A 106,047-nucleotide genomic window follows, 5' to 3' on the forward strand; every position below is an offset into this window, starting at 1 on the left:
GTTGTAGGACCAGTGCCGTTCTGTCATTTTACCAACACTGAAAGGCCAGACTCAGAGTGGATTTTGGTCAGGCAGGGGAAAAAGAGAAATTCCTGCAGAGATCCAGCAAGGAGGGGTGTGAGGGCACAGAGGCCCTTTGTCTCTCCTTCTGGGTTGAGCCATGACCATCGTGGGCTGCTGCTGTCCCCCCTTGCCTCTCCCTCCCCAGCCCCAGTGTCAGGTGGGGGAAGGGAGCACTGCGCTCTCCTTCCTTTTCCCCCCCGCGGCATGATGGGGAGCACTGAGTAAGCAGGAGGCAGGGCCAGAGGCCAGGTCACAGTGGGACACATGGGCTACCACGTGGTACGGGTGCTCCTGGAAGTAAGAAGGCTGCAGGGGCAAAGGACCCACCTTCCCAGAGCCATCTGAGGCCCTGTTTTCTGAGCCAGGGCCTCCGCTGGGAAGGACAAGGCAGGGGAAAGGTGGGCAAGGACTCTGGGAGCTTTGTAGAAGCCTGGGGAAGGGGGGCAGGCCGTGGGGGCTGGGATCTGTGAGCAAAGCCAGACCTGCAGCCAGGTCTGTAGAGGAGGGGCCCTTAAACATGGGAACGAGGTGACCAGAGCAGACTCTTCCCCTCGAAGAGCTTTCTGAACAGAGTAATGGCAGATGGTAATAAAACTGGATGTGCATGTAATTCTTCTTTTTAATCTTCTTTCTTCCTTCTAATTGGAAACAGATCCCCCACATGGTACATGAATTCACGCACACTGAAAAGATTTAAACCAGGTAAAAGTCTAGGCCTGTGTTGTCCAGAACCTTGGCCTCATAGAGCTATTTCACAAATTAAATTAATTAAAATAAAGTAACATGGGCGCCTGGATAGTGCAGTCGGTTGGGCGTACGACTTTTGGTTTTGGCTCAGGCTGTGGTCTCAGGGCCGTGAGATCGAGCCCCACTTCGGGCTCCGTGCTCAGTGTCAGCTTGGGACTCTGTCTCCCTCTCTCTCTGCCCCTCCCTCTGGTGCTCATCCTCCCCCTCCCCCAACAAAATAGATAAATAAATCCTCAAAAAAATACATTAAAAAAAATAAAATGAAGTAACAGTCTCACCGGCCACACTTCAGGTGCCCCCTAGCCACAGGCCACTAATGGTGACCACACGGGACAGGGCAGGCACAGAAACTTCCCGTCATCTTCCACCATTCTTTGGCATAGCACGGACCACACCGGAAGCTGGGAAAACTCTCCTGGCTGGAAAATTGCTTTTGGAATCAGACTGGTTCCTTTGGACCTGTTTTGAGTTACGTATGTCGGGGGATCTGCCTTTCTTCCCACTGAATTGCACCTGGCCTGCCCAGCTCCTGGGCCCTGTGGGTAGGAGGGTGACATCTCCCATGTGTTCTAGATGAGAAGGAGGTAAGAGGGCCATGGGTGAGGGGAGGGTGGGGTCAGGTCCGTCCCTAGGAACAGAAGCCCTTCCCCTTGTTTGTCTTGGGTGGCTGAGGTGCAGCCAAGGGAGGGACTGGGGTGATCTGTCGAGTCCCCACACGTGGTGCCATCTTGTCTGTGACAGAGAGACACAGATGAGCACATGGTCTTCTGGGAAGACTCGCTCCTGGGTATCCATTCCTGTACTTTTATTAAACCCCTGAAGTGTTTGCTTCTTGTTTTCTGATTTTCATGAGGGTGTACAGACAGGGTAAGGAAAGAGAAAGAAGTCACCTAATCTCAGGATGAACCACCAGTGTTGGACCAGTTTATACTCTCATGCACAGAGCAGGAGGCCCTCGTTCTGCCATATCCTCCTGGGCCTCAGTAATGCAGGTCTTCCTCATCACAGCCCTTCTTGTGGGCTCTTGGAGTTTTTTTCCCAGATTCCTAGATTCTTCATGCTGTGGGGAAACTTCCTGCACTTGTGGACGCTTGGGAAGTCCTCCGTGGGAAGTTCAAGCATCTTGTTCATTTTTTCTGTTTGCTTCTGTTTGTCTTGTCTCTTCCTTATTTGTGTGCAGAAGAAGTTCTGTGCTTAAGCTGGAATTGCCTGTTGCAATTCGAGTTACCAGTATCTTCTCCCACTGAGGGCTTGACTCGACTCTCTTAATGGTGTCTTGATGAACAGAAAGTCTTCATTTTAACGCAGTCAGATGTATCATTTATTTAAGGTTGGGGTGTGTGTGTGTGTACTGGTTAAGAAGTCTCTCTCTCCCATCAGATTATGAAGATACTCTTTATTTTCTTCCGAAGCTTTTGGTTTTGCTTTCCACCTTTAGGTCAGGACAGAGTCTTCCTGGAACTGATTTTTATATATGCCATGAAGAGGAGTCCAGTTCCTTTTTCTGCCCACGTGGATACCCTGTTGTCTCAGCACATTTTGTTGCAAAGACTGTCCTTTCCTCGGTGTCCTATTGTGGCCGTGCATAAATCAAGGGACTGTGTATGTCAGTCTGTTTCTGAGCTCTTCTAGTCCGCTGACCTCTGTGTCTATCCAGCACCAGTACCACACCATCTTAATCACTGTAGCTTTAGAATAAGTCTTGGTACCCAGCAAACGAAATCCTACCTTGTTCTTCAAGTGTGTCAGGGATACCCTTGACCCTTAGCATCTCTGCTTCCATTTTCACAGAACACCTTTGGGAATCTAACTGGAATTTCAATGATTCTTCAGATCAGTACATGTAGAAGTCATACCTTTGCATTCCATGGACAGGATCTGTCCTTCCATCTGTCCTCATCTTGTATGTTTACAATGTTCAGTGTTTCATCTTATATTACAAGCAAGAATCTGGAGGGTTTTGACAGAATGGGTTAAGAACTGGGCTGTAGACTCAAACCAGCCAGGTTCAAATCCCAGCTCTGCTACTTACTAATTCCATAGCTTTAGTGAATGGCTTAACTTCTGTGCCTCAGTTTCCCCCTCTGTAAAATGGGAAGGATAACCAGAGTTACCTTACAGGGTTATTTTAAAGGATTAATGTAGTTAATATAGAGCAATGCCTGGTGCATACATATCTCTGAAACATTATTAGTTTATTTTTGAGTATGTAATACATTCACAGGATTCAAAATAAAAAAAATATTTTTAAAAAGATGTATAGTAAGGGTACCTGGGTGGCTCAGTGGGTTAAGTAAGTGTCTGCATTCGGCTCAGGTCATGATCCCGGGGTCCTGGGTTGGAGCCCTGCATTGGGCTCTCTGCTTCTCCTTCTACCCTCCCCGTCTGCTCATAATCTCTTTCTCTCTCCCTCTCTCTCTCAAATATAAGTAAAATCTTTTTTAAAAAATTGCTTTCTTTGTAGGTCAAAGATAATTGCATGTTGCCAGTAGTACTAATCATTCCTCAATCATTTCAACGGTTAGTACAGTGTCATTGAGCACCTGTTCTGTGTTGATCCTGGGGCACCCAGCAGTAGATACGACCCACCCTGGAACACACAGTGAGGGGAGGAGAGTTCACGGGCAGTGACAAGCAGCATTGTTCGCCGTTTGAGTCTATTTTTTGATGTCTGGAAGTCACGTTGCAGGAAACATCTTTGTTCGTGGAGCTTTATCGTACTTTTTCTTAAAGATTTTTTAAGATGTATTTATTTGAGAGAGATTGAGAGAGACCAAGTATGAGAGAGCACAAGCAAGGGGAGCAGCAGATGGGGAGAGAGAAGTAGGCTCCCCGCTGAGCAGGGAGCCCAAGGCGGGGCTCCATCCCCAGGACCCTGGGAGCAGGACCTGAGCTGAAGGCAGACGCTTAACTGCCAGAGCCACCCAGGCACCCTTATCGTACTTTTAAAATATCTCTTTGAGATAGATTCTAGAAGGGAAAATGACCTATAATGGGCTATCCTAGCCAAAACAAGAAAGTGGTGTTCTCTAGATCTGCTTGGACAGAACCCAGATGTGTTCAACATCTGAAATCCCCTTAATGAGAACTTTTCTTTTTGAAAGTTACAAATTGTTTTAATTATTTTTTGAATAAGTGATATAGTCACGTGGTTCAAATTCAAAAGGTACAAAAAGGTATTCAGTGACGCACCTCCCTCCCACCCCCAGCCTCCCAGTCCCTCACACAGGGCACCAGGAGATCCCTCTCCTCTGTGTCTTTACAGAGGTGGCCTCAGCCCATCTCAGCATACGTGTATCACATGTGTGAATGGGCCTGCCCACTGCCCTTGGTGTCCTGGGTTCTTGTGTTCCCACTGCCTCCCGCTTCAGTCCCAGGCAGGAAGTTTGTCCCCCAAATCCTGTCTTCTCCAGGAGCCATCTCCATGTTCAGTGAAGTTTCTAAGAATTTTTGGTGGGGGCGGGAGGAGGGAAATGTCAGCTGCTCTTTCACTATGTATGATTATTTTTGTAATTATTATTATGTAAGTCTAGAGTTTTGTCTGGTCCATAGTAGATGCTCAGTAAAAACCCATTGGATAAACAAATGGATGCTGATAACATCACTGAATGTTCGCTGTATTCCAGGCACTATCCTGAACTCCTTACAGCAACCCCATAAGGTTGTAATGCTTGTATTTCCCATCTTAAGCATAAGAAAATTGAGGTAGAGGGAGCCTTAGACACTTGTCAAGGTCACCAAGTGGGATTCTAATCCAGATTGTCTGGTTCCCTAAGCCCATGCTTAAAGCACTAGTCACCACGGCCCTTGTCATCACTCAGAACCTGACTGCACACAGCACTGTGGAAAGAATTGGTCTTCTCGTCTGTGAGCTGGGTCCCGATGGGAGTGGACGGTCCTAACCCCGGACTGGTGTGGGGGAAGGTTGTCAGCAAGGCCAGCGGGCTGAGTCAGGTTCAGCCGCGTTCAAGGGGCTGGCTGGGATAGGGAAAGGGGCTAGGACAAGTGAGCCAGAGGAAGTTGCAGAGGGAGGCTGGAGGAACTTGACCCAGGTTCCCAGGAGGCCATGGGTGCCCAGGGCTATCAAGAACACAGATTGGCCAGGCCTCTGAGTCGGCAGTCAGAGCTTCTGAGAAACAGGGTCCAGGGGCAGGCCTGGGAGAGTGGGAGCAGCCAGCAGCGGGCTCAGCATGGAAGGCAGGGGCCTCCTCCGGGCTCCCCCCAGGGCCCAGGAGGGGCTCCGTCTGGGCCGTGGAAGCCTTAGGGCTCATCGGAGGAGCTAGCAGCCAGCCTGGAAGGTAGGGCTGGGAGCATGGCAGTGCTTGACACACACCGAGCAGTAGAGGTCTGCCGTACACACAGGTGTGGAAAGTTTGAAGGCCTTTGACCTGCCAGACCCCTTGATGTGGGCTGTGACGTGCGACCTCAGCCAGCCTGACCCGTTCTCAGCGCTTCCGGGGTCCGGAAGACCTGCTTAAGCTGACTTCCCCTCTGAGAGGCTGTGGGCAGGGGCCCACAGAACCTCATCCCAGCTTCCCTGGGGCTAACCCGCCAAGGGTCGGGGGTCTCAAGCTGCACCCTGCGTCCCCCCTTATCATGAAAGGCCTTTTGGTTTCTGGGTGGAGAGGAGCCCAGGGAACTTTCACCCAACACGATTTCTCAGACACTGCCGTTGGAGCCCCAACCATTAGCAGGAACACACCAGAGCCTCACGTAGTTATTTAGCCTGTGAAACTGGGCTGGACGCATCTGCTGGGTGTTCGCACATTCTGTGCGTGAGACATTCTGATTCTGAAACTGGATGCTAATCTCCCATCCGCCTGGGATGGCCACGGTCAGCCCGGAGCTGTGTTTTGCATCCCAGGGACACCAAGGGCTGGGCCAGAGGTGGAAGTCAGGCAGCAGCTGGGGCTCAGCTTCCGCATGTCGAGGAAAAAGCATCTGGCAGAAAGGAAGCCACAGAGAAGCTGCGCTGCCTGCCTGCATTTTCTCAGGCCATCTGTTGGGGCAGAGCCAGCCCAGCTAGGAAGAGAAGGCGTCCAGTGGCATCTAGCCAAAGGTCAGTTGAGTCCAGAATCATGGAATTCGTAGTGCTGGAAGGAACCTCAGTCCCTGGTCTGACCCATGTCAGTAAATCCCCAGCCCAGCTGCTGCGTGTCCCCCGTACAGAGCCCAAGGCAGACATCGTATTGCATCCCAGCGTTCTTTCCCTGCTGAGCCTTCAGCCTACCCATCTAGGCAGCCGCTGAGTGTGGACATCCGACCCCCTTGCCATCCCAGACCTAGTTCTGCCTTCTCATTTGACTGAAGGGGCTGCTGAGCCTCAAGAGGGGAAGTGAGTTACCCAAGGTCGCGTAGTGAACAACAGGAGAAGAACGTGTTCTCCTGAGTGTGAGCTCAGGACCACTTCCTTCGTATCATGCACCTGTTCTCCCCATGAATACAGCCTTTGTCGTGTCACTACTGATCTCATAAACTTGTTTTCTCCCTTCATTTCCACAACGGGATCCCAGCCTCAGAACACAAAAAAAATTTCCCACCATTTCCCCAGGGTGTTGCATAGGGAGCTGGAGCAAAACAGATGTCATCTCATGTCACACTAATAGAGTAGAAGATCTAGATTGTGGAAAGTTATGGTTAGGCTTCTTTCTTTGCTGCTCAGGGCACACCTGGGGAATCAGTTCCCTGTTTGAGACTCCACATTTCAAAAATACAAAGACAGAAAAGACTCAGCATGCTCTGAAGGATAAAAATAGTGCGATGAGGGGGCTCAAAACCACTCTGTAATTTACAGTTAATTTTCAACAAGGGTGCCATGAAAATTCGAAATAACCTTTTAACAAAGGCTGCCAGGACAACAGGTTGCCCAAATGTAAAAAAAAAAAAAAAAAAGAGGTTAGACCCCTACCTCACTCCAAACACAAAAAATTAATTCAAAATGGAACAAAGACCTAAGTGTAAGAGGTGAAACTATAGAATTCTTAGAAGACAAACCCATGATCTTGTATTAGGTCATGGTATCTTAGATATGAAACCAAAAGTACGAGCAACAAAAGAGAAAAAAGACAAATTGGACTTCACCAAATTTAAAGGCTTTCATGTTTCAAAGGACAACTTTAGCTTTTCACCAAGGAGATGAAAGACAGTCACAGAATGGAAGAAAATATTTGCAAGTCATACATCTTATAAGGGACTTGTATAAAGCATATATAAAGAAAGTATAATTCAATAATAAAAATACATAATGTTTTCCTAATACAGGCAAAGGATCTGAAGACATTTTTCTAAAGGATAATAATTTATAATATTATATAATATATAATACAATACTATATATGATATATACAATATATATACAATATAATAGAAGAATAATACATATGTGTGTATATGTTAGTAATTAAAAGGTGCTCAATATAATTATACATCAGGGAAATGCAAACCAAAACCACAACAAGATACCACTTCATACCCATTGGTATGGCTATAAAATAAAAAGACAGGCAAGAACAAGTGTTGATGAGCATGTGGAGAAATGGGGACCCTCACAGGCTGCCAGTGGGAATGTTAACTGGTATACCCATCTGAAAACCAGCCTGGCAGTTCTTTAAGATGCTAAATACAGAGTGCTCCTATGACCTGGCAATTTCTCTCCTAGATATACAAGCGAATTGAAAACAATGCCCATGCAAAAACTTGCACAGGAGGGGCGCCTGGGTGGCTCAGTGGGTTAAGCCGCTGCCTTCGGCTCAGGTCATGATCCCAGGGTCCTGGGATCGAGTCCCGCATCGGGCTCTCTGCTCAGCAGGGAGCCTGCTTCCTCCTCTCTCTCTCTGCCTGCCTCTCTGCCTGCTTGTAATCTCTCTCTGTCAAATAAATAAATAAAAAATCTTTAAAAAAAAAAAAAAACTTGCACAGGAGAATTAGCAGCATTACTCATGATGACCAAAGAATGGAAACAATCCAAATGTCCATCAGCTGGGGGAATAAGTATAACGGGGTGTGCCCATGCGATGGGATATTCTGTGCCAAGAAAAAAAGAAGTGAAGTACTGTACACCCTTTGAGCTATGATAATATGGTTGAGCCTTAAAAATTATGCCAAGGCGGGGCGTAGGGGGGAAGAAGACAAACGAGGAAATAGACTCTTAACTGTAGAAAACAAATAGAAGGTTGCCTGTGGGGAGCGGGGTGGGGAATGGGCCGGATAGATGATGGGGGTTGGGGATATGCTTATCTTGATGAGCGCGGAGTGATCTGTGGAGTTGTTGAATTGCTCTGCTGTATACCTCAAACTAATAGAACACTGTATGTTAACTACACAGGAAATATGTATATATATATGCCAAGTGAAAGAAACCAAACCTAAAAGACCACTGTGGTCTGATTCTGTATATGAAATAACCCAGAAGGCAAATCTATCAAGACAGCATGTAGGGCACTGGGTGGCTCAGTGGGTTAAAGCCTCTGCCTTCAGCTCAGATCATGATCCCAGGATCCTGGGATCAAGCCCCGCATCGGGCTTTCTGTTCGGCGGTGAGCCTGCTTCCCCCCCCCCCCTCTCTGGCTGCCTCTCTGCCTACTTGTGATCTCTCTTGCAAATAAATAAATAAAATCTTTAAAGAAAAATCACTCCTTATGCAAATTCCCGGAGACAGTAAATATAATAAACCCAGCTCAGTGCCTGGCAGTGGGGACAGCCGCTGATGAATGTTACCTCGGGCCAGCCTTGTGAAGGCGTGGCGCTGTTCATCCCATAGAGGAGAAGACCTGGGGGAGAGCCTGTGTCAGCCCCCTTCCTACAGCTGGAGGGCTCTGGGAATGGGGCAGGGTGAGTTGTCCTCAAGGCCCTATACAGCATGGAGAAAGCAACAAGAGAGAAGACTTCCTAGGAACACGTTTCATCTCCATAGAAACTCTAAATTGCTTCTCAGAATGGGCTGCCCGGTGAGATGGTGATGCCCTGTCCTTGGAGGTCTTCCAACAGCTATGGCAGTTCTCTCCTGGGGGGTGTACAGAGAGGGTTGTGGTGTCAGGGGATCATTGGAGGTGGAGGGCAGTGGCTTGGAAGGAGGGAGTGACCACCTCTTAGGTGTCAGCTGTGGCTGGAGCCTTTCCTGATGCTGTCCCATGAGAGCCTCACACCACCATTAGGCAGGTGTTCTCATCTTCCCAGCTACGGCTAGGGGGGTGGTGCACTGAGGCTCAGACGGGCAGAGCAGCTTGGCTTTCCCCATCACACTAAGGCCTCCAGAGTGTCCTTCGCGCTGGCACAAGCTGCTGCTTCCAGCGAAGTCCATGGCTGCCAGAGAAATGAGCCAGTAACCTCTGGCTTCTTCTCTAGTGACCCTGGGGCGGCTGTCAGAGGATTCCCCCCATAAGTCCCCTGGGGCCTGATTCTTTGGATGAATTGGTAGATGCCTAGACTGGGTTTATCTTTATTGCCTTTCAGCACAGCCCTCAGGCTCCAGAATTGACTTTAAAATGCCAAAAAAATTTTTAAAAATTAGAAAATTTTTTTGAAAAGCTGGAGTATCCTGTATAAATTGCTCTGGCAGGAGGAATAGGCTTAGGCTTAGGTGCCTGGAAACTTCCCACCCCGTCTCTCCTCGCCTTGTGACAGGTGCTAGGATATTGGGGGAAAGGCGTGTGGCAGTTTATCAGTGGTTACTGAGAGGGCCAAAGCCTCCTTCCCAGCCCTCCCTGATCCTATTGCCTGCCTCCCCCCTTCAGCAGTAACCATCACCCCAAAGTCGGTGCATGTGCGCTCTCTACAGGGCATACAGAACTGTCATGTATGTTTCACACCAAAGTGTTTCTGTTCCTTCCATGATTTGCTTATTGCATTCCACATCAGGTTTGTAGGATTTTTTTTTTAAAGATTTTATTTATTTATTGGACAGAGAGAGACACAGCGAGAGAGGGAACACAAGCAGGGGGAGTGGGAGAGAGAGAGAAGCAGCTTCCCGCTGAGCAAGGAGCCCAAAGTGGGGCTCGATCCCGGGACTCTGGGATCATGACCTGAGCCAAAGGCAGACGCTTAATGATTGAGCCACCCAGGTACCCTAGGTTTGTAGGATTTTAAAACTTTTTTTTTTTTTACTGTAATTTCAGACTCCTGGAAAAGTTACAGGATGAGTACCGCAAATTTCTGTATGTACACTCTTCACCCAGAGACACTGATTGCTTACATTTTGTCCCATCTGCTCGTCCTCTCTCATTTTTTTCCTGAAGCTTCTGAGAACAGCTTGCAGACACTGTGCCTCTTTACCCCCATATATCTTAGTGGGTGTTTCCCAAACACAGGGTCATTCCCTTACCTATCTATCTTCAGCAGAGCGACCAAAATCGGGGAATGAACAGGATTTTGAGATTTAACCGTGTAGCTTTGGCTCCTGCCTTTTAGCAGATGTGTGGTAGTCCAGGTGGATGGGGTCACAGCCTGTGGACCCGTTCTCTTACGGATGGACGTCGGTCATTCCCATTTTCTGGTCACTGCCAAGGCCGTGGTAGCGCCATCATCATTGTCTCCTTGTGCCTGTTTTCATCCTGGGAGGCCTGGGGTGCAGCACGCCTGTCTCCCTTGGATTTTGACAGTCATTTTCAGAGCAGGTGCACCTGTCTTCATTCTTAGTGGTGCTTTACCCTCTCATGCTCCAGTGGCTGTTAGTGCACCATGGCTTCTGGCTTATCTCTGGCTGTCTCTTGCGTTGCTGTCACAGCAACAGGTGTCCCTGGGAGAACCTGGGTGTGACCGCATATGTGGCTCCCCTCCCCCACCCCGCAGCTAGAATACAGACCTATTTGCAGTGCTACTATGTGCCAGGTGCTGCTTGAAATGTACATGTTACCAGCTCCATTGCACAGATAAGAAAACTGAGGCCCGTAGAAGTTTAGTACTTTGCCCCCAGTCACTTGGCCAGGGCACGGCAGGGGTTGGGACAGAGACTGAATGAGTCACCCTTGCACTGTGCAGGGTGTGTGAAATGTCCACTGACCCTCTAGTCGTGAGTCTAGAGAGAGACGGCACCGATGAGGGGTTGGTGTCCCTCCTTGCAATGTCTCACATCTCCCACATGCCTGTCCTTGTGTTGCTGGTCCCCTCCTGTCTGTGCAGGACTCATTTCCCGGAGGAGCAGTCTGCACGGAGGACTAGAAAATTGATAGGGTATTGGGGGCTGCCGTGAGCAACTATCCTGTCCCACCATGGGAGTGTTGAAGTATGGGTGCTTCTCGGGGCCTCCAGAGTCACAGGGGAGCTCCCCTCTAGGACCCCTATTCAGTCCTGTCCCAGCAGGAGAAACAGGGGCTACTTCAAAAGGGAGGAAGGGGGCTTTGGACCTCAGAAGTTTAGGGTGGGTGCTGGAATCGCTCAGCAATTCAACTCTGGCTTTTAGAGGTTAACTGTTAATGACTCCATGAAAATCATGGTGCACCGAGTGCCCTCTTCTTGCCACGTGCCTGCCCACCTCATCTTTGCTCCCAAGAGAAGTCCTCTCAGCTGGTGGTGCCTACTCCCTATTTCACAGAAGAAGAAACTGAAGGTCATAGTGGTTGGATAAGGCATCCAAGCCCTACCCATAAGTCTGCTAAACCAGGGTACGAGCCGAGCCTGGGAGATCCCCAAAGCCAGCAGCTCTCCAACTCTCTGTGTTTGTTTATGTGGCAAACAGGGATATTTTCACACATTATTTAAGATGGGTTTTAATCATATAAGTAATGCTTCATCAGTATTAAAAATGGAAACAAATCCCCTGAACGTCTCAGAGATAACTGTCTTTAATGATGTCTTACATAGCCTCCTGAAGTTCTTTCTATGTATATTTTTATATTAGTCTGTGTATGTTTGTAGATATTCCAAATGATATAGCAAACAATATTGAACACTCTTTGCCGTGTACTCCAAAGGTACAGATACATGGGGAAAATTGTTTTAAATTTCTTCAAGAGCTTGAATAAGGTAGCGGTTTGAAGCACAAACTCTGAAGCCACATTGCCTGGGGTTTGAATCCCAGCTCTGCCCCCTACTGGCTGTGTGACCTTGGGTGAACTCTTTAACCTCTCTGTGCCTCCATGTTCTCATCTTTACATGGGACTTTTCAATGTCGGCTAGTCATTTCCCAGGACTGTGGCGTTTTACCGAAACCTTGCAGCTTGAAACAACAGACATTTATCTTCCCACCGTTCTGGAGGCCGGAAGTCTAACATCAGGGTGTCAGCCAAGATGGTTCTATCTGCAGGCTCTGAGGGAGAATCCTTTCCATCTTCTCTCCTACCTTCTTGGTGCTCCTTGGCTTGAGACGTTCTAATCCAGTCTCTTCTTCTGCCGTCGGGTGGCCTTCTAGCATCTCTCCACCGCCTCTGCTTATAAGGACACCTCCCACTGGATTTAGGCCCCGTCTTCAATCTAGGAGGATCTCATCCTTAACTTAGTAACATCTACAAAGATCCCCTTTTCTAATAAGGGCACATCTTTAGGTGCTGGGGGTTAAAATTTGGACAAGCCACTTTGGGGGACACAGTGCAACCCGGGTGTACAGGTAGGAGGTCAGCCGAGTTAAGGGAGTGCGTGGAGTACTTAGAACAGACCCACACATGGTCGTGCTGTGGGCTCCTTGTTCATCAAACAGGCAGGCTGCTATCCTGCTTTCCCAGGACCCCCTCCCATCCCGCCCCCATGTCACCTGCGTGCCTGTGCACCTCGTACAGAGTGATGGGACCATCCCATAATATTATCACTGGAGCCACGTCTGGCCCCTACAGGCCTGAGAGCCCATGAGGGCAAGGACTAGGCCTCTCTGTCTTGATAGACCAGCTCGGTCTTAAAGCTGCTTGGGGTTGGGATCATGGGTGGGACCAAGATGGCCTTTGGCCAGTCCTTTCCCTCCATCCCACCTTCCGCTCAGCTTCTAGCTAAGTCTGCACAAGGGAGCCTCAGTTCCCCCTCACAAGGAGTCATCACTGGAACTTCCCAAGCTCTTTCCCTGGGGCTGGAGCTCTCATGAGCTGGGAAACTTCCATGGCTTCCTTCCCAACAGGCAGCACGGAGCCAGGCCCTGCCCTCCAAGCTGCCACCTTGCTCTGACCCCAAACTTAGGAGGGGCCTCCTGGGGCAGCCTCTCCACCCCAGAACAGAGCTTTCCTCTCCTCAGCAGTGACGAGGACCCAGACACCGGTCCAGCAAGTTGGGGATGTGCCAATTCACTGCTCCTTCAGGGAGCTGGTGACAAAGTCCCCCAGATAAAGCCGGTTGCTGCATCCAGGCTGGGTCCCTGCAGTGCAGGGGGAGGGTCTCTCTGAGTGTCTGACCACCCTGCGCTCAGCCCGGTGTCCAATGACACCTGGCCCAGAGTGGCGCTGTCCTCCCTACCAGCGAGCAGAAAGAAAATGGCCATGAATGATTTCTCTCTGATGAGTTGCACTAAAGTTTCTGAGGCTCCTTACTTTTTGCTGACAGTCCTGTTCATTGCCCAAGTTTCCTGTGGCTGCCCTTATGGGACCTTCAGCTAGAGTTTGGCTGCTGAGAGCAAGGACATGGGTGTCCGGGTCACCTGCTCTGCCAGCAGATGCCAGTTAGAAAAGGAGCAGCTGAGACTAGGGGAGCTTTGGGCCTCGCTCTGAGTCACAGGAGCACAAGAGCCCTGAAGGGACAATGTGACGAGGGCACCTGCTCTGACCAGGCCGGAGAAGGGCCATGGGGCCAGACCCTCGGATCCCTGAGTCCCTGCTGACATTGGGCCTTGGGTCACTTGAGCTGTCTGGGCATCACTTGCTCTGCAAAGTGCCCGTACCATGATGGCGCTTGGGCTGGGCCCTGGGGCTCCAGCAGAATGACAGAGGTAGAAATGCCCAGAGCTGACACCCCATCAGGCCTTGTTTCACTGCTGTGATTAGTGGAACAGCCCAGCCACAGAAGCTGTAACTGCTAGGGACTCTCACAGCACTTGAACTCTGGGTTCACATGTTGTCTTGGGTACAAGCCAGGTGCAACTCACAGACATCTACACGGTCATTCTCATCAAATGTGCTAAGTCCTAAAGTCAAGGCCACAAAGTAGAAGAGTTATAATGAGAAGAATCCTAACTGGAGGGCTGGGATGATAGAAAAACAATAGTTAACTTTTATCGAGTTGTGCGAAGCACTCGACCCATCTCTCTCTGCCTCGCTATCAGGTAAGGGTAATTCTTACCTTTTTACAGATGCTTAAACTGAAGCCCAGAGAAGTAGTGTAACTGTCCAGAGGTCACACAGTCTGGATTCGAACCCAGGACTTCTAATAAAGCAGACAGGCTTCTTCTGGATGGGTCTTAAGGGGTGGGGAGAACTTTATCCCCAGCAGTGTCCTATAAAAGATTTTAAACATGCAGAAGAGTCGAAAGAATTTTGCAGTGAACACCCATCTACGTACGGGTCTTTGCGTGGGCATTGACTTTCATCTTTCTTGGGTAGCTAGATACCCAGAAGTGAGATGGTTGGATCATATGCGAGGTGTATGTTTAGGTTTACCAAAAAAAAAAAAAAAATTGTCTTTTTCCAAAGTGATTGTCTCCATTTAGAGTCTCTCCAGTAATGCCAGAGAGCTCTGGTTTCCTCCCACCCTTACCAGCGTGTGATGTTGTCTGTCTTTTTAATTTTAGCCAATCTCGTAGTTGCATCATGGTATCTCATTGTGGCTTTAATTTGCATTCCCCTACTGACTAATGATGTCAAGTGATCTTTCGCTGGTTTATTGGCCATTCAGATGTCTCTTTGGAGGTATTTTCAAATCTTTGGCCCGTTTTTAACGCGAGCTTGCTTGTTCTCCGTTTGATGTATGCTTTGCAAATATTTTTTCCCCGCCCGTGATTTGCGTATTCCTTTTCTTCGTGAGGTGTTTTGATGGGCACAAGTTTAATCTGGTATGTTTAATTTATCCATCTTCCCTTTCATGGTTCTTGTTTTCTGGTCCAATCCACTAAACTTGTGCCTGCCCATTGGAGACAATGTTGGTAACAGGGAACCTTAAGGAATCACATTGGGCATTGGAATCACAGGTGGATAGGGCAGCCTGAGCCTCAGGAGTGCCAAGTGGGGAAATGCAGGTTTTGCTGAGGGGATGGAGGGCAGCTCTTTGTGGGGAGTTTATGGGGATGGGGGAAGGCAGGGGCACAGAATGGGAGTGCCTTTAATATTAGGAGACTGGATTGGATCCTTTAGGCAGTGCGAGCCATTGAAGGTTTTAGAGCAGGAAGGGATCACAAAGGACTCATGGCATGGTCACCATGATTCTGGAGCCTGGACGGAGTTTATCCTTGGTCATCCTGTCCTCAGGATGAAGCTGGGACTTCCAGGGAGCTGGGGGCAGGGAGCGGCCTTAGAGTCAACTCTGCCAGTCATTCCAGCATCCTTATGGGGACACCCACCCTGGCCCCTCTGACCTCCCCTTGCCTTAACCCTCTAGCCCCAGCACCTGCCAGCCCCCAGGCTTCCTTGAGGTTTCTCTGGGTCAGGTCGCTCAAAGGCCTTTGCTCTTTCCCAAATCTGCATCCTTGTTACAGCTCAGCACGACCTGACACACTCTAGGTCACTCATTCACCTTGTCTGTCACCTGGCTTCTCTCCTAGAGGTGAGGTTTGTTGATTTGGTTTGGTTTGGTTTTTACTCTTGTTCTCTACTCTGACCCAGTTCCTAGAACAACATCTGGAGCTCACTGGGCCCTCGGAAAATATTCATAGTACAAGCGAATGGGAGATAGACCCCCTCCTTTCTCCCAGAGCCTGTTTGTTTGATCATGGCTTTGGTTTTAAGGAGAAGATGAGGACCTTTGTCCCCAAAGCCCAGGCCCCTCCTAGGACCACCCAGTAAGTGGAGGAAGCTTCGAGGCTACCACCTGCCCATTGCATAGATGAGAAAACAGACTCGGAGGGAAAGGACTCAGCACGGCCTCAGCCTAGATGGTGGCAGAGCGGAAGTGCGAGCTCTCACTCCCAGCTTCCATGAGAGCCCTAATGTGCCCCTGGGGGAGGCCCCTGGCCAAGTGAGGAGGTTTAAAGATGATCAGGAAAGCTTTTGGTGCCAGAAGATAGTTTTGGGTTTCGAAGGTCAGAGGAAACTAACAGGCCCCAGGGTGCTTCTTTCCAGGGTAATTCCGGCCTCCAGCCTTTTCACTTCTTTCCCAGCGGAGATGCTGTGACCGGACTTCAGGGCCTGGGAAGAGGTTACATCAGCATCAGCTGGGCTGCCCCGGACTTGAACTCCAAATGTGGCTCACTAAGCCCCAGTTCCACAGCCTGTAGCCATCCATGGGGCTGCCTCACCGCCCCTCCCGGCCCCACGGTGCCTGCCGCTGCCCGGACACTCCTGTTCGTCCTGGGCACACTTTTCAATGTGGACCCAGAGGGGAAATGCACAAGCGTCCCTGTGCACACAGTATCCGTGAGAGGGACAGCTTCTGGGAGGATGTGGGAGTGGGCACGTCAGGAGGGAATTTTGGCTGGGACCCCGCCCTTGCCTTTAGGAAAAGCTGTTCCCTTCTCAGGACTTCTGGGTTTTGCAGCCCTCGAACCCCCTCTCCCCCATCACCCCGTTCCCCTCTTCTGTGCCTTTAATGGGGTTCATCCTGACCCTCCCCAGAGCAGCCCCTTAGAGCAACCACTAGCCAGGGACGCAGGCAAAAGACAGGCACCAGCCACATCTTCCTACCTGTGTAGGAAGGTTTTCACCCCTGCAGATACCCTGAGAGATATAGTTCTGTCTGATGAAGGTTTTCACCCCTGCAGATACCCTGAGAGATATAGTTCCTTGGAGTCCCCTGTGTTTCCCTGAAGCCAGCCGGGGTTGGAATTAGCTGTTCCCGCTGCATGGTGTTCCTGTGACATTTATCCCAATCTTCTGCTTCAGCTCTTTTCGTCTGTGTCGATCCAACCCATTTTATTATAAGCACCCCAAGGTGCGGATCATGGTTTGTCTCTTTTTTTAATTCCCCAGGGGACTGGTGGCTTCATAGATGCCTAATGAATGAGCACAGTTGAATTGACTGTCCATCTGTTACACTCTGCTGTCGGGGCTGGCTGCAGCAGGGCTGATCGTTTGATTCTGTTCTCAGTCCTGTTCCAGATGTTGGCAAAGGAGAGGGAGAGGAAGAGGAGGAGGAGGATGGCATGGGGCTTCGTCCCCCGGTCACTCCGAAGAACTGCCTTCCCCGTCGGGGCATCAGTGTCCTGGAGAAGCTCATCAAGACCTGTCCCGTGTGGCTGCAGCTGGGTCTGGGCCAGGCAGAGGCCGCCGGGATCCTGCTCCAGGAGGCGGCTGGGGTGAGTTGAGGTCTCTTTGCCTCGTGGCCAGAGGTGGGCAAGCACAGCTGCCTGTTTCTGCTTTCCTTTCTTGGGTTGGTCAGCTTTTCGACTGGGGTGTTTGTTTCCAGAACTGAGGAGCAAGAGACTGGTGGGACATCTGGTTCCTGCTTTGGAGAGCAGGTGTCCCCCCTCTGGAGAACAGGGGGCTGTGTGGCTGGCGTGGGCTGTCTGGGCACCAGGACCCCTGGGAAGCAGGACTGGCACTTGGAGAAGTCAGCCAGGCATCCGGGATGAGAGCTGGAGGCACCTGAGAGATCCTGTATCACCCCCTTAGTTGATAGAAGAGAACAGGGGCTATGTGATGCAGGCAAAAGCTTTTCTGGAGCCAGGCTCTGTGAGCTGAGCCAAGGGGCTTAGATTTTTCTGAGGCTCATTTTTCTCCCTTTGAAACGGGGCCATTCGGGAAGGTACTCTGGGCCTGTGAGCATCACGGGGGAAGATAGGTAGGTGGATAGTGAAACATGAGTCAGAACCCGTCAGGTGCCACCCACCCCACGCGCTTTCTCTTATGCACCACTTCCTTTTTAAAAAACACTTAATTTGTTTAATTGTAAAAGTGATAAACATGTGTAGTCACTGTAAAAAAAAAAAAAAAAAATCAAGCCAGACAGAAGTAAAGAGGCTTCTCGAAGTTTTTGCCACCTGTTCTCTGTCCCATCACTGACTTCCCAGAAGTCTGTTTTCAGTTTTGTTTGTTATGGAAGTGAAATTCGCATCACAGAAGAGGAGCCGTTTTCAAGCACGCTATGTGCGTCGTCTGTTCCCAGCGCTGCATCAGCAGCATCTCTGCCTGCTTCCAGCACATTTCATTGACCGGACAAAAAGCCCTGAGCCTCCTCCCCACGCCCCGGCAGCCAGCTGTCCACTGCAGAAACCGTGTTTGCTCGAAGCTCATGGTCTGTCTTCGCGGGCGTTATCCGCAGGGTCCCCCAGCAACTGCAGCCAGGGTCCATCGGGCAGTCTGTCCCAAGCACTCAGCGAAGGTGTGCACGTGAATCGGCACCGTGTGTGCCCACGGCAGCCCTCTGACTTGGGCATGACAATCAGACCCATTTTACAGAAGAGGTAGCTGAGATGCCAAGAAGCTGTGTGACCTCCCTCAGGTGATTCAGCGAGCCAGTGCCTGAGCTGGAACTTGAACCAGTCTTGCTGCTCCCGGGCTATGTTGTACCTGCGCGGAATCCCTACCTTTCAGCCGCTGGGCGCTTCTGCTGGGCTCCCCTTCAGTGCGGTAGGTTGTGTTGCAAGAGTCTAGGCTCCCCTGTGGGGCTCAGTGGCTCAGTGGATTCATTCACCTTGGACTAGATAAAAATCTGTTGAGTAGCAGTTGTACCTAAAGATTGAAATTCCTGGGGCACCTGGGTGGCTCAGTGGGTTAAGCTCTGCCTTCAGCTTGGGTCATGATCTCAGGGTCCTGGGATCGAGTCCTGCATCGGGCTCTCTGCTCAGCGGGGAGCCTGCTTCCTCCTCTCTCTCTGCCTGCCTCTCTGCCTACTTGTGATCTCTGTCAAATAAATAAATAAAATCTTTAAAAAAAAAAAAAAGATTGGAATTCCTGCAGCTTATGGGGCTTCCAACAAAGTTCCAACCTCTCCTTGCCACAGAGGCCCCTCCCACAGGGAGTGGGGACCATGGAGGCTGGATAGCCCAGCAGAATCCTGCCAAGACCAAGGCAGGGGGGTGTCTCTTCTGGGTATGGTGGCAAGTGCCCCCTGTCCCCAGGCCAGGCCAGCCCCACTGCGGCACCAGGGACAGCCTGGGAGTCCGTGGATCCCTCTAGAAGGATGAGTAGGGAGGGGGCTCTAGGGGCAGGCAAGCTGATGGTCATCCTCAAGAAAACAAGATCTCTTGTTTCATCCCGCCCCACCAAAAGGTTTTCTATTTTGAACTCACTGAGGGCTTCGGAGCAAATGAAGAAACTGTATGGAAAATAAAATCAGGGACTCACGCCAGCGAGTGTCCCAGTCAATGTTCCCAGCGTGTCTAGTCCACCAGCGAATCACCCACTTCCCTGTGAGGTTCGGAGGGGGTTGGCCCCACCCTTCCTGGGAGGATGAGACTCAATGTAGACCCAAGTGCAAGGTTTTGATGCCAAGGGATGGCCATTTTCTGGGCATGGATGGACATGCAGATGGACAAGACAGTGAGGACCCATCGTGGGAAAGGCAAGCGCCTCTTCAGGGCAGGGTGGGCTGGCCCTAAGTCCAGACTGCTTTGCCTTAAGGGTCAGCCCTATCTTCAAAAAGCTGAAGATAAGCCCAAATCAAAATAACAAGAGTGGTTCAACATGAGGATTCCTTCTCGGTGCTGGGCCAGGTACTGACGTTCATGGCAAGTCCTGTGTGATGTCCTCTCCTCGCATCCTTGTGATAATCCTGGGAGGCCTCTGAACCTGTTATTATCCCCAATTTGTAGATAAGGAAACTGAGGCTAAGAGGAGCACCCTAGTTTGGGCTTCCCCAGAAGCAGACCCCAAGACAAGGATTTGAGTTCAAGTAGTTTATTTGGGAGGTGACCCCAGGAGGCTGGCAGGGGAACTAAGACAGGGAAGGGAGGCAGCTAATGAAAGGTGTGTGGTCGTGCACGTTACCACGGGCTGCAAGGGGAGCTGGATCCTGCTACAGCATTCTGGGAACCAGCGTGGAACACACATCTTAAAGCCATCCCACCTAAGGACTAGAAAGCTGTTACTGTCCAGCGACTCCTGAGAACCCCCACACCACTGTGGGGTGTGAGGATTTGTTGTGTTCCAGTAAGTCCTCTCTGCCCTGAGGATGAAAAGATCTGGCCATGGCCAGAAAGAGATGCCAAGCTCTGGGGCGATGCAGGTGGACTTCCTAGAGGAGGCAGACTCTGAGCCAGGTCATGCAGGGTGGATGGGACGGACTGAGATAGCAAATAGAAAGCTGCTCCAAGGCTGGGTTCTAATGTGACACCCGTATCCAGGGAGAGGCCTGCATCCGATCCTAGGACCGAGAGAGCGGCCATGGTTAAGATGGAAGGAAGCTGCCCTAAAGGGGGTCAGCCAGGCCCACACCCTGCTCCCACTCACTGCCCCGCTGAGGCCTCAGGGACAGGGCCAGCCCTGAGCCAACAGAATTGGACCAGATGCACCTTCTCTTCCTTTCCCCGCCCCCTCCCTCTCTGCCCTTACCCCCCCACACCCCGCTTCACATCTCTGTTTTCAAGCAGAGGCAAAGCCCAAAGTTCATGCTCTGGTAAGAACGTTGGCCAACTCTTACCCAGAGTTGGTCTTTGCACAATCATATCTATCCCCACCATGATTTCTGCCAGGTGCTCCATGCTGTTAATGTCCTCCTTTACTCGAGGAGACAGCAGAGGCTCTGACACTTGCCTGAGGCCACATGACTAGTGAGAGCAGAGTCTGTGAGGTGTGACCTTCAGCGAGGGCCCTTGGCCAGGTAACTTCCTCCCACAGGAGGGTGGGAAACTGAACCTGCAATGCTCTCCTCATTTTCAGAGCTGCAGACCACTGAGTCAGTTAAGTGTCTGCCTTCGGCTCAGGTCATGATCCCAGGATCCAGGGATCGAGTCCCACCTCGGGCTCCCGGCTCAGCAGAGAGCCTGCTTCTCCCTCTGTACCTTCCTTTACTCAGGGGCTTTATCCTTTTCTCTCTCTCTCTCTCCCCCAAGTAAATACATAAAATCTTTTTTTTTTAAAGTACTTTAAAAAAATGAAAACAAACAAACAAACAAAAAAACCTGCAGAGACTACAGGTGGTCCCCAGGCTTTATGAGCTCCAAGGGTCTTCAGAGATCACCTGGATACCCGCCCCTCCAGAGGTGAACAGTCTGGAGACCAGGCTTCTGGCGTGGTCCACCAGGAGCTCCATGACCTTGACCATGTCCCACCCCCTCCACCCCTCCACCCCTCCAGCCCTCCCTACCTACCCTCCCAGCAGTCTGTGTCTCTGATACGTATTGGGAACATACTGGCCCATTTTTGATTTGTGTGTATCCAGCAACAAGGCAGTCGAAAAGCCACTTCTTTTCTTTCTATACCCAAATGATTTTTGTTGTGTGTGGTGTTTGTTTTTTTTTTTTTTAAGTTTAATGTTAGAAATTTTGGATTTACAGAAAAGTTCCAAAGACAGTACAGGGAGTTCCCAGAGACTCCTCCCCCAGTTTAACGCTGCTGTTAACATCAGGCAGGAATAGAATACGCTTGTCACCATTGATGAAGTAATACTGATACATTCACATGCGCTAAAGCCCCCAGCTTTTACCTAATATGTCCTTTATCCATGGCAGCCTCTCAAGCAGGTCTCCGCCTTACATTGGGTCCTCGTGTCTCAGGCTCCTCTAGGCTGGGACGGTTTCTCAGACTTTCTTTGTGTTTTGATGGCCTTGACGGGTTTGAGGAATACAGGTATTTCAAAGGCATTTGGTAGGGAATCCCTCCGTCGGCATTCATCTGATGCTTAGACTAGGGTTATGAGTTTGCGGGCCGAAGACCCGGTAGATTGTCTTTCTCTTCACATCATGTCAGCAGAACCTACTATCAACGTGACTTAGCACTCACTGTTGGCGTTGACCTGGATCACCTGGCCGAGGTGCTTGTCAGCTCTCGCCTCTGTAAAGTGATCCTTGCTCTCCCACCCCTTATGCTGCCCTCTTTGGAAGGAAGTCACTATGTGTGGCCCGTCCTCAGGGACTGGGGAGTCCTTGACTATCTACATAAATTATTTGGAATTCTTCTGCACAAGAGATGTGTCTCTCCTCCATTTATTTATTTATTCCATCATTTACCTGTAGCAATATGGACTCATGGGTATTGCCTTTCTGCTTTGGGTTATAATCCAATACTACTTTAATGATTTTTTTTTAAAGATTTTATTTATTTGACAGACAGAGATCACAAGTAGGCAGAGAGAGGGGGAAGCAGGCAGGGAGCCTGCTTCAGACCTCGATCCCAGGACCCCGAGATCATGACCCGAGCTGAAGGCAGAGGCTTAACCCACTGAGCCACCCTGGCACCCCAATGATTCTTTTGCTCAGATTGTTCCAGCTTTGGCCTGAGCTCCGTCAGTTGGTTCCCGTGTCCCTTTGACATACAGTCATCATTGTGCGTGTGCATGTGTGTGTTTGCTGTGTGGAGCACTTCCTTCCTTTCTGACCCTGCACGCTCCAGGATTGTTTTGTGTATTTCTTGCCCACATCCTGGAATCAGCCATTTCTCCATGGGGCCCCCGTTTCTTTCATTAGAGAATAATATTAGAAAGCAAGATCTGGGTGTTTTGTGTGTTTATTGCAACTGGAGTGCCATTGCTTGGAGGACAAAAGATAGTTTTTAATGAAAAAAATCTCTTGTGAGATTGCTTTTTGTAGTGGGGGGTTAGCTCAAGAGTTAGAATAGCTTGTATGGTGATACAGACCAGCTGTGTAGGTGGTTCAAGGCACCTTCCCCAGGTGTGAGCCCAAGGAATGCCAAATCCATTCAAGATTAGTTTGGCAAAAGCATCAGTGGCGCCTCTCTCTTGCCCCTTCCAGATGCTGGGGCCAGGAAAGGAGCATGGTCAGCAGTTCCCGCAGGTCTCCTGTGCCGCAAGCCCCCCTCTCTCATCTTTCCAACAGCCCTGCAGAACTGGGGGCAGGCTCCCTATTTTATAAGTGAGGAAAGTCAACTCTGGTAAGGAGCCTGCCCCACGTAATCGGCTGCTAAGTGCCGAAGTGTGATTTGAACCCATCAACTGACTGCCTTCAAAGGCTTGAAAAATGTCTCGGCCTCATTCCCAGATTTATTTTTTTTTTTTTTTTTTGGTTTGGACTAGAGCTCAGGCAACAGCATGTTTTAAAAACTCCGGAGGTGATTGAAAATCTCCCCTCCTTGCCGTGCTACCACTTCATTAGAAGTGATGTGAAGGGTGGGCCACATGTGTCCAGAGTGGGCCCTGGTCCCTGACCCACTAGACCATCAGCCTCCAGAGGCCTAGCAGCCCCTGAGCTTCTGGCCTCTTGGAAGAACCGGCCACTTCCAAGCCTGCTCTGATGGCCATGATTGGAAAGTTCCCCCCCAAAGCAGCTGGAAAATTGTCCTAAAATAACCAAAGTGGAAAAGCAGACCGCTCTGGATTGTCTGGGAAAAAATGGATAAAAGTTAAAATCATTATGGTGTATTGGACTTTGGGTTTTTGTATATTTACTCGAAGAGGAGGAGGGGCCTGCAGAAGCTGTGTGATTCTCTCCCCAAGCATACTGTGTCCCAGCTGTTACAGCAATCAGTTGGTCTTTCCCAAAACACGTCCTGGCTAAGGGTGGACGGGGCGAGGCTCCTGCCTCGTGGACTGCAGTCACTTCCCCAGCAAACTCAGTGCCAGCCTCTTGGGATCTGGGAAAGAACCCCCGGTGCCGATCTGGGAGAGTATCTTCTAGAAGAAAGGGGGCCTGGGACCCTGCAGCCCCCTGCCCTCACTAGACTGGAAAAGCCAGCTCAAGAGAGGGGGGAAATGACTTGCCAAAGGACATGGCAAACCAGGGGCAGAGCCAGGAGGGACCCCAAGTGTCCTGCCTTTCAGCCCGGTGCTCTGACCTCTTCCCCACAGTTGTTTGGTGGGTAGGGACAGGAGAATCCCTAAAGAAAACTGGACCCCTAGAGTAGGCATGCCCCAGTCAGTTTGTGCAACTGGGGAAGAGGATTCTTTTGCTTTCTGAAAGTTCCTAATGCAGGGCACTGAGGAAGCGGACAAAAGAGGGGGGAAAGAGGGAGCAGAAGGAGTGGGTTGACTCAGATGTCAGCTCAGCGTGGCACCAGACTGCGTTGTTCCCACAGAGGCGAGAGGCTGAGTGGGGACACGGGGGCACATCAAGGTTTGTTGGTGGCCTGGTTAATGGGAGACTTTTAGGAGCAGTGGAGGAGGAAACGAAATGACTGAACTGTTCCACTCATTATCATCCTGCATAGTCCACAGGCAAGTGTACTGCAGGGGGACAGAAAAGGCCCTCACGGCTACACTTGTCATCTGGTCCCTCACTCCCCACCTTAAGCTCAACGATTTACTCTGTGCTGAGGCCTGAAGTCTAGAGCTGCTGATGAGGGTATCTGTCCTTGTCCTTTGTGCCCGGTGTCTCACCAGGCTTCCTTTCTGACTCATGGAGCGGTCCATGAACCCCTGGGGGTAGGAATGCTACCTTCCTGCAGGAGGGGGTTCTGTGCCATTTGTTCTCAGGACGGGAGGCAGGTGGAGGGGCACTGGGGAAGGGAGGCACCACTGACCTAGGGCCTCGATCAGCTGGGAATGCTGGAGAGTGGGGTCCAGGGTTAGTTTAGTAGTCAAGTGATGTCCTTAGAACCCAGGGTCTTTTCACCTTTCTGTTCCCCATCTGCAAGGTGTTGGCTTTTGTCCTCCAGTTGTCACTTCATGGTGACAAATGGCAGCGGTAGCTCCAGCCACCTCACCTATTCAGAGGCAGGAGGTCACAGGCAAAAGGCTTTCTTCTCCAAGCCTCGGTCTTTTTTTCAGGGAACAAATTTATTTTTAGATGACTTTTTGGTCACCCCTAACTGCAAGGAGGGGGCTGGAAACGGGGTGAATGGCAAAAAGGAGCAGAATAGCCATGATTGGCTTTTGACCAACTCCTCCTGAGGCAGGATACCTTGCACCCAGACCCAGATCGGAACTGGGGTCAGTTGTCAAGAAAGGGAAAAGACTCGTTGTCGGAGAGCTAACGGATAGTGACTGTCCCTGGCAGAAACTGTTAATGATCCCATTTTCCATAGGAAGAAGCAGCTCCAGAGAGACCACACAGCTCAGAGTAGCCAAGCTAAGGACTAAACTCAGAGCATCTGGCTTCAGAGCCTGTGGGCCGAAGTCGTACATGGAAGGGCCCCAAGGCCCACGGCCCTGAGTATTCCCCTTTCCCTCTCTTTTTGCTGCTCCTCCCTCCATACTTTTTTCATCTGTGCAATGGGTAGAACACTCCCAAGCCCAAAGTACTACAAAGTATCTGTCTAAAACCTGTAGCCTGATGCCTGGCTCAGAACTCGCACTCAGCTGACACTCTGTGGGTTGGTTGGGTTGGAGGAGGTGACCTGTAGTGGTCACACCATGGCCTGAAGGTCACTGGCCTTGCGTTCTTGTCCTCGTTTGGCCACTAACAACTGATGTGGCCTCAGGAAGCCTGTTTCATCTCTGGGTCTTGGTTCCTCTGGCTGGAGAGTGGGGAACTGCCTCCTTTCCCCAGTGCCCCTGGCTTTCAAACTGTCCCCCCCCATTCCCTGAGCTCTGGGGATCCCTCCATAGCACCTTCTAGAAGGAAGAGAGGAGTGGGTACCTAAACGATGGGGCCCATGTCCATACACCTGATGGCTCTATCATTAGCTACTGTCACGTAACAAATCACTGACAACTTCAGTGGCTTAAAACAGTCACCATTTGAGTTGCTTACGATTCTGTGGGTTTGCAGTTTGGGCTGGGTTCTGTGGAGCTGCTCTGTTGCTGGTCTCACCTGGGGTCAGCCACGCAGCCGCAGTCAGCCGGCGGCTCGGCTGGGGCTGGCTGACCTGAGGTGGGCCCACTCGCTTGGCGGGCCCTTGGCGCCAGCAGCTGGCTGGCCACGTGACTCCGGCAGACTCACTGCCGGGGTCCTCATGTGACATCTGTGGTCCCAGAGGGCGAGCATGGAAGCCGACCTGCCTCTTACAGCCTAGCCTCAGAACCCCACCGTGCCCTGTCTGCCACATTCATTTCGGTCAAAGCAAGTCCCAAGGCTACTCCTTCCAGATGTGGGGAATTTTGATGTGAGAAACTACAAGGAATTTGTGGCCATTTTTAATCTACCACATAGGAGAACATTCTGTGAGTCCCTTTCTCCGATCTCTCCCTTTGGAAAAAGATACATAGTAATCATCTGGCTAATAATTATCAAAGGAGATGATGCCTCTAAAAATCTTAGCATGTGGGTTAGTGCTCGGTAAATGGGAGCAGTCTAGTCTAATAATAAAAATTGTAAGTGCTTTTTATTAAGTGCACACTTGGTGTCAGGCATGTGGTGTACCCAGTCAGCAGTTCTCAGAGCAACCCTGAAAGGTGGATATTATCATTCTCGTGCTCAGATGAAGAGATTGAGACCTGGAGAGCTAAAGGCGGCTTGTCCGTGGATCCATAGCTTGCATGTAGCAGAGCTGGGATTTTGGGTCCCCCAGCGTCTCTCGAAAGCTAGCTGCAGTGGGTGGAAATAGAAGCAAAGGGGGCTTGAAGAATTTGCACCTGGAACCCCCCAGGGTTGGAGCAAGAGCCCTGGGTGGCCGGTGCGGTCCTTCAGCCTGCTGTGTACTCACCTGCGGCCACCATCACCGACGAACCCCCTCTAACGGGATAAGCCAAGGCCAGCCCAAGGTGGAGCCCAGCAATTCCCCAGGACCTAGAAAGCCAGGGATCACTATGCATTTGTTCCTCACTTTACTGCACAGCGACACTGTGTCTGGGGTGCTGTTTGTGGCTCTTTCCCAAAAGGGACCCGTGACTAGCTGAGCAGCTAATCCTCCCCAAAGGGTAACACAGAACAGACTCTCTTGTTCCGAAGGACCATGGCCCAGGCAGACCTTCTCAGTTTCCCCCTCCCTCATGGCCATCTAGGCAGGATCGGGCAGAAGTCTCCCCCGGCCTCCCTCCCCATCCTTCCCCCACCCACTCACAGCCTCTGCCACCCCCACCCCACCCCCCAGCTTCCCCCAGGGCCTTATCTTGGCTTTTCAGATAAGAGCCCCGGGACTTGGCCATGGTAGAAGGAAGTGCTGTGTGAGGCTTTGTGGCCGTGCAGAAAGGGTGGGTGTTGGGCATTAAGAATTGGGGACTGGTCAGAACCCAGCCTGGGGGACTTCCCACCCCTGTCCATGCCCCTACCCCGCAATGAGTCTGTGACACAGGAGAGCAATAAAGAAGCAAGGTACTCCCAGTGATACGTGGGTCTCTGTCCTGCTTCTGCACTTCCCATCGGCATGGCACTGGGTCTGTGTGGCCTCTCTGTGCCCTGAGTCTTCCCTTGTCAAAGACAGATGGTCAGTACCTACCTCACCGTGAGGAGTGAGTGAGGCCTGAGGAGTGAGTGAGGCCAAACGTAAGGAAGGAGCGTGGCCAGAGCGCAGGTGAGCGGGAGCCACTGTTCCAGCCTCCTGCTCCTCACCATCTGCTGAACCACTCTCCCAACAAGACCCCTTCTGGTTCTTTTTCACAGTCAACACGAGTGACAGACGGACCCCCAGTTCGCCACAGAGCCCGAGACTGGGAGACTGAAGACCAAAACCCAGCCATGGGGGGAGGGGGGCAAACGGAGAATTAAGCCCTAGGGGGCATCTATGGAGGTCCGATTATCCCACTGGGGGCTTTCTTGTGTAACCTCCATGACTTCCAACCTGGAGGGGCAGGGCTTTTGTTCGGTTCTATGGCCTGCTGGGTGCTTTGGTGTCATTCTCCCCTTTGACAGATGAGCACACTGAGGCTCAGGGACCACAGAATTACCCAGAGCCACCGAGCTCATAACTGGCTGCTCAGGGCCCTCTGGGAGCCCGAGAAAAATACAGATTGTGACAGATTGACCCTCCTTCCAGCCAGAGAAGTAACTGTCCAAGGGCTCCTATCTTCTTTCTTCCTCTCAGGGGCATTCGAGGGTGGAGCACAGGGCCAATGTGTCAGCAGTGAAGAAATCTAGAAACGAGTATGTGCTGGGTAAGAAAGAGCTAATTAGTTCACAGGGCAGGGTCAAGGAGGTCCCCCGTGGAGGCCAGCAACCATGCTTGGTCATCGCAGTCAACTGAGAGAGGGATCAGTGTGGGTCAAAATAGTCAAGGAAGAAGGCCAGGCCAGTAGAGTAAGAAAGAAATCTATGCTGGACTGTGGCCCTGGCCCTTTGAGGATCTCTCTCTCTCTTTTTCCTCATTCTCTGACAAGGAGTCCATCCTTCTCATAGGCATGAGAAAGATGCTTTCTCATCTTCTGTTCTCCTCTGTTTTATTTTGAAAAAATAAAACTACTTAGTGGCATTTGCACTCACAGGTCGTGACCCACAGTTTGAAAAACCCAGGCCCTCCTTCCTGACACTCAAGGTCAGAGAGAGGCAGCTCTGCCCGTGCGTGGCCTCTGAATGCGGGACCCACCTGGGCAGGTGTCCCCAGACATGGGCACCACATTGTCAAGTGTGTGCTTTCCCTGCACAGACAGAAACCCTCCCCAGTTCGGTTTCAGTTTGGGGCACCAGCCTCATCACCCACCCGGGCTCAGCATCAAGGGTCCAGGTTTGCACTGCCGGCCTTCCTGGGGGACCCGCTAGCTCCAGCTCAGGCCTCCCTTCCCTGTTCCCAGAGTTCCGGGTGGGAGGCCCTGGGGAAGCCCAGAGTTCACTCCTTCCATATGCCCTGTGCACACACACTCACTCACTCGTGCTATGACAACAATTCTCGGACTCCAGCAGGGTGTCCCCCAATTCATCCCCATTTTGACACTACCCGGAGGCAGTGCAGGCCCCAGAAGTTAAAGGTCAGGGTCCTCAATAAGGCTACCCTGACTTCAGGGGACAGACGGAAGGGGGTCGGTCTCCAGGCTCCCCACACTCACACTTTTAACCCAGCTGCAAACACAACCCCCTTTCAGGGTTGACAATTTATAAGAATAACTCTGGGAACTTCCTGAAAGCACTATTTCTGCTGACCCTTTTATTCTAAAGAGCCCAACTCAAGAGCAGCCAGTGTCAGGGACAAAGAAGGGTGAGGTCTGGGGTGGGCAGGGACACACAGAGCCCCCCAGACCCTCCCCTGGGGGAATCCGGGCATACCTGCGTGTTCAACAACCAGGAAGCTCCTATGGCCTCCGCTGGATTTTATCTCCTAGACCCCACGGACTAACTTGGTGGCCCTCTCCGTTCCAGCTCCTCTCTGCACCAGAGGAGGTTTGAGATAGGGATGGCTTTTCTGTGGCCACCCCCTCCTTTGACACCAGGGGCCCACTGTGAGTCACCTGTTAGTGTGAACTCAGGTCTGATCAAAAGCAGTTCATTATGAATAATAAAAGACACTTATGGCTCAGGAAATTCCAAGGGTTTTTGAAGCTCTGTGCCAGGAACCAGGAACAAAGACCAGATCTACTTTTATTAAATGGCACTCACCCACCCCACCCCCCACCCCCAGTGGAGACTTGCCTTGACAGTTTCTTCACACACTGCTGGTTCCCACCCGCCTTGGGGGGCAGAAGACAGCTTGACCTTGGACCTCAGAAGGAGAGGCCAGGTGACCGCTTTTCTTTGAAGGGCAGCCTCTTCCTGGGGTCAGATCAGGTTCAGGGCAAAGCATCAGTTCAGGGATGCCTTTGTTCCAGGTAGGGCGAGGCTGCGCAGGGGCGTCAGGTGGCCTCCCTTTGTGCAGGGGCGACTAGTGGCAAGCTGGCCTCCAGGTGGGCCTCTAGAGAGGACCACCTTCCAGGCTGGGGCACATTTGCAGGCAGCATCCCACCTGCATTTCTACCCCCAGAAGCCTCCCTCCCATCACCCCCCCCATCCACTCCAGGTTCTTTTTTTTTTTTTTTTTTTTTTAAGATTTTATTTATTTATTTGACAGAGAGAGATCACAAGCAGGCAGAGAGGCAGGCAGAGAGAGAGGAGGAAGCAGGCTCCCTGCCGAGCAGAGAGCCCGATGCGGGGCTCGATCCCAGGACCCTGAGACCATGACCTGAGCCGAAGGCAGTGGCTTAACCACTGAGCCACCCAGGCGCCCCTCCACTCCAGGTTCTTATGCTCTCTTCATCCTGCCCTACTCCAGGAGAGGGGCTATAAACTTTCAGCCACAGTCCAGTGACTTGTGGGCTCATGGTGTCACTGCTCCCAAAGGAACACAGTCTCTCTGGATCAGGTCCAGGGGTACAAGGATGGTAGAGTGCCTAGGATCCGAGGGGAAGGACCTGAGCTCAAATCCCAGCTTTAGTACTTATGATCCTAGTAGTCTTGGGCATGGTTTGCCTCTCTTTACCTCAGTTTCCCCATCTATAAAATGGGGATAATAATACCATACCCCCCATAGCTTTAATAAAAGAACTAAGTGAGATCATGGAATCTAATCACCTGGGATTAAGGCTCAAGGCAGACTAGGCATGCAGTGTGTGTCAGCTGCTGCTAATCAATAATATGTTATATTAACAATTACAATAACATAGCAACAGGACAATAATAGTCACCAATAACAAGGGCAGAGAATCTGGAGCATCACGAAGCGGGTGGAGGACAGTGTGCCTTAGTGGGGAAAGGGAAGAGGCACCATCTTAGAGGTTCTCCAGAGCCTCTCACAGCTCTGGGGCCATGTCCGTGCGGATGAGCCAGTGGCTCCCCAGCCTTCATCCCTCAGCACCTTTGGCCAGACTCCCAGTTTCCCCGGGCTCCAGCCTAGGCACTTGGGGCCTGGGTGGGAGAGTCTTAGGGCCCAGGGTGGGGATGACAATGAGGAGAGCATTCATGCTGGGGTGTGAGTTCAAAATCAACATGACTCCCTGTGCCCTAGAGCTTTTCTAAGTGTGGGTGCAGGACCGCTGCCCTTATCAGAATCCCCCGATTCTGGGCCCCAGTGCTGGGGCACGGGAAACCATATGTGTAACACTCCCACCGAACTCTGCACCTACAACACAGAATTCTTTGGGAAGCATTGATTTAGTTGGATCCCCTCTGTGGGCGTCCGAGAAATGGAGACTCGAGAGCCAGGGCACCCGGGCCAGGTGACACTTGGCTCTGAGGGCAGAATCCCCAGTTCTCTAATGGGTGCTTGACTCCCCCACCCTGCCTCCTTGTTTCTGGAACATTCTGAATGACTTCTATCCCACTGTTGTCCTCCTGACCATCACCCAAATCTTTGCTTCATGGAGCTCCCCTCCTTCTTCCATTGCAGACGTTCCTAGTCCGTCGGGACAGCAGCTTGAAGCACTTGGTGCTCTGTGTCCACTTCCCTTCCCTGAACGAGGGCTCGTCCGAGGTGCTCGAATACACCGTTAAAGAAGAAAAATCGAGTAAGTACCTGCCTTCCTGTGCTGGCCCCGACCACCCAGCAAGACAGCAGAAGATGCTACCCACATAACTACAGACCCCCACCCCCCACCCCCCAAGCGGGCCATAGGGCTTTAAAATCAGAAGAGAGGGGAAGCTTTCAGGGCCCAGAAGTTATTTGGCCCGGTTTGTTTTGGACTCACTTTATGGCTCAAGTCAGCACGCGGTTCTGTGCACGCGTGTCACGGCATGGTGGCTTTGCTTCCTCGTGTACTTTCTTCATCTCAGCTCAGGCTGGAGAAAAGGAAGAAAAGGAAAGGAACTGTCTGGGCCCGGTCCTAGAGACAGCTCAGAACACACACAAACCAGGATTTCAGACGAGTCACTCAGCCTCCCTACGCCTGTTTTCTCATTCGTCAAATGCACATGATAGTCACTGTCTTGCCTGAGTCCCGGGGCCTTTGTGAGGGTCCAATGGGCACACACTTTGGAAGCCAGAAATCCCGTGTGTGCACAGTGTTGCCACGAGCAGGCCTGGGCTCCAGTGGGAAAATGTTTTGGGGGTCTTTGATCAGGGGCAGGTTTGTATGGATACACAGTGAAAGGGTCCGGGCCTCTTATGGGTGTTTTAAGTATTAAGCTCCAAAAGCCTAGAAGTTAGAAGAATCTCTAGAACATTCCAGGCACCAGCTTAGGTCCTCTTATAAATCCGTGTGGCTGTGGGAACCTTTTTACCTTTAGTAAAAGGTAGAAGCAGAGTGAAAAGAGTTAAAGACAATAAAATACATATCAGAAGCAGAGTGAAAAGAGTTAAAGACAATAAAATACATATTAAGTATCTCATAAATATTATATATCCATATAACATACATATGATAAATACTTTAGAGATATTTGTTAAATATTTTGGACTAGTTGTTTCTCAAGAAGCACTTGGCCCAGCCCTGGGAGGATACATAGTTGAGAAAGCCCCGGCCTCAAGGATCTCCCAGTCTAGCGGGGGCTGGGGAACGTGATGGGGTGGAAGAGACATGGATGTCACTACTTGCTGTGCGGTGTGACAAGTGTGACTACAGAAGGACCCCTGGCTCAGGGACATGGGATGCCAACCACTGTGGGAAGGATTCCAAGAGGGCCTCAAAGAGGAGAGAATGCAGGCTGGGTCCCGCAGGGTGACCAGCGGGTGTTTGTTCAGTGAAAAGCGAATCTTCCAGCTCCAGAGGTGGATGAGAAAGTGAAAGCAGAAGCAGGTTGCTTTTCTTGCTATAAGGGGCCTTTCCATAGAGACCCGGATTCACTGTGTGTTCAGCACAGGGTTATTGAGTGTCTCCCCTATGTCAGGAGCTACTCTACCGTTGGGGACACAGCAGGGGGTGAAACACAGCCCCTGCCCTTCTGAGCCCACATTCAGGTGGAAGGAGGAGACAGTAAACAAGTAACCATACAGGGTGACCTTGAGCTGAAGAGTCACGCTGTGCAGAACATGGAAGCGGGAAGATTAGCTAGTTGCCACAATAACAAAACGTGTCATGACTTAAGTCCAGAAGAGCCTAGTGTCCTGCTCGTGGGCAAGATTCCTCATCAGTAGGGAGGACTTTTTCAGGATCCCCTGAGGAAGGCTCTGTGGCTAGAGCAGGTGGACTCCCTAGTTCATAGGGTGGACTCCAGCCAATAGGAATCAGGAAGCTTGTGGGCGGGCCTTACCGAGATCTTATCCAGGAAGTAGGTGTGTCACCTAGGCTTGTATTCCATTGGCTAGAACTCGGTCATTTGACCACACCCAGCTGCAAGGGAGCCTGGGAAATGTGGTCCAGGCTTGTGCACAGGCACAAGGAGAGGACTTGGATCCTGGTGAGCTGTTAGGACTCTGTAAGGGGTAGAGTGTGTGAGGTTGTTACTTTAGACAGCAAATCCCAGTGACCCTTGTCCTGCAGTGTCCTGCAGGGAAGAAAGTATAAGGATCTCAAAGAGGAAGAAGGGTCATAGTTTTCCCAAACCAATACACAGCACCCTCTAATGACTGCAGAGGGGTGAGGTTGCTGGGGGCACCTATGGCTCTCCAAGAACATGGGTCTTTTCTCAGATGTTCTTAGCAGCTGCCTGGGGATGCACAGACCCCCGGGTGTAAGTTCAGCCATCAGCCGGGTTCAAAGACCTGCCTCCCAGGCCCTAGTTACCTACAGTCCTTTTAGAACCCAAGAGCCAGTCGTGCCCTTGAATTTCAGCCCCAGCCTCTGGCATGTAGCTGAAGGTGGGCAGTGGTGATCAGCTGCAGTTCTAGAAGTGCGAGGAGGGAGCTTCATTCAAGGGCAGGCTGGTAGGGGAGGCTTCTCGCCAGCTGGACTGGCGGAATGTCTGGGAGATGCACTTTTCTCCTTTCCCCGCCCTTCTTTCCCACTTCCCTGCCCTAGACTCCACAGTAATCACTTCTAAGTCTTTCCAACCCAAATACAACCCCTGGCCTTTTGGGACTTGGTGAGAAAGGATGCGCAGGTCCTATCCGGTGGACCCAGAATGCCCCATTTGGTGGCAGTATTTCATTTCCAATTAGGAGCCCGGGAGACCAACCAGGGCACTCGGTCATAGAGGCAGGTTACATCCCAGTGCATATCTTCCTCCCGGAACCATGTGGTAGAATCTCATTTCCCACTTTTAAATATTTGTTTGTTTCTTTATATTTTAAAGATTTCTACTTATTTATTTGAGAGAGAAAGCACGAGCTGGGTGAGGGCAGAGGGAGAGAAGCAGACTCCCCGCTGAGCAGGGAGCCCGAGGCGTGGCACAATCCCAGGACCCTGAGATCATGACCTGAGCGGAAGGCAGATACTTAACCCACTGAGCCACCCAGGCGCCCCTCCCAGTGTTAAACTTTGAAACATTTCAGTGCTCAACTTGCTGAAAAGACCATCAAAACAAACCAACATCCCTTCATGGAGTGTAACTCTTCTAATGATGATTCACGTCCATTCACTGTGACTACCAGATGCCATCTATAAGTTTGTATGTATCTTTATATTATTCCACCGCTCCCCAAACCTCCGACCCCTGAACCCAGGCAACATTAAGAAAGTACCAGGTAATACGTTTCTTTGCCTCAGTGATTCACTGCTCTGACCTTTTTGTTCTCTCTTCCTCATTCCGAACCTGCCTCCTTAACATGGTGACTGAGCACAGACTATGGAAGCCACATGGCTGGTCTCAGCTCTGCCTTTTCCTACCTCTCCAGGCCTTGCTTAACTTCTCCAGGCCTCTGCGATAAGGAGTATAATGGTGTCTCTCCCTTAGGATGCTTGAAGGGGTTAGTGTGTCTAAAATACGTAGGATAGGGACGCCTGCATGGCTCAGTCAGTGAAGCGTCTGCCTTCAGCTCAGGTCATGATCCCAGGGTCCTAAAATGAGCCCTGTGTCGGGCTCCCTGCTCAGTTGGGAGTCTGCTTCTCCTTTTCCTTCGGCTGCCACCCCCTGCTCCTGCCCTTGCTCTCACTCTCTATCTCAAAAAAATAAATAAAATCTTTTTTTAAAAAAGTGACATACTTAGGACAGTACCTGGAGCACAATGGAGGGTTATAATCGTGTTTGTTTATTATTATTATTATTACTATTACTATTATTATAACTATTATTAATCCTTCTGCAAGACGAAGCCAAAGGGAAGAGTAGAATGAGCCCACACAGATGGTTCCAGGCTCTGGGTAAATCCCGTCTGCTGTGTGCGCCTGATTTGTAATCCTTTATGGGAGGAGGGAGTCGCCAGCCTTCTGAGTCCCCCTGTGGCTGTGGTGGCCACAGTGGGGTCAGCCTGAGAGGAAGTGGGCAAGGGAAAGGCCCAGGCCTGGAAGTGGGGCCTTTCATTGGGATTCCCCACACACTCAGGCGAAGGAGGGAAATGAGGGGATCCCCCACGGGTGGTCAGCCTCATCTGTGGCCCCGCTCGTTTGCTTTCAGCAAGAACGGCTCACTTCAGCCGCCTGTGTGCTTCTGTGTGCTTGGATGGTCCTCTCGTTCCTTGTTAAGAGTTTCAAAACACCAAATCGGTAGGTGGGGCTGGTGATGTTTTGGGGACCCAAAGCCCTCAACTGTACGGCTGTCCTCTGTTCAAACTGGGGACTGCAGGGCAGGACAGCTACCCCTTTGAATGAGCGTCACTGGCTGCTACATCGTCTGCCCTCCTCTTGCTGCACGGAGGGGAGAGGAAGGCCTTGCAGGGTCTGGGTCGCCGCTTAGCTTCACAGGGACCTAAAGAGGCCCTGGGGCAGGGGACCCAGGGGACAAAGGAACAGGACACAGGATGGATGGAGGCTAGGCCAGCTGCCCCTTTATGGCCAAAGTTAACTCCCCAGCACAGGGACGCAAGCTACTTTTTCATTCATCTGCACCCTTGAAGATGGTGACATTGACATATTCACGTCATGGGTTTTTTTTCTGCTGGCTGCTAAAAAAGGAGAGAAAGAAAACCAGTTGTCCCCATCTCCAGAAGGGGAACCATCAGACAGTGACGCCCATTGTGGTCTGGCCCCTACGGAAAGCAGCTGCCTGGCTCTCGGCCCCGCTGTCTTCCCTGACTACTCCCTACCATCCTGGCTGAGCCGCTGGCTTTAGAAAAGCCAGCCTGGGGACCCCTGGGTGGCTCAGTTGGTTAAGCGGCTGTCTTCGGCTCAGGTCATGATCCCAGCGTCCTGGGATCAAGTCCCACATTGGGCTCCTTGCTCAGCTGGGAGCCTGCTTCTCCCTCTGCCTCTGCTGCTGCTCGGCCTGCCTGTGCTCGCTCGCTCTCTCTCTCTCTCTCTGGCAAATAAATAAATAAAATCTTTAAAAAAAAAAAAAAGAAAGAAAGAAAGAAAGAAAAAGAAAGGCCAGCCTGCCAAGCTCAGTTAGGCTTTCTTCTTGCCCTGAGCACCTCCCCCAGTCTGAGGTCTGTGGTTTTAGGCCAGGCAGTCAAAGCTAATAGACACACTTGTGATTAGGAGTAGAGCCCACCTCGTGGGTCAGTGTGGCAGACACCGTGCTGATTGGCCCTGGTAGTTCTCACTACTGGCCTGGGGGAGCTTTTACACCAAGACAGAAAGACGTTGTAGATGAGTTCTCCTAGGCAGTAGAGATCTGTATGGATGGGCAGGTCACAGTGTCATCCAGAATGCCTTTGAGGTCCACACACGGGGTTCACATTGCTGCTGCTGGGTCTGACCCCTTCTTCACAGTTGACGGTCCTAGGAAGAGCCTTCGCCTGTATTTGGACCACAGCATATTTATTAAGTCTGTAAAGAAGTAAGGAGCGGTTAGTACTAACCTCGAGGTCGAAGCGGACAGGGCAAGGTTGCTATTTTATTAGGGAGGCAGTGCTAAGTTTTGGTTGGTCTTAAGTGCTGGTCAAAGCAGACCTCTTTTGAGAGCATGTGCTTTGTTTGGGAGGGCAGAGAGTTCTACAGCGTTCTTCTGTCTCTGTCACCTTGTGACATCAGGCAAGCGACTTATGTGTCGGTTTCTTTGTGTGCAAGATGGGACCATCTGTGGCACCACTGTTGGAGGAGAGAAAAGCAATTATGTGTGGGGACGGGACAATATTGCCTGGCCTGGGGGAGCCACTCAGCAGCATCATGATTGTTATCATGATTAAGCATAAAAAATAAATGTTTGGTCTCCATTCCATTTGTGGGTGCAGAGCTCCCCAAACCCTTGGAATGTCCTACCCATTAGGAGCAGTAAAGGTGTCTTAATAACTCATAATAAGCCCTTTTTCAACCACACCAGTGTTTGTGGGGTGAGGGCTGGTTTCCAGGGGAACCAACCACACAATGGGAGGTTTGGACCTTTTGGTCCCACACCCTGGCCTCCGGGGAGCAGGGAGGGGCCAGAGGGGGACTCAGTCGCCAAGGCTGATGATGTCTGTCATCAGTCATACCCATGTGCTGAAGCCTCCACGAAAACCCGAAGGACGGGGTTCAAGAGCTTTTGGGTTGGTAAGCATGTCAAGGTTGAGGTGATCACCAGAGCTGCAATTAACATCCACAGGGGCGGGGCAGAGGGCACGCCAGGGGGACTGAGCCCTTAAGCCGTGGGGTCCAACACTACTTCCAGGTGGACAGTGCCAGGATGGAGGTGAATTGCAGGTCACCCAGCTAGTGGAGGAGAATTGCTTGGTGGTGTGGGGGAAAAAGACACATTGGGACCAACCTCAAAATTGGAGTAACTTCCTAACACCATCATGTTACCTCCTGGACAGAATGGGGCTATTTCTGGGGAAAAGCTATCACCGTATCCCTGAGGAAGAAGCTCTGGGGAATGACCAGCAGTTATAATTCGCTATGGGGATTGAGTAACACCAACTTAATCCGCAGAACCATTGTTTTCTGCAATGCCTTGCTCCTGCTCCTGGAGAACTCCACTAACAAGCTGATTCAACTTGTTGAGCAGTGGTTGTTGCCCAGGGACGTTTGGGCTACGAGCTAACCACAGTTTGTTTCTTTCTGGTTTCAGCCATTCCCTTTTTGGCCTCCAGAGTTGGGGTTGGCCCAGGGGGGGAAAAAAAAATACACCATTGGATAATTTAACTCCGAGAACTTTATTGTAAAACTCTGGTGAATTTCATTTCTTTTCCTCTTTTCTTTTTTTCTATGCATTTTTTAAAATTTTAATTCCAGTATAGTCCACATACAGTGTTATATTAGCTTTGGTGTACAATATAATATCACGATTAAGCAATTCTGTGCATGACTTCTCATCACGGCAACTGGTCTCCTTGTCCCCTCCCCCACCCCAGTGTATTTTGAATCATGGTGGTACATATGGTTTTTAGCCTCCCTTTATTTATTTAAACAGTTTATTATGAGCTTTCTCTGATTTATTAAACATTTTTATAATATTGCAACCAACTGAATATGTGCCAAATGGTCCTGAAGGAAGACGCTTATGATGGGCTCTGTGAGACATGGCCCCTGATGTTGGATCCGTAGGGCAGGCAGACAGACAGACACACATCCCTCCCCAGGAGTGCAGGCCAGACTGTCATAAGTGCTGAATGTTAAGTGTGTACTTTGGGGGCAGCAGAGTGGATGACTTTTGACAGAAGGAAGTCATCCAGGCCTCCTTGGGCCATGGAGGTAGGGAAATCATTGAGAATGAGAAACTGGAGACAAGGCCTGTTCAGCAGAAGCCATAGCCCGCATCAGGCTAAGGGGCAGGAAGGAGAATCTCCCTTCTGGGGGGCTGTGTTGGGGGTGAGGTGGTGGGAAGTGAGATCAAAGATGAGGCTGGGAAGGTGGAATTCAGCCGGGTCACCAAGGACCTTGACAGCCACCCCCAGGAGTCAGGGACCTCGTTTGCAGTGTCCACGGAAGGCCTGAACAGACTTGGAGCAGGAGGTGCGTGGACGAGACTGGTGCCTTTGAAGGGAGCATGTGGGTGAGGGATGGGACGGTGCACCCTCCCAGGAACAGCACAGAGCAGGAGAAGGAAAGGCATGAGAGACCTACCTGAGGGAAGGACCTCGATGGTGGTGGGGGATCTGGGACAGGCCAGCGAGGCTAAGGAAAGGGGAAGGGGGGAGGGCTTTTCAGTGGGTGAAGCTTCCTGAGGAGCTGGGGTGCTATACCCCTTCTCTGGGATGCGGGAACCCAGGGACTGCCAGGAGTTTATTTTGCCCTGAGCAAGTGGGACACAGAGGAAAGTTTTACAGAGATAGAAGAGAGATCTAAAACACAGGGCATTGGGGGGTAAGAGAAGGCTAGATGAGGGAAATGGGTTTGTGGGGATGAGGGTTTCATGCCAGCATCAGGCCTGAGTGGGTGGTCCATGTGTACAGGGAGCCTCACTTTTGACCACAAATGGAGTGAATTATGCCTCCATTCCAACAGTGAATTGTTATGAGGAACAGTCAAAACATATGTGAACATACCTGACGCCAGGCAGGAAGGCAAGAGGGACCCTCCACCCACCCACCCACCCATTCATGTGTGTATGAAACTACTGTCTACGGAGGGTCATCCTAAGACCAGATTCTGCTCTTTTTTTTTTTTAAGATTTTATTTATTTGAGAGAGTAAGCGAGAGAGAGAGAGCACAAGCAGGGGGAGAGGGAGAGGTAGAAGTAGGGAGCCCGATGTGGGACTCGATCCCAGGACCCTGGGATCATGACCTGAGCCAAAGGCAGCCACTTCCCCAGTAGAGCCACCAGGAGCCCCAGATTCTGCTCTTAAAAGGATCACTGGGGAAGTAGAGCAGGTTGGGGCAAGAGTGGAAGAAACAAAGCGAAGTACTTTTGCAAGTGCTCTGTGGCTCACCTGGTGACCCTGTGTGGAGGCTTGGCTTGCTCTGGGAGGTTTACCCCATGATCAGGACCTCTAAAGAGATGTTCTTAAAGGCTTTGGGGTTTCTCCTGAAAGAGAAAGCCAGTTGCTACCTCTGAATACCTCTAGAGCCCCTCCCAGATTTGCTTTGCTCTGAAAGTTTCCAGGCGGCTTCACCCCTAGGAAGAGGGAGTGGCTGGCTAGAGGGCCAGGGTGAGATTGTGCCAAGCCACGGGTAGGTGTCATTGAACTGGGTTCTAATCTGGCTCTGCCAGTAACTGGCTGTGTGACCTTAGGCAAGTCACTCAGCGTCTCTGGGACTCCTAAGAGAAGGGACACCTGACCTCACCTGGCCAGAGATGGAAACGAACTGCCTTGGAAGGGCAGAGCCCCACACAGAGAGGAGGCGCTGTTCTTTGATTGCCTGACCCCAGACATCCTGAGCTCCTGGATTATAAAGCCTGGCCACAGGCTGAGAAAGATGCGTGCCACTCAGTGTCCAAGCAGCTGGACACTGGAATGTGGAAGCCCACGTTATTACACCTGTACCACCAACTTCTTCTTTCTACCCAAACTATTTAAGGAAGAGGTGGAACCTTCTGGAAAGTTCTGTAGAAGTAGATTGGTGTCTTCTGAGGCTCTTTGTGTCCATTCCCTGTTGAGAATCAATGAATAATAGTTTACACTGCTTTTACCAGCAGTCCTGATCCTCTGGCATATGTTTTGTTGTGCTTATCACTTATCTTGGTCTTGGTTTTCACAGTGGAAACTTTTAAGGAACTTGGCCCAGCACAACTTCCCCTGCTGGAATGTTCTTGAATGTAGTCATTGTTCCCCTGTGCAAGAGTGCCCTGAGCAGCCCCCAGATGAGACCCAGTTCCCCAGTAACGAGGCCCTACTCAGGAAATCTCATACAGCCGTCAGCCCCCAGTTATTAGGGACACCGTGTGCCAGGCACTGTACCAGACTCACTGTGTGCCAGACACCACATCAGCTTTCACAGAAGTTGTTCCTTTCAGGGGGCTCCTGGGTGGCACAGTCGACTAAGCCTTCGATTCTTGGCATCGTGGTCTCAGGGTCCTGGGATCGAGCCCCATGATGGGCTCTGCGTTCAGCGTGGAGTCTGCTTGAGATTCTTTCTGTATGCCTGTGGCTCTCCACGACAGGGGCAGTTGGAGGAGCAGGAGGGAGAGCAGACAGTCATCAAGTATACTTAGGAACTTTGGAATGACCCTCCGAATCTGCCACATGCTTCGTGTTCGTTGCACAGACCCAGAGCTGGACAGAAAGGGAGTAGACGGGGAGTAGGGGGCTTCGGCAAGGGCAGCTGTGCTGAGAACGGGTCCCTCCATCTGTGGGTCACCCGAGTCTCAAAGCTGTGGCTCTGGTGGCACACGGGAGTCAGCTTGTTCTAGCCAGTGAGATGCGAGCGTGCACGTCTCCTCACAACTCAGTGCTTAAAACTAGCATGGTGGGAGCTCTTACATTATGGAAGCTGGTAAATGCCGTGAAACCGAGGTTTCTTTCCCTGGGCCGGGGGCTGGTCGTTACATGTTTACCAGCACGCTGTGGCTCAGTTTCCAAAACTGTAAATGGGGATTCCAGTGCCTCCCGTACAGAACCACGGGAAGCTGACATATATGTGCGTGTTTTGCAAACTAACGCGTGATGTGCGTGCCTGTGGATATGAAGTGTGTATTTATGGGTTGAATCAGTTACAATGCTTACGTGAAGAGCTGTCTCTTTTCTTAAAAAGGAGGGTGCGTGTGTGCGGGATATCTGCAGAAACAGGAAATGCATCATGACATTGACGGATTCCCAGAGAAACCGTGAATAATGTGAGACCGTCAGCTGGTCACAGGATAACCTTTAAGACTGTGAGGTACTTCCTGCTGGGAGCCAGGGAGTTTCCTTCTAATAGGTGTCAGGGTCCCAAGGACCAAAGTCCTGTCGGTCATTGAGAAGACATAGTTGGGCATTTTCCATGGTTTTCTTAGCTGTAGTAGAAAGAGCCATCAGACAGGCAGACCTGGATTTGAAGCCCATCACTCACCATCTGGTTGAACTTGGACAGGCTCCTGAACCCATTTGAGCTCCGTTCCCTCATCTGTAACATGCGGGCTTGGGGGGCACCTGGGAGAGGGGCAGGTGGGCTCGGTAGCTATGCCCTCAGTTGGTGTTGGTTCTGCTCTCTCGTGCTCCTTCGCAACTTCGTTTTCACGGTGCAGTCTTGGGACTCCAGGTGACCCCTGGTGTGCAGAATGTGGGACAAGAAACTCGCTCTATGCCATCCAACCTAGAATGTTCTCCCTGCGCCTCTTCCTCTACTAAAGAGTGGGATACAAAATACTTACTGAGAACTTTCTGGGTAGAGGGAGAGACTAAGGACAGAAGACACCGGTAGAAATCACTTGTGGAGCTTTTTATATGAATTAACTCATTTAATCTGCAGATCAGCCCAAGCATAGAAACACTATCCTGTGGCAGATTCAAGATGGCCGTACTTTCTTTGACCCTCCTCCCATCAAGGGCTACAGCACCTCCCCTTGAATCTGGGTTGGCCCGTCACTGCTTTGGCCAACAGAGTTAGGCAGTAGGGACACTCTGCCAGTTCCATGTGTAGCTTTTAAGAGAACTGGCAGCTTCTGCATGGCCTCTGGGAATCCTGGATTGCCATGTAAGAAATCTGATGACCCTGAGACCACCATACTGGAGAGACCACCTGGAGAGCTGTCCTGGAGACCATATGGACAGGGAGAGAGACCAAAGAGGACCCAGCTGAACTTAGCCTTCAGCTTCCCCTGCCAAGGCACTGGGCCTGAGTGAAGGATCCTCTGGACCAGGACAGTCCCTAGGTGCATGCCACCAAGTGACCTAGTCAGTGCCGCGAGGAGCAAAAAATTTCCCAGCAGATTTCTGCCCAAATCCCTGACCCATGAAACCATGAGTTACACAAAGAGCATTGTTTTAAGCCAGCAGAATTTGCAAGCAGTTCGTTATATAGCAATAGATAACCAGGACAGGTATAATCTTTATTTTACAGATGGAGAAACTGAGGCACAGAGAGGCTAAGTAGCTTGCTTGAGGTCACGCATCAGTAAGTGGTGGGTCTGGGGTTTAAACCCAGCAGCTTGGCCCCCTAGCATGTGTTCGTCACACTGGGCTATACTGCTCTTGAGTTGAAAACACATTCTGCTCTCAGGGAAACTTCTAGCTACTTCGGTGTGCAAAGACCATGCACACTACATAATTAGAGAATCGTATACCATGTGCACTTATGCATCTACTCCGTTTAAGGACACGGGGCTGTAGGGATATGCACATAATGATATTAAGAAGGTGTTGGGCTTTTACTGCAATCGGGAAAGCTTCCCGACACTGGAGGGTGAGTGAGACCCTAGGGGGATGCCTCTGAGGTGTGAGGACATGTGAGTGAGTCCTGTTGGGAGAGAAGAGGAAGAGCATGAGAGGCGGTCAGACAGCATGAACAAGGACATGCGGGCTGTTGAATCCCAGGGCAGTGTGCACCCAGGGTCTCGATGCTCGGCCTTTATCTAGAAGGCCATGGGGAAGAACCCCCGACAGAAGGACATTAAAAATGGGGGAGGGGGGCATGATCTCATGTGCCTTTTAAACAGAAGCCCCTGGGTTTGGCCAGCTGGCTGGCTCAGTGGGTGGAGCATGTGACTCTTGATCTTGGGGTTATGGGTTCGAGCCCCACAGTGGGTATAGAGATTACCTAAAAATAAAATTGATCGATAGATAGACAGATGCCCCTCACTGCTGGGGGTGCAGTGCAGAGGCTGGGGTGCAGGGGAGAACCCCCACCCAGGATGAAGAACAGAGGGGACTTGGCAGTGATGCTGGGGCAACACGGTGGGGCCTGCACCCAGCTCCTCCAGCAGGAGTGGGAGGACAAGACACACTCCCGAGATACTCAGGAGGAGGACTGACAGCACAGGTTGGCAGAAATGGCTGAGAAGGAAGAGGGATCAGTAGGCGCCCACTGTCAGGGACCTGTGGCTGCATCACCCTGGGTCAAGAATGATTGGCAGGGGTGACAGCAAAGGATGGGGGAGCCACTGTACCTGGGAGAAAGCAGCCCATCACCATCTCCCCAGTGCCTAGCACAGTGCCTGGCACATAGTCGATGCTCAGCAAATATTTGCTGATTGAGAATTGAATAAACCGATGGGTCCAGGGCTCAGGAGGGAGGGCAGAGCCCTAGAGCTTTGAGAATGTCTGGAGCATGAGATGCTAACTCTCCAGGGTCCCCTCTGGGGTGGTCACATCCTTTGGGGTTAAGATACCTGTTTCCATCACTGTTCTTACTGGGCTGTGAAATTGCCATCTGGTAACTAAGGGGAAATCTGAATGAGATGTCGGGCTGGAGGAACTGCCAGAGAGTTCGGAACCCCGATCCCTGGGAGGTCACAGGAACCTCCCTGTAACAGTGGAGACTCTTCTCTGTGCAGCAGCAGCGTGTCCCCTTTCCTGACCAGGAGCATTTATGGCGATTCAGGAGGGCACCAGCCCAATGTCTGGGTGGTGGGGGGGGTTCACTTCCTGGCTCTGTGGCCTCTGGCAAGCCATTGAACCTCTCTGGGCCTCCCCCTGCTTTTGTAAGTGGTGCTCACTTTTCTTTTGGACCTCAGATAAAGATTTGCAAACTCAGGGTTAAGATCCTGAAGTCGAACCCGGGTTGTTTTCTGAGCTGGGTTGTTTCTTGATGGGTCCTTCTCTGGGACTCAGGGCTGTTCCCGCCAGCAGGGCAGTGCCGTGGGCCACCTCCTTTTCTTCCTTCAGCCCAGCAGAGCAAAGCATTTCTTCTTGACGGGGACCACCAAAGACACCTCCTGGCCCCTCAGTGTGAGCTGAGAAGCAGGCAGATGGCTTGCCCAGACTTCCAGCTCATTCTCTGTGGGTATTGAGACCCCCTGCTGGCGGACAGCCTGCCTCTGCTCGCTCTCCCCCACCCCTTCCCACCCCTTCTCCCCGAACACCTCCCGGTCTGCCTTACTCTTTGGTCTCCCTGACACTTGGCAGTTCACTCCTCTGTCTAATGGGTCTCCTTCTGTTCTGGCATCTGAACCTTTACCTAGTTCCCAGGCAAAGTCCCATCTGCGTTGCGGCAGTTGGTTCCGTATTCCTTTCCCAGACTTAAAGCCTCATCCACACGGTTGCTAAATATGGAAGAGCACCGTCCAGGAAAAGGAATCTTTCTTCACAGCTTGGACAGCCCAGTGGCAGCGGCTGCTGACATGGCTGCCGGCATGGGGCTCCAAGGGAGCGCTGTTCGCAATGGGATGCTGAGGCTGCGTGGCATCCGTGGCATCCGGGGCAAGGTCCCGGCTCTGAGGAGGGAGGTGAGGGAGGTGAGGAGGGAGGACACCTGACTCCCACTCTCCCGGGAGCTTCGTTCTGGGCTGGAGTCAGGCCTGGGAACACAGCAGGACGTGGCGGAATGTGAACCCAGCACCACGGCCGCCAGGAGGGCTTCCCCCAGGGTGACATGGGGCCTGCCTAGTGCAACCCATGGGAAGGCGTCTCTGCTAGCTGCAGGGACACATTGAGTGCATTCCGGTAGGGAGGACTGGGACGCCTTCCCTCCACCCCGTGCCACTTCTCCCAAGCAAAAGGTGCCTCCTGACCACGTTCCCTGGCTGTAGGCGCCCTGTGACTGTGGCTGCTGGGCCGCTTTTTTGACCTCTCTGAGCCTCATTTCCTTGCCTCTAAAATGAGGATAATGGAATTTGTCGTGATGATTAGAAATAGAGGCTGGCGCAGCGGCACAACTAATAAATGGTAGATAATTCTCTTACTACTATTGTTGTTGTTGTTGCTGCTGCTGCTGCTGCTGTTGTTGTCGTTATTATTATTATCGAAACCTTGAAAACAATACCCTTCTATCATTAATCAGGAGGCTCAAAAATCCCAGCCCGTGCTGGGATTTGGGAGAAGGGGTCAGAACAACAGCAATCTGAATCAGAATCTAGATTCCAGAGAGCATCACAGTCAAACTCTGGAAAGCACCCAAATTAGTCGTCTCTCAAAGGATGATGACATAATTTCTCTGTACCTCAGTTTCTCCACCGGTGCAATGGGGGAGTTTGGACTGGAGTTGCCCCTAAGGGCCCTTCCATTCTGGCTTTCCGTGGTTCCCCATCCACTAGGAGGAGCATTTGGCTGTGGTCAGGTCTCTAGTCTGAGCCAATCTGGGGTGTGGTGTAGAACTCAGTAAAAAGGACATTGTGGTATTTTATTCATCTTAAAATTCTTAAGATGAAATCAAGAGGAAATTGCTCTTTACGCCAACCGCAACCAGCAAAGATGGCCATGACTTATAACCAGGGCTGCTGTGGACAGTTGTACAGCTTGTGCACTGCCCTGAAGCACTTAATTGGTGATTTGAATGGGGGTTGAAGTCTAGCTGGTGTTCTGCTTGTCAAGTTGTGCAGTTTAGTGCAGGGCTGTAGCCACCTAAAAGAGGAGGCACCTCTGTGCTCCCTTGCGAGATCCTATAGGGGGGCATTAGGAGCATTTGGAAGCAGCCCCCTGCTTGGCCCCTGACTGTGGCTGGCAGGTCCTCCCTGTTCCTTTCCCTGTCAGCCTCCCTGCAGCTCATACCCTCCCCCTAGAGGCCTGTGGTTGATGGAGGAGATGTGGTGGAGACAGTTAAGAGAGGATGAGTTTACACTGAAAAACCATGAAGCTCAGGGGTCTGGGGGTTTTACAAAGGGCAGCTCGGGCAGGCTGGTAAATAGACAGTGTGGGGGCTCCAGGCCAGCCAATGAGCCAGAGGCCACCCTGGACCATCCATGCTGGGCAAGGAGAGAGAAAGGGATCTGTCTCCAGCACATTGTCAAACTGTCCTCCTCTCCCAGGTCCCTGCCCTCCCTCCACAGACCTTCAGACTCTACACTGTCTGTGGTACAGGGGCTGCCATTCCTCACTCAGGGTCTGGGCGGGGCGCCAGCCTCTGCACAAAGAGCCAGAGGGCCAGGGAGGGCCTCAGCTACTCTCATGCTCACTTGGCAGTTAGAGAAAGCAAGTCTCTGAGAAGGAGGGCTTTGGGCTCTGGGCATGTGGCTGCTGGAACCAGGAGCCCGTGCCTGGCCATTATGGTCCACGTTTAGGCTTTGCCTGGAGCAGGGCCGAAAGTTTGCACCACTCTGTGCTCCAGTCCTTGTACGGTCGGGCAGAGGGGCTGCCTAGAGAACATAGGTGCTGCCCGGCGTGAGATTGTCTGCACCCTGGTCCGGCAGCTTCTCCTGCTGGAGCCGGCCATTCCCGAAGCCCCAGGCTAGCAGCACCCTTCCTTGGCAGGGAGAGGGCTGTTCTCCCATTTCACAGGTGAGGCAGCTGCCCTCTGCAGCGTCATCTGGAAGCAAGGGGATGCCGGAGCTAGGCCTGGAACGTCGGGGTCTCCCCGGACTGAGAAATTGCTGTTTTCCCCCACTTTCAGTCCTGGGAGCAGGGGAGTTCATTTTCATCTACTGCAGAAAATTGGGCCTTTGGACAGGAAACAGTCCTCTTCCCACCTCAGCCACACAAGGGCCAGGTGGGGGTTCCCATGACAACCATACTATGGCTCCCCGGCAGCCAGAAGGCACCTGTGACCTCCCAAGAGGGGAAGGAGCCAAGAGGGACAGGAGGCCCCTGGATGGGTGGGCCTGGCCACACCTGCCACGCCTGCTGCTGACTCTGCCTCCTGCTTCCAGCTGGGAACCGCTCCCCAGCTTCTTGACGCTGTGGCTTTTATTTTCAGGGTCTGCACCTCTGGCCTTTCCAGTTGGGGACCCAGGTGGGTGAGCTAGTGTACCTTTTAGGAAGTGGGGTGAGAATCCATTAAGATCTGTCTTCCAACCATTCTAGGTGATAGGGATCAGGGAAGGTTGGCTCAGTGTCACATAAAGCATTGGAGGAGGGCCACTTCCTGGATTCCCCCCTCCCCCCAACCACTGGGAGTGATGGCTTTTTCTCTCCAAGGATGAGCCCTGGGAGAGTTCTGTAGACTCTGCCTCTCCTTCCAGCCCGTGGTCCTTCCTGCATCCCTCTGGGGACCCTTTCCTCCTGGGGCAGTTCTCATCTATCCAATGCTCATTCTATAAACACATATACTGAGGCCTTGCTTCATGCAAGATTTTCTCTAAGGTGAAATCAGTTACACCTCTCCCATCCCCACCCCCACCAAATCAAAAGAGAAGGAGCTGGTTGTTTGAATCTCTATCCTTCGGTGGGATGTCCTAGATAGGTCCTATGGCCAGACCATTGGCAAATTCCCTGCCATCCTTCTACTGGGAGGCTTGCACTCAATTTCTTTCTTTCTTTTTTTTTTTTTTAAGATTTATTTATTTATTTGACAGACAGATCACAAGTAGGCAGAGAGGCAGGCAGAGAGAGAGAGAGGAGGAAGCAGGCTCCCTGCTGAGCAGAGAGCCTGATATGGGGCTTGATCCCAGTACCCTGGGAGCATGACCTGAGCTGAAAGCAGAGGCTTTAACCCACTGAGCCACCCAGGTGCCCCTGCACTCAATTTCTACATCCATCTACCCTTTTTATCAACATGATGAGCACAATAAATATTTGTTGATAAATGAGTACATAATGAAAATGTCCTAGCTACAGAGGAACTCTAATTGAGCCCTTTGAAACAAAACAATAAACAACCTGATTGAAAAATGGGCCAAGAACTTAAATAAGTACTTCTCCAAAGAAGTTACACGAAAGGCTAGTAAGCACAAAGAGAAAGGCTAGCATCACCCATCATCATGGAAATGCAGACCAAAAACCACATTGAGATACTGCTTCATCCACCAGGATGGTTGTAATCAAAAAGGATTGGAGTGGAGAAGTTGGAACCCTCGTATGCTGCAAGCAGAGAGTAAAATGGTGTAGTCACTTAGAAAACAGTTGGCAGTTTCTTAAACATACGGAGTTACTTTATGACCCCGAATTCCACTGAGTCTGAGTCTGTACTTAACAGAAATGAAAGTGTATGTCCACACAAAAACGGGTACACACATGTTTGCGGCAGTAGTATTTGTGGTAGCCAAAAAATGGAGACAGCCCAAACACCCATCAGTGATGAATGGGTGAACAAAATGTGGTCCATCCAAACAATAGAATTTTATACAGCCATAAAGAAGACTGAAGCATGGACCCATCCTACCACATGGACAAGCCTTGAAAACATTGTGCTAGGTAGAAAAAGCCAGGCAACACACTGTATCAGTCCACTTACACAAAATGTCTAGAACAGGCAAATCCATAAGGACAGAACATAGATTAGTGGTTGCCGGGGGCCATGGGAGAGGAAGGGCTGGAGAGTGACTCCTGGTGGGTACAGGGTCTCTTTTCTGGGATAATGAAAATGTTCTAAAATTGATTGTGGTGATGGTTGCACAATTTTTTACGTGCCTCCATGCCTAAGACCATTGAATTGTGCACTTCAAATTGGCAAATTGGACGGTATGTGAATGATCTCTTAATAAAGCAATTTAAAAAAACGCTCAATATTTAAAAACAAAACAAAATAAAACTGTCCGGTTAGAAAATGGGCAAAAGACATGAACAGACATTTCTCCAAAGAAGATATACAGATGGCAAATAATCACATGAAAGGATGTCTCCTCTCCTTTCGAAATTCAAATTAAAACAGCCATGAGATCTCATTCTACACCAATCAGAATGGCTAAAATAGAAAATAACGAAAATGCCATGCTGCCGAGCATGAGGAGAAACTGGGTCCCTACCACATCGCTGGGGGGATGTAAAATGGTACAGACACTCGGGAAAATGGTTTGGCAGTTTCTTTGAAATGTGATGTTAGACTTTACCATATTCCCAGTGATTGTTCTCTTGGGAAACCTAGAGAAAGGAAGATGTACATTCACATAGAAACTGGTACACAAATGTCCACAGCAGCTTTGCACATAATAACTAAAAACTAGAGGGGCTCCTCGGTGGCTCTGTGCACCTGCCTTCAGCTCAGGTCATGATCTGGGGGTCCTGGAATTGAGTCAGGCTCCCTGCTCAGCGGAGTCTGCTTCTCCTTCTTGTGCTGCGCTCATGTACACTCACGTGCTTGCTCTCTCTCGCTCGCTCGCTCTCTGACAAATAAATAAAATATTTTTAAAAAAATAACTAAAAACTGGAAACTGGGTGAATGGCCAAGCAAATTGGCCTTCCCGGCCCGAAAAATAGTCCTCAGCAGTGAAAAGGAGCAGGCTCTTGGTTCACTCAGCAACTTGGAGGACCCTGGAGGCAATTATGCTAAGTGGAAAAAGCCAATGTCAATTGAACAGGATTTCTTTAAAGAAAGAAAGAAAGAAAAAAGATCTACCAGTTTTCTGGTCTTTGTGACTATTTCACCTTGACATTGAGGTTATAAACGGCAGCAGCCAGCCAGTGTGCAAGGACGTGGCATCTCTATGCTGTCCCATATCAGCATTGGTGGTGAGTCGTCAGGTAAAAGATTTCCTTTTCCTGAAGCAGAAGCGGTGTCTTGTCATCGTCACCTGTTGTCACCTCTGGGCCAGGTGTGACCAATGGGGACCCCTTCTCCTGTCTTACACTTTGAGTGAGAAATGCATTAGACAGGGCCTGACATGTGCCCACTGAGGCTGCAGCTGAGGACCCCAGAGACCGTCCAGCGGGGGGCTCGTTGCTGGCGCTTGTCCAAGGTGACTGGTTGGAACCAGCATCTTTGTTGGGGGGTTTCCCTAGCTGGGCTCCGGCCACAGCTCCCTTGGGCGGCAGCCAAGGGCAGAGTGCCCACCAGGCATTCCTGAGGCTCTTTCTGAAGAGGCTCTTTCTGGCTTCGCAGAGTAAGGGAGAGCGTGGTCCCCTCAGTGTTGGAGGCCATGGGGGCCTCGTAGGCTGTCCCTGGCAGGGCTCTGAGGGGCCTCTGAAGCAGCCTCAGCTGAGAGGACACTGGCAACCAATCAGCTTTAGAGAAAAATTTACGGAGGATTTTAGAAGATTAGAGAAAAATGTAGAGACGCTTGACAGTTTCTTTGCCTACTGAAATCATAGATGCCCATTATAAAAAATCCCAGAAAAACATACTACAGGCAATGAAATTCAGTCTACTCTTGGTGTATGGGTTTCTTTCTTTCTTTCTTTTTTAAATAATGGCTTTACTGAGAGTTACTTATTAATATATTCAATATCCTACAATTCACCCACTTAGGGTGCTCTGTCCGCAGGGTTTTGGTGCCTTCATAGTGGTCCATCCCTCACCATAGGTCCGAGAACATTTGTACTTAGTGCTATGAGTTGTACTCATAAGGCAGTTAAAAAGCTAAATTGTGTTACGAGGGATCCTCGTCCACAGAGAAAGAACATGAGCGAGCACCTGGAGGCTGGAATGTGGACTGTGTTGATGGGACCAAGTGAGGAAAACCCCTCCCCCATCCCTCACCCACCCCCCCTCACCTCCACCAAGGGACAAGCTTTCTACTGAGGAGTCCTAGAAAATAATGCCAAGCAAAGCCACAAAAAATCCTTCCATCTCCAGCCCTACCTCACACCGTGACTAGATTACTGTTTGTTTGTTTTTAAGATTTTATTTATTTGTCAGAGAGAGAGAGAGAGCACAAGCTGGGGGAGCTGAAGGCACAGGGAGAGGGAGAAGCAGGTTCCCCCCTGAGTAAGGAGCCTGACACTGGGCTCGATTCCACGCCCTTGGGATCATGACCTGAGCCAAAAGCAGACACTTCACTGACTGAGCCACCCAGTCATCCCTCGGCTTGCTTGTTTAAAGTTAGGGTTTAGTAATCCTGTACCCTCGCTGGCTGACCGTGCTGTGAACCCTTCTGGAAGCTCCGTTGGATGGGTTTTCCTTATGAGCAGGCACATGAGTTTCCCAGGGCCGCTGTGACAAAGTCACACAGGCTGGGTGGCCTAAAGCAACACACACTGATTCTTGCAGTTGTAGAGTCCAGAAATCTGGAATCAAAGTGTGGCTCGGGGTGGGTTCTGTCTGCAGATCAGGGAGGATCCGTTCCACCCCTCTCTCCCAGGTGCTGGTGACAACCAGCACTCTGGTGTTGCTTGCCCTACAGAGGCCTCACTCCTGTGTCCTTACATGGCTTCCCCTGTGTGTGTGTGTGTGTGTGTGTGTGTGTGTATGTGTGTGTGTCTCCCATGTCTTCATGTTTTTATAAGGACACCATTCATAGAATGTAGGGTTCACCCCAATCCAGTCTGACAGCACGTTCACTGGGTGACTTCTGCAAAGATCCTGTTTCCAAATGAGGTCACATTCACACGTACCAGGTTAGGACTTCATCATATCTTTCGGGGAGAATGCAGTTCAACCTGTAATAGGGGGCTACTTTATTATCTCTATTGTACAGCTGAAGAAACCCAGGCACAGAGAGGATAGATAAGACGACGGAGGCATGCTCACACTCAGGCCACTGGGCCCGGACACCCACACCAAGCCACTGGCCAGAACTGCACAGAATCCAGGGCAGTCCTGGGAGCGCAGCCTGCCCATTACTCATGGGGACAAAGGATTGTCCCTTACCGTTGTGCATTAGCCCAGGCTCCAGAATGGTGGAAGTTTGTTTGTGAGGGTTCCCCCAAGTCTGAGGGGTCCCTGTGGACTCCTGCAGGGGAGGGCTGTCGATCCATGCAGTGGGAGACTTAAGGTCCCCACCCAAGTGCCCCCAGGCCTCTGCCCTCTGTCGTCTCCCTCCCAGGTGGCTATTTAATAAACATGTATCGATTTCCCAAACTGCACCCCACATGCTGTGCTGGGTCCTGGGGGAGACTCAGATTTGGGCCACACCCTGGCCCTGGCAATCGCGAGCTCCCCCAGCTGGTCCGTGGGGTGATGGGAGGCTGTTGCCACCATCTGTATATAGATAGCGTGGAAGATGTGGAGGGTACCCAGGGTGGGGCAGAAGAGGTCAAGTTAAATAGAAACCAAGAACTTTCACTGTAGCTCACAATTTCATAGATCCGCAAGTTTAACAGCACAAAGTTGACAATGTATACACCTGTGCTGGGTCCTGGGCCCAAAAAGGAATGAGCTCTGCTGCCTGCACCCCAGCTGCTGCCCAGCAAGGAGACTGTTGGTAAACTGAGGCTAAGGGAAGTATGGCTTCACAGAACGGGAGGACCGGGAGGCACAGAAGGGGGGCGTGGCTGACTTCATCTTAAAGCTACTACTGAGCCTGCCCTCCCAGTGTGCTAGTCTTGGCTTCCTGCGGGCGTCACTTCTAACCCTGCCATCAGGGATCCCACTTTATAGACGGAGCTCTCCATACCTCTTGAGGCTACAGGATGTCTTTTTGGCCCCACGCTCCCTGGTCCCTCGCTTCTTGAGAAAGTCAGCGATGTACCAAATGCCAGCACTAGGTGGCGCTGTGGACTGCCCCACCGCTATTCACAGAGAGTGGTCATTCCTTGGACTGACATACCACGGGTCCTATAATCTACCGAGCATTTTTCTTTAAACTCCCTTTTAAAGTGTTTATAGCTATCCTAATGGGAGACCATTATTTCTTTGCCATAAGTAGATGATTAATGTGAACTTCTTTTTAAAAAAATCATGTAACTGTTGAGCAGAGTGTCTAGTATGTTGAAAGAAGGCAAATATAAAAATAAAGCTGTTGGAACAAAACATTTCAGTTCGTCTGTGCCCCTCGCAGAGCACCAATGCAGCAAAACACTGTTTTGGGCTCTGAAAACAGGACAGCTTGCTGTCAGCGAGATGCGGGCGTGTTTAGGGTGGGAAAGGCTTCCTCCTTTTGCAGCTGGAGGAGCTGAGCTCCTGGTTGGACCCAGGTCCCACCTTTCCTTCTACCGCATGGATGCGAGAAGAACCTGAGGAAACTAGAACTGAAATGTGACACACTCAGTCTTTCGGTGCTTCTGATGCCAAAGACCGTTCACTGTGGGCGTCCCCTGTTGGGCATATGGTGTCCTGGGGAGACAGGCGTCATGAGGGTGGATGGCAGCCAAGATGGGCAGTGGACCTCAACCAACTCGCGTAGCTTCTCTGGGCCCCTTGCCCTGAGGGTCCCGAGCAGAGTGTGGCACCATGTTCCCCTTTCAGGCACAGTCCAGCACCCTGCCTGCCCCTCCGACGAGCCATATCCACCATGGGATGGGATCTTGGCCAAATGCATTGGTCCCTCTTTGTTGTCAGAGCTGGAAATTATCGGGGTTACCCATGCAGCCGAATCAAGGAAGCTTCTCATAGGCCCAAGCATTCTAGGGAGAAGGGCCAGTGGCCCTCGGCTGGCATTGCTGTATCTCCTGGAGGCCAAGATTGATCTGGGCAACTTGCCTCCTGTTGGTGCCTCATAGCTCCTTGTCAGGCCGAGACAACCCTGATCCATTAGATGTTTGATTCTGCTTGTACAATCTAGAGTTGTCTGTGTCGTTTTGCCCCCAAATGATGACTGTAGATTAAAGACAACACCAATTGCTGTAATAATCCCGCAAAATCTCAGTGGAATAACACCATAGAAGGTTGGTTCCCGCTCCCCTGTGGTCAGATTGGCAGCCGATATGTATGAAACTGCAGATGCCAGGCCCTGTAGCAGGTGCCGGGACCCACCGTGAAGATGGCAGTCACGGCCCCCAACTCTCAGAGAGCCTCCTCTCTGGCAGGAACATTCACCCAAGGCTTTTGTCATCTCTCTACAGTATTGTACTTGGAAGGCTCGGTTCTTGTGTTTGAGGACATCTTCAGACTGATCGCATTCTACTGTGTCAGTAGGTGAGTACGCCTGACCCACGGAGGGGCATCGGAGTGTAACAGACGTCCCTGAACCCTAGAGTGGGGGCGAGGGTCTCGGGGAGGCCCCCAGAAGGAAAGGTGCAGCCCAGAGGGTGCAGAGAGAGGGGACAGTCCCTGGCTTTGCCCTGGTAACCATGAGGGGAGGAGTGGGCTCTGAGGCTCCCTTGGGCTGGCCTCGCAGGACCCCACCCCCATCACCCCCTGTCCCCTGGCTCACTGCCCCTCACCCCAGCTTCCAGGATGCCCTGGAGCCCCGTGCTGACCTGACCCACCCTGTTGCAGGGGTGGCAGATGGCACTTCCTGTGGGGACAACAGGAAGGGCAGATACTCTTCAGTGGGACAGAGCCTGTGATTCTGAAGTCACTGCTGGGCGGGGTGGGTGCCTGGTCGCCACGCTCAGAGCTGCTCTGTTGACTCAGAACTGGTTTCAGGTCAATAGGAACGTAAAAATACATCTTCGCACCGTCATGGCTTAAGCTGCAGGGCCTTGACAAGGAGGGCAGGACAGGGTGTCTCGGGGTTCGGGGCTCCAGGCCCACATCTCTGTGCTGCAGAGAGACCCATCCTTGCTGCCGCTCAGTGAAAGCCGTGCTCATCCCAGAAGAGCCCTCCTGCCTAGCGGGCCCCTCCTGGGCTCCGGCGGGCAGGAAGGGTGATGCTGGCAATGGTCGCTGTCAGCCATGGCCACCTGTCAGGAGCTCGCGGGTACGCGGTGCTGCGCTGTCCATTACCTTCATAAATCTGGCAGACAGTTCCCATTTCACAGATGAGAAAGCTGAGACCAAGAGAAGGAACTTGCTCAGCTGGCGCAGCTGGTTAAAGGCAGGGTGGAGATTCAAGGTACTTAAAGCTCGGAGTTCCGTGAGCTTTGCTACGACCGCCCCACTGTGTGCCTCTCACGCTAATTCGGACGGCCTAGCATGTTCCTCCAGGCATGCCAGGCAAAGCCCCTGAGGCCCCCGGGGCCGTGCTGTACTTTACAATGCCAAGCTCTCAGGCGGACAGGCCCGTTCTGGTTCTGAGAGGTTCTTATCTCGGACGGGCGTGCCCGGCACGGTGCTGGGTACAGGCCAGGTGCTTTGAATGAATAAATAAACAATGACATAATCCCCGAGCCCACAGCTTGAGCTCATTACCTCATCTCTCTGAGGCGCAACTTCCTCTCCTGTGAAATGGGGGTGCTGATGCCCATTAGAGGGGTGCTGGAGAAGGGGAGGATAAAGTCACAGCACACTGCCCATCAGCCGGAAGGTGTCCTAGTTCCATGTCCGCTGGGGGCAGTGATTTTGTCTGTCCAGGAAGATCTGGAGCCCTAGTCACCAAGGTCACACCGTCACCTCCCAACCATCCGGCCTCCGGTGGCTGTTTCTCTGTGTTCCAGAGAAGCCGGTACCTGTTTGCCCGCCCTCCACTGCTCTGGGAACCACAAGGAGATCACAGGGCACAGAGCCCATATGTTTGGGTGTCAACGTGCTGTATTTGGCGACAGCGCCAAGGCCATGTGTCAGGGGTGCGGTGCCGTGGAAGAACCCCAGTTTAGGAGCTGGAGGCTGTCACCTGGCTGTCACCTGGCCTACCCTGCCTGTGGTGGCCTCACCTGTCAAAGGGATGATAGAGGAGGAACAACACAGCGCCATAGCGTTCATTGGAGGAATTCACTTCCCCCACATCCTGCCCCCCCACGCTCCCGCCACGCCACGCCGCCCAGCCCACCACATCCCGCCCCCCACACGCAGGAGGCTACAGGTTCTGCTTTGGGGAGCTCCCCCGAATGCTCCAGGCTGGAGGGCAGTCTGGTGTAAAGACTAGAGAGGCTTCCCAGACCAGCCTGGGTCCCATATTGCCCAGGGGGCCAGTGAAAAATACAGACACCTGCCCTCCTCCCCCAACCCCGAGACTGATTCAGCAGCTCTGGGATGGGGCACAGTAATAGCTTAGCCGAGGGGGCAAGAGTGAGAGGACTTGCCCCCCCCCAAGGAGAGCACAGTGGGGAGGAAGGGGGAGCAGGATGGGGCAGGCAGAGAAGCCCAGCAAGGACACGATTGCAGGAGGCATCCCAGCCTCAGCAGCACCCCTGAGGCTTTCCTGAGCATAGTCAAGACCTCGGGGTCATCTACCAATGGGGCTGGGCTTTTGTGCCCCCAAAGCGGAGGCATTTGTGGCTCCCCATGGGGGTGGTGGGACAGGCCGTGAGGCTCCAGCATGCCATGACAAGGCACTGAGGGCCGCAGGTGCCAGCCCTCGGGAGCAGGCCACACTGAGGCTGCGCTGGGGGTCGGGGACGGCGGGCGGGCGGAGCCGGTGACTGGCATCCATGGGTCTGGGTGGGACGGCAGCGGCGACGGTGCAGACCAACTCCCACTGACCCGATGTCTGTGCTGCTGAGTCGGCTTGGTCTACGCTCTGCCCACAGAGTCCTTTCTAACCCCTACTGCGGCCTTGTGGGATAGGTGTTCTCACCTGGAGACCCACTCCAGGGACAGATGCCTCCTGCCCCCAGGTTGTGCTGGGGGTCCAACCTGAAGATCCCTGCAAGGGCTTGCCAGAGGTTCTGGTGTGTGTTCTTACAGACAGGGAAACTGAGGCTGGGGATGTCTCTAGCTTGGGTCACACAGCTGAGTTCTCAGCCAATTTGACCTAAGCTTGTCTGGACTTCTGAGCCCGGGGTACTTCTTCCCATCCCTCCCCTCCGTACAGGCCTGGGGGTGAGAGGGTGTGTGTGCTGCTCCCCTTCAGTTCTCCCCTTCCATTAATGGGAGGGTCTGGGCCTTCTTGTAGAAGAGGTGACTTCAGAGGCCAGGCTAGGAAGGGCAGGAAGAGAATTCCAGGTAATGGAAATAGCACAGGCAAAAACTTGGCAGTGGGAAGCTTGGGCATGGCTGCGGGTGGAGAACCAGACACATGGGTGGGGATGAGAGGGGAGACCTTGAATGCCATGCCCAGGAGCTGTGGTGACATCAGTGTGCACTGTAGCAGAGCTGCAGAGCTGCAGTAGGTGGTGGCATAGAGGCAAGGGGAGAGGGGAGACCAGTCCGGGGCCACAGCAGCCACACAGGCACTATGAGGAGGCCCCTGCCTCAGCAACAGTTGGAGGAACTGAGCAGGGTAGGGACAGCCACTGCAGAGAGGAGTAGGGGAGCAGAGGAGCCAAGGAGATGTTGGGGCTCCTTTCCAGAGCAACAGAGGCATGAACACTCTTGGTCATTTCTGGAACACTTCGTACAAACCAGGAACACTACTAAGCCCCCTTGAAGGATTGTGAGGAAAAATTCTTAGCATGCCCAGGAGTCAGTAGCCTTGTGAACTGGGGGGCCGTTAGCCTCTGGGCAGGGTTGCTGAGCCCTCAGGGGAAGAGAGAACTGGCATAAACTCTAGATAGTATCATTGGTATGTGGTGTCTTTCAATCCTGGGTAACAGCCCAGGAGGGAGTGGAGTATAACATGGAAGTAATCTGGTTTGGTCTTTGTCCCTATTCCTGACACAAAGCTCCAAAAACCCTTTGGGATTTCCCAAGTGATAGGGTGGGTTTTGTTGGTCCTAATGAGCCCCCTTCAGTGCTCCCTGAGTTTGTGCTAAGAGCTGACCCAGGCAGGGCCCCTAGGTGGCCTCAGGAGGGGCTGGTGACAGGGAGACCCCGGGTTTGGAGGATTGGAACTTTCAGCCCCACCCACCGACCTCCCACACCTATGACCCTAGAGGGGGTCATAACATCCATCTGTTGGATTATGACGGCTGTCCTTTTTTTTTTTTTTTCTTAAGATTTTATTTACTTATTTGAGAGGGAGCGAGAGCAAGGATACAAAAGCGGGGGGTGCGACAGAAGGAGAGACTATCCACGCAGACTCCCCATGCATGGAGCCTAACGTGGGGCTTGATCTCACGACCCATGAGATCAGATCTGAACCGAAACCCAAAAGTCAGACTCAGTCGGTTGACTGAGTCACCCAGGTGCCCCATGACTGCTGTCCTTTTAAATGAAAAATTAAACTAGACTGGTAGATATCAGAATGTGTCTCGTGTAAGTTGGAATAAGTCTTGTTTTGTTAAACTCTTGCTCTAGTTACGCATGATTGTGTATGAGTGTGTGAGAGAGCTTGTGTGCACATGTACTGCACAGGCGAGAAAGCAGGATGCCAGATGTGGTTCTAACGGGCAGTCATGGTCCAAAAAGACTCTGGTCGAATGACACTGGCTAGAACTGAGACCTCTAGGGAAGGACATGTCCCACCCTAGGAGGTTACACAGCTGACTGACCAGCGTGCAGGGGGAACATGTTAGAACATTCATTCAGATTCCATTGGAGCATTATTCCATTTTTTAAATTTCTCTTTTTATGAATGCTTTTTAATAGACTTAATAGTCCATTATGTCAGAAAAATACAAGAATGAGAATACATATTCTCCTGAGTATGAGAATATATATGTATGGGAATCTATGTGTGAGAATGTATGTCTGTATATATATGAGATTGTAAGTATGACACACACACACACTCACACAGGCACACACACACATATGTGCACACACACACACACCTGGAGAGGTGCTTAATTTTTATGGTTACCGATAGCCCTTGCTTTTGGGGCCTCTGATTCCCATCCCAAGCTGTGTTCTGGATGGGATGTCCAGGATCCTCTTGAGAGCTGGTGAAAATAGGGATTCCTGGCCCACCCCCAGACCCAACCCTGGGAACCTATGTGTATAGTTCTGGGAATCTGCATTTTCAGCAGCGCCCCCATGGGATTTGGATCTGTAATAAATTAAGTAATACAAAGGTATTAATACCTACCCATAAGGGTGTTCTGTTATAGTAATAGCTGATTACTGTATATTGGGGTACTTGGGGGGTGCAGTCAGTTGAGCGTCCGACTCTTGACGTCAGGTCAGGTCATGATCCCGGGGTCCTGGGATCGAGCCCCGTGTGGGGGGCTCCCTGCTCAGTGGGGAGTCTGCTTCTCCCTCTGCCTCTGCCCCTCCCCCTGCAAAACAAACAAATAAATCTTAAGAAAAAATAGTAATACTTTCATGTGACATAAGGCCTGCAAACACCCAGCCCAGTGCCTGGGCACTTACTAGTTGCCCAGCAAACACCCCCTCCCGTGGGTACTTCTCCTTGGATCAGAAGAGGTGGCCCCTGGGTGAAGGGGTGCATTGGCTATTGTGACTGGGAGCGGGGACAGAAGAAATCCTTGCACGTAACCAGGTCACGGAGGAGGAGGTGGTCCATGGTGGCACAGCCTCAGAGGCTCCGTGGAATCGAAATAGATGCCGTCGCCTGGGATGCGCCGAGAGGTGGGAATGAGCAAGGCACAAGCCCTGTAAGCAAATGAGCGCGCCTTCTGGGGAGGCAGCCGGCAGGCCCCTGAGTGCAAGGGAAGGGTGTGCGGTGGGCAGAGCTGGCGCACGAGGCAGAGTGGGGGCCAGCAAGGCCCTGGAAGGCCCTGGATGCGGTGGTCCCGGCTTGGCGCTGGCCCCCTGCCATCCCGGCAGCATCTTGACCAACAGAGGAGGTGACTGAGAGAGTGTGGGAGACTGCCCTGGGGGATGGGGGGTGGACCCCAGAGGAGCTGAGGGACTCTGCTGCCCATGGCAACATACACAGAGACCCAGGAGCCACTGGAAACCCGGCTGGCAGGCCAGACAACCACCCAGGTAAACTGAGGCAACACGGGACTGAATGGTACCATCCTGCCAAGGTAGAGATTGGGGTAGTGGTGGCCTGAGGTGGGAATGCGTGCTAAGAGCGCAGTCTGGGTCGGGGCCTCGGGCGCCCCAAGGGGCTGACTGGTAGCCTTCACTGAGGAAGTCTGACTGGGTGCTCTCTGCCCATCTCTGTGTGGAGCAGCAGTGGGTAGCAGGCAGGAGGGGCTAGGTTCCTCCACCCAGAAGGGCACTGTTGGAGGAAGCTACCTGGGCTTCCCACGATACAGGAAAACAAGCGACCAGGGAGAAGAGTCTCCCATTTCTGCGGGTCCCTCAGGGCTGGCCCAGGACTGCCTCTGACTGGTTGCTTCCTCATCCACAGGGCTCAGCCCCTCAGCCCCAGGGAAGTTTCTGGTCTGCCTGGAGGCCCCAGCAGCCAGCGCGGGGGTCAGGGAACAGACACACGGGTGGGGGGGTCCTTCTCCCCGACATGACCTCCGGCCTTTCCTGTCTCCACAGAGACTTGTTGCCTTTCACGCTGAGGCTGCCCCAGGCCATCCTGGAGGCCAGCAGCTTCACAGACCTCGAGACCATCTCCAACCTGGGCCTGGGTAAGTCCCCTCTGAGGTTCAGGGCAGGAGCAGGGCTTTAGGATGCAACGACCAGAGGAGCACAGGGGCAGCCCCTCGGGCTGAGTCCCAGCTCCTGTGGGACCTCCCGTCCCGCCCCCCAGGCTGCCAAGGCCCCGTAGCCCGGCTAGTCTCCCAGTTTTCAAAAAGGGCACCTTTTATAACCGCCCAGAAGGTCTGATGCACAGCCTTGCGGGGTCCGGGGGAGCCAGGGCCGGTCAGCACAGGCTGACCCCACTGCCAGGACGAGGCTCTGGGAAAGCCTGAGCCAAACGCCTGGTCCTTCATCAGCTGACCAGAGCTGGGCACCAGCACGACCCCAGCCCTGGCTCCAGGCCCACCCTTGCCAGAAGCAAGGGCGACAGGAACATGGCTGTGAACAAGATGTGGGGTGAGGGACGGGTCAGTAACCCGCACAGCCCCAGTGACCTCTCCCCTCAGGTCTGAAGTGGCATAATGACACTTTCAGGGCTTCGTAGTTGCTTGGCATTGTCTTCGTGTCGTCCTCGTGTCCCCATTTTCAAGATTCAAAAGCACTGAGCCCCGCGGAGAAGTGTGTCCAGAGTGGGCCAAGCGGGAAAGCACAGAGCTGGGATGTGTGCCGGGGCCTTTCTGACCCCAAGCAGCGCCTCCCCGCCGGCCCTCGGCAACACTTCACGGCCTTCTCTGTTGTTCTGCCGCAGTCAGAGCCCGGTTTGAGGCCAAGTCAGCAGGGAGCGGGAGATGCTTGGGCTCGATCTGGGGAGGTTTTCTTCTGATAGGAGGGGTCTGTGTGCCCGAGGCCTTGAACACCGTGGGGTTCAGGCCATGTTGTGTGCTGGTCTCAGCCTATCAGTGCCTGATGTTGTGGTTGGACCAGCCCTCGGGGTTCTTAGGACGTTTGCAAGATGCCTGACATTTGCAACAACCATTGGGAGACTGAACAAATAAAGGTTTATTGCTCGCACGAGTCAGAAACTACATAGCCCCCCTGGGGCCCCACAGTGGGGTCGTGGGGAGAACGCTCATGCGTGGTTTTGGAACGTGGGTGAGGCCCGGAGCCAACGGCCGAGAAAGAATTCTTGATACGTCTTTGGTGCAAAAAAGTGGTTTTATGAAAGCACGGGGACAGGACCCTTGGGCCGATAAGGGCTGCTGCACTAGGGATGTGAGAAGTAACAATTACATACTTGGGAGTTGGGGGAGGGAAGGACAAAGGGAGGCATCCCAAAGGACTTTCCCATGCTGCAGAAGACTCTTAGGATCTTGGGAGCCCAGCTGTTACCAAGCTAAAGTTATCTTTCTTTCTAGTAAGGCACTAACATTAAGACAGTTGGGAGTTCCCAGGAGGGATGTCACGTTCTGCCTATCTCAGGCCCTTGTCAGCGGGCTACAGGTCATAAAGAAATTTAACTTTGTTTCCGTTCCCTTCTTTTTTTTTTTTTTTTTTTTTTTAGATTTTTTTATTTATTTATCAGAGAGAGAATGGGAGAGAGAGTGAGCACAGGCAGACAGAATGGCAGGCAGAGGCAGAGGGAGAAGCAGGCTCCCTGCCGAGCAAGGAGCCCGATGCGGGACTCGATCCCAGGACGCTGGGATCATGACCTGAGCCGAAGGCAGCTGCTTAACCAACTGAGCCACCCAGGCGTCCCTGTTTCTGTTCCCTTCTGCCTCAGTTTCCCACATCACTTATGGAAAAGAGGGGGAGGTTAGGGCTCCAGGAAATTCTATGGATCTCTGGAAGTTATGCTGTTGATAGGAATTATCCTTGTAAATATCTAAGACCTTGGTAAATGTGGGGGGGGGAGACTTCCGTCCTGCAGGACTGTGATCTCTATCCGTGAACCATTTATTTTTCCCTTCCCTTAGCTTTAGGGCAGCTGGGAATGCCTGAGGAATGTTTCACGTAGCCCACCTGGGAGTGCAGGGGGAGGTTGGGGGGGCAGGGGTGTCAGCTTGTGCTTTGCCCTCAGTTGCCTTCTGCTCGCTCATCATGTGGGCTTGGGGTTCTGCTTTTATTGGGGCTGATGGTGGGAATCTGGGGTTTCGCACACTCACTCAGTTGAATTGAAAACACAGGGGACGGGAATTTAGTATGCTGGAAGAGAAAGCAAGTGGCCCGAGGGGTCGGTTATCTAAATCAACCAAAATCGCTCAAGCAGAGGAGCCTCTGTGGAGGAAGGCAGTTGGGATGTTTAGGGCTGTTTAGTCTTGTGACTAGTTACGTGTTTATTCTAGATATTGAAGGATGCCTCTTTGAAATGCACGCCTCAGTCATCAAAGCTTAAGTCAGCACTTGCATTGTAAAAAGGAAAAAAGACTGGGAGGGATTACACAACAGGTATTCAGCAGGTATTCCTGGGCTGACCTTCACCTACAGCACTGATATGAAATATGCAAGACAAAGAAAATATGCCCAGTGCCCGCCCCCCACACACTAGGCATTGCGCATCTCTCATTGTTGTAGACCAGGGGTTCTCCTGACAAAGAACTGAAACCCACTCGAACCAGCATAGATTAAAAGGGGACTTAGGGAAGGGACACTGGGGAATCTCCAAGAAACAGAGCAAAAGGTCAGCCGGGCTTTGCTGCCAGCAACGTCCCACCCCCCCCCCCCGCCTCCCCCAACTGCCGGCCACTGCTCCCCTCGGCCTCCACCAACCCCCGCTCATGCTGGCCCTGCCCCACCTACTGACCTTGCCCTTGGAGTAAGTTGTGAGGCTCTTTGTCTCTTATCAGTAGTGTCTACAGTTTACTCTGGCATTCTCCCCACTTATTACAAAAAGAGCAGAATGTAATGAATAATAAATATCCAAATCGGCGCAAAGCCTGGGTGCTTGCGCAGGGATAATGTTGCTGAAACAGAGTTATATCTTTGCAGGGTCAGCACCATGTGATAACCCAGAAGGGTTGCTCATGGCCCATGAGCTGACCTCAGAAGGTCCAGGTTTGGCCTTAGACAGGCCAGCGTTGGGGAGAGCAGGCTGTAGACGCTTCATCCTGGGGCCACAGAACTCACACAGCAGCAACCCAGCATGAAATGACTGAAGTTACAGTTGATTCTAAGTGCCGGAGGAACATAGAGAAAACAATGGTAAATAAGGGTTAGATTTGCCGAGGGTCTCAGACACGTTGGAGGTATAAATACACTTAACATGTTTAAAACATGTTTGGAGAAAGCACCTGTTCTCTTCCAAGCTTTACCCAGTTTGCATGGAATTTACTTTTTCCTTTACATTCTACGATGGGAGTTCTCCTAGTTACTAAACACCCATCGACAACCCAAGTGTGAATGATGCCTCAGGAGTCCAACTGCCCATCCTTGGGATGCCACAAAAATACGAATTCACAGAACTTGTTGGACTTTCAAGCTGTTTCCATGGTATCTGGAATACTTTGCTGCATTTACTCATCCCCTCTCTGTCTGCTGCTAGTCTGGGGCTCCCCAAGCATGAAGCCTTCATCACCTTGGCCCTCAGAGCCAATGGCCCAGTACCTGGCCTGACCCAGGCCCACTGAGGGTTATAGGAGCAGACACCCGGCAAGAGGTGTCCCCAGCCGAGTTGCTGGACACTGCCAGGCCAATGACACATCCCCCTCGGTCCGGGGACAGCACAGAGGCAGGGAAGACACGGCTGCTCAGGGAATCTCTAGCAACTAAGCTGAGGCTTGGCGTGGTGCCCGCAGGCCTGGGTACACGCGCCCACACCACCCCCCCACTCTGCTTTGCCAATCACTAGCATTGCATGACTGGGTTCCGCTTCTCCCCTGGCCTTGGCATTCTGCAGGCTGCAGAGAAAGTTACCTACTTCCCCTTTTTTTTTTTTTTTTTCCTAGTATAAAGGCTGCCACTATGGTTTCCTGACAGGCTGCCAGACCCTAGGATGCAGCTTCTCGGTCCCAGCTTCCCCCATCCCTCAGAGTGGCATTGGCTTTGAAGCTGCCCTAGCAGAGTGTAACCACAAGGCTTGTCTTAGGGGCGAGGGAGCAGTTCCTAGTCACCCAGGCCCTGGGCCCGTTGCTCTGAACCCCTTTGTCTGTGCTGATCCTGCCAGAGTCCACATGCAAGTGGTAGAAAATGTGCTCTTTTTTTTTTTTCTTCCTGTGCTTGCTATGCTGAGCCAGGCTGTGGGGCTGGCCGGAGCTCCTCGGCCCTCTTTTTGCCCTCCTCCCCCTATTTTCTTATCTTTTCTTGCCTATAGCTGTCCTCCCCCAGTTCAGGTCAGTCCCATGTTACCATCAAAATGAACCTTGCCTATGTGCGCCTGCTCAGAAGCCCACCTGCCTGTCCACTCTGGCAAAGCGCATGCACTTATGTGAGCCCGGGGGGCTGAGCTCCTGCTCTGTGCCAGGAATGCCTCGGTTCTGCCAATATTCACACCCTGGAGGTGGCGGGAGGGAGGCAGACAGAACCCCAGAATTCCAGTCCCGGTCACATGGGTCAGGGTGCGCCCCAGAGCTGGAGGTGGGGACACAGAGGCGTATACGGGAGGTCCAGATGGGTCAGGAAGGCTCCACCAAACGGGTTCCATCTGACCTGGGTGGTGAGGGGTGTTAAGAGTTTGCCAGGTGGAGAGGGTAGAAAAAGGAGTCCAAGCAGAGGGAACAGCATTTGCAAGACCTTAAGGTAGGATAGCCCCGTGACATGTTCAGGAAGGAGTGAGTAGGTAACTGCTCCGCAGGTGAAGCTGGAAAAGATGTGCAGGTCCGGATACCATAGGCCTTGAATACCAGGCTAAAAGGTCGGCAGTGATTCAATCCTGAACAAAGAGCAACCCAGGGTCTGCTCTGTGCGCAGCATCGTCTCGCAAGGAGGAGACTGGCTGGAGGTGTGGGCAGGCTAAGGCCTGGGTCTAAGTGAACAGTGAGAATGTCCAGGTGTAGGCGGACAGTTCCGTTCATCATCTGCCCATGACTTCATCTTTACCCAAAGGAAGGTCTTAAAAGAACCTGGAGGGGAGCGTCAGGGGCTCGGCTCACACGTGGGGCTGCTGCCAGTTCACCTTTGAGTCGGACTGGCTTCTCCTTGCTGGAGCGCGTCCCAGGAGACAACTTGTACTGGTCCCGTGTAGACGGGCACACGGGGCTTCCGGTGCTCACCCCTTGGGGCCAGAACATCTGTGTGCTTAGCGTGAAGCACCCGGGAGAGTGGGTCAGTCATGCAGAGGTCGGTAGCTGCCCCAGAGAGCAAATGCAGGGCCCAGACCATCTGAAAACCAGCCTGCTCTGGCCGTGAGAGAGCCTGAGGGTCCCCTCGCATGCTGGGCTCCCCACGTCCGCTGGCGGTGACTGTGAGGCACGCAGAGCTTTGTGAATGGGGAACAGTTACTGTGAACAGTTATCATCCCTGTCATTATGGAAACAGCTGGCCAGCTGCCTCAGGCTGTCCCACACAGGGTCTCTGCCCAGGCCAGGGCTGAACAGGGAGCCCCTTTCTCCTCCCTGGGAGGGACACATGTTCTGGGGTGGGGGCTGTACACACAATCACTTTCAGTCAGTGTCCCAGCAGCCTCATTGTCATGGACTGTACCTTGCTCTCCATGACTGGAGTTGCCAGCCCCTGGCCGACCAGGTGACAAAGGCCCACCTCCCTGGGCGTGCCTGACTCAGGGCAGGCACACAATGGCTGCCATCCGCCATCTTATCATGTTCCCTTTCTTTCAACGTCTAGAGCCTGTGGTGTTCTTACCACATCCCCGGTTCTGGGGTGCACACCACACTGTAGCTCCGACCCTGGGTGAGCAACTCAGATGGGAAGTGTTGCAAGTTCCTATGAAGGAAGACACAGATCCCCAGGGGCTGAGCACACAGGCTTTAGATCTAGTCTGACGGGGTTCAAATCCCGGTTCCTCCACTCACCAACCTTCGACCTTGGGCAGGTTGTTTAATCTGTCTGGGTCTCTAATCTTCATGTCTTCTGGGGACAAAATTAGGACTTAACATCAAAGGCCTGTGGTCAGGGGTCAATGAAATGACCCATGTAGAGCAAGTTGCCCATATAGCCAGAATGCAATGTGTGTTTGCTCCTGACGTTATTTTTGGCAGTTTTCTTAGTGATGAATCCCTCCCAGAAGTAAGGAGCTCAAGATGAGAGGCTAGAGGCCTGGCCCCGTGGTTAGCAAGGGACCCTGCGGTATCAGTGTCTAAAATTAAGAGGCTGAGGAGACTGGCATCCCCACCGCTCTCCAGGGGAATCTGCTGGAGTGAGCCCCCGGGGGCCTGGGCACCATCTGAAATGATTCGCAAAACTTGGCGCCCTTTTCGGAAGATGCTGAGCTAGATCCTCGATAGTACTTGATACTCAGAGGTCCGGAACTCAAGAATTCCAGAGCGAGCCAGCCGCCTGTGCCCTCACAGCTGGGATGTCCCATGCCCCTTACCCAGAACATGCCTGGTGCTGATCAACCTTGTCTGGGGAGGGACAGGCCTGCGTCAGTGGCTGTAGCTGTGGGCGTCTATGAGGGATGGGTCAGAAGAAAGGCCTGTGCTGGAACTGAGAGCCAGCAGTGCAGCCCCCCCACCCCCCCACACACACTCACACTTACACACACACACACACACACACACATGCATACAAACACATGGAGGGCATGGAACGTTTGCCTGCTTTAATATAGAGATTCATAGTCCAAGGCATTTCGCCTTGGGACCAGTGTTCCCCATTTGGATGGTCAGGTCTGAGCTCACCGGCCATAATGCATACTTCGTTCCTCCTACATACGGCCACCGTAGTGGCCAAAATAGGACCAAAGCACCTCCCCCATGGGGACCCCTATTCTAGAGATGACCAGAGATGGAACCCTGGAAACGTCAAGTCACCTGCCCCAGGGCACCCAGCCGATCAGCTGCAGAACCCCTTGCCTTCTGTTCCCGCAACCCGTGCCTGCACCCCAAGCCATCGGTGCCCTCCTGGTGGGCTCTCACATGCCAAGGGCAGAGCTGGAGCTCTGCCTGTCACCACCAGGTCCCAGCCCCACCTCCACAGAGCCCCACCTCGGCAGAGCCCGGGGACAATCAAACGGGGCTTCCCCTCTCAAGGCAGGAAGTGGTGGGAGAGGTTTAAAGCAGCTCAGGAGGGGAAACAGCCCTCAGAGCAGTGAAGCAAACCCTGGGACCAGCCCTGCCCCCAGCCCGCCCACAAACGCCACCCTCCACCCAGCCCCAGCAGGCAGCAAGGGGGGGCCTGGCTTTGGGACTGATCGGCCTCTTCTTCTCTTGTCTCTACAGGCTTCTGGGACTCCTCACTAAACCCCCGGCGAGGCGATGGGAGCCTCGCGGCACCCCCAAGAGACCCAGCCCCCGGAGCACCCTCAGCCTCCAGCCTCAGGTCCACGGCCCATTACGAGAACTGCTCGTGTGAAATTGAGCTGTCCATAGGAAATGACCGCCTGTGGTTTGTGAACCCGATTTTCATCGAGGACTGTGGGGGCAGTGCCCTGCCTGCGGACCAGCCACCCCCTGGAAGCTGCCCCCTGCGCCCGTTGCCTCCCACCTCCTTTGCTACCTCACCCACCTCCAAGTGGGCCCCTCGCCGCCCAGCACCCCCTCCCCCAGCACCCCCGCTCCAACCCTCCAGCCCCCCCCGGCCTCCTCCACCTCCCACTCCTGTTCTGGCCTGTCCTTTGTCCAGTCCCCCCCCAGTGACTGCTCCCCCACCTCCAGAGGCCTTTCCTCCTGCACCCCCGGCATCCGCCCCCGACCTGGCACCCCATGCCCCAGGCCCCCCCAACCACCCAAGCCAGCCACCCATGGCAGCCTGTGAGAGGCTTTCACGCCCCCCTACAGGCTTGGGCCCGCTCAGGGAGGAAGAGATGAAGCCAGGGGCAGGCCCCAGCCCCTCGAAGCAGACCCCTGCCCCTCCAGCACCCATGAAGAAGAACCTTCCTGCCGCTCCTCCCAGACGCCGCATCTCTGAGAAGGTCTCCCTGGAGGACCAGAGTGTGGGGAAGGTGGACAGGGGGATGCCTGCAGAGAGGGACCAGCTGGGTCTTCCCAGGTCATCCCCACTCAGCCCGCCTCCCCGGGGGACCTCAGACAGTCCTGGGGACAGGCCTCAGGGGACCACAGAGCAAGGTCAGGAAGCAGCGGCCAAAACCAGTGATCCGGGCAGCATGCCAGAGCCGCCGAGAAAGATCCGACAACCCCCAATCCCGCCCCCCAGGAGGAAACGGATCTCCCGGCAGCTGGCCTCAGGCCTTCCCAGCCCCTTGGAGAGCACCGAGTCCTCCGAGAAGGAAGAAGCCCCCGAGAAGCCTGCACCGGGTCCCCCAAGAGAAGGCCAGAGCCCTGCCTCCCAAGCCAGGACTCCCGGCACCCGGCCCCAGAGCACAGCCGAGTTCAAGGGCTCCCTGGCCTCCCTGTCAGACAGCTTGGGAGTGCCCGCCTCGGCCACAGACCAGGACTCCTACTCAACCAGCAGCACGGAGGAGGAGCTGGAGCCGTTTGGCGGCGGCTCCGGGGGGAAAAAGAAGCCGTCGGTGATCCTGGGCAAGGCACGTCACCGCCTGAGCCTGGTGAGCTTCACCAATGTCTTCCACGCGTTCCTGTCCAACAACCGCAAGCTCTACAAGAAGGTGGTGGAGCTGGCGCAGGACAAGACCTCGTACTTCGGCAGCCTGGTCCAGGACTACAAGGTGTACAGCCTGGAAATGATGGCGCGCCAGACCTCCAGCACCGAGATGCTACAGGAGATCCGCACCATGATGACCCAGCTCAAGAGTTACCTGCTGCAGAGCACCGAGCTCAGGGCCCTAGTGGACCCCGCCCTGCACCCGGAGGAGGAGATAGGTCAGTCCTGGGCCGGGGGGAGGGATGATTCTGGATGGTCCCCCCACCCCCCACCTTCTACAAACTGACCCCTCTGCTGATCGGCTTCTTACCGACGAGCTCTGCTCCTGGGTCCATGAGCTGGTGGAAGAAACTCAAGTACAGGTGCAGCCCCTCCCACCCCCCTCCTGCCCAGGATGCTACTGATTTCCTTAGGGAGACAAGCACAAGGAATAAGTCAAGGCAGAAGAAGTATTACTGTGTGTAGCTGCAGAGGGCCCGAGCCATCCCTGCAGCTCCTGGGGTTCTCAGAGATGCAGACCACCGCACCCCTCATCCAGAGGGCACGGGCCACAGCCACTCCCTGCCCCTGCACTTTAGAGATGAGAAAAATGGGTCCTGCCACGGGAAAGGACTTGGTCAAGGTCACGCAGGAGTCAGAGGCATGGGGGATGCTCACCATGAGTCCCTGCCTTTGGGTCACCATACCTCTAGCTTCCGAGGGCCCGTGGGGTCACGCTGCGGGCCAGGGAGAATGGGCAGGAGTGGGCTGAAGCACACAAGGGCAGCTGCATGTCCTCTGTTGCAGAGGCTGGAGAAGCCAAGGGGAAGAAGGAGGGGTAGAATGATGATTGGGACGGGGGAGCCAGCACCAAACGCGGACATGGGTCAAGCCCAAGCCTGTATGGCAAGAGAGCATTATCTGGATCTCTACTGAGACTCAATCATGGGAGCATGGGCCCCTCCCTTACCCCCCAGGAGTAGGGCAGCTCCGGTGTCTCCCTATATAGACAAGACATGTGTCCTCTGGGGATGGGATAGAGCCAAAAATACTTCCTGAGAACACTTCCCTACTATCAACCCAAGGGTACAAGTATCGCTGTGGTGTCAGGCAGGCGGGGTTCAAATTCTTGTTCAGCCCCCACCTAGCTGGAACCCACACCTTCAGAGCCTGAGTTGGGACGTCCGTAGAGTGGGGATAATGGCATGTATGTTGCAGACTTGCCATTAGATCAAAGCCAACTAAATCCCGTTCCACTAGCGGATCAGGATGCCTCTTGGATTAGATGACAAACAGCGAAGGAAGAGATCATGTATGTAAATGTAGCTGTGGAGTGACTTCTCCAGGCAAAGGGCATAGCAAGCACAAAGGCCCTGAGGCAGGAGCAGAGCAGCAGGGAGGCCAGGATGGCTGGAACACCATGAACACAGGGGCACAGGCAAGGTGATAAGTGAGAACAGACTATAAAGCCCCGGGTGGGAGGAGGGGGTGCGGGGGGCCAGGGTTCTTTATAAGACACGGGGAACACTCTGGCTTCTACTGTGCATGAGGTGAGAGCCATTGGAGAGTTCTGAGCACAGGAATGTTGGAATCAAACATGCCATAACAGGCTTATGCTGGTTGCTGTTCTGAGAATAAATGAAAAAGGGCCAGGGCAAGAGACTACTCATATAACTCAGGGAAAAGATGATGGCAGCCCAGGTTAAGGTGGTGGCCATGGAAATGGTAAGAAGTCAGATTCTGGTTATACTGTATTCTTGAGCCTCGAGGCACGTGGATTTGAGAATTCAGAGACACATTAAGAATAATTCTACAAAACATTTCCTAGGCCCCCCCCGGGCCCTCCATATACAACTGCACAGGTTGTATACTGCACAACTCCCATGTAAATAGCGCCCTTTGAAGTTATGCATTGGTAGGCAGCCCTGTGAGAGTTTCATCAGTTCCAGGCCATGTGAAAAGCATGAGGATACAGTGTTTCAGTCCCACAGGGCTCCTGTACCCTTGTCTTTGCAGTGTGGCTTTCTGCTGAATGTACTATAAGGGTCTCCTGTGTCAGAACTTCGAGGGGTAGCTGCTGGGGTACTGAGTTTGTCCTACCAGGGACCAGGAGATGGGGACAGCCACGCTGTTGGGCACCAAAGCCAGGTGACTGGGTTCCTCACCCTCCCGCTCTTGCACCCCCCCTACAGAAGCAATTGTGGAGTCGGCCTTGTACAAGTGTGTGTTAAAGCCCTTGAAAGAAGCCATCAACTCTTGCCTGCGTGAGATCCACAGCAAGGATGGCTCGCTGCAGCAGCTCAAGGAGAACCAGCTGGTGATCCTGGCCACCACCACCACTGACCTGGGTGTGACAACCAGCGTGCCGGAGGTGCCTGTCATGGAGAAAATCCTGCAGAAGTTCACCAGCTTGCACAAGGCCTACTCTCCCGAGAAGAAGATCTCCATCCTACTTAAGACCTGTAAGCTCATCTACGACTCCATGGCCCTCGGCAACCCAGGTAGGTAGGCAGCCAGAGGAGCCTGGGCTGGGGGTCTCTCTAGGAACAGCAATACTGTGTGGGCCTGGGACCCCTCCCCAGCAAGGATTCCGGAGCCTTTGGAAGGCACCAGAGAACGCTTTTCAGGTTCCGAGGCCTGTTGGGGCAGGATGGGGCATGGTGGGGCGGAATCCCTGGGCACCTCTTAGGGGTTACCTGGGGATCAGGTGGAGAGCCATGAGTAGCTTCCACATGGGAGGAGAGCAAGGATGCCAGGCACACTGCGTTCGTTTGTGTTGATTAGGAGAAAGTTCTCTATGAGTGTATTTGGGCTGCTATAACAAGTGTCACAAAGCAGGTGGCTGAAACAACATCGTCTCACACTTCTGGAGGCTGGGGGTGGGAGAGCAAGGTGTCACAGGGTCGTGCTCCCTCTGAAGGCTTGAGGGGAGGCTGTGTTCTAGGCCTCTCTCCCAGATTCTGGTAGTTCCTTGGCTTGTGGCAACAAAAGAACGCTTGTGGTGTTCTCTTTGTGTGTGTGTGTGTGTGTGTGTGTCCAAACTTCCCATATTTTGAGGCCGTCAGGCATATTGGATGAGGGGCCCCCCTCCCTGCTCCAGTATGACCTCATCCTAACTGATGACATCCACAGTGACCCTATTTCCAAATAAGGTCACATTCCCAGGAACCAAGAGTTCAGACTTCAACTTAAGAATTTCAGAGGGGGGACGCCTGGGTGGCTCAGTTGGTTGGACGACTGCCTTCGGCTCAGGGCGTGATCCTGGAGTCCCGGGATCGAGTCCCACATCAGGCTCCCAGCTCCATGGGGAGTCTGCTTCGCTCTCTGACCTTCTCCTCGCTCATGCTCTCTCTCACTGTCTCTCTCTCTCAAATAAATAAATAAAATCTTTAAAAAAAAAAAAAAAAAAAAAAAAGAATTTCAGAGGGACCGGGACACCTGGGTGGCTCAGTTGGTTGGACGACTGCCTTCGGCCCAGGTCATGATCCTGGAGTCCCGGGATCGAGTCCCGCATCGGGCTCCCAGCTCCATGGGGAGTCTGCTTCTCCCTCTGACCTTCTCCTCGCTCATGCTCTCTCTCACTGTCTCTCTCTCAAATAAATAAATAAAATCTTAAAAAAAAAAGAATTTCAGAGAGACAGAAATCAATGTATAACGGCCACTCCAATCAGTTTACATTTTTTATTGCTCAGCAGGACATGTGGCAGTGATGCTGATGGGGGGTGGGGAGCATACCTGACCTTGTTTGCCCCTGAACTTGCCTGGGCCTGACCTTGTCTGAGCTGTCTCATGGGGCCGTGGCCAGAGGGGCTTGTTTGGAGGCTGGCTGGGCTAGGAGGGCCTTGCTCAAATGTTGGGTGGTTGCTTGGCTCTTGATGGGCCAGGAATGTGGGTTACAGGGCCACATATTTCTTTTTCTCCAGCAGGTTAGCCTAGACCTGTACCCATGCCTATTGTTGGGGTCCAAGGCCTCCCTGGCACAATGCCACTCAGATGTATTTCACTGGTATTTTTACTCATAAGACCAGCCCAGATTCGAGGGACAAGGAACTAACCTTCTTGATGGGAAGAGCTGCGAATTAACATAGCAAGGGGCACAGATGTAGGGAAGGGAGTTGTTGGGACCATTCATAATCAGTTTACCACAGCGCTCCTGTAGGCAGACAAGAGGGCATGACAGCACCATGGGGCACATCCTAGTGCACAACTTAGTGAACAGAATGGTGGCTGGATTTCATGCCCTGATCACTTCTTCACCTGGATGCCCTTGTTTAATGAGCAACCTATGTGACTGTACATGACAGCCGTGGTAATGGAGAGTGGAAAGATTGTGACGTCTGTTGCCACACAGACTTGGGTTTCAATTCCTGATCTGTAGCTTACTATCTGTGTGACCTCGAAGGATCTACTTAACCCCTTAAAACCCAGTTTCCTCACCCAAAAAAGCTGTTTTACAAAAGGAACACTCAGACCCCTAATGGTTCAGAAGCCATACTCAGTCACTTCTGAATATTAGAAGCAATGTATGTAAAATGTCCACCTCATTGCATAGTACATGGTAGGCCCAGCCAATGCTGGCTGTTTTAGGCTAAGGATTCTATCTGCCTTGAAGAAGAGCTGGCCCGTTTGGCCATAGACCAGCAAAAAGCAATTGAGGGATGGTGCAAGGCCCCCTCCCCCAGGAAAGCTCCCTCCCAGACCTGGTAGAGTCCACAATTCCAAGTGGGAGCCACCCTTCTGGGTTACACGGACCTGCATCCGGTTGCAATCTTGGAAGGAGAATTGTTCCCTGAAAGCAGATCCCATGTCAAGTTAGAACTTCTTTTTTTTTTTTTTTTAATATTTTATTTATTTATTTGACAGAGAGAGATCACAGGTAAGCAGAGAGGCTGGCAGAGAGAGAGAGAGAGAGAGAGAGAGGGAAGCAGGCTCCCTGCTGAGCAGAGAGCCTGATGTGGGACTCGATCCCAGGACCCTGAGATCATGACCTGAGCCAAAGGCAGCGGCTTAACCCACTGAGCCACCCAGGCGTCCCAAGTTAGAACTTCTTATTCACCATTTAGCAGAATGTTGGAAATGGATTGGGAGAGAGAGCCTTGTAGTGGAGACGGGATGGGGAAGTGGAGATTTCATTATCCTGGGGCGGATGTCAGGCTTTGAGACGCTGGGTCTTATGCAGTCTGGAGCCCAGAGAGGCGTCTAGCATGTGAACTCCACCGCCAAGTATATTCCTTTAAAACTGCCAAGGAAGTAAGATGAGGGGCAGCAAGAGCCTGCAGAACCCTAGGCTCTCACAACACTCTCATCCCCGGGGTGTGGAGACCTGGGGTGGCGCCCGGAGGGCCTCCCAGCAGCAGCGGGAAGCTCAAAGTTAAGACCGGGTCGTGGCATGGCAGAGGGCTGGCCAGGACCTTCCCAGAACTCCTCAGAGTGAGAAGCAGGCCAGATCTGCAGCAGCTGGGTGGGGGGAGCTCGGGGTGCCCTGCACAGTGTAGGGAGGGGGCAGCAGTAGAGCTGGACTGAGCCGGACAGGAGACAGAGCCCCGAAGAACCCTTTGCTACAAGCAGCCTCAAAGAGACACCAAGCAGGCTGGCCTGGGACCTCGAGGAACATGTAGGAAAAGATCTAGGCTTTCTTTCCAGCTCTGTGACTGTATTCTGGTTACTTAGGTGCATGGAGCCTCAGTTTCCCCCCTTAAATGGCTACGGCAATACCCACCTTATTGGCGGAGGGGGGGCCACTGTTGTGAGATTTAATTGCAAATTTGCACCTAATGCAGCAGCTGGTACTAAATCAAGACAGTTACCTTCCCTGTCTGAACTTCTAATTGGGGGAATCTTTTTCCTCTGGGGCTGTGCCAGGTCTCAAGGTAAAATCAGGGCGAAGGGCTCTACTGACCCTGAGGCATCATCAGGGAGACAATTTGGGGCCTAAAAGGAAAATTCCATTCTCACTGAGTCCTAGTTTACTCAGAAGCATTGGGCTTCCTGCAATTCTTTTGTTCTTTTATTGTTTTAAAGATTTATTTATTTATCTGAGAGAGAGAGAGAGAGAGAGGGAATGTGTGTGTGAGGGGCAGCATGGCAAAGGGAGAGGGAGAGAGAATCTCAAGCAGATTCCACACTGAGTGCATGAGTCTGACATGGCGTTTGATCCCAGGACCCTGAACCAAAGCCAGGAGTCAGATGCTTAAACCACTGAGCCACCCAGGGGCCCCTGCAGGGCTTTTAAACACCCAGGCCCTTGGCCGTGACTTCAGACACCATCATTCTTGCTGATGGTGAATTGATTTACTGAAAACTTAGCAGAGAGCAGGGAATGGGGGAGGGAATGGCTAATTTGGAGGGAAAAGGAAAGGAAAGCAAGGCCTTGGCTAGAGCAGACTGCACAAGCGAAGCCCAGGGAAGAACAGAGATGAACAAGGGGCCTCAAGGTTTCCCTGTCCTCGTGGGAGGGAGGGAGGCTGGATTCTCTCAGCCCAGAAATTCAGGCCGGGGCCGGGGCTCAGTGGGAAGATTTCCCACGGGGAACAGATGGGTTTCTCATCAAGGAACAGTTTGTTCCCCTCCCACTGCTGGGGGAGCACTGGACTGTGAGTCCAAGGGCTTCCCATCTCACCACTGCCATAAGCAGCAGGCAGGGGCTGCCCCCACTCAAGCCTCTGCTTCTTCATCTGAGAGAGAGCAGCTTCTGCCAAGGAGAGCAGGGGTCTTGGGGTTCCACCACATGACCTGGGCTTGAAGCTCAGCTTCGGTGCTGTAGCCTTGGACGTGAATCTCATGGGGCCTCCATGGGTGTGTAAAATGGGGATGAGAAGACGGGCTCGTGGGGAGGGTGTGGAAAACATCAGGATGGCGTAGGCCTCAGGAGGTACTGATCTTCTCAACCTTGGTTCTCTCAGAATGAGCCTGGTCATGCCTCTCAGGGCTGTTTTGAGGATCAGATGCAGTCAGAAAAGTGTGTGAGTGTCTAACATGTGAGGATCCAGGAACAGCTGCCTCCCCACCGCAGCCGTTTCCATGCTGGGATCCCCGGGTACCCCTCGGGCTACTAAAGGGACACAGCACAGGCAGGGCCACCCCCCTGCCTGTCCCTTTTTACACATGGGGTTCAGTGTGGGATTTTATTTGAAGTAACCAGTTCTGCCACTTTTAATTAATTAATTAATTGAGCTTGAGGGGGTGGGGAGGGGTCAGAGGGGGAGAGAGAATCTGAAGCAGGCTCCATGCCCAGCGCGAATCTCAGGACACTGAGCTCAAGACCTGTGCGGAGACCAAGAGTCGGACATTTAACTGGCTGAGCCACCCAGATGCCCCCATAAATATTTTAGCTTTTAAGCCTTCCATTTGGAAACAACTTCGGACTTCACAAACTTTAGGAATAGAAATGCTGCATTAAAATAGGAATAGCCACATACCATTTGTGGATTGTTAATATCTTGTTTCATTCGCTTTATCGTTTACACTCTCTCTCTGCATACGTAATGCTTCTCCTGAATCGTCTGAGAGTGAGGGATGTATATCTTGGCCCGTAACCCCCTAAACACTTTTTTAAGAATGGGGATATTCTCTTGCATAACCACAGGAACGCTCCACTTTGTAAATTGACAGGATTTTTTCTTTAAAGATGTTATTTATTCATTTGACTGAGACACAGCGAGAGAGGGAACACAAGCAGAGGGAGTGGGAGAGGGAGAAGCAGGTCTCCTGCCGAGCAGGGAGCCTTATGTGGGGCTCGATTCCAGGACCCTGGGTTCATGACCTCAGCCAAAAGCAGAGGCTTAACAAGACTGAGCCACCCAGGCGCCCCGGATAGGATAGTTTTACCCAAGGTGTCATCTGTATTCCAGGCTGTCCCTGGAGCTAATACAATCGTTGCTGGCGTTTTCTCCTCCTGTTCGGGAAACAGGCCACGGTCAGGTGTGCAATTAGTTGTTAGGTGTCTTTTACCTCCTTTAACCCGGAACATTTCCACGGCTTTTTTTTTTTTAATGACATTGATCTCTTAAAGGAATACAGGTTTCCCTCCCCACCCCCTACCTTTGGTTCTTTTTTAATGAGAGTTCCTCATTTTGTGTTTGTCAGATGTTTCCTCGTGATTAGATTGAGGTTATGCATTTTCTGCCGGATCCCGACTGACTCTTGTTTTTTCCTTTTTAAAGATTTTATTTTGTTTATTTGGCAGAGAGATCACAAGTAGGCAGAGAGGCAAGCAGAAAGGGAGTGGGAGAGAGGGAAGCAGGCTCCCTGCTGAGCAGAGAGCCCCATGCAGGGCTCTATCCCAGGACCCTGAGATCATGATCTGAGCCCAGGTAGCAGCTTAGCCCACTGAGCCACCCAAGAGCCCCTCCCTACTGGCTCTTAAAGTCTCTTCTGACTTTGACGTTCCATGATCCTAGGACCAGGCCCTCTTCCCGAGGCCTTCACCTCCCACCTCCCTTCTGCCAGAAGCTTCCAGTGACTTGCTGCTCAAAGTGTGGACTGCGGCCCAGCAGCACTGCAAAGAAGCCCTAGGAGCTCTCAGTGCCGCACCCCCACCCCCATGGAGAGGCAGAACTTGGGCTTGGGTCCTCCCTTGCTCTGCCATTGACCCACTCAAAGCTGAACATAGCCCTTCCCTCCCTCCACCACCCCTACCCCAGCGAGCTCCCTCCTTTCCAGGACTGAGGCCCCACCGACGTGCCTCTGAGCCATTATGGGACACTGGCCAAAGCAGCCCGTGGGGTCCCCGTGGCCTGGCTGCTGGCAGGCTCTGCTGGAGCACTAAAACCACTCACCTTGGAGACACAAGCCTGAGTTCCCTGGCCGGGCCGTCTCTCCCCAAAGGGCAGCTACTCTCTATGCCTAGGAGACAAAGGATCCAGGATTCGAAGCTAGAATTTCCTCTCTCCAAAGCCTGTGCTTTTATGACTGTACCCAGCAGCTAGCCTGGGGACTGATCTCAAGGTTCCTGAATCCCCATCAGGTGCCTCCCCCATGGCAGCAAGTTTAGGGGCCTGTGTCCAGCAGCACGAGTGTTCACACAGACGGGTGGCTTTGGCTAGGCGCGACCCTCCCTCCTATAGCAAGGAGCAGACTGGGTTGGTTCCCTGTGGACTTCATGAGGCTTGGAGAAAGCAGTCAGAACTTCTAGAATCATTTCTGCTGCTTTCACAGGCAGATCATTCCCACTTTCTAGAACGGTGTCTAAGAACAGACATTCAGGGCTGGCCACTGTTAAGGAGAAATAGAGTCAAGTCCCGGATCCCTGCCCTAAAATGCAAGGAGGAGGAAGAAAGGCAGGAAGGAGGAGCGGGGTGTGTACACATGCGGGGTTCTTTCTAAAAGAACATAAAGAACCATTTGATAAAGAGCAGGCAGGAGGAGGGCAGTGAGGGCCAACAGGCCGCCTTCTTTCTGTGCCTTCAAAAGTCTGTGAAAACCCCGTGATGCTACACTTGACGAGATAGAACCTGGCTCCTGACTCTGGAGAGAGGGAGCCCAGCAGCCGGGTGGTTAGATGAAAGAGCCAAATTGGTGGGCTCAGGGTCCTGGACCCCTGGGGACCCTCGCCATTCACCTCCCTGGCAGACATCACAGACCCAGCTGGGACTCTACTGCCGATGCCGGTGGGGTGGAGGCTGAAAGTCAAATGGGCGGAGGACAGACCCCGAGGGGCCTGAGACATTGACCAGGGGTCCGGAGGACGGAGAGGGAAGTCAGGCTGTTGGTTTTTTTAAAAATCTATGTTAAAAAAGTCTAACTTGATTTGTTTTTTAAAAATCTATGTTAAAAAAGTCTAACCTGATTTCTGATGACACAAATCACTAATGTTTATTGTTGAAAAAGTTCGTATTTTGGTGGATTTCCTTCAGCTCTTTTTGAAATAGCTATAGATAGGTACGTAGATAATTAGTGGAGGAAATTACTCGCTGCTGTAACAGATAAACCCTCTAGTCTCGTCCAGGGAAAGTTCGTTTCTGACTCCGGTCAGTCTAGTCGAACGCAGGAGGGTGTGGGGGTGGGGCTAGGCGCTGCTCCGCATTCAGGGACCAGGCTGAGGCAGGCTTGGTATTCAGTCCTCTGGGCACTGACTTCCAGGTGACAGAGAGACAGAGAACGTGAGGGCCAGGCCTGGAAGCAAAGCATAACCTTACTTTTTAAAAATTTTATTATTTCTATTATCATTATTTTATTTATATTATATATTATTTATAATAATTGGTAATTTATTATTTCACTATTTATTTGTATTTATTTATTTGAGAGAGAACATGCACGGAGAGAGGGGGAGAGGGAGGGCGACCCTCAGGCAGACTCCCCGCTGAGCATAGAGCCCAATGTGGGGCCTGATCTCACCACCCTGAGATCATGAGCTGTAATCAGGTGTCAGACACTTAACTGACTGAGCCACTCAGGTGCCGCCCATAACCTTTTACATTCCACACCTGCCATGGGGTTCGGGCCCTCTGAGATGTCATGCTCTGAGGATGAGGACACTGTCCCCTTGCTGTCTCGCCTCATAGCCGTGTCTGACAGTTCTCACCTCCCAGGAGCCCGCAGACACCATGTTCATCTCTTTCCAACCGCCTCATCACTGACTCCTCCCAGGCACTTCAGGAGGTGTGGACACTATGGTTGTCCCCGTGGTACAGTCGAGGAAACTGAGGCTCAGTGAGATTGGCCTGCACACTCAGGGTCATACCCGAGCCGGGGAGTGGTAGAGAGCTGGAACTTGGATCCGGATCCCGGGCTGAGCCCCTGCGCTGTCCTGCCTCTTCAGGGTGGCCAGGGTCAGGGAACGACCTCAGGGAAGTCAGACCCAAGTCACAGGTGGCCTCATGCCTTTCCCAGCCAGGCTGGGACTTCTGGCTGCCGGGCTCCAAGCCCATGGCCCATGGGGCTGGACTGGCTTGTGGGCTGAGCTGCCGGAAGAGGAACCTGGGGAGCTGGAGTGCTCTCCGGGATGCAGTCTTGTTCAAAGCAGAACTGACGCTCAGACAGCATCTGCAGACAGCCCGAGTGACCCAACAGGGTAGATGGTGGGGTGGGGGGGGGCTTCTTAGTGGGTGGACGGCTGGCTTCTCACTTCATGTCAGCCCCACCCTGCAAGGGTGGGGCTTCCACCCAATCGTCCTGCTCCCTGGGCTCTGGCCGGGCGTTTCGACCGTGAAGCCGGGAGCTCAGACCAGACCAGTGGTTCACAGTCTGGTCGCAGAGAGCTCCCAAGAGGCCACAGAACTAGCTGGGGACCATTTGCAGGCCAGCCCCCACGGGGAATCAACCAGAGAAGCTAAGTTCTCTATAAAATAACCCCGCATGGAAGGCTCACCCTGGAAACATACACTGAAAACCTCCCGTTATGGATGCTCTCCACTTCCTCCCATTCTGTGTTTCTGGCAAATAAATGCATCCAGTCAGCAGTCCCGACTAACCTTTCTGGACGATATGGGTGTTACCAGGAAAACCCAGTCCCTAGTTTTTTGGTTTTTTGTTTTGTTTTGTTTGGTTTTTTTTTAACTTATTTGTGAGAGAGAGAGAGCACAAGCAGGGGGAGCAGCAGGCAGAGGGAGGAGCAGGCTCCCTGCTGAGCGAGGAGCCGGATGTAGGACTCCATCCCGGGATCCTGGGATTATGACCTGAGCTGAAGGCAGATGCTTCACCAACTGAGCCACCCAGGTTCACCCCCACCCCAGTCCCTGTTTTTAAGATGGTCACAGTTCAAGAGGGAACATGAAGCACAAGCAAGTGTCTGTCACATAGGGCAGCAGATGACATCCACACATTCACTTAGCAGATAGATTTATTAAACACCGACTGCATGCCGAGCACTGGGGAAGGACGGCATTAGGAGTGGTGCACACAAGGGGCCCCTGCCTTCACATAGCTTTCTTTCTGGTGAGGCCATGCAGGTAATAAATCAGGAGACAGAAGTCCAAACGACATCATCAGATGCTGAAACCTACTAGCAGGCAGGCTGAAGGGGCCGGGGGTGTCAGAGGAGCTCACAGTTCTGAGTTAGAAGGTCGGGGGAGGCCTGAATTAATGGAAAGTCTGTTTTCCCATCCTGCAGCGACAGGCCCGGGGGAAACCCATCATGAGGGCACTAACCTGGATGGTGGGAAATGGGGGGTCTTCAGATAAAACTTCGTAGAGGAAGGAAGTGGCTTTAAGGGAAAATTATGGAGGAGGACAAAAAGCCAAGGCATATCACAGTCATGAGCCTTGTCTGCCCCAGGACTATTGCATCAACCCCTGCTTTCAGTAAGAGCCAGTCAACAGGTTTGGAGGGACAATTATAGTAAGAGGATACACCTTTCATCTCTCTTGATCAGGAGTCTGCGAAACACAACCTGTGGGCCCACTCTGGCCCCCAACTTGATTTTGTAAATAAACTCATTGAAACAGCCACATCTGCTCACTCACACGGTGTCCGTGGCTGCTTTTGTTACAGCCGCCGAGTTGAGTAGTTGGGACGGAGATGAAGTGGCCCTCTTAAAAAAAAATCATTACTACCTAGTGCTTTCCAGAAACATACGCCAACTCCTCTTTTTAGGTAATTCCTCCCAGATGACAAAACCTGATTTTTAATCCAGCAACTCACCTGATGCTCCCCACAATCCCGCGTGACGGTCTGAGTGAATGTTATTATTATTCCCAGTTTTCAGATGAAAACACTGAGGCTCAGAGTGAGTGGCCCCAGGTCACAGAGCTGGCGGGATTGGGGGTCCCCTAATGCAGTGCTCCCCGCAGTCTGCGTGACCCCAGTGAGCACGTTCAGCTCATTTTTTTTTAAGTCAGAACTCTCCTCCAAAACCTGCCCCCCAGTGAAACAGGCATACGGCGCCGCCAGTTCTTGAAAGTGTGATCAGCTCCCCGCCGTGCCTCCAGATGGAAAACAGATGCTATTTGGGCAAACAAGAAAGCAGGAAGTGCCGGCCGCAGCCCCTTGGGGTTTTGGAGCACAGCCTGATGGACGTGGTCTCTGATCCATGCAAGCCAGATGTCCAAACCCAGGACAGTCATTTGGAACTATGCCTCTGCATCCCAAGGGCACTGCCTGTTGCCCGCTGTGCGTGGGCTGAGCTCATGCCTTGGGCTCCTGGCTCCAGGGGAAGGAGAATGAGGCCCTAACTCCCCTGGAATATCAGGGAGGAACTGGTGCATTTCAACGATGCTCGAAGCTTTTGTTTGTCCTCAAGTCGCTAGAAGGTTAGAGAGCCCATGAGCCCGTCATAGAGAGACCCAGATTCACGTCACAGCTCCACTACTGGGACACCAGCTGCGGGGCTTTGAGGAAAGTTCTCTGGACCTCCGTTTGCTCACGGTGAGATGGGGCTTGGTGAATCCAAGCCCACGGGTATGCTGAGTCAGCTGGTCATGGGACACAGCTAATCGCGTGCCTCGCTCCCTACCTCCGTGTTCACACTGGTAGCTTGAAATGGGCCACTGTGGCAATAGTTAAACTGTAGGAATTGGAAAACCCTGCAATCAGTTTATTCTTTCCCTTCAGTTGGTGGGCATTTCCCAGCACCACTGCCTAAGACTCACAGCAGCTCCTAGTCTCCTTGATCATGGCCCCGACCCGGGGCACAACCGAGTGGATGCCAGCAGGAACACACATGTGGCTCGGTTCAGTCTGCTGTCAGTGTCTAACATCCCAAGCCCTGAGCTGGGGACTGGGAAGGGCAGAGCCTCAGACAGGTTAAGAGGCTTGCACCAGCTTACTCAGCCTCCATCCCTGCCCTCAGGGAGCTCACAGTCCAAGGAAAAGGGCTCTGAACTAGTCAAGGTGTTTGGGAGCTAGAGCACGAAGTGTCCAGTTGTGCGTGAAGATGTGGGAGAGGGCAAGGAGAAGTGTGTAAGGGAGAGCTCGGGAGGGTGTCCCGGGCAGAGGGAACTGGGTGTGCAAAGGCACAAGGATTGAAAGTGCCTTTGGAGTTCAAGGAGCCGCCCATGATTCAGCGCAGAGGAATGTGTAAGGGAAGGTGATGAAGGCAGAATGTCGTTCTGAGTTGGGAGTTGGAAAGTAGAGTGTAGAATAAGCACCAGTAGCTGAGGCAGCCCAGGAGGGCTCCGTGGAGGAGGTGGAACTTGAAGGAGGAATGCTAAAGTAGCAGGAACATGGGATCCTGTGTAAAAAAAAGTTGCATTCAAGTCCTGGTTCACCGCATCGTAGCCTCGTGACCTCAGGCAAGTTAGCTTACCTTCCCCGCAGCTCACTTCCCCTCATCCATAAAGCGGGCACAATTGAATCTAATCCACCTCACAAAGTTGTTTTAGGAATTCAGTAGTGTAATGTTTATAAAATATGCTTTGCATTTTTAGAGTGTCCTGCAAATGTTGGTGCTGGGTGGGAGACAGAAGGTTGAGGCCTGTGGAAGGCAAGGAGAAGCCAGCTGACTGTGGCCAGTCCCAAGGGCCTGGAATGCAGGTGACCCATTCTGAAGCCATCGGCTAGATGATGTGGCTAGAAGAGAGTAGAGTCAGTCATGTTGGAAAGGTGTTACTGTGGAAGGCCTTGAACATCAGGCAAAGGGATCTAGACTTGATTCTCTAAGCAGTGGGGAACCATTGATGGTTCTTGAGAAATACGGAGTGCCCCAGAGTCAGGGGTTACTTCCAGGCCTTGCATCCTGGGATTGGGGGCAGGGGCCTCCTTGACAGAAATGGGAACGTTGCCAGCGAGGGCTGGTTTCTAGGACATGATGAAACACTTGGCTCCGGCCAGGTGTGGGAAGGACTCAAAGGTCTCTGGAGAGGCCCGCTGGATCCGGGAACCCAGCTTCCCGTTCACCTCTGCTGTGCCCCTCGCTGTGTGCTGCAGGGATAAAGAGGGGATGCTCACGGGTAGTTGGAGGGGCAGTCAGGGGATCACGGGAACCCAGTAACAGGGTGGCTGAACAGAATGTGCTGTGAACCAAGGAGATGCGCCCCAAAGCCCTTCCTGAGCGTCAGCCAGGATTCTCAGGAAGAGCACAGGGAGAAGAAGGAGCAACTTTGCATCTCTGCAGGGCACAGAGCCACAGTCCAGAAGGCCTCTTAGTCCCAAAACTAGGGCCAGAGCTGGACCCTCCTTCTTGCTGAAGGTCATTACCCCCTCAAGCAGAGCTTCTCACCCTTGGCACTGTAGACATCTGGGGCCCAATACGTCTTTAGGATGCAGGGCTCTCCTGGGTATCATAGGCTACTTGGCAACATCCCTGGCCTTGGGGCCTGGAGCACCCCCATTCTAATGTGACCCCCAAACAGCGACTCTGGACATGACCCAGTGACTCCCAAAGGGAAGCTTGGGCTGGTGGTGAACTGCTGCCTGTAAGCACAGGAGCTCACCTGATCATATTCCCCGGTGATTTATTAACACGACTGCAAGCAGAAATTGGCGTTCTGGAAGCCTGGTGAAATTCCATCAGCTCTCTGCCAGCGAGGGAGTTAGAGGTGAATTCCAAAAGGCACAGGACTGTGTCCCCTCAGTTCCCATCTCATAACTCAGACCAGAGAAGACTCTCCTGTGGGCCAGGATTCTAATAATTATCAATATGAAAAACAACTTCCGGCACAAAATCTTGCTCCAGGAACCTTTAAGTTGTGTCTCAGGCTTTTAAAGGTTAGGGCAAAGCTTTCTTTCTCCAAAATAGATTCATTTGGTGCAGGGAGGGGACAGGAACCTTGCAACAAATAACCAAGAGAGCCTCCAAACACAGAGCTGGAAGGGGGAAGAATAGATTTTTTTTAGCAGGCATTTTCCAGGGAGCATGTGGGAGCCCTCTGGGTACATCTTCGTATAGAATTCTCACCAAAATCCCATAGCGTGTCGTGTGATCTGTGTCACATCATGCATGGCTAGAAATCGGGTTCAGAGAGGTATAGAGGTTAGCCCGGGGTCACACAGCTGAGGCTCATGGTCTGGGTCTGACTGTATGTGTTACCAACCCCTGCAGCCTGTTTATTTCACGGATGGAAAAACTGAGGCCACTTGAGAAAGCAGAACAGAGATGTCAGTAACAGCTCAGTTTTCTGTAGCACTTTTCAGGTCTGGGACACATTTGTATTTTCTCATCTTATTTTCTTAAAAACCCTGGAAGGCCATCAGGGCTGGTGTTGCTGGCCCCATTTTGCAGATGTAGGAACAGAGTGTGGCCAGGAAGCTGGCCACAAGGCACAGGGTTCTCTGGAAAAGCAAGCAAGGACAAGTTGTGAGCCGAAGGGGCACCCCTTGGACAGACATTATCGGGCACCCCAGGGCTGTCCGGGGGTCTTGGAGGACGTGGGAGGAGAGGCTGGCCTGGTGTGTGCTGGAGAGGTGTGACATGGGGATCCCACCAGAGCAGTGCTCAATTGTACCCCTCAGGGGTGCCCCAGCACCACAAGAGAGTGCCCCAGTGCCCTAAGAGGGTGCACCAGCTCCCTAAGAGACTGCCGCCTGCACAGACTCAGGCAGCGGAAGAGAGGGGCTGCTGAATTCAACACAGAGTTCTCCTTTCAAAACCTCTTTCACGCTGTTTCTCTTACTCCCATCTTTCTGGTCCCCACCAGAATCCAGAAAAATCAGATCTTATTACCTGGCGAGGTAGCACCCAAGGAATAGAGTGGTTAGTAAGAGGGCTTAAGTGAGTGAATGAATGAATGAACTTAAAAGAATGATCAGGTGGGCCTTGGCCAACCTGTTCTGGCCACTCACTGGGAGCACTTTTCACTGGGGTTTGTAGCTCGAGTTCTGGAAATGTTAGCACACAGCCCAGGCTGCTGATCTCAGCAAAACAGGGTTGATTACCCTCTCGGGTACCTGTGTCTGGTGTGACTCTGCTCTTCTCGTGGCCCTTCCTCATCCTCAGGGACTGGAGGGGAGCAGACAGGACGAGTGATGAAATTCTAACTCCTTTCCCAGAAGCGCTCACCCAGAGCCACATCTTGAGGCAACACAATGAAAATCTAGAAGTCAACCTAAGCCCCTGTGTGGGCCAAAGGAACTTACCGATCGTGTCCCCTTTGTGAAGCTACATGGGAAATGTTTATGTTAGCCCCAAGCCTTAGAGAGATGTCTTTGGGCCCCCGAGAAACTGGTGTGTTTTCTTCTCATGGTCAATGAGAAGCAGGTAACTGATTGTGTTTTCCTCTTCACTTTGGCTACCAGGAAGCTCAACCCAATTTTGAGGCACTAAAGGCACACTTGCTTGGGTCCTTGCTCATTCACATCTCTGTTCTTCCTGTGGCTTACAGTTCTTCTGGTAATTTCGAGTTCTCCTGACATTTACATTTTTATTCAGATTTTACTGTTTGATCCTATGTTTGCCTACAGTCACCCAACTCCTTTGTAAAACGTGTCAAGTAGGAATACATCTTTGACAGAACTTTAATTGTTTGGCATGTATTTGGACCGATTATTAATCTCACCCAAGACAGAAAGGGCAGCAGCCATGGTATGGATCTTTCTACAGTTCTCCTGTCACCTCCAGCTGAGTCCGGGGGCTCTGTATGACCATTCCCCACTGTGCAAAGCTGCTCAGCCAAGTTTTCCTTCTCCCCAGTGTACTCAGAGGTATGCCAAGATGCCCACTGAGGGACTCCAGCAGATTCTGTCCTTGTAGGAATTCTTCCCCTCCGTGGCCAGCCTTTGACTTTGCATTGCCAAACAGTCAGTCTCCAGAGCCAGCCCAGAACCACGGTGGGAAGGCGTCCCTCAGGCCCACCGTCCCTCCTTCCTCTCTTCTCCAAGGCATCTGTTACCGTCAGAGGCTCTGAGCCATGTGACCGTTTTCCACAAAAGCAGAAGTGATGGGTTATTCCTTTTCCTTTTTTTTTTTTTTTTTAAGATTTTATTCATTTATTTGAGAGAAAAAGAGAAAGAGAGCACGAGCAGGGGGTGGGGAGACGGAGAAGCAGGCTCCCCACTGAGCCCGACACAGGGCTCTATCTCAGGACCCCGGGATCGTGACCTGAGCCGAAGGCAGATGCTTAACTGACCGAGCCACCCAGGTGCCCTGTGTTGGGTTATTCCTTTCAGAGGTATTTACATTTTAAAAGAACCCCCTCTGGAAAGGACCCTACTGAACCCAGTGGAGTGAAGGCTGAATGGTAGAACTTCCAACCACATAGTACTGGTGAAGGGAGGGCTTTCTGTTTAGCAGTTGGAAGGGGAGCTGTGTGGTGAAAAGGGACAAGGAGACCTTTCAGAATACATCATTACTAGAGAGACAGCTGTTTCTGGGTGGCTCCCAGAATAAGTGTGATATGGTGAATAAGTGTGATATGAACTTGACTGTTGAATAAGCAGCCAGGAGAGGAAGGGACGCCTGGCTGGCTCTGTTGCTGGAGCGTGCGATGCTTGATCTCTGGGTGGTAAGTTCAAGCCCCACGTTGGGTGTTGAGATTACTTAAAAATAAAATCTTTAAAAATGAAAAAATAAAGCAGCCAAGGGCGTTGAGGGGAAAGAGCTGGGCAAGAGGGAGGGGCTGGCTCCTGCCCACTCCAGGGGAGGGTGTCTCTCTCGGTTCCTTCTTCCTAAACCTGGACCGTGTCTCGGACCTCCCTGAGACGGCTGATCCCAGGTCGCCCCTGTCCTGAGTCCTGAGAAAGCAGCAAGGTTCCTCTTCCAGGGGTAACCATCACTGCCCCAGTAAACCACTGCTCTTCCTCCGGCCGGGGAACAGCTCACACCGAGACCCTCATGCTCACTACCTTGTGCATCCTTTCTCCTCCCAGGGAAGCCCTACGGGGCAGACGACTTCTTGCCCGTGCTCATGTACGTGCTGGCCCGCAGCAACCTCACGGAGATGCTCCTCAACGTGGAGTACATGATGGAGCTCATGGACCCCGCCCTGCAGCTGGGGGAGGGTGAGTCGCCAGCCCTGGCCAGGCCCTGGGCCACCGGGCTGGCCACCGAGCCTGACGCATACCACCGGCCTCAGCCAAGCCCAGGGTGTCCTACACAGCCCAATAAACCCTTCCCAGATGCCAGATTCCACAGAGCCGTGGGGACAAGACACGGGCCCCATGTAGGTGCTGTTCTTGGTGGGGGGGGGGTCACAGACAAGCAGAGGAGCTGGGCCTGTCAAGAGATCTGTCACCACTTCTTGACAAATGTTGGAATGATGGGAAGCCCAGAGCATATGGGATCCCCTTGCCTAGGCTGTGCAGTCAGGGAAGGCTTCCAGGAGGAAGTGATACCTGAGCTGAGCATTGACGGGTGGATAGGAGCTAAACAGTTAAAGTGGGAAAGGTATTAAAGGGAACAGCACAAAAGGTAAGCCTGAAGCAGTGGGTAGACCCATGGAAAGGAGTCTGAGCAAGAAATAATGATCAGTTCTTAGACAAGGGTGGCCCTGGGAGCTGTCGGCCCCTTGCTCCTTCAGCCCTGGCCAGGCCCCCCTGTCCGTGAGAGAAGCTTAATGCTATGACAAGGAGCCCTGCACTCCCCAGTCGGATGATGGCAGAGTGGTTTGCTCCACCCCACGCTCAGTTTCCCTTCCCCTTTCGCCCTTCCCACCACTTCCCCCCACCCACTTAGCCTTGGCCACTCCTCCACCGGGAATCCCTGAGGTACAGCCCACCCAGACCTCAGCTCTGAGGAAGCCCCGAGATGCCCTGTGGTTCTTGAGATAAGCTGGTCTTCTTTGCATCTTGTTTGCAGTTTTAGGGGGATAGTGTGAAGAGTGTGGTTCTGTGAGTTCTTGGAAACTCAGGGCAGCGTGGAAAGCCTTGAAACTGGCTGTCACGTCGAACTTGGACGAGGGCTCGGGGACCTCTGGAACTATGTATTTCTCCTCGTTAGTTAAAAATTGTCTGCCGCTGGAACAACTTGTCTTCCAGAGAATGTAGGATTTCAGCGGAAACCAGGCTTCTTTCAGTAGGGCTGATCTGTTGCCCAGGGTATCCATCCATCCATCCCTACCCACCCATCACCCACCACCCCTCCCTCTCCATCCATCCACCCATCCACCCACGCACCCACATAGCTACTCACCCATCTGTCCGTCCACCCACCCATTCATCCATCCATTCAGCACCTACTCGGTGAGTCCCTACTGTGTGCCAGGCTCTTGGGCTCCGGTGCAAGACGGGGCAGTCAAGGCTCATAGTCTCGTGAGAATGAATGACTGCTTCATTCTGAACCCCACACTTCGGAGCCTCTACGTCAGGCCTTCATGAGACTTCCTCCTTGATTTCTCTGGCCCTGAGCATGCACAGGAAAGCACCACAAGGCTGAAGGGGTGGGCAGAGACCTCCAGACAACACTGATCTGTCTTTCACGAAGGGGAACAAATAGAAGGGAACGGGGGGTAGGGAGGGTTAGGGGGCTGTGAGCAGAACTGGCTTCCTGCCCCAAACCTGGAGTACCCTGGTTCTTAGGACTAGCCCTTGAGTAGTATAGCAATCCGTCCAGAGCTCTCAGCGGGAATATTAGCTGCTGTCTTCTGGCTACCTAATTACATAGAACCTCTAAAGGGTAAAACTTCTACATGTCAAAATTTACCATAATAGAATAAGATACTAACAGTAAACTAGGGGAAAGTGTTCTACAAACTAGCACACCAAAAATTAATAGCCTTAATATGTAAAAGGCTCTTATAAATCAATAAGAAAAGCACTTAGACTCAGCAGTTACCTGGGAAAAGGCCATATACTCATTCATTCAACAGATATTGACTGAGCTTCTAAATTACACCAGATGACAACAGGTCTTGTGAAATTTTATTACAGTTGGCAGAGGGAGGATGTCAGACTTCAAATATTTAAATTAAACAAATAAACCAAAGAAAACATTTCTCATCTGACGCATCTGATGGATATGGAGAAGAAATGAAGTAGGCTAGTGGGATAGCGCAGTGGGGCAGGATATGACTCAGATGACCATGGAAGGCCCAGAGCAGAGAGCACAGAGTGCCTTCTTTTTATTTCCCGATTTTCAATTTTTCCACAGTGGGCACTGCTGCTGGTCTCCCTGGGAAGAAATCACTACAAATCCTGTTAAAGGACTGGTCCCAAGCCCCATAGATTGTTGTAGGTTCTCAGAGACAATGTCCCCAAAAGTCCTTTGAGGGATGGAGTGAGACTATGGAGCTCTGCCATGCTCCAAGCTGGCTCATTCTCCAGCGGTAGTCAGCCACGCCCTGGCCACAGTGACTCCTACTCCGTCCTCAGCCTGAGTCCTTGTGGCCAGATGGGGCTGCAGGCCAACTACAGTGCTGAGCAGGGACAGGGCAGGGACATCCTTGGCCCAACAACCCTTTCCTTATGGACTTGGACTTCCCACCACCATACTGCCATAGCCTCTCGGGATCTTCTGTTCCTGAAGCCCATACAGGGTTTGGGTGAGAAAGCCAAGGTCCTTAAGGCAGGAGTGCTGTTCTAGCTGGGCTATGTTGAGCGTTTTTGAGACAAGCCAAGTTCAAGTAAACAAGGAAAAGTCTTAGCTCATAGTTTCTGACCCAAGTCTGCCTGAATACACTACAGCCTCTCTCAAACTGAAGGAGTCCGTCTCTGGCCCCACGGGAAGATTTCTAAGGACTCCAGGAGGTGTTTACTAGGAGTAAAGATGCAGGCGGGCTGTGTCTTTTTTTTTTTTTTTTTAAGATTTTATTAATTTATTTGACAGACAGAGATCACAAGTAGACAGGCAGGCAGAGATAGAGAGGAGGAAGCAGGCTCCCCACTGAGCAGAGATGCAGGGCTCCATCCCAGGACCCTGGGCTCCTGACCTGAGCCGAAGGCAGTTTCTTTAACCCAAGGCACTGCCTGTGGCTCCTCCCAGCAGCCCTGTACCGCCCCCAAGTGGCGACAGACCCTGCCCGTGGCAGCTGAGGGCCCCAGGACACACTTTATGTCATGCTGCACAAACCATGAGGCCTCCCTGCACCTTTCTCTGTTCCTGCCCTGGGTATCCATCCAAAGTGGGAAGTCACAGCACCCAGGACAGGCCCTGGCTTACAGGTGTTGGCCCCCTGGTAGTTAGATGGTGTGGGGGTCTCCAGCTGGGGCAGGGGCTTCAACCCGTCAAGTCTGACAGCTGGCAGGCCTCCATCTAGAAGAATCTGGGCCTAGGGGCAGAGGGACAGAGACCAGCCAGGGCTGGAGGACAGTGTTCCTGAGTGTCCCCAGCTTTGCCTTCTGTCCTAGCTGGCTGGTGGCACACGGTGCTCCATCCCCAAAGCCCCTGAGGCTCCAGGAAGAAGAAGAGGCTGCCTAGAGGGGAAGGGGAGGCAGAGCGCTTGCCCTTGGTGCTCTGAGGAGATCAGAGATGCCTGGAGCAAAGGCTGGCCCTTACTTCCCTGTAAGAGGAGAACACAGGTGTGATTAAAAAGAGTTTTGCAGGCTGGATTTCCATCCCGGTTTTGCCTCTGATTGGCTGAAGACCTTGGACATGTCACTTCTCTGGCATGGGAAAGTGCACATGCCGGGGTAGATTTGGGGTTTTCAAACTCTGGGCACCCCAGCATTCTCCATTCAGTGAAAGGCTTGCCAGTCTGATTCTGTGCCCTTTGAGACCCGTGTTCTTTCAGCTCGTTCCAGGTGCTGCTAATTTGGTAAAAGACCAGTGATTGGGTCCCAATTTCTTTGCAGCAGACATATCAGGCATGGGAGATCAGGGATTTCCTATAACAAGTAGAAGGGGTCTGAATGCTGGGCAGATGGGACCCAGGCTCCCTTCTAGCCTCTCTCTGCAGCTCCCACTGCTCTGGGCACTCAAGGTCAAATGGGAGACCCGGGTAGCTCTGGGCACCTGGCTGGAGCCTGCTAAAAATCCAGACCTCTCCTAGAAGCACCCTCCTGGACATCTTTGCCCACGTCCCCTCTGCACTCTGGCTGATGGGTGGCCATGCTTTACAAATAGGGGTCCTGAGTTTTCTCCATCAAAGGACAACACTCCTGGAAGGGAACAACCAGCTCCCAAGCTGGGGGCGGGGATCGCCTGCCACCTAGTGGTCCTCGTGGGTACTGCATGGCATGGTTCCAAGTCAAAGGGAAGCTGGCCACAAGAGGGTGAGATTCCCATCCCGCCACGCCACGCCCCCCTGCCTGAGGTCCCCTAACCACCTGCGTTATTGACACCTTAAAGCCGTGCACTTGACAGTATTCATCTCACTTACTTTTCACAGCATCCTGGGAAAAGTAAATGAGGAAACAGGCATAGAGAGGACAGTAACTCCCCAGAGATCCCAGGGCCTGGGAGACACGCCAGCTAGAGAGGGATGCTGAGGACAGCCAGGTCTGGCGGCCCCAGGGAAGGGTTTGGGCATAGTTGGCTTTAAGCTAGACTGGAAAGGGAGACACAGGAGTGGTTTTGTGGCTGGCTCTTCTCTGATAAGGGATACCAACCCAGGTTCTAGGTTAGCTTTGACACGAACATCACACCTTCCCCAGCCAGGCTGTGAACTTTTTTCCCATATTGGTGTGGAATTTGTAGTCCTCCAATGTCACAGGAATGCTTGGGGCTGCGGATAACTCACAATGTAACTAATAATAGTTTAAAAGTCGGGGAGGAGGTGCCTGAGTGGCTTAGTGGGTTAGGCCTCTGCCTTCGGCTTGGGTCGTGGTCTCGGGGTCCTGGGATCAAGCCCTGCATCAGGCTCTCTGCTCGGCAGGGAGCCTGCTTCCCCCTCTCTCTATCTACCTGCATCTCTGTCTACTTGTGATCTCTGTCTGTCAAATAAATAAATAAAATCTTAAATAAATAAATAAATAAAAGTCGGGGAGTGGGGCACCTGGGTGGCTCAGGCAGTTAGGCATCTGCCTTCAGCTTAGGTCATGATCTCGGGGTCCTGGGATGGAGTCCCACATCGGGCTCCAACTCAGCAGGAAGTTTGCTTCTCCCTCTCCCTGTGTGATCTTTCTCACTCTCACTCTGTCTCTAATAAATAAATAAAATTTTTTTAAAAAAGAAAAGAAATCATAGGAGAAGCAACTGATGATGATGGCAGCTTTTAGTCCTGTCATCAGGAAATCCGGGACGCACCTCTTTCCATTGTTCTGTGGGATGTGAGTCTTTGTGCCTGTCACCTCCGATCTGCAGACAGCACTGTGCCTCCGGCTCACCTCTGTGTTCCAGGCAGGAGGAAGGAAGACAGGCAAAACCCAAGACCATAGCAACCCTTTCAAAAGACTTTCCTCGAAGGTCCTCCCACCACCAAGGATTTCCACTTACGTCTAAGTAACCAGAATGGGGTCCCCTGCCCTCTACTCCGAGCTGCAAGAGAGTCTGGGAAGTGAGCATTTTTAGTTAATTGTTCCTTCCCTCCCAAAAGTTGAGTTCAATTATTCAGAAAAAAAGAGAAGATGGGATTTTCTTTAGTCACTACGAGAATCAGCCTCATGTCAGAAATTCATGTCCTGGGGGTGCCTGGGGGGCTCAGTCGGTTAGGCGTCCAACTCTTGATTTCAGCTCAGGTCACAATCTCAGGGTTGTAAGATCAAACTCCTCGTCCAGCTCTATGCTCAATGCAGAGTCTACTTATCCCTCTCCTTCCCACTCTGTCCCCCCCCCCACTCTCTTGCAAATAAACAAATAAAAAACCAAGAGGAGAAATTTTTGTCCCAGCCCCTAAAGGGCTTGGGAGGGAGCCCTGGAAAGTGGGAAGGAGGCCCATGGAAGAGCCACATGACCTTGACCAAGCCACCCTCTATCTCTCTAAAGTGACAGGGCTCAGCGAGGTCAGTGGTTTGCAAACCTTTTTACTCAAATCCCTAGCAAGCTTAAAAGAGTGAAATTGTAAGCATCTATGCAAATGATTGTCTTTTGTCTTAAAACCTCATGTAAATTTTGCTGACTGAAGTATCTCAACTCTTAAATTACCTTTGGAAACACTTGTGAATTAACTTGAGAAGTGAAAAGGAACAGAGAAATGAAGAATTTGAATTTTTTACTTCTCTTAAATCTTTAAAAATCGTGTGTAAAAGTCTAACCATAACTAAAATTTTTCTACATCTCTTGAAAAGTATTTTTTAGACGAGGACATATATGTGTGTGTCTGTCTAGACACACACACCCAGACATACACACCCGCATATCACATCACTTTATGGTGAGAAGTCTCCCAGCCTCCCCTTTCCCCAACCCAAAAGACATCCACGATTATCAGTTTGTCGTGTGTCCTTTAAACTTTAAAACATTCCAGGAGCGCCTGGGTGGCTCAGTGGGTTAAAGCCTCTGCCTTCAGCTCAGGTCATGATCTCAGGGTCCTGGGATCAAGCCCCGCATCCCACTGGGCTCTCTGTTCAGCAGGGAGCCTGCTTCCTCCTCTCTGGCCTGCTTCTCCACCTACTTGTGATCTCTGTCAAATAGATAAATAAAATCTTTAAAAAAAATTTTTTTTTAACATTTCAAAACCCATTTAAAAAATAAGTTCCATCCTGAAGGGGAGCCAAAGACCATCTTTGGAGGGGGGCGGTGCTGGACCTCAGGAAGCTTGTGCACGCAGGGGCACAGGTGACCTAGGAGTAGGCGTGCCCAGGCAGCGGTGGTGGGTGGAACTAGGAGGAAGACAGCGGTGGTGGGTGGAGCCTGGAGAGGCTAGCGAGGTGGTCCCAGCTCAGCTTCCCCGCCCTGTCTCCGCAGGGTCCTACTACCTGACCACCACTTACGGGGCCCTGGAGCACATCAAGAACTACGACAAGATCACGGTGACCCGGCAGCTGAGCTTGGAGGTGCAAGACTCCATCCACCGCTGGGAGCGCCGGCGCACACTCAACAAGGCCCGAGCCTCGCGCTCCTCCGTGCAGGTGATGCAGGGACCCGTGGGCTGGCAGGGGGGCAAGGGACGGCGGGCAGTGTGGCAGAGTCCCATGGCTCCCCAGCTCAGCGAGCCTGACACCGTCTAGATGGCGGGGGCAGAGTTTTAGAAGAGTATCACAGCACCATTGTTGTTTGAGTTGAGCAGACAGGACCTGAAGGGGGGATGGAGAGGGAATGAGAATTTTATCCACACTCCTTAGTGCCCGCTATGCCCGGAGATATGGACCTAGTCTTGCCAGTTCGCCGTTGGGGAGCCCATGAGCAGACCTGCAGCCTTTTTTCTTTTGTCCCTGGACAAATGTAGCAGCTGCCAGGGTCCACTGCCCGGGTCCCCTGCCCTTAGCCTGTCTCTCCAGTCCAGCCACTATTCTCCCCAGCTCTCCCTAGACACACTCAGTATTCAACCGTTCATGGCCAGGACTCTTGCCTCTTACACTGTCATCTTCCCCCACACCCCTACACAGTATTCAGTCACCCAATCCCCCATTCCCTGAATGAGCTGAACTCAAGTCCCTTGTGCTCAGCCTCTGCCAACACTCGTCAGTTTCCCTTCCTCCACTGGCTTGGAACCACCTCCCCACCTATCCTCCCCTCCTGCGGCCCAGGTTAGATGCCCTCCTCTGTGCTCCTTGTGGCTGCTTCCCCCCACAGATAGCACGTATCACACTGTTTCGCGATGTATCACACTGTATCACGACTGTCTAAATTTGAAGCTGTTGCTCTGGAAGGGAGGGCCCATGGCTCACATGTCACACCCAGGGCCTGGACAGAATGGGATTGGGCTGTGTGCAGAATGGACAGAGTTAAAACATCAAGCCAGGCAGCAAGCCATAGCTGTAAATAGCTCTGTAGTCTCACTCCCTTGGCACCCAGAACACACTGGACCTGAACCCCACCCATGGCTTTCAGGATGGCCTCTCTATAACAGGCAAAACCCAGGTCTGGGAGGCAAACAGCTGAAGTTCTGCACCTACCTCTGTACTAACTTGCTGTGTGACCCTGAGCCATCTCTGCCCCTCTCTGGAACTCAGTTTTACCATCAGCACAGGTGGACTGGGGACCAAATGAGCTCTGCCTCCCCAATACATGTTCTAGGCTACTGAGATGAAGTCTCCCCTCCTCTAATCAGTGGTGTCTTGATAATATAAGTAACTGGTTGTCTGGGGAGAAAAAAAGAAGCTCGATCCCTTGTCAATTTCCGTGGTGGAAATAACTCGCACTCCGGCCAATTTCAAGCTACCAACATGGCATCGCTGAACTTGAGATTAGGAAGAGATCGACCCGATTGGCTTTCTCGGGCTGGTTAGGAACGGCCCCCAGCCCACCACCACTCCCCATCCCCTCCTGGGATGCACGTCTCTCCACTGTGACAACACGAGCACTCTTGATCCAAGCCTGACCACAGGACTCCTTACTTCTTGCTTCTACTTTGTATGTTCCCAATGCTAGGCCAAGCAGAGCATCAGTGCCCGTCACTGAGGAGGTCAAACTTATGAGAGAGGCCTGGGATGCGGGACGAGGAACCCCCTCAGTGCGATCTCTGGGGTCTGGGGAGGGCATCACTCTGTAGCTATAATTATAATCACTCTGAAATGGTGATTGTGGCCACCATCATCCTCAACATGGCCCCAGACAGCTGTGCTGTTACCAGCCTTCCACAAGGGGGCAGCCCCGCGCACACGGCCTCCTACCTGCCTTCAAGGTGCGACAAGGACTTCAAAGGCACTGCGTTACTCTGTCGGCTTCCTCACAGCCAAGGTGTAAGGCCTCGCATTATCCCAGTTTACAGTTGAGGAAGTGGAGGCTCAGGTAGGTCAGGATCACACAGGGGGAGCAGATTAAAGCCAGGCAAGAACTCGATGGCCCCACCTTCCGCCGTATGGCCCTCCCTCTGGAGCTGGTGGAGGAAGGTGGAGATGCTGTTCAGGTTTGCGCTTGTGTTCCCAGACCCAACCCCGCAGGCATCGCCTCACCCGTGCCCGCCTAGTTCCTGCAGTTCCCCTCTCCATCCACCCTAAACCCTCCTTCAGGCCCAGCGCCCCTTCCCCTTTCTCTAAGCCTCTCGCCCCTCCTCCTTGGAGCCCCCACTGCCATCCCCAAGCTTCTCCAGCCTCGAGGGCCGAACTGGTTCCGTCAGCCTTAGCACCGTGGGCTGCTGGGCCTGGGGTCTGCACATTCGATTTTACTTATGCAGCCTCAGTGCCTCAGCCCTGGGCCTGGGGTCGGGACGCGAGGCTGGGGAACGTGGGGAGGAATTGTTGAGGAAGTGGGTGACGGATGAATAATGACGGCGAGGCCGCCGGCTAGCCACCAGGGGGCGGTCTCGCTCCTCATCGCTGAGACGCATCCCTGCAGACTAACCCGGACAGGTCCGCGCCTCTAGAGGCGAGACTCAGAGACAGAAGGACGGGGGCCGTGGGTCACACAGCGGGGTCAGCCGCAGGGTCCCCGACTGCCAACCCCACGACTGCTCCCGCAGTCCTCTGTGCGTAGAGAAGAGCCGGGGCTCAGAGAGGGCAATGGACTTGTCCAAGGCCACTCGGCTCCAGCGCCCTGTGCCAGCTCCCCAGGGTCGCGTGTGGGAGAGACGCACCCCTGGGGTCCCTGGGCCCCGCGGGTGACGCCAGCCCCCTCCGCCCCGCCCCGCCCCGCAGGACTTCATCTGCGTGTCGTACCTGGAGCCCGATCGACAGTCGCGGACGCTGGCGTCGCGGGCCGACACGCCGGCCGAGGCGCTGTGCGCGCAGTGCGCCGAGAAGTTCGAGGTGCTGCAGCCGCAGGACCACCGGCTCTTCGTGCTGGTGGACGGGCGCTGCTTCCAGCTGGCGGACGAGGCGCTGCCGCACCGCATCAAGGGCTACCTGCTGCGGAGCGAGCCCAAGCGTGACTTCCACTTCGTGTACCGGCCCCTCGACGGCGGCGGCGGCGGCCCGCCCTGCCTCGTGGTGCGGGAGCCTAACTTCCTGTGAGGCCCGGCGTCCCCGGCCCCTGGGGGGCAGCGTGTAAAGACTGGCCGGCGGGAAAGGGGGCGGACCGGGCTCTGGCTTGTCCCCCACCCCCACCCCACCCCGCCAGCGCTCGCCTGCGGGGAGAGGGGCTCCTCCATCTGAACACACACTCCCAAGGGGGATGGGATGGATGGGATGCCCAGGTGTCACGCTTGTTTGAAGCATACTGAGTGTGCCTAGACCAACACGGCTGAAGAGTTGAGCCTATGAAGCATGAAGGCCAGTGTTTCATGAAGAAGAGACAGATCACGGAGAGGCCAAGTTCTTCCTTAGACAGGAAATGAGACTCAAAGAGGGGAGGGACTCTCCCGCCAGCTGCAGCAAACAGCGGCGCCTGACCCTGTCTCTTCTGTTGCTCCTCCGTGCCCCCCACTCCGTGGTTCCTTGGGAGGGCGTACTTTCCCCAGGACTGTCCTTTGGAGGGGTGGCCTGGCCGCAGCTGCCCACCGTGCCCCCTGGGGTGGAGCTGGCCTGTTTGGGACCCTCCCAGCATCTCAGGAGCATCTCTCAGGGTGTGTGTTGAGACAAGCCTCCCGTCCGGACACTGGAGACTATCCTCAACTGCCAGTGCCCATAGCTGCCCTCCCTCCCTCCCTCCGCAGTTTCTGAGCCCCTCCCGCTCCAGGACCACCCAGCGAAGCCAGCTTGGCACCTGCAGGGACAAGCCCAGCTTCAGCCACCAGGGAACACTGATGGGGCCCTCTCTTGGTGGACACACCCCCCGGGGCTGTGGCGGTGGGGCAAGGGATGCTGTGTGTGGGGAGAATTTAATAAAAGCCCTTTAAAAAAATGTCCTCTCTTTTCCTCAAGAGATTAGATCTCTGATCATCTAGCTAGAAGCCCCCATGAATGCCTAACTCCCTTCCAAGGTGGGGCTCAGAAGGCCTCCTCCTCGCTTCTGCTGAGGGCCTTTTTTTTTTTTTTTTAAAGATTTTATTTATTTGCCAGGAAGAGAGAGAGAGTACATGCAAGCAGGCAGAGAGGCAGGCAGAGGCAGCCAGAGAAGCAGGCTCCCCACCAAACAAGGAGCCTGATGTGGGGCTCGATTCCAGGACTCTGGGATCATGACCTGAGCAGAAGGCAGCTGCTTAACCACCTGAGCCACCCAGGCGTCCCTGAGGGCCCTGTCTTGACAGAATCTGCGTGTACTTTTAGTTCCTTTACTCACAGCCCTGGCTCCTGTCTGCCCCTCGGCCTGTCTGCACCACCCTTGGTTCCCATCATCCCCCCCTCTGTGTCCTTTCAAGAATGCTCTCACACCTTCCTGCTTCTGCTGCTTATCCCAGGAATCCCATTTCTTGTAGTCCTTGCGCAGTTGGACTCCTATTCATCCTTCAGAGCCCATCTCCTCCAGGAAGACTTCTCTGACTTCCTGGGTTGGCCAGACAGTCCTTGGACACATTCCCACAGCCCCCTGAGCTCATCTCACAAGAGACCTCTCATCAAATTGCAGTTGTCGGTTGATGCTTCTGCCTTGTCCTCCAGATTCGGACCGTTCATGTCTGTGTTCTCAGCATTGATTAAACACGTGTATGTGTCGAGTGCCTGTTAAGTGTCAGCACTCTTACAGGCCCTGGGAAACGGCAGAGAACAAAACAGGTTCAGGTGGAGCCCCAATGAATGGCAAGGAGCAGGGCACCCAGGGCGGGGCGGCTGGACTTTCAGGAATGAAACCCCAGGGCGTCAACCAGCTCCCTCAGCCAGTCAACAAACAGTTGTTGGACTCTGGCTCCGGGCCAGACCTGTGTGAGTGGGAGGGCTGGCTTCAGGGTGCAGCCAGCTGGAAGGACTTCTGAGGCTGGGGCTTGGGATAGGTGAGCAAATACCTAGAAACTGAGGGTAGCCAGCCATGATCCCAGGTTGCCCTTCCCTCCGCCACTCCCCACCCCGCCCCCCAGCGATGCCACACTGTCCCCTTCCTGGGCTTCCAGGGCTCCCCACAGCCCTGCGCCGAGCTTGCTCTGCAGTCTGGTACCCCCAGCTATAAGGGCAGTGCCTACTGCCTCCCACGAGGCCAGAGATGGATGGGGGAAGTCAGAGGGGGCCTTTTGTCCCAGTGGAGCCCCCAGATTAGGGCAGGTTTGGGATCCAGATGATGGATGGGGCCCCGGGCCAGCCCTGGGGTTCCATGTCCAGCTCCCAGGAAGCAGGCAGAAACAGCCAGGGGGCTGAACTGAGGGGCCACTCTAAGATCAGCCCGTGTGCCTGTGCGTGTGTGTGTGCGTGTGCGTCCGGCCTACCATCCTCAGGCCAACACAGGGATGCAGCCAGCGGAGGCCAGAAGGCAGGAGGGGTGGGGCTACCTGCTTCCCCCCACCACCCCGCCTCGTCTGGAAGTTTCTGCCGCTGGGAAGGTGGGACAGGGTGAGTACAGGCCTGTGGGCCTGACCCAGAGCCACAAAACAAGGAAACAGGGTTTCACAATCCCTGAGCCTGAGGAGGGCGTGGGGGGTGGGGGGTGGGTTGTTGCTGTGTTGCTACTGGTGAGGGATTCCCCTGCTTTATTTTATTTCATTGGCAGAACAGTCTGGTGAAGGAGGTGTTTACAGATGACATCGGGGCTCAGAGAATGGGGGTGTATTAGCCCGCTGGGGCTGCCGTCCAGAAATACCACAGACAAGGGGAGGGGGCTTAAAGAGCAAATTTATTTCCTTGCAGTTCTGGAGTCTGGAAGTCTGAGACAGGGGTGTCACAGGATTGGTTTCCCGTGGGCTCACAGCTGCCTCTCGCTGTGTCCTGGTATGGCCTTTTTTCCCTTCTGCCTGAGCATCCCCAATGTCTCTGCTTAAAAGGACCCCGTCCTCCTAGATCAGGACCCCACTCTCCTGACCTCATTTAGCCTTAATCCCCTCTTTAAAGGTCCTGTGTCTCCAGGCACAGTCACATTCTGAGGTACCAGGCATTAGAGCTTCAACGTAGGAACTTCAGGGGACACACGATTCAGCTCATAACAGAGTTGGGGGACTTAACAAGTTTATGCACCAGTTAGAGGCCAAAGTGGGGTTTGAACTCAGGGCTGACCGACCCCATAATCTAAGGCTCTTTTTTTCCCATCCCCCACAGCATCCTTACTGACCTGCTTGTAGGAAACCAAGGTCTTGCCTACTTGGCCCCAGCTCTGTTGACCTTGCCGGCAGCCGGCCACAGCACACATCACAGGGCTGGCCTGGCAGACAGGGCCAAGATGTGGCTGAACCGGCCTGGCTTCTCTGTGGGCCCCGAGCAGGGGGTCAGGAGTCCAGAGCTGGGCATTTGTGCATGTATGTGTGTGTCCAAGAGTGACGAGGACAAAGGCTGGGACATATGACAGGGGCTCATCTGTGTCTCCTCCCTGAGGTCTGTGCCCTCTGCGCTTGGCAGTCTGGCGTCCTCTGCCCTCTGCTTTCACTAGCCTTCGGCCTGAGGCTGGAGCCGGGGCCAGTGGCTCATGAGAGAAGCCACCAGCTTTCCACAGAGAGACTGGGTCACGCCCTGGCCCTTCTGCTCCCCCATCCCCGTGGCCTACCAGTGACAGCTGGGTGCGAGGTCCTGCCCATCAGGAAAAATCTCACACCAGCCCTGAAGATACCTGGCCGGCTATGGCCTCATGACACCTTAATGCAGTAGGCCCACTTCGCCCTGGCTATGAGCACATTTCTCCTGGGGGCACAAGGTGGGGAGGGGGGAAGAGAGGCAGAGGGGTGTGGGGGAGCTGTCTAGGGACAGCAGAAACACCCCTGCCCATCCCCACTCGCAGACAAAGCAGGCATCCAGCTGGGCAGACCAAGGGCATGTCGGGAAGGCTGCCCACACTGCCCGTTGAGGTCGCCAGCTCTGCTTTCTGCTGGCTGGGTTCCAGGACCAAGCCGCCCCAGGGTGGGGGAAGTGGAGAGCAGCTGTGGCAGGAGGCAGGCCCTTCCTTCACAGGCAGGCTACATGGAGCAGGAGAAAAAAAGCCAACTCACAGCAGTGGTTTCCCCTTTCCCCCAGCTGTGATGCAACTTGCAGGAGGGAACCTTCTTTTCCGAGGAAGGCTCTCCAGGAATCTTCTCTTTCAGCCCATGCAGCCCGAAGCCAGAGGGGATCTCGGACATCTGCTTGGCTTCCAAGTCAGGAAACCTGCTCTGCAATGCGGGGGCGGGGGGGTGGGGTGGGGAGCCTCACTAGCAGGTGGGAGACCTGGGCTCCAGACCAGGGGGAAACCCTAGCAAGTCACAGAACATCTCCGCCTCCCTGTCCCTGCTCTGAAAAAACGTGTTTCTACTCTGATTTTCCAGGCTGTTGGCAGGAACCACAAAAGCTCTTGGGTGAGGACAGGGAAGGGGAGCCTCAAATCTTTTTGAAAAGGTAAATAAATTCAGGGCTTGCACATATGGGCAGGGAGGTCGTTCACTGCCAAGGTTGCATGGCCAAGGTCGTAAGTGGACTGAAATCCAGTCTGGGCTCCACTCCTCGAGGCTGTTCCCTGGCATGGGATTGTGTCCACCCAGAAGAAGGGACACCTTTTCCAAATCTATATGAAGGCATTCTTTGCTCTAGAGGGAGAGCGGGTAAAGTCCCATCTGGAGTTGGCTGAGCTCTGCATCTATTTTCAGCTTAACGTGACCAGTGCAACTACAGCAGAAGCACAGGGGGTCAGGGGGCTTCAGGGAGTGGACGGTAACCGTGCGGATGAAGCAAAGAGGGCACCCTGGAGCCTGAGAATGCTTGGAGTTTCCTGAGCTGGATTCTCGAAGGATAAGGAGTCTGCCAAGAGCAGAAGGGAACAGAACACTTGCAAGACAGCCCAGAGCCGGTCCTTGGGCCCTAGTGTGTCTCATGTCTGGTGAAGAGTCATGGAGAACCTTTCATTCTAGCCGTCTGTGCAGGAATATCCAAATAGCCGTAGAAGGTCGAGTTTTTCCCTCCTGGGAAGAGGGCAGATTTGTTTCTTCCTGACCAGTATAATGAAATAATATCTCTTATCTTAGAAGATTGTGTCTCCCATCAGGGCAAAAGCTGGGCAGGTTTGCAAGAACCCTCTTTAAGAAGATCTAGATTTTCTTAGGCTTGAATTTCCCCAGACCCCAACATCCGCCTGGGCCTGCTGCCACCTCCCTCTCCGGGCCCCTGATGGACCAGGAGACCCCCAAGCAAATGTGAAGCTTATGCATCCCAAGGGTGTTGTGTCTGTCCCCGGGGTCTCCGATCTCCTGCAAGCGCCCACACTGTGGCAGGTGACCTTGTTGGCATGCTAGTGGGGTACGGATCTTAGACCCTGGCTGTTCTTGACAAGGAAGCTAAAGAAAGTGAAAAGTCTCAGAAAAACCAAATCGAAGTGTTCTGTATGCAGGGTAACCGGTCACTTCAAGGTGGCTTGAAAAGTCAGGATGAACGAGAAGTGAGAGATGAGACCGGGCCAGGAATGATCCTGGTTGGCAGCTCACGGAGTCTGGAGAGTCCCCACTCACGTGGGATAGAACTGAATGGGGACCAGGCTGGAGGCAGGGGGTCTGCTGAGGCCTGCACAGTGACCGGGGGGCGGGGGGAGGAGGTGACTGACGTCTGAATTGGGAGGGTTGAGGGATGGGCAGGGGAACCCTGAGAAGTATTGAGGGACTAGAAGCGGCAGGATATGGTGGAGGATGTTGAAGGAGGGCAAAGAGTCCTAGGTGGGCTTCTGGATTTTCGTCTTGGCCACGGTGCCGGAGGGATGCGCCATCCGCTGAGATGGAGGGGCGCGGGGGTTAGAGGGGGACCGAAATGCCTCGGTCTCGGCAGAGCACAGTGGGATGAAGCCCATAAGACATGTCCACGCCCATGAGTTCAAAATGATCTTCATTTTTTTAAAAGATTTTATTTACTTATTGGACAGAGAGAGCACAAGCAGGGGCAGGGGCAGAAGGAGAGGGAGAAACAGACTCCTTGCTGAGCAGAGAGCCCGATGTGGGGCTCAATCCCAGGACCCCGGTATGGTGACCTGAGCCGAAGGCAGACACTTAACTCACTGAGCCACCCAGCCGCCCCCAAAATGATTTTTAGAAAGCTATCTGGGTCACCTTTTGAGCAGGAAAGGGGACCAATTCAAAAACTAGGTAAATAAGAGGACAGATGAAGTCTTTTTCCTGCCGTTCCCACATGAGCTATGCCAGGGGTATAGCAGGCAAGGGAAATGTCTCCTTCTGAAGTTGCTGCTTATAAACGAGAACAAGCAGATAGAACCAGAATTTCCCCTGTTTGTCGTCCCTCGAATTCACGGATACAGGCCCCGAGCATCAACAACCACAATCAGAAAGGAGCGAAACTCTGCCAACGCGCCCCCTGAGTGGAGAGCACAGCCCACTTCCAGCCCTGCCGAGAGGGGGGTCTGCTGGAGCCTCTGGGCCCAGCTCCTGATCAATAAGAGCCCCGGGGGCAGAGGGACCTGCAGGCAGCACCACAGCCTGCGGTCAGCCAGACCCGGACTGAGAAACTCCACGGACCAACAGCCCCCGCTCTTCAACAGAAACTGCGAAGAAAGGAGATGGGGAGGAAACCTGTATGTTAAAGGAGCTGAAAAGACAACACCGTTGTTTAAAAAAACTATTTAAATTCAATTTAAAACATGGGGTACATTAGTTTCAGAGGCAGGGTCAGGGTTTCATCAGTTGCATAGAAAACCGCGTGCTCCTCACCTCACCTGCCCTCCTTCATGCCGGTCACCAGGTCACCCCGTCCCCCCACCCCTCCCCTCCAGCAGCCCTGTTTGTTCCCCCTTAGTCAAGTGCCTTATGGTTTTTCCCCCTCTGATTTCGTCTCGTTTTATTTTTCCCTCCCTTCCCCTATGTTCACCTGTTTTGTTTCTTAACTTCCACATCTGAGTGAAATCATGGTATTTTCTTTCTCTGACACGTCTCTTAGCATAATACTGTCTAGTTCCCTCGATGTCATTGAAATGGCAAGATTTCATTTACCCTGATGGCGGCGGCGTATTTCAGTGTATAGATAGACCACATTGGGGGCGCCTGGGGGGCTCAGTCAGTGAGGCATCTGCCTTCAGCTCAGGTCGTGATCCCAGGGTCCTGGGACGGAGCCCCACATTGGGCTTCCAGCTTACTGGGGAGCCTGCGTCTCCCTCTCCCGCTGCCCCTGCTTGTATTCCCCCTCTCGCTGTCAAATAAAATCTTTTAAAAAAAAAGATATACCACATGTTCTTTATCCATTCATCTGCCGATGGACATCTGGGTTCTTCCCATAGTTTGGCTATTGCGGACACGGCCGCTGTAAACACCGGGGTGCAGGTGCCCCTTCAGATCACTGTTTGTATCCTTGGGATAAATACCCAGTAGTGTGATTGCTGGGTCATAGGGAAGCTCTATTTTTAACTGTGTGAGGAAACTCAGTACTCTTTTCCAGAGTGGCTACACCAGCTTGCCTTCCCACCAGCAGTTTAAGTTTCCCCTTCCTCCGTATCCTTGCCAACACCTGTTGTTTCCTGAGTTAATTTTAGCCATTCTGAGTAGTGTAAGGTAGTAACCCATTGTGGTTTTTGATGAAGTTCTAGAACCTAAGTGAGGTTCGGTGGGCTGAGGTCCGGAGCCGATGACCAAAAAAGAATTCTTGAGACATCTTTGGTGCAAAATGGTGGTTTATTAAAGCGCGGGTACAGGACCCGTGGGCAGGAAGAGCTGCTGCTCCCGGTTTTGAGGGATGGCAGGTTATGTACCTTGCCGTTGGGGGGGGGTGTGAAGGGAAGGGAGATTCTTGGTGGGGTGTTATGATCCTGCTATCATTTACATTCCCTTCTACCTCAGCCTCCTCCAGTTTATGGTGGGGAGGGAGACGTTAGGGCTTCTGGAAATTTGTGCTATTGATAAGGTAACCTCCCTGTTTGTAGATCTCTAGGACATCTGTAGAGCAAGGGAGATTCCTGTTCTGCGGGATTGTGATCTCTGCAAGTTAACTACTTATCGTTTTATGGCAGTCAGGGTGCCTGAGGAATGCTACACATATTACGGAGGGGAGCGGGTGGAGAGGGGGGGTGCAAGGCGCCAGCTTTTGCTCTGTCCTCAGCCAGCCTCCTGCTCCCTCATCAGTTTTGATTTGTATTTCCCTGATGCCGAATGACGCTGAGCATTTTTTCACGTTTACCGTTTTTGTTAAGTGGGCAAGAATGAACCAGTGTCCAGAAATGCACACGTGATAAAGCCACAAAGAATACGGGGAGAGGGGGTATGGGGGCAGGGGGCAGGGCTGTGACGGGGCTGGAGCAGAAGGCGTTTCTGAATGGCTGGTGTGGTTAGTTTTAAGTGTCGACGTGCAAGGAGCCACAGTGCCAATAACCAGTCGAGTATTACTCTGTGGATGTTGTTGTGAAGGTGTTCTTGGGATGGGATTGTTAGAGTACGGAGTCGACCACCCCTCAGTTAGAC

The 106,047-nt window shown here is 52.6% G+C and overlaps 1 protein-coding gene across 1 annotated transcript; it reads left to right on the plus strand.

Annotated features, from left to right (window-relative positions):
• The first annotated feature begins 15,742 nt into the window (after positions 1 to 15,742).
• RIN3 (Ras and Rab interactor 3) lies at positions 15,743 to 98,470 on the plus strand. The gene is made up of 10 exons (XM_044232330.1): positions 15,743 to 15,825; positions 16,894 to 17,101; positions 31,023 to 31,140; positions 54,066 to 54,138; positions 60,325 to 60,416; positions 67,641 to 69,200; positions 71,154 to 71,462; positions 87,644 to 87,775; positions 94,494 to 94,657; positions 97,325 to 98,470. Exons 1-10 carry the CDS (start codon positions 15,743 to 15,745, stop codon positions 97,637 to 97,639), a joined length of 3,054 nt encoding a protein of 1,017 aa, XP_044088265.1. The 3' UTR covers positions 97,640 to 98,470.
• The last annotated feature ends 7,577 nt before the right edge of the window (positions 98,471 to 106,047 follow it).

Source organism: Neovison vison, chromosome 13 (genome assembly GCF_020171115.1).
Source record: "Neovison vison isolate M4711 chromosome 13, ASM_NN_V1, whole genome shotgun sequence".
Taxonomy (NCBI): Eukaryota; Metazoa; Chordata; class Mammalia; order Carnivora; family Mustelidae; genus Neogale; species Neogale vison.

Coding starts and splice junctions, on each gene's coding strand:
- RIN3 (XM_044232330.1), top strand. CDS start 15,743: ATGGTGGCAGAGCGGAAGTGCGAGCTCTCACTCCCAGCTTCCATGAGA. Junction 54,139..60,324: donor GCATTCTACTGTGTCAGTAG/GTGAGTACGCCT, acceptor CTGTCTCCACAG/AGACTTGTTGCCTTTCACGC. Junction 94,658..97,324: donor CCTCGCGCTCCTCCGTGCAG/GTGATGCAGGGA, acceptor CCCGCCCCGCAG/GACTTCATCTGCGTGTCGTA.